The following is a 144,179-nucleotide window of genomic DNA, read 5'->3' as shown; positions in this document are numbered from 1 at the left end:
AGGACATTTCTTAATCACGTTTATGGTGTTTACTTCAGAGACTTCATGTAAGGATATTCACGGTTTGTGAATACTATGAGAATCTATCCATTGGGTTGTCATATCACCAATTCTTCACACCAAGGGGCACGAAATCCTATAGGTGGTGAAATCCCACTACGGCGTGTGTGAGTGTGTCGGGTGCAAGTGTAAAAAAAAAAGTGGGGGGTGAGGGTGCTGCAAACTATCTCAAAGACGATGACATCGTAATGTAACTCAATCCAGTAGTTATTATGTGAAAACTATCTCAAAGACGATGACATCGTAATGTAACTCAATCCAGTAGTTATTATGTGATGTTGATTGTATTACTCTTAAAATATTATCAACTTGCAACAGAGGTTTGAAGTTTCTTTACTGTACATATTTATTCAATTTTATTCATATTTTTCATAGCAATTTTTTATAAGATTCAACACCTTCCACTTCTTATCTTACATCATATTGGTATGTTTCTATTTAATAGAAATAAACTAACTCACAAAATTATCTTCCAGTTAGAAATAGAGGTCTTATCAACCAATAAAATAAGAAAGAAAAAATAAATAAAAATCTATGCATGTCTTCTTCCTTTTGCTGATTCTCTTTAATCAGGAGAAGGAATAAGAGGTGCCTACATTTTATTTATTTTTTCTATCTTATTTTATTGGTTGATAAAAACCTATATCTCTAACTAAAAGATAATTTTATGGAATCTATTAAGTAGAAACAAACCAATCTGACAAAAGAAAAAAAGAAGTGGAATGTGTTGAATCTTATACAATTGATATGGGGAAAACAAATGAAAGCAAATAAATCTGTGCGATAAAGGAACTTCACATGTATGATGCAAATCATAAATTTCAGGAACAATGTAATTGATGTCGTATAATCACTATTGGGGTTAGGCACGTACGATGTCACTATCTTTGAGATTGTTCATGCACATCGGTGCAAAATCAAGTCCATCAATACCAATATAATGGGCCTTAATCAAGCCAATCGGTGCCAAATCCCCTCCCTACACATGAGTATTCCTATACACATGCCCGATTAACTGGTTTTCAGGTTATTTTTTCCATCGGGTCGTCTTGAATCCTCATAGTGGCCAATGTATAATAATACATTTTTTTTTCCTTCTCTATCCAATGTGGGACTAAAAAAAGTACCTGAAAATAAGATAAATTAAGGTCCATTATTTCTAATTTTTCTTATGTTTTTAGATTACTTTTAACAGAAGCAATAAGGGAAGAAAGCAACAATGAATTCTTATTAAGATCACTAAAGTTTATGCAGTTGTTCATATTTTGTAAGGAAGAAAAGCAATAGAAGAAGAAGAACAAAAATAATAAAATAAGAATAAGAATAAAAAGATAAAGAGCATACATGCATATATTTATTTGTTTATTATTATTTTCTTTGTTGATGGTAGCTTTTTGGTTTAAATAGAAGATAGTTTTATGAGTTATATTCAACAGAACTTTCTCTCTCTAACATGCTCACACATACGCTCATGTGAACAAAAATATCATGTAATATAAATCTCAATATTATTGTAGATTTGCCACTTTCTCTTTTCTTTTTTCTTTTTAAAAAATGTTGGAGTGATTTTTTTAATTGATGTTAGAATGCATTATTGCATTTAGAATGGAGACTAATATTTAAATTCACTAGATTCGATAAAATGTACCTATTTCTTCTCTCCACCAAAATTTTCATTTGTTAAATGCATTTAATTGATATATCTTTTTTATTTTGAGGTTCTTATTTGTGCCCCCAAGTAGATTTAAGCACAAATAAAATGACTCTTCCACATTTTGTAGTGAGTTTTTCACTCTATCCTCACCTCTCTTTAATATTCTCTCTAGTATATCATGTTATTTGTGAGGGGTGCATGCAAACAATGTGGTATTATACTATTTTTTAATTATTTTATTATTATGGAATAAGCAACATGATTAGATGATCAAGTCAGGGAGTTGAAACATAAAACCTAGTGGCCCGCTCAAATCAACCACATAAGGAAAGACGAGCTAATTCACATCTCTGATTATATGACAAAAGTGATATGCCTATGATATATCTTCATCAATTGTGAGCGGATAAGCCCCTCGTTACACGTCCCATATCTTTCTTCTCTCACCTCTTAAAAAAATAGAGACGACGAGTGCATAATTTACTAGGGGAGGCACGAGTATGCAATTGTAATAACCTAAAAATTTTCGTGCATGAGTAGGTACACGTGCTCATCCACATGTAATTTTTTATGTGAATACTTAATTTAAAGATAATGTTACCTAGATATACACACATATACACCTCATAATGATCTTAGAGCCTCATATGTCTTCGTATACTCGATTGTTTATCAAATCAACTATTGAAATAATTATTCATCACTAAACTTAGTTACCAGATCCTCCACTTCGCTTTTAGATCACTTGATCATAGAAAACCAACTTCATGATCATTATATTTGCTCATATACACATCCATCTAAGATTCTGATCCGTTCATCTCATTAGTCACCTATATATATTCTTTACCTATCATTGAAATCACGATCAATGACCTCACTCACGAGTGTTTATATATATATACACTTCTACACATCTCAAGCTTATATATCGTAACACGCTTGATCAATCATCAATCCAACCATTGAGAATACTTCCTATGGGTGGATTAAGTTATCAAGCTATTCAATTTTAATTTAAACTATTACATCACCATAAAATAGATAAAGAATCCATCTAAGTTGTTTATATTCGATCATCTACGATTACAAACCTTTCATCTTAATCCCAGTACACTAAGAAATATTTTACACTATTAAATTCTAATTCCAATGGCTACATATGCACCATTAATCGTCTAAAGTTTTATAAAGTGTACATATTTCTATTGGACACAAATCCTTAAAAAAATTATTTATACAATGGTTATTCACCATTAAAAACCTATTTTTATTCACGAAAGTGTTGGATCAAGTAGATATTTATTTTTTCCTTTTTTTCAGGTCTGTGTGACCTTATTAATAGGTTGGATGGTCAATAAACATTACAATGAACCCTAGGAAGTTTTTAATGGTGGGTGTTCAACAACCATTGTTTCCAGTGATGTGTGTTTGCACTTGCTTTCAACGGCCTGACGTGCACCAACTGGGAGTCATCACGTGTTGACATTAAGGGGTTAGTATTAACAGAAATCTTACTCACGCCTGGGAGTATCTTTATTTGATATTCCTTTAGTGTTACACATTCTATTGTTAATACAAAAGCACAAACCCTCACTCATACTTTAAATGAACAAATCAACAGATATCAAGTGGTCACTATTAAATATGCAAATTAATGAGGCAACATCCCTAGCATGTAACACCCCGTACTTTCTAGTACTCGAGTATTACCAGGAGGACCTAGATTAGTATAAACACGAACCTAACTTAGTTAAACGCTCACCTACATTATAGTCTAAATCGGACCAATATGAGTAATCTCATCTATAAATAGGGTCATCCAACTGTTCATCAATGCTTAGATGATCAACGAACCTTGTTAAAGATAAATCTAGCCATTCAGCATTAACATATGACCCAACAACGTCTCTTTGATCGATCTAATGATTTAATTTCCTAGTTTGACCATCAAACTTTAGAATCAACCATAAACCTCGCGAGCAGTATATGTGCCTGAGATGTGGACACATGGCTCAATATGACATCATCATTTAGGACTCTTATCAAAGGCAAGTCCTACAAATAAATAAGTAAATAAGCAAATATCTATGTATGCACATATAATAATAAGGTAAGATGAAATAAGTAAATAACATTATCGTAGACTTTAATGACACTGAGAAGGGTGGACCACTTACACAAATCACAGGGAAGCAGGAGAGATTGTAGAAAATAATAATAATAATAATGATGATGATAATAATGATAAATGGTAATAAGGTTATTAATGTATACTAGGACATCTAATCCCTAAGAAGAAATCTAACCGTTGGATTAGCGTGAATCATTAGTTGTCCGTTAGATCACAAGTATGGCCCACTTGCAAATTAAAATGATTTTAATTCTGATCAAAGCCCTATAAGGGTTGAATGAGTAAATAAATGGTACTGATTGAGGTGAGACCCATGTAAACAACTTAAAAATAAAATTAAATAAATTAATAGTAATGATAATAATAATTATAACAATATTAAAAACATTGTAAGTAAGTATAATGTGTATTAGGCCACCTGATCCACAATCCAGCCACCAATTTGATGTTAAGTGACCCCTAGGACCATTTTAACCGTTCATAATCGAATTCGGAATCATCCGACCACTAGACTAACGGAAAACCACCATTAGGACTACAGATCGAGTTGAGGGCCCCATCTAAACCTTGGATCTGCCCCATCTCTAGTCAGAGGGTATGGTAGGCCCACCTAGAGGAATGGACGGAGTGGATTTATCAAAAACATCACGGTGGACCCCACGTGATGGGGTGCGTGTGCACAGCCGGTGCACACTCGCCGTACACCGGACATGCCAGCCTGGTCAGCACGGGCTGACCTGTGCTTCTCTAGAAAAGAAGAAGTTCCCCTTTTCTTTTGGCGTTTGCAGCAGAGGGACATGCGTCCCCTGTTTTTTATCACGGGCCACCAGCGAGACCCATCTTCATAATCCGAACTGTTCATCGTGGCCAGAGGATGGTTCTGAACAAACCCTAGTGATTTCGTTTGCCGGAGTGCACCTACCTACACACGAGAACCGACAAAAGCGGGACCTGAAAGCACATAGTTTCCATAAACGGAAACTGTCTTCCGTGCAACTCGTCGGCGATCCACGTGAGCAAGCAAAATCTCATCTAGACCGTCCCAAATAGAGTGATCTGGACTGTTCCAGGCTAGATTTTCTTTTTAAAAAAGGAGAGAATGGGAGAGAGAAAGAAGATCAGCCGCAGCCTTCCACCTCCATACCCACATACAAAACCTCCTCCAAGCTTCAGTGAAGCTTGTTTTCAAGCTTCCAAGGCTCCATACGGACCGTCCGGAAGAATCGGATTGGTGGAAGAAGTTCCATTTTCAAAAACGCCATTAATGGCGGGTCATCTTCCCCGTTCAAAATCGCACCAGGTCTAAGTTGAGTCAGACGATTATGATTGGGACCGAGATTTGCGAAAGTCTAGAGAGAGAAAGAGAGGAAGTGAGAGAGGAAGAAAGTGGGAGAAGAAGAAAATCAGTAGATGGAGAAGGTGCAGGTAGTGTGGCTGCATCGTGCGGCAACAACTCAGACCGAGCCGAGTTTGGGCCGAGTCAGGCCAAGCTTGACACTCCGTTGCTGGTTTCAGCAAAGAAGGATAAGAGAAAAGAAGATGAAAAAATAGAGAGAGAAGAGAGTGAGGCAGTCGGGTGGTTGCACCCTCCGGGCTGACCCGACTCAGCTGCTGACTCGAACCGAGTCGAGCTGTGCTGGGGAAGGCCGGGCCTGGTTTGTTCCAGTAAGCCTGCTGGTGCAGGTTTGAGTGAGGTAGAAGAGAAAGAAAATAAGAAGGGAGAGAAAAGGGAAGCAGAGAGAAGAGAAGGATAGAGAGCAAGAGAGTGTGGGTTGATGACTGCCGAGTTGACTCGACTGAAACCGAGTCGATGCATTCGAGGCGGGTCGGAATGATCGTCCAGTGGTTCTTCTGGACTTGTAGCAGATAAAAGAAAAGGAAGAAAAGAAATGGAAAGAGGGAAAGGAAGAGAGAGAAAAGAAGAGACGATGAAGAAGAGTGAGAGAGAGTGCGAGCATGGGCCATGCTACCCTCTCTGCTGAGTCGACTCGACTTGGCTGAGTCGCTGACCAAGTTACAGGCTGATCGTGGTCCAGCAACCTTGCTGGACAGGTTAGATAGAAAGAGGGTAGAGATGAGGAAGAAAGAGAATCGACTCGATCGGCTTTAATCGAGTCAACCCGCCAAGTCGAATTGTCAAATCTTCCTATGTGAATCAACACTCCCTTCTCATATTAGATTATCCTGAATTTCCACTAGTTCCATTACCATGATTATGATAATTATTAAGCCTGAATAGCCATTAGCATGTTATATATACTAGTACTAGCTATTGTAAGCAAAACCACGACTATTAGATGTATTATTTTATTTATCTTTCTTAAATAATTGTTGTTGATAGTGGACTTCACTAATTGGTGTCATCATAATGACTATTAACTGATAATAATTATAACGCTAATGTTAATAAATATTCTATAATTATTAACTTAGCACTAAAAATTAATTACACAAAATCTAGCCTAGACCTAAACTCTAGGATAAAATCCTAGACCTAAGTAACATAAACTCCAAGTCAGTAACTTAAACCTAGATAGTGTGTGAGATTTGAATCTAGTTGTAGAAACTCATAATTCATGTTAGACCATAGTATTTATTATCATGACTAAATTCATTATGGGTAGTTATGGCTATTACCATTAGAAAACATTATCATTTTCCTTATAGGATTAGTATAATTCTTATTAATATGATGGTTAGCATTAGTCCTTATCATATTATTGTTAGTAAAAAAATCGTAGTATTATTACTTATATTAATTGATAACTTATTAGTCATTATAGGAATATTAAAGAACGTGGTATATTTAAGTATGAACTTCTAAATCATCATTATTAATATTGATTGATAAATACTCTCATTATGAATATTATTTGATTTGTTGTACAATAATAATGATGATGATAATAATAATAATAATAATAATAATAATGTACGATTCAAATCCTAGAATCTAAGTTTAGGATTAAACCCTATGATGAAAATCTTAATTCTATATCAAAATCCTAAAGACAAGTAATCCAAACCCTAGGTGACATTAGTTTTGACCATAAATACCTTGTGGAAATCTGATCTCACGTATAACTTTACAATTTTTTTGGTAGGATTTGATTCTAAGGAAACACGCATTACTTAGAAATGCTGGTAGGCGATTCAAACTATATGGTGATAATTCCTTCCCCTTGAGCTTTCCATTTTCCCGTTAGCTTAAGTTATAGTTTTATTTTAATTTATAAATGATATCTCCATTCTATAGCCACATGTGTTAATTGTTAGAATTGAGTTGCTACATCACATGCTTAATATTTATCATGTATATTCAATTCATGCTATTGGATTGCTTGTGAATTGCTTCTGGGATTTAAACTGGTACATTAGTGGGAAACCCCCACTTATAAATGTACACTCATACTTGGGATGTAACTCGATTAACGGTGATTGCAATGGACCTTCGATCTAGTGGTTATTGAATGGTGGTCTAGATGGATCATTAATGTGGGCCTACCATCCAGGGTTGCTGTGTCTAAGTAGTTTTCAATGATGGCCTTTCATCGCAAGGTTTTGATACTTGCCCTATGTGGCTTATTTTGATATTTGCCCTATATGACTTGTTTTAATATTGGCTCAACGTGGCTTGGTTTTGATATTTTCCATTTATGGGTTCGATGTTTTATACTGCGCAACCATGCGATGGTAAGCCCCATATACTGTAATACGATTGGCCACTAGTCAACGGAGTTCCATTAAACATCCTAAGGTGGTAGCCTCATAAACCGGGGATGGTGGTATGAGACCTATGCCTGAGCTATCGGCCTACGCTGGTGACGAGCCCCCGTAGTGAGCTTGAGCTTATTTAAATTGGCTGATTGTAACTGAACCAATAATGGTTTGGCTAATCATGCATACATGACACAGACCAGCGTCTATCGCTAACGTACGTGATGTACAATAGGCAGTCGTAACGCTGCACATAGTATGCTTTCGCTGATGACTAGCTTCTGTCCGACTGGATGCTTTTCCCAGGTCGATGATTGCATGGGGTGACGAGCCCAACTTCTGCACGGATGTGCATCTCCTGGGCGATAACTGCATTTATGCATCCATGCATCTAATAAGACCTGCATCATGTATTGTTTTGTATGCTTTGTTTTGTAACTATGCTTTGTATGCTTTGTTTTGTAACTATGCTTACCCAATGTGGCGGTGTATAATCTTAAGGGAAATTCACGCTGAGTTGGTTATTCATCCATCAAATATACAAATGTACAGGAGTACAGGTGGCTTAAGTGATATGCAGGTTCAGACTGATGAGGAGCCATTATGATGGTCAAGGATCCGTGGTTGTACTTGTCAAGGAAGCTGCGCGATCTTACAGCCTTCGCTTATATATTGTAACACCCCGTACTTTCCAGTACTCGAGTGTTACCATGTAATTTAATTTAATATAAATACAAAGAATAATACAACCTAAATATATATACACTATGAAGTGTATATACTTTGTAAAGATTTAAAATTTCATGCTAAAATGATACATATGTATTTAATGTATATAAGACATTATGAAAATAATATTATATTAAATAAACACAATGAAAAATAATTTCACAACATAAAATCAAATTTTGAATAATAATGTAGCAGTGAATATTTTTATATCCGTATGTACACAAAAATCATTAGATATTTTAATGAAATTTTATATTTAACAATATTATTAAATACAAATATAGTTTTAATTAAATATAATATTGTATATTAAGAATTATGTATATTAATGAATGTGTGATCAACAACATGTAATTAGTGGTATGTTAATATTAAAATTATATTTATATATATGTATGAGATTTTAAATATTGTAATTATAGGTAAAATACAAAAATGATAAAAAATTATATTAATATTAGTATCAGTTAGTAATATATGACAAAAGCCTTACAAATGGCCCATTAAGACCTTTTAACCGTTGACGTCCAACTTCGGGATGATCTGACCGTCAGATCAATGAAAACACCAATTTAGAGGAAAAATCTGCATGGATGGCCCACCTGGGCATTGTACCCGCCTGAGTTTAGGTTAAAAACCCATACTTGGGCCCATCAAGTGAAATGGATGGAGTAGATTTTCCATAAACGTCACATTGGGCCCCACACCTGCATCGCATGTGCACCACAGGGGATGCACCCGCGGTGCACCGTACCACCTGGAGCGGTCAGAGCTCCCTTGACCCGTGACTTCCCGAAATAGAGAAGTCTCTCTCTCTCTGCGTTTTCGTCAGCAGTGGATGACGTCCGTTTGGAACGCACTGCGGCCCACCATATGGTCCCCACCTTGATGATCCAAACCGTCCATCGTGTGCACGGCATAGGTCCAACCAAAACCTACCCTTTTCCACGTGTTGGAGAACATGTGCACGTGCACCATCTTTGACCCAAACAAGACCTACAAAGACAACGCTTCCGAAAATGGAAACCTGTCTTCCTTCTAGCTCAGCGATCCGCGTGCCCTCTCCCCTTTCCAATCCCAGCCATACTTCCCAGTGAGATCTCAGCCGTTCATTCCAACAACGGTTTAGGGCTTCAAAACCACGACCGGTCCCATTTCGCCCACTGTTTTGGGGGGGCAGTTTCAACTAGAGGAGATCCTGTCCATTGGCTATCGATCCGACGGTTTAGGAGGGATCAGGGCAAGCATAAGAGGCGAGAGGATCGAGGAAACGGGAGCTCATTCTCCATTTTTGCAGCTGCAGCCAAAAAACTAGTCGTTTCCATTCTTCCTTCGAACCCACCGGCGAAATGCCTTTAGAGCTTCGATCTTTTGATTTCCCAAGCTCTGTTGGCAATACAGAGACAGCCCAGTGGCTTCGTTTTGAGGAGAGGAGTTGTTGTTCGAAATCCACCATTGTCGGCCGGTCGTCTTCCTCGTCTGGAATGACACCGTGTCGCAATTCGGGCAAGGCCGATTCGTGCCATGGTGGAGCTCTCACAGAGATGAGAAGCAGAAAAGAGAAAGGAAGAGAATGAAGAAAGGAAGGAAGGAAAGAAGGAGGAGAAGAGAGAAATGAAAGAAAAGAAAAAGGGAGAGAAATAGAGGGAGGCTGACTGAGGAGCCTGACTTGCTGCCTCTTCACGCAGCCACCACATCGGCTCAGCTCGACTGAGGCTGCATCAGGCCGGGTTTGACAGCTGATGTTGGGTGTTTCCAACAGTAGGAGGGAAGAAGAAGAAGAGAGAGAGAGAAGGGAAGTTTCACCCGGGTTTGATTACTACCGAGTCAACTGGACTCGGCTCGGTTTGAGTCGAACCGGTTAGTCTTCTTGTTGGGTGTTTCCAACAGTAGGTGAAGAGGGAAGAAAAGAGAAGAAAAGGAGGAGAAGAAGGGAAGGTGTGAGGGGGTTTGGGTGAGTGACTGCTGAGTTGACTCGGCTGAACCGAGTCTAGCCGAGTCGAGTTGAGTTTGGCATGATCCAGACTATTGCTGGATTTCCAGCATGTGGAAGGAGAGGGAAGAAGGAAAGGAAGAAAGAAAAGAGAAGGAAAGGAGGAGGAGAATAGAGAAGAAGAAGAGATGGTGTGGGACGTCCCCTCTTGGTGTAGCTGCCGAGTCGACTCGGTCCACATAAGTTGAGTCAAGGTGCTGGCTGAGTTGGGAGGCACGACAAGATAAGTCCACCTTCTCCTTCCAGATTTAAATGATTTCAATTACAATTCTCATCATTAGATAGTAGTGTTTTATTTTACCATTATTAAGTATCACTATTGTTAGGATCATTAATAGCACATATGATTAACCATTAGTAAAATGCCTATATTGGTTAATACATATAGATTTCCATGATTAAATAAGAGTGTCTTGCTCTTCATTCTTAATTATTATCAGCAATAGTAGATCTTAGTATTTATTATCATCATTAGAGTTACTATAATTATTACAGTAATTAAATGTGGCTAACCATTGATAGGTTAATTTTGCTAAGTATTGGTTACTATAGATATTAGATATTAACATTAATCATGTTATTCTTATTTTGTCATTGTAGGTTATTGATAATAAGATTAACATTATTAGTATTAATAGGCAGTTATTATTTATTTTTACTCCATTATAATATTATTTTAATTAGGTGAGTTGAACTTCAAACTCTAAACCAAAGTAAAAGATTAGAGTAATGAATAGAACCCTAAATCTAAATGATCCAAACCATAGGTCATAATCCTAATCATAGATAACATATGAAACTTGGATCTAACCATACAAAATTTATAATTCATGATAGGATTTGACTCTAAGGGCGCACGTACCTCCTAACGCATAAGTAGGTGATCCTATACGTCAGGTGATGATTCTTCCCCTTGAGCTTTCCATTTTCTCATTAGCTTAAGTTATAGTTTTTATTAAAAATTATAATTGATATCTCTCTCTTATAATCACATGTATTAGCTGGTGGAAATTGAATTGCTATATTGCCTGCTTAATGTTCATCTTGTATATTTGTTCATGCTTGTGAATTATTTGTGTATTGCTTATGGACTTTAAACTGGTACATTAGTGGGAAACCCCCACCTATAAATGTACACCCATACTTGGGATGTAACCCGACTGGTTGTGATTAAAATGGACCTTCGACTTAGTGGTTATTGAGTAGTGGTCTAAATGGATCATTGATGTGGGCCTACCATCCAAGGTTATTGTGTCCAAATGATTTTCAAGGATGGTCTTTTATCGCATGGTTTTGACACTCGCCCTATGAGGCCTATTTTGATAATTGCCCTATGTGGCTTGTTTGATATCGCCCTATGTGGCTTTGTTTTGATATTTTTTCTATATGGGTTCGATGTTTTATACTGTGTAACCATACAATGGTAAGCCCCATATATTGTAATATGATTGGCCACTAGTCGACGGGTTTCCATTAAACATCCTAAGATGGTAGCCTCATGAGCCGGAGATGGTGGTAATGGGACACTATGCCCGAGCTGTCGGCCTACGCTGGGCCATGTGCTCCCCGTATTGACCTTTGAGCTTATCTAAATTGGCTGTTGTAAATGGACTAATAATGACTTGGCTAATCATGCATGCATGGCATACTACGACGGCTTGGATCATTATGCCCATACGATTACGTTGCGTGTTGCGCTAATGACCAGCCGATCGATTTATGATGATGACTTGGATCACTCATGCCCATATGATTACGCTGCGTGTTGCGCTGATGACCACTCACATCTTTGGGTGACGACCCCATTGCCTGTCTGGATATTTTTTCTTGGGGCACCGACCGTCCGGATGATTTACCTGGGTCGATGATTGCATTCATGCATCCATGCACCTAATAAGACTGCATTTACTCTGTTTTGGTTGTCTGGATGTTTTATACTATCTCTTGCCTAATGCGGCGGTGTGTAATCTTGAGGGGAATTCACACTGAGTTGGCCACTCATCCATCAAATATACAACCGTACAGGTAGTACAGGTGGCTTTAGTAATATGCTTGTTCAGACTTGATGAGGAGCAGGGTACGATCGCCAGGGATGCATGGCTATATTTACCAGGAGGAGCTGTGTGATCTCGTGGCTTATATTTATATGCTTTCCACTATTCTTCATGTATTAAATTCTTGTAAATCTTATACTTGTTAAATTCAGAGACATTGGTTTGTATAAGTCATTATGGGCAACTTCTTGTAAATTTGAATGATAATGAAATTTTCCTTTATGTCGATTTGTCCACACTACGCTCATTTGCTTACTCTGATGAAGAAAAAAATGTGCACTCGAATTTGACCATCTTTTAAAAGCTAACACTCGGGTTTTTGGGACACGGGTCATATACTCGGGTCTTGAAAATTCGGGGCGTTACATATATTTTCCTTTATATTTCTCATGTATGTAAATATTGTAATTGTTAACGTTGAGGCATTGGTTTGTATAAGTCATTATAGGCAACTTCTTGTATATTTTAAATGTAATCGCAATTTTTCCTTTATGCTTACTTGTCCATTCTACGCTCATCTGCTTACTTTGATAGTTGAAGAAAAATATACTCGAATTTGATCATCCTTTAAGGTTAACACTCGGGTTTTTGGAAAACGGGTCATATACTCGGGTCCTGAAAAGTCGGGGCATTACATAGCATATCTATAAAAGACTTGTTGAGAGAATAAATCTTATCACATATCTGGATATGATACATTCGGCGAGGCCGTCTCTCACGATCTTTCCAAAATGGGAGATCTTCTAAGAGACGTTCGAAGAGTCTATAACATTCGAGAAGGTTCTGAATATGGGGGGAGTAGACCGATTTCCAAGCAAATTCGGCTATGGTTCAAACCCAAAATTAAGAGGAAATGGACGGTGGCTACATTAGGTCCTAAGTCGTATAATGATTGGAAAAAAAAAAAAGAAAAGAAAAAAAGAGAGAGCCTGAAGACCCAATCATATGGTCGTGGTTTGATTGGGATCAAGATAATGTGAGAACTAGATGGATGATCTGGTTTGACCCATCTCTGATAAAAGATCAATACCCATCTCTGATAAAAGATCGATATCAGGAGAATCTTATCCATTTATCCTCTCCAGCACTCTAAACTATCATTGATTGGATGGTTAAATACAGAAGGTGGTTTGATCTAGATCATCCAACACCTCGATTGGAAGTGTAGGAGGTAGGCCACTAATGAATGTCCATGGTCGATCAAGCGATCTCTTAATCATCTCGAATCCAACTAGTAGACCACAAACATTTCTATAAAGGGATCAGCTACGAGAAGACAACCCTAAAAGCCAATAGTTCCAGATCTATCCGGGATTATTTTTTTAAAAAAAAAAAAAAAATCTAGAAAACACATTGTAAACATGAAGGATTCGGGATCGGTAAGGAAACCAGCATGGTTTCGCCACCTCGACAAGCTATAAAAGAATAACACGATAAATAACTCGAGGCCATATGCCAAACACATATATCTACTTTTCAATTTTATCTTTTATTTATTGTCTTTTATCCTAGTATACCATAGCTTAGCCTAGATTTAGCTTAGATCGCTAATACTTACTAGCTCCCGCTATAGTACCATAGGAGTAGATTAAATATCCGCAACCCTAAGTTATTGGATCATGATTAACTAAGTTCTGATTTAGGTGATCATACCAATTTGGTCATATCTTGTTGACCATTCACTCCAATCGTATGTTTTGATAGACGAATAAAGTAATTATCTCTTATTTATTTAATTTATTTCTTTGGTTGTTTGATACTTTATTGATTGTAATGGGCCATATATTCAAATATTAATAAAATCAGCATTGTGGAACCTTGCTTTTGTTTTATTTTTTTTATCTCTATTCCTTTTGAGAAATATTAAGGTAAAGTACTTGTGAAATAATAAGTCATTAAGTCCACTAATACAAGGCAAAAAGAATTCATTCCAAAGGGCTAACCCCTACTCTTTCACAAATCGCATGATCGCTAATCATAATCAGTGGTTTAGAAGATGGTAAATCATTGCGTCCAGTCTCTAATCAGCCTAACTCAATGTGGGGAACACCAACGGTTCAATCCAACATTAAGTCGAGGAAAATCTGGTACACATGTGCATCATACACACACAAAATCTGAATGCAAGCCTTCGATCACATGTGGGGCCTTGTGATTGATGGAATTGACACAATACTGTGGTCCACATGAAATTTATATCTACTTTATTATTGAGACAGTGCTCTAAAATAAGCAGGAAAAACATAGGGACGGTGTAGATATACAATGCATACATCGAGGTGGGTACAAAGGTGAGGCTTGTTTGGGTAGCAGCCAAGCGCTGGTTTTTTTCTGGAGTCGGATTTGGTAGCGTAGCACATGTGACACAGGGATGAACGTGATGAGGATAACTACTCCGAATCCACGGAGCTTCTCTGGACTCCTCACAGAGACTTCTCGAATCCACGAGGAATGAAAGCAGAAAATAGAAATAAATTCTAATAAATTCAAAATTGATTAATTGATGAATAAAAATGAGTTCACAACCCTTTAAATAGGGGTAACAAGCAATGGAAAAGAAATCGTAATCAAACTACAACTCAAACTCTTAGAATCCGCTACTTACTATAAATAGTAAACTTACTATTTATAAACGGTCGTGATGTCTACTAGTGCGCAAGGTTTTCGGCCAAAAATAGTAAGTTTCCTATTTGGCTTCACCAAACCATTCTCCTAATTATTCTAAGCTCTTTTCACGTTGGGCGCAACTTCTAAAGCCCGACGGATAAAGAGTTATAATCAAACTAAAACTTACTATTTATAGTAAAAACGAAATTAAAACAGGGAAACGACCGTCGATCCAGGGGTTTTTCGCAATTCTTGGCTGCATAACCCAGCGTAGCGGGGTTAGTTGGCTAAAGTAGCTCGTTCTACCCCAAAATCATATATTTTACGTCAGCTAACTCATTCCGGATTGCACAATACGCCTAATCTAAGGTCTGATGGTCCGGATCACTTCTGTCGTCAACCGGGCCTTTTCTGACCCATCTTGGCCATGAAACTGTCAGCAACCCACTCTACATCAACATGGGGAGCAGATTAGGTGATACCCTAGATCCACCGAGGTGGGTAGGACCCCCTGACTGTGGGCCCCATTGTGATGCATTTGTCTACATTCATGTCATCCATCTGTATTGAAAGCTTGTTTTAGGTCATGATCCAAAAATAAGTATATCCAAATCTCAAGTGGACCATAATATACGAAACAGTAGTAATTGACCATTAAAAACTTCTCACGGGCCACAAAAGTTTCGATCAAGCTGATATTTGTGTGGTCTTTTCATACAAATCTTCGTGACATTATCAGCAGGTTATATGGCAAATAAACGTTCCAATGGCCCGCATGAAGTTTTTAATGGTGGGGATTCCATTACTACTATTTCCCCTGATATGGTACACATAAGATTTGGATCTGCTTCATTTTTAAGACCACACCCGAGCTTTCAAAACGGTTCGACAGTATAGATTTAAGGCACATATATCACTGTGAGCCCCAAAGTCAGGGGTCCCACCCACCTTGGTGGATCAACGGTCCAGTACAAAACTTTTTTATTTTATTTTATTTTTATTTAGGCCCATGCCCACACACACACGTGAAAAAGCTCTGTTGGCCCGAATATCAAGTATGTGTTTTATCTCTGCCGTTTATTCATTTTTTTAGCTCATGTTACTACAAGAGCCTAAAAATGATGCAGATCAAAATCTCAAGTGGATCACGCCACTAGAAACATTGTTGATTGAAGACCCACCATTAAAATTTTCCTACAGTCCACTGTAATGTTTATTTTCCATCCATCATGTTGATTATGTCATATGGACATAGACCCGAATGAAGGAAAAACACAAATATCAACTTGATCCAAAACATATAAAGCTTCAATAAGTTTTAATGGCAGGCATTCAATCGTTACTATTTCTTATTTTCTATGATATGGTTCACCTAAGATCTGGATTTGCATCATTTTTGGACCGGTCTTAAAATGATATATGGAAAAATGATGTAGGACGTGGATTAAACACGTACATCGCGCTAGTGCCCACAGATCTTTTCCTGCAGCTTTGTGTGTGCTAAACGTAACCTTGGCCTCTTTTTTTCCTGGATGTGGATTGATTGTGCCCCCAGCACAGGAAGTTCCCGTAGTCGGAAGTTGTGTGGGGCCCACAGAGATGCTTGCGAAAAATCCACTCTGTCCTTTAGTTATGAAACACTAGAGGTGTACACGAGTTGAACCAAGTCGAACTTGGCACAGCTCGACTCGGCCACTAGCTGACCCTAGCTTGAACTCAGCTCGGCTCGGTCCTCGTCCTTGACTAGCCAGCTTGGCTCAGTTCGGTTGGCAGCTCGGGCAAGTTCGAACCAAGATCAAGCATGTGCGGCATTTTCACAAACACATGGAGTGTACTTTTAATTTCTTACTGTATGTAAAACAACATCAGTTATTTACAAGTATTTCATCAAACACCTTATAATCAACATCAAAATAAAAAAAAAATGGTATTTGTTTCCTATACGTACCTTCCTTACCACCACACACACTTCATTGAGTTATTTTATCAAACACTTGGTGAGCACTACACCAAGTAAGCTCCAACTTGGTTCAAAATTTTTTCAGGCTATGAACGGAGTCCAATCAAGCTTTTTCAAGTCAGGTCAAGCAAGCTAACCAAGCTAACTCGGCTCGTGTACAGCCAAGACCATAATATGATAGGAATATAAAAAACAGGAATATCCAAATCTTAGGTGGGGCACGGCACACGAAAAAGTTAGGAAGGAAACGTCCACCATTGAAACTTTCCTGGAGCCGACCATGATGTTTATATGCTATCCAAACCTTTCATAGGGTTATTAACACTCAAATAAGCTATAGGCACCATTATAATCCTATACAAAACCTGTGGCCCCCACAAAGTTTCCAGTGGTGGACGTTCAATCCCCGATATTTCGTGTGGTGTGGCTTACAGGAGTTTTTGATCTGCCTGATTTTTATATTATTACACTAATACGGTCTTAAAAAACTGATGAACGGAATATATTTGTCATGGGATTCTCTGTGGGTCCCATAAAGCTTCCGACTAGGGAACTTCCTGGTCACGCCCAATCCGCTTCTTTTTTTTGGGAGTTATTTGATACTCTGGCAGAGGATGACACTTGATACGCAGACGCTCAGAAAAATTAAATATATTAAATGTGGAATTTACGGTCCATTAAAGTCCTAAAAGCATGTTGCCTGAACAATCCTGATGTACACTTGTTTGTGAAATAGCATCATTGGATTGTTTTTTTTTTTTTTTTTTCTTCTTTCAATTCTAACCGTTCATAAAATGTCCACCAAACCAATAGTTAGATAATCAAATAATCCTTATTTTTAATCCATGATACATCTAAATTGGTACCCATAATTTGGACAGTTTAATTTGAATTACTTATAATCCATATATCCAATTTCTAGGTGCTTGCATATCATCCATCACACTCAACCAGAGTATCAAAGTTCCTCTCTTTTCCAAAATGTTAATGATCCAAACGGCTTTTTAGGACAGCCAAACGCTCCTTATATGGCTGCCATTTTCTCAACATAACTAACTAAACCACCACCACAAAATACCCTCCAATTCCAACCGTTTTCTTGAGAAATTTCCATTTTTGTCCTCTTAATAGTTCCATCCCAAGATAATTCCCCCCCTTGAACTCTTGGGACCCACAAAGGAAATCTACAATTTCAATTTTCCGTTCTTCTAATTATCGATTGGACGGATGGATCCGGTGGAGCTGAAACGTGTTTTCCAAATGTTCGATCGAAATGGCGACGGTCGGATCACCAAACGCGAGCTCGGTGACAAGTTAGAGACTCTGGGAATTTTCATTCCTGACAATGAATTAGGGGCGATGATCGATAAGATCGACGTGAACGGCGATGGATGTGTGGATATCGACGAGTTTGGGGAGTTGTATCAGACGATCATGGATGAGAAGGATGAGGAAGAGGATATGCGGGCAGCATTTAACGTGTTTGATCAGAACGGAGACGGTTTCATCACTGTTGAGGAGCTGAAATCGGTCCTTTCATCGCTGGGCCTTAAGCAAGGACGGACGGTGGAGGATTGCAAGATGATGATAAGGAAGGTGGATGTGGATGGAGATGGGATGGTGAATTTCAAGGAGTTTAAGCAGATGATGAGAGGAGGAGGTTTTGCTGCATTGAGTAGTAGTAGTAGCTGAGGGGAGGGGTTGTAGATTGTAAATAGTTTTGTTGGGAGGGGGGTGAATGTATTTCTTTATGGGATTATATATGGGGTTTTGATAGAATGTGGGTCCCACTGGCTATTATGGTGGGTCTTTTTCTATGATTGGATGGCACTCGTGTTAGAGATATGGACCATTCATCAAAGTAGCATAGATCAGGCTTGTAGAAGAAAAGGTCCAACGGTCCAAATTCTCACTTGATGAGTTTATATTTCAGGATCTCAAAGGTGCGTGTCATCCAACGGTGGGAACAAGGCCTCCCTCTATGGTAGGATGTTGGATCCCACGGTCTATCAAAAATCTCATGAATGTTTTCGAATTTCTAAGGGTGATGATTTGAGGTGGTTTTGGTGCATTTTGATTAGTCTTAGAAAATGCAATTTTGCATGGGAGGTGGACTGCAAGGAAATCGGATTGCGTACTGAGTTACTCAGTACGCTTTTATCTACGCCGTGGGGCCATCGTGATGTATGTGTTTTATCTACGCCGTTGCTTGGGAGGAGGCCACTTGAGAACGGAGAACTCTCTCTCCACACACGTGCACCTAAACGTGTTTTTAACCGTATGGAGCCCACCTTGTTGATTTTTTATTTTTTTTTTAATATCCAGTCTGTTCATCCCTTTTTCCATCTCATTTCAGGACCTGAACCCAAAGCTTAAGTAGATCCAGATCTCTGGCGAACCACACCAGTGGAAACTGTGGTGATTAACCATGAAAATTTACTGTGGGGTACAAGTTTTAGATCAAGCTGTTCTTTGTATTTTCCCTTCATCTGTTTTATCTTATCAACAATTGGATGAATTGAAAATAAACATTACTGTGGGCCCTAGGTAGTTTTTAATGGTGGACATTCAATCGCCACTGTTTCCTATTGTGTGGTCCACCTGAGATTTATATCTATTAAATTTTTGGGACCACTTCTTAAAATGATCTGTAAAAACGGATGAATGGCGTAGATATATAACACACTCATCAAGGTGGGCCTCACAGTCAAGGAGTAAGACCCACTAACGTGTTGCCCGGGTAATAGCTCTCGGGTTCTTGGGACCTATGTCATGAAAACATCCATTGGGCCCACAGAGAAGTCTGTGACAAATCCTCTCCGTCCATCTGTTTTGCAAGACCACAATGGGACAGTATTCTGAAAATCAGGCAGATCCAAATTTCATGTGGGCCATACCACACGAAACAGTGGGGATTGAACGCCTGGGGTTGACGGAAGTTTTGTATCAGGATGATTTTTGTGACTACAGATTATCAGAGTGGTAATAACCCTATGAACGGTTTGGATGGCATATAAACATCTTAGTTAGCTTCAGGAAGGTTTCAACCGTGGACGTTTCCTTTCCCACTGTTTCATTGGTGTGGCCCATCTGAATTTTGGATCTGCCTTATTTTTAGATTCCTGTCCTATGGTTGGCATCATGCTGTGGTCCACCTAAGTTGTGGTTCGGGCTTAATTCTAGCCCAAGGCTTATCTTGGTTTTATATTGGGTTTGTTTTTTCTATCATGTATACAGTAATGACAAAATTAAATACACGTGCGGGAATTGTATGGGGTCCACAAAGATGTACGTGACAAATCTATTTTGTTCATCTGTTTTGAAAGACCACAATAAAATAGGAACCTAAAATTCAGGCAGATCCAAGATTCAGGTGGGCCACACCAATGAAACAGTAGAAAAGGAAACATCCACTGTTGAAACCTCCCTGAATCACAATTTAGGTGGACCACAGCATGGTGTCAACAGGCCAAGTTTGAGCCTGGTCAGGGCCTGTTAGAGGCAGATCCAATATCAGACTGGCCCAAATGAATTGAATATATTATATAGTGTTTGGGTTTGGATCCTTACTCCTCCAGTGGTAGACTCTAAGGAGTTTCAACACCAGGTCAAGGGTTCGAGTGTCCATAGGTGGTGAAATCCCACTAGGGGTGAGTGTGTGTGTGGTGTATGTGCGTGTGTAAAAAATATTAATAATAAATAAAAAAAATAGTGTTTGGGTTTGATATTATACATAGCCCACATGGATTGGCACAGCACCACAGCCTTTGCAATAGGGGGTAGGAATTGTCCACATTGGACTAATATTTATTGATCTTCTTTGGCGATTTTGGTAGGATGGGCCATCCGGACGTGGTTTGGCTAGTGACCTAGCACAAGTAGCTGGAGTCAATGCTCTATGGGCCCCATCATGATGTATGTGTTTTATCCATGCTTACTATTCATTTTGTCAGCTCATTTTATGGCATTATCCCAAAAAGGAGGCAGATCCAAATCTTAGGTGGACCACACCATAGGAAATAGTGGATTTGAATGCTTACTGTTGAAAACATTTTGGGGGCTATAAAAGTTTTGGATCAAGTTAATATTTGTGTTTTCCCTTCATCCACGTATGTGTGACCTTTTATCAAGAACTTGGATGGCAAATAAATATTATAATGGGCTCAAGGAAGATTTTAATGGTGAACTTTCAATCAACATTGTTTTCCTGTGATGCAATCAGCCCGAGATCTGGATCTGTCTTGTTTTTAAGCTCATGCCTTACAATGAGCAATCGAAGTGGATGTACCACGTGGATAACTCACATACATCATGGTGGGGCTCATGGAGCTTTGACACTGACTAGTTGGCTGGGGTTAAGGTCACTAACCAAATCACACCTAGGCCCATCCATGGTTATGTTTTAGAACTCGATAAAATTAGATCGGTGTAGACGCTAGAGAGTGGATTTCTTGAAGGTACAGTACAAGAGATATACTCTCTTCTTTTCCATTGGTTGCCTCGCTCGATGGCTTTTGTGACGGGGATAAAAGTGTTATATTTGACCAAAGTCGCCACTAACCAGTTGTTACGATTCTACAATCGGTTAGACCCCATAAAAATGCTTAAAATTGAGGACTCGAAGATCTTTAACTCTAAGATAGCTCGTAAGTTTACATTCTAAAGATTCCAGGCAAGGGATCGCGGTTACAGACAGGTAAGGTGTTAGGCATCTACTCTACCCATATGGATGTATGGTTTTTACTTCACAAATTTTGATTAATTTTTTAAGAATAAAAGTAGTTCTCGTATGCAAAAAATGTAATGTGATGCAATGATAGTGATGATTGGGCGATCTGAATCTCTGATGGGCAGGACTGGACTATATCGACAAGTCGCATCGCATACGTTCGAAATTACCAAATGCATGGTATATATATGGGATGCTTATGATGGTGTGTGGATATTTATGATAAAACGACGACCAACCGGCCGCTAAGGTTTCTGGTGGACCTGATACGATTATATCAGCATGTCTCGGAGTATATGCCCACCAATTAGATATGAGAAAATGATGGAATGTAATGTGTATGCTAAAACGACAGCTAATTGACTAAAGTTTATAATGGGCAAGATTCGATTATATCGACAGGCCTCAAAGCGTATGCCCACTAGTCAGATGCATGGAAACGATGAAAATGCACCACGATGTTGATGTATATGAGGAGTAGGGGGTTAATAAGAGAATAAATGTTGCACAATGATAATGCGTTGATCCAATGAAACTGATAGATGCTTGAATGGCTATGTGAAGGGTAGTATCGCAAGGCTAGATTGAGTGGCTCATATTTAAACTTAGGTAGCTTGGGAAGCTTAAACTCTGGTCAAGTTATGTTAAACCAGGGTTGGGCTCTCTCTCACTCTCACTCTCCTTAGTAGAGGGATGGCTAGATGGCTAAGGCTAATGAACTTTTAGGTAATAATTGATCCAAATGAGAGTGGATTAGTGTCTTTGAGTTTTGTGGATACTTGAGTGTGTTAAATGAGAAGGAGATGGGGGCTATTTATAGTATCACAACTGGTTTTCTAGTACTCTCTGGTATCTTATGGGGCAAAAAGTGGTTGAAGGGCTGGAATCAGATATTACCACATGGCATCATCTCATGGGTTGAATGAGGTAGTAAAATGGCAATTTTGGGTAAGAAGATGGGCATCGGAGTAAATGCACCTCAACTACACACTTACAATTAGGAAAAAAGGAGTTTCACATGCTTGAGGGACAATGCCCCGAAGAGGAGGAGCGCCATGTGGCCGGTGGCAACATGTGAGGCTCCCTGCTTTGGCAGACAGTATCCTCCAAGCATGTGGAGGCTCTGCTATAAGGGCTGCTGCTTTGAGGTTTCAACCATTTATTCGATTGGACTTGGTTTTGGGCTTAGATTTAGGCTTGGTTTTGGGTTTGACTAGGTGAATTGATTGAGTTGTTAGATTGGGTAAGCTGACTGGGTGAGTTGACTCATTGAGTTGACTCAATGCTATAGGGTTTAGGAATAGGTTGACCGGGTTGATTGGGTTGGTTCGTCTGAATGAGCTAAGTTTAGGGTTTAGGACTAGGGTTTAAGCTTTTAGGATTAAGAACTTAGGGTTTAGGATTGGGGTTTGGTTATCCATCCATCCGTTCAAACTCTATTAGTTTATCAGCCTGCGGTGGGGTGTCTACAATTGGGTCTTAGATTTAATTAAAACTAAAAGCATGTAATTTAGTCGCGACTCTCTAAACCCTAAACCCTAACTTTGTTAATTAATAGGCCATGGTTTTTTTTTTTTTTACCATAGTTTGATCCTAACTGGTCCAACAGTTAAGTTATGATTTATACATTACATGCTCAGTGGTATCAAAAGTTTAATCCTAGATAGCATGGTTAACCATGACTAATCTTAGTCTAATAGTCTAGTTCATAATGTGTTAGACAAACCATTTTACCGTGTTTGTTGAAGTAAGGATTACTAGACCATTGCGGCATGAGTATAGGTTGAAAACTTAGCACATATAACATATGTATGATGCTTGAAAATGTACCATTTACACGTCTCTTGAAAATGTACAATCTATAAATGACTCTTGAAAATGCTCATTGATATATGTTGAACATGTGGAGTGTTTGAAGACATATGCTTATATGCTACAAATGGAGTGTTTGAAGATGTATGATAGCCTATGCAAAATGTAACTTGACACATGTGAAACATGTAGTATATGAAAGATACTTTAAGATGGAAGATGACATATATGGTACATTGCACGTATATAGGGACAAGCGCTTCTCAACTCAGATGTTCCCAGCCACTAGATGAACATGGGAGATTATAACCAGAGGTTAGGATTTAGTGGTGTCCAATTGGTTGGTGAGGAAACTATGACAGGGTACATATGGGGGAATCTCTATATGAAATTTAGATCACAAGATTGCCGAACCGGCACATAGAATTTGTTGCATCAGCTCCATCAAACATTTTAGTGACCTTGTAAAGTTTGGGAACCATGGATTGATGGCTTGCCCGGGTCTGACTCGACTAGTTCGGGTCAACTCAGGTCCTATCTAGTTCAGCACTGCAGGTTAGGTTGAGGATGGTAAATGGATCCTTATTCTTGCTCCCGTTGTAGACTCTCAGGAGTTTCAACACCTGGTCAAAGGTTCGAGTATCCATAGGTGATGAAATCCCACTCCGGTGTAAGTGTGTGGGCGCGTGTAAAAAAAAAAAAACTCGGCCCAACTTGGCCAAGTCACTCTTCTGACTTGACCAAGTTGTTTCTTGACTCAGGAGTGAAACGGCTCATCAAGTGGGCCACATGTATCTGAAAAAGAAAGGGCGAGGCAGGCTTGGACATGGAAGTGACCGTAGATCGTGGCGCGGTCCAGCCCGTCTGGCCTATTAATTTAGCACAAGAGGAATGGGCTTTAAAAAGCTTGAGCCCAGAACGGCCCACTTATACACCCTACTGTCAATATCTGACCTTGTAGCCTGGGTCTACATGAAATCCCACCTGATTAGTGGCTCCCTCACACATATGGTGCATGTATGATTATCCAACCCAGGCATCCTATGGGCTCCACTTATTTGCCACTGATATTAATTCTCTCTCTCCTGACTATCTAACAAATGAGCCTTTTCTTGGATGATAGCCATTGTTAACTTTTGCCATTTACCAAGTTGGGATAATCTGAAACAGATTGATTCTTCACCACTCGACCCGTCAAATGAATGGTTTCGATCTATTTTGTTTGATCCATGTGTGCAAGAATGACATGTAGCCACTCATCCGTTGCCTCCAGTCAAGGTATTTTTTTTATTTTTTATTTTTATAAAATTTAAAAGAAACTTTAATATTGTTCTTTGCTTTTGCTTGAATTTCAATTGTTGGTGTGCGTGTATTGTGCCAAGTATGCCAAAGCCTTCAAGAGTTCGGTTGAATTGTATTGTGCCAAGTATGCCAAAGCCTTCAAGAGTTCGATTGGAATTCAACGCTTATGACCCTGAGCACCGAGATAGATAGGGAGACCGATTCTTATCTAAAAACGAGAACTAAAGCAATTTAGTCATCTATTCAGCTACCTACAAACAAAATAATGTATTTTATGAAAGGAAAGGTTCATCCATCTAATGCACCTTTTTTTGTCTTTTAGTTGAAATGATTTTTTCTTATCATCATAGCATAGATAATCTGATTTGTGTGATGTTAGAATATAATGAAATAAGTTATGTTGAATCCAAATGGAAATAAAATTTTATAATTAAACATTTATGGTGTAGATGACAAGACCTTAGATATAAGTCTTCATTGATCCAGCGACTCAGTTGTAGGCAAATAAAATTATACCACTCAAAAGAAAAGAAAAAGGGTATTTCTTGCGATCTAACACTCAGCGCAGATAAAAGTGAATTACACTAATCGTAATTTAAGTTGATCCAACGTAATAACATAGACAAACATGATTACACTACTCTTATGCTAAAGTCGGTCCAATACAACGATATACATGGGTTATCCTTATATTAAAATGAGCTAGGATTTTTTTTTTTAAAAGAAAGATTGCACTAGAGATTTGATTTGATACATGTCAGGTTGGTGCGCAGGAGCACAGAGCTATTCAATTTTCCTCATATTTATAAAATCTATGCAACGGTTACATGGAAAGATCTTCATGTCACTTCTCAACCAGCCATTGGTTACACGCATGCTCTACCGTTATTAGGTGAATGAGAAATCCTCTTGAGTTGCCACATCCTGGTAATATTCATCTTACTCTCCACACAAACATGAATAATGCGTCATGAAGTTAGGCCAACTTATTTTATACATTTCTCCGCTCTTCAAATATTTTTTATTATAGATACCATGCATGGCGCTATAGCGCATCGGCTAAAATCGTCATATGGCGTGACTATGTTTCAGTTGATATCCAACTTAAGTCGGGAGGTAACCGTGGTGGTTAGTTGGCTTTGCAACGTGAATGAGATACATGACGTGTTCGTGCCGTAGCTATATAAGCTTACTCTTTTTGAGCTACTTATGACTTTGTATATTTTGATATTGTTCAGTAGTTGGAGTAGTTAAAGAAAATTTCCTTCCATCTCATGTTGAGATTTTGTTGTCACGTGGCATCATTTAAGTCACTAAATCCAAAGTTGTGATAGAATAGTGGATGATACAATTGAGATAGAGTGCAATCAATGACACACGGAAACTTATAAATTAATTTGAAATCGATAATAAACATAATTCAAATCAAAACGTCCGGTCTTGCGTACAAGTTTAAATGTATGATCAGGAGGCTGTCAATGTGCCAAGCAAAATTGAAAATTTGAATAGTGCGAGTCTCAGAACATCTCAAAATCTGAGCCAAAGCCAATCCAGGCCCGCCATTGACAGCCCTATGCGATAAACCACAGATTAGGTTTAATTGATTATTTTAGTATCAGATTTGTGGACATTTTATTGGACGGTATAGAACGAAAACATCCAGTGGCATTATTCCGACAATTATGGTCTGTGTGTGGGTGTGACGGCATTTGGCCTGCGTATCAAGCATCATAAACAGCCGGAGTATCAAATAGCTCCCCCGCTTTTTTTTAGTTTCTTTTTTCTGCTTGTGTCCTTCGCAGCTTGCTGTGAGAGAGAGAGAGAGAGGTTTTTTTTTTTTGCTTCGATGGCTCTTAGAAAATCTCAAGCGCTAAAATCCCTCTTGTATTCTCATCTGAGAATCGCCATGCAATGTTCCCAAACATCCCTTTTCCATCACATCTGGTAATTTCTCCTTCCCTCACTTGGCTTTCTGCAAATTCCATGCCTTTTCTTGCAAATTATTTTCTTTGCGGAATATAAATTCCATATCCATTTTTTGTCGATTTTTTTTTTCTTATTTAAAATCCTCGGCTCAAGGACGTGTTCAGTTATCATTGGTTTGTTGGTTTGAACAAGTGGTGCAGATGGTTCAGTGATCCAGACCGTTTATCTGATGGACCCCACTTTGGATGGATAACTATGACCCAAAAATCTCCTTGATTTGAAGGCCACGACTCTAGAAGTGGGCATTTTTGTTTCTTCGTTGAATGTATATTTGGAGGCTAGTGGTTTGGATTGTTCCTTCGGGGAGGTTTCTGGGGCACGGTCCATCCGCAGTCGGACCCATAATGTCACGCGGGACCTGTGTGTGCAGATTCAATGCTCGAGGAAACTACCTATATTGTTTGAGGAAAACATAGCTTCTCTCTTTATTTATATACCCATATTGTTTAGCTCGGTTCTGTATATATACGGTAATGGCTTGATTCGATGGTTGGATAGGATAGTAATGAATCTTTGGAGCGGTCAATCATCGATTGCTTATTCTGGAATTGGCAAATCTTTTGTTTGGTCTTGGCATGTGTTTGGTTGATTGATTAATAAGAATACGAATATAGTGCACCTATGGTTGCAATAGAGTAAACAAGTAAAAAATGAAAAAACGGATGCGTAAGGTTGGTGGTTGAATGATGGTGGGACAACTTCTGGAGAAAAAAGACCATTGGTTAGGGTTATTTATTTATTTTTATTTATTATTATTATTATTATTATTATTTTTTTGGGGGGGGGGGGGGGAATACCACTTTTTTTGGGGAGTTGTCAATCTCTACTTTTGGGATCTGGTGGTAGGTGGACTTATCAATTCTAATTATTGGAGGCCTTGAACTGGGGATTGAGCCCAAATGCATAGATTGGCCAATCCAAAATTGACCAAAGGATCCAAGCGGGTCCTACACCCTAATTGTGGTGGTGAAAATTTGTACTTCATGGTTGAGAAAATGTATTGTGTAACTTTGGTTAAAACTCTAGCCGCTTTTACTTCTCTCTGTATTTCTTCTCTTTTCTACTCCACTCTTTTCCTTGCTTTCCTTTCTTCTACTTCTTATTGTTGTTGTTTCAATCTCGGTCATGTGGTTAGTGCGGGCGTGCCAGAATTGAATGTGCGGCTCAATTTAAACCGAACAACTACGACCCCAAGCGCCAAAATAGGCAAATACGTTGAAATCGGCCATATATGACCGATTTCTAATAAGATCGGTCGCCTATTCAGTCACTTGCACAATATTGTTTTAGATGATCATGCGATAATCAGAGGGTAGGGTTCGTCCTCTGAAAATGGGTCACACCTCTACCTTCTGTACGAAAGGACTTTCTCTTTTCAATACAAATAAATAGAAAGAAAATTCTTACAGTCGGCCGCAGAGAACAACTGTAGAACACCTCTTGATATCTGAACTGAATCCAGCGTATGAGCATAGACTCGAATTACAGCTAAAGTTAATGGCTACTTTGATAACTGCTATGGATTACACTAAGGAATGTAAATGGCAGGTAAAAGTAAAGGATTACGCTAAGGAATGACAGATAATTGAAAGATTATGCCAAGGAATGTAATTGACAGATAATTGAAAGATTATGCCAAGGAATGTAATTGACAAATAATTGAAAGATAGGTTTGGTTTGGTTTTGTATGAGACGAATTCTCCTGTTGAATTCCTTTTGCTATTTATAGCATTAACTTGACCATCTGGATCAAGGTGTGCGAAATCGGTTACGATACGGGCATATCAGCCGTTTCGTATCGGTAATGGCCGTGACCGTTACGCGATATGGGGTTGAAATGGGGCATGGGTGAAATTTTGAAGCGTAACAGCCTTTACGGCCCCTGTAATAGCAATTTCCAAAAGAAAAAAAAATTGAAAAAAAAATTACTTACGTTCTTTGTTTTCTTCTTCTTCTTCTACGCCGTAGCTCTCTTGGTCTCTCTTCTTCTTCTACGAGGTTGCGGTGGCTATTGCGGTGGCCTCAACCTTCTCTCAATCTCTCATCATTTTCTTCTTCTACTACTAGGAGCCTGCAGCGGTTGTGGCTGCGTCTACAGCTGCTGCCGCTGCTCCCTCTTTGCCCTTTCTTGCTCTCCCTCCCTCTTCTCTTTTCATTTTCCCTCTCTCTCTCTATATCTCTCTCTCTCTCTCTCTCTCTCTCCCCCCTTTTTAATCCAAAACGAAACTTGGCTAATCCACAACCATGTTTAAGGGCTTTTTTTAATAGTCCAATGGTGTATGGAGTTGCCCGTGCATGCACACTATTTCGTGGGCTCACATCGATATATGTTGTATATCCATGCTGTCCATTAGTTTTTCTAGCTCATTTAGGGCGCAATCCCTAAAATGAAGCAAATCCAAATCTCAACTCTCAAGTGGACCACATAGTACGGATTATTTGCCCACCATTAATGGGTTCCCAAGGCCCACTGTAATGTTTATTTGCCATCCAACCACCAACCTGCTGATAAGGTCACGCAAACCTAGATGAAGGGAAAACACTAATAGTAGCCTGATCCAAAACATTTAGTCCCAAGAAGTTTTTAATGGTGGGAATTCAACACTACCGTGTGGTCCACATGAGATCAGAATTTTCCTCATTTTTGGGGCCATGCCCTAAAATGAATTGGCAAAACAAATGGATGGCAAAACACACATCGACATGGGCCTTACGTTCAGGGCCTCACCCAATCGGATTAAGTAGTGCAGCACACACGACCGACCTTAGTGGCATGTTGACGTAGCGAAGTTCTATGGCCCCACCATGATGTATATGTTATATCTACATCGCACATCCATTTTTCTATATTATTTTAGGGCATGAGCTCAGATACGAGCCAAATCCAAAGCTTAAGTGGACCACACCAAAGAAAACAGTGTGATTAAATGCCCACCATTAAAAACTTCTTAGGGGCCATGAAAGTTTTGGATCAAGTTGATATTTGTTTTTTCCCTTCATTCAGGTCTGTGTGACCTTATGAATTGGTTGGGTGGAAAATAAACATCATAGTGGGCCCTAGGAAGGTTTCAATAGTGGGCGCCATTATCCCCATTGCTTATTGTGGTGTGGTCCACTTGAGCTTTGGATCTACCTCATTTTTTGGCTCGTGCCCTAAAATTATTTGGCAAAATGGATGGATGGAGTGGATATTAAAAAATACATCAGGGTGGAGCCCATAAAACTTCGTCAAATTAACACACCATTGAGGTTGGTGGTGTGTGGTGTGCTATGCTATCAATCAGAGTCCCACCTAATTCGTGCCCAAAAAAATTATGTATGAGGCATGTATTTTAAAATTAACCAATTAAAATATGGGACCGTTGTTGCTAAGTCACAATTCCAAAATCAAATTGTTGGAACGATTTTAACTATTAATTTGCTGATACTTATTTTTTGAAATAAGACCATTTGATATTTTTATTTTTTACCATCCAATAAATGTCCACCGATCCATTGGTGGGATAAATGCGAATAAATTGGATGAATTTGAGGCCAATTTCGGGCATGGAGTGGTCCAGCAGATTAGTCCCAAATCAATGGTGCTATACATTCCAATTTAAGGGAGAAATGATATCAAATTGTTATATAGAAAAATTACATAATAGGACACAAAAGTCTTTGGAATCTATATGTTGAAATGAAATGTACATGAGTTGCAACTCGCGAGGTGTGTAACGTAAAACGTGCAAATGTGAGATGTTTTGGTATTACATTTATTCTAATAAATTTATCATTGATATTATATAATTAGAAAATTAAATATAGAATGTTCACAGTCAATCCCAGGTTGTCTGGTTCATAATTCATCAGACAGCCTGATACAACATTCTCAGCAGAGAGTGGATCGTTACACTATTATAAGCATATTCAAAACTAAAAATGAATGTATATTTGGAACATTTACATTATTTTGGATTTTCTGCATATTTTTCCAAATTTTTTTAGCAAAATAAAAATAAAAATTCAACTGATACGGAAGCATATAGGCCGTTACGCCCCCCCATATAGGCTGTTATACTAATTCTCCATATCGGTGACGGTGGTGATCATTACGGCCATCGTTACCGATACGGAACACCTTGATCTGGATGCTTCCCACGTTCTAACGGTTGCTATAACCGTTTCATCACTACTTACTTCTAAACCCGCCATTTGTCCTGATAACTGCTTAAGCGCGACCACTCTTCGCTCGACCACTTTCTCTTAGCGGATGACATGGCGTTGCTCGATAAACACCAGGTGTATTGCTGCAAAATCCTCTTCGCATACCTTTGAAGATCTTCAAATACACTACGCAACTCCCTGATGGTTACGCACAACCTTCCCTGATTGGCTTTTGTATGAATTGTCAGAAATAAGGGACGGGCACTTCTAATACTAATTCAATGGCATTTTGCACATAGTTCAAAAACTTGACAACTAGAATCAAACTTTTGTTGAGAATTTAGGTTTTCCAGTAATGCCAACATTCCTAAATCCCTATAACCCAATCACTAACCCAGATGTTGACTTTGGATTTGAGAAACCATCGACTTACTATTATTATATTACAAAACCTATTTCCATTTGTTTACCTCTTTTAAATACTTGTGGTTTTGTTGTTGTGTGGAAGACAACAAGCACCATAGATAGGCCTAAAACCCTAAACACTAACTATGAGTTACATATTTGAAGAATGAAAGGAGCATTGATTGCTCGCTTTGTTGGTGGGCTGGAATGAGTTGCAGCGCTAGCATTATTGGTGGATTGGGATAAGGCAATCATGATTTTTTATTTTTATTTTTTGAAAGATAACTTGCATTAAAGGGGAAAAAGAAAAAGAAAGGAGAACGGAATCTGCTGAGGAGGCAGAAACCATTAATCCTTAAAGAAAAGAAAATCAACATTGATCCCATCCATATGGGATGCCCATTCGACAATCGTGCATTTGACCAAGGGGGACAGAATATGGGGAGGTTTCGCTATGTTCCGAAAACACCTATTGTTCCTCTCAGTCCAAACAGCCTACCAAGTAGCCATAATAGCTAAACGCCAAACCCGGGTAAGTTGTTTTCCAATTCCTACACCATGCCAGGCTTTAAGTAGAGTGTCCACATCTCTTGGAAAGCACCAAAGAACCTTGAAGTAAGGGAGAATGGCTGTCCAGATAGAGTAGATATACGGGCAATGGATAAGAAGATGGTTCACAGTTTCTTCAGCAGCAAGACAACACAAGCAGACGTTAGGAATGATCAAAACTCTTTTCCGGAGATTATCCACAGTGAGGATCCTGTTATTTCCGGCCAGCCACCCAAACACTTGAATCTTAGGAGGAATATCATACTTCCAAAAAGAATGCGGACAGTGCACTGAGGAGACTCCTCTGGAAGAGTAGAGGATCTTGAAGAGAGATTTGACGGAGAAAAGAGAAGAACTTTTTGCTTTTCAAACTATACTATCCTTCCGAGAATGATTAGGATGAAAATGATGAATGAATTCCAAGAGATCCGCCAGGTCCGTAATTTCCCAATCCTGAAGGTTTCTTCTAGTTTCAATATTCCAAACTGTCTTATCAGTTGTCAGAAATAAAGCTATTCTTCCTACTGCAATCCAAAAAATAGAAGGGAATCTCTCTTTCAATGGGGAGTCACCTACCCATGTATCAGTCCAGAAGCGGACTGAATCTCCCCTTCCCACTTCAAAACCAATACCTTTCACAACCATTTGTTTCATACGGCAGATACCTTTCCATATTGAGGAGACTCTATGAGGGGAAGTCTCACTCGTCCACCATCCCCCAGCAGAAGTCCCATATTTGCCCTTGATAATTTTATTCCACAAGCAATCCTTTTCTCTGCCAAGCCTCCAGGTCCACTTACCTAAAAGAGCCTGATTCATCATCTTTAAGTCTTTTATGCCAGCTCCACCATCTTCTATCTACGTGCATGCCTGCTTCCACCTCATGAGAGGAAACTTATAATTGTCTTCCCTTCCCTGCCATAAGAAATTGCGACGAAGAGCATCAATGGAGTTGAGAACCGCAACAGGGCATTGAAAAAGCGACATGAAATAGGTGGACAGATTGGAAAGAGCTGCTTTGATCAACGTAAGACGCCCCCCGCTGGATAGATAGCGAGTTTTCCAGCCAGCCAAGTGGTGGTGGAATCTCTGAATGACTCTATCCCATTGGTGTGGCTTCGGTTTACCAATGCACAAAGGGAGGCCGAGAAAGTCTGTCGGAAAGGACCCGTGGGAGCACCCCAGAAGCTCAGCTAGACTGTTGACCTCATGGGGATCCAAATTGATCCCAAAAATCTTAGTTTTGGTCATGTTCACCCTCATGCCCGTGACAACTTCAAAGCACCTGGTTGTAGTTCGCAGATTGGACATGTATTCTGTCGAGGCTTCCGAAAAGATGAGAATATCATCCGCAAACTGAACGTGAGAGAGAGGGACAGGAATTCCTTTCATATGAATTCCCCTAAGGATTCCTTCCATTTGACCTTTGTGCAGCATCGCAGAGAGGGCCTCGCCAACGATCAGGAAGAGGAAGGGGGATAAAGGATCGCCTTGTCTGAGACCGTGTGAACTCTTGAAAAAGCCTTTCGGGGCTCCATTTAAGAGGACTGAAAAATGGGCTGAACTGATACATTCCTGGACCTATCTTCTCCATTTTAGACCGAAACCCATGTGAGTCATCAGATACAGAAGAACTTCCCATTCGACATGGTCGTAAGCCTTCTCCATGTCCAGGTTGCAAAAGATATATTTCTTGGAACGATGGTAGGAATGAAGACATTCATTAGCGATGAGAGCTCCATCAATGATCTGTCTGCCTGGAATGAAAGCACATTGATTAGGAGCAATGACCGAACCAATAACTTTTTGTAGACGATTGGCAAGCACCTTGGCCAAGATCTTATACAGACTACTGATGAGACTAATGGGTCTGAATTCCCTGAATTCAGATGCACCCTGGTATTTTGGAATAAGGCAATCATGATTGATATTCTCAGGAAGAGTATGCCGATTGCCAATGTATGCCTGCTTTGTATGCGGAGTGAGGAGTTGGCTGACCACCTCTTCATTCATTGCCTTTTATTGAGGAGTTGTAGGATAGATTTTTTGTGTATGATTAGTGTGGCTTGGGTGATGCCAAAGTCAATTAAAAGCTTTCTCCTCTCCTAGCATGGGGGTTGGGTGGGAAAGACATGGAGGCTGGCCTTACCAGCCGGATTATGGGCTTTACGGTTAGAGAGGAACAACCGGTGCTTCCACAATCTTAGTGGGTGCATCAGAGCTTTTTAGACAGGCTAAAATGGATGTAGCGGATTGGTTTTCAAACTCATTTGCTTTTGATGATTGGGCTATTTTGTAGATCAAATCACAAGATTTGAGAAATATTTGATGAATATAAATGGAATGAACCATTTTTAGAAAAATTAGAAAAAGGGAAAAACCATCACTTCTATTTTTCTTTTCTTCTTCTTCATTTTGTTGTGTTTCAACATAGTGGGCCCTAATCTATCAAATCACGCTTTATATGTGTTGATTAGAGCTTATTTGGTTGACTTTCAACCGTGCAAGCTGACAGACAATGTTCTTGTCAAAGGATGTTTTGGTACACGATGCTATGCAATACAAGTTAAAAATATAAAAAGATGACAGATTTGATTCTATGGGAAAAAGAAAGCTGTTAAAAATAAATAATAATAATGATGACGACGACGACGATAAGATGATAGATTTCGGCGTTTTACTTTTTTCCTATTTTCTTGATAAACTTTCAAAATCTTTTGGGCCGTGAAAAAAGTAGTCAATACGGGCTTGTATTGTCCGATATGGGTTCAATATGCTCCGTGTTGTGTTGTTTTTGTGCCTTTTTGTTCCGCCCCCGATATCGATACTCAAAACATTGGTTGAAACAATATGATTCACCAAACAGAAACGAAGTTGAAATTGATCCATACAGACCGATATAAGGCAAGTCATATTGGTTTTAGTTTCCATGGTAGGGTTTTAAATAGTGAACAGCGTGTCCCGTAGCGTTCACCCCTTTGAAGCATGAGGCTTAAGCTACATAGCCACTTCTAAATTTTTAATTAAGGTTGCACTTGGTTGCACCAAATATCATGAAAATTCATCAACCAAACACATCCTAGAATAATATGTAAAACAAAGCAAAGATTAAGTATAAAGATAAATAAATAACACCGAAACTGATTTAATAGGTTTCTTGTGTTACCTTACCAAAATCATCGAAAACATTAACTAATCTTTATTGGAAGTAGAAAAATATAACAAATAATTGAAACCATTAATTAGTTTTAATGTTTAGTGAAGAATAACTTGTAGTGTAAGCTACATAGCATGTAGGATATGCTAATTGGTGTGTCGTGTAGGTTACATGATGCATAACAACTAATCACTTACTCTAAAAGCTTGAACTGATAGAGCATGACGAATCAATCCCTTTACCTCATAGCCCAGGCTCCACATCTCATGGGTTAGGTCCTTGGTTGAACCCTCCTCATGGGCCCCACATCACATGGGTTCCGCCTCACACAAGCAACCCGCCTCACACGGGTGGGGCCCTTACATGAGCCACCCACCTCACACGGGTGGGCCCCTCCCCGAGTGTGCCCCTGCATCCCACAGGCCACCCCACTCGAGCTCGGTATGAAAATGCCCCTGCACTAATCACCTCTGGTGAGGAGTCTCGAACACGAAACCTCCCACTCTAAGACCACTTTGATGCGGGACAACTAACCATAGGTTCCGTCTCACATGAGCCACCCGCCTCACATGGGCCTCCCACCCTGAGTGTGCCCCTACATCTCATAGGCCACCCCACTCGAGCCTGGTGTGAAAATGCCCTTACTTAAGCTATTTTCATAAGCTGCATAGCATGAAAAGCTAGCTCACGCTAAATAGCGTAAGCTACACGCTACGCAATGTTAGCTATTTAAAACATTACCTCATGTGTCACGCTCTAAAACTACTATTTAAATCCATGTCTAAGGCCCTAAACTATAGATTTGATTGTGAATTTTTAGTTTGACAAATGCCCTAGGTAAATTGTGTTTGGAGAGTAATCTCTTTTGCCTTGTCTTTTTATAAAAACTTTTTTTTTTTTGGATTTAAAATATACTGACTTTGATGAAACCTTTTCATTTAATCATAAGACGTGGTCTAGTGAATGAACTAGGGTTTTTTCAGGAAGTAAGCCTCTTACAGATTAGAAAGATCCTCAACTTCTAGCTAGTTATGATTGGCCTGTACATTTTTTCCACTAAAGGGACCAAGAAGAAGCTTTTGCATCTTTCCAGCTTAATTAGCCAAGGGATTGTGTCCCCTCTCCTCCTCCTCACATACACACACACAACTAGTCGTATGTCCAACTAGTTGGCGTGTGGGGCCCACCATGGTGTTTGTACGACATTTTGCCCGTCCATTAAGATTATCCCATCATGAAAATAAGATGCCCCCAAAATCAGGTTGATCCAACTATTAGGTGGGGTACACCGTAGAAAACCATGAAACAACAACTAAAAACTCCACATTTACGTGGAGCATCCCATTTTCATGGTTGGATTGTCCTGATTTTGGGCATCCCATTTTTATGGTGGGATAACCTTGTTGGATGGATGAGATGTCATACAAACACCATGGTGGCCCCCACATGCCAACTAGTTGGACGTACACCTAGTTGCGTGTCAACATTTCTCTCTCTCTCTCTCCCTCTATATATATATATATATGTTATTATTATTAATTTTATTTCTTTCTGTCAACTTTGTTCTTTGTAATTTTATTCTCTTTAGATGTTAAAACTTAAACGAAGAGGCCAATTCCAAATAGCTGGGGCAAGGCTATTATAATGATGGTGTATCAAAAGAAGATATTTCTTAGCGGAAACTATAGACCACATCTTCATTTTTTTTGTCCCTTTATAATTAAAATCTGGGATTATTTCTTAGCAGGCTTTGGGGTTCAATGGGTCATGCCGGGTTCGGTTAGGGAACTTCTTTGGGTGTGGCATGGGGGCTGTGGGAGTAAGGGAGACAAGGCAAAGTGGTTAATCACGTTATTGGCCATATGGTGGGCTTTATGGGGCGAGAGGAATCGAAGACGGTTTTGCAATTGTTCCTCCCCCTTTGAAGTTATAGTTGTCTCCATATCATTGCCGGTTTCGGAATGGGCGGCTGCTGTCAAATGTGTCCCTGGGTGATGTCATTTCGGTTTTTTGTGTAGTTAGCTGTTCCTTGCCCTTTTGGTTTTTGTATTCTTTCCCCATTTAGATGTTGCTTGCGGGTTTTTTAATAAAATTCCATCACGCTTCAAAAGAAGAAGAAGAAGAAGAAGATATTTCTTTGAGTAGGTCCTTTGGTAGATTTGAGATCCGCCCATTCTTCTGGTTATTCTATGTTGTTTCCAATAATTGGTTACTTTTGTTTCTTTTAATTTTTTCCCCTAATTTCTTGTGTCCTTCGTGTTCCGTTTCTTTCTCATCTTGTGCTTTTCAATTACATTAATTTGAGTTTTGTACGAAAAGTTCATCACACTAAAAAATCATGAGAGTTTTACATGCAAGGAATCCTCATTGTGCAGTGGCCTGTCGGATGTTTTGTGCAAGGTCTCCAATCATAAACCAGCCTTTAGGCTTCGTAATGACGTGGGAAGTATTAATCTCATGGGGTGCCTTTGGATTCACACGTATCAGCCAAGGAATTTGGCGCAGGAAGCAGCAGAGCTGGGAAAGAAGACTGAAAATGTGGTAGCTGTTGATGATGATTCTAATGTAAAAATAAAGAGAAAAAAGTTGAAAGGTAAAAGGGCAGTGGTAAGATGGCTCAAGTTTTTCAGATACAAGAAGAAAAAGGAGTATGAAAGAATGACTGCAGAAGAAAAGATATTGTACAAATTGAAGAAGGTTTGTTTTCAATACTTTTTACTTTTCAACTTTTAAGTTAGATATGATATGCTATACGCTACTACTCACCTTACACACACACACACACACACACACACATGGCATACACTTTCTTTTCTCAAATCAATGGCAATGCAATGGCTATGAGGTTTAAGATAAAACTGTGTCATCATGCATGTCACAACATTATCATTGGGTGGGTGTAGAAGTTCTGTGAAGTATGTATGTCCATGCCTTTCCTGTCAGATAAATATGGACCAACGAACTTCATTTGACAAGGGCTTGATCCAAAATTTCTTGTTCCTGGGTTAGAAATAGCAGTGTACCCCTTAATCAAAAATTCTTTTATTAGGACTTCAATATCTATTGAAGCCACAAAACCGTTCCTTCAACATCATGAGGAAAATGGATAGTCCATTTTACTTGGATGATTAACCTCTTATTTACATTCATATATGTGTGTGTGTGTGTGTGTGTGTGTGTGTGTGGGGCATACACTTTCTTTTCTCAAATCAATGGCAATGGCTATGGGGTTTAAGATAAAACTGTGTCATCATTATGTCATGACATTATCATTGGGTGGGTGTAGAAGTTCTGCAAAGTTTGCATTTCCATGCCTTTCCTGTAAGATGAATATGGACCAACGAACTTCATTTGACAAGGGCTTGATCCAGAATTTCTTGTTTCTGGGTTAGAAATAGTGGTGTACTCCTTAAACAAAAATTCTTTTATTAGGACTTCGATATCTATTGAAGCCACAAAACCGTTCCTTAAACATCATGAGGAAAATGGAGAGTCCATTCTACTTGGATGGCTAACCAATTATTTACATTCTAGTATAGAATGGCCAATCGCATTTTCCCGGTTGGATGGCAAGTTACCAGCTTCCTTGGAGCACAGGCCGATGTGTCACGTGTATATGGCATTTGAGCTGTTCAAAAGGTTGGCCCACCACGAAGATCATCTAGTGCAGAAATGAGGTTGGTCCAGTCATCAGGTGCCACATGTATACCTTGAATTGGATTCCGTGCCACATTTGATTTGAAGAGTCCACTTGATAAGTGGATCAGTATGATTCTTGTGCCAAATGATCTTCTTGGTGGAGCTACCTTTTGCCCCGCACGGATGTGGTACATGTGACACGTAGGCACGCATGCTAGGATGGATGGTAATTTATGTCCACCAAAGTGATAAGTGGATTAGTTTGATTCTTGTGCCAGGTGATCTTGATGGTGGAGCTACCTTTTGGCCCACATGGATATGGTTCATGTGACACGTAGGCATGTGTGCTAGGATGGGTGGTAATTTATGTCCACCAAAATGAGAGCGGAATGAGTGAGAGAGTGGAAACGTCTAGCGGGCGTCAATCGAGAGAGAGAGAGAGAGAGAGAGAGAGAGAGAGAGAGAGAGAGAGAGAGCGGACGCCTAGCGTGCATCATTCTCGAGGAAATGCTTCTAGAATGAGTGAGAGAGCAGAAGCGTCTAGCGAGCATCAATCTCTCCCTCTCTCTCTCTCTCTCTCTCTCTCTCGGATGGCTAGCGAGCACCACCTTTCAAAAAAAGAAAAAAGAAAAAAAGAAGAAAAAAAATAAAATAATTTTTTTTTAATGTCCACCAGAGTGTATGTGATCATTACTTTTGTAGTTTCATTAACATCAAAATCATGTATTCACTTATTCATTTGAGTAGCAAATTGATTGCTTTCATAGCGATGTCGCAGGCTCGAAAAAAGGAGGACCGATTTGTGCAGGCTTTAAAGAAGATTGAACCTCCTGATTCATCTGAAACGACCCACGACCCAGAAATATTGACGCCGGAAGAGCACTTTTACTACCTCAAGATGGGTCACAAGTCCAAGAACTATGTTCCCATTGGAAGGCGTGGGATTTTTCAGGGGGTCATTCTCAACATGCATTTGCACTGGAAGAAACATCAAACTCTGAAGGTTGTGGTGAAGACATTCACAGCAGAGGAGGTCCGAGAGCTTGCGGCTGAGTTGGCTAGATTAAGCGGAGGAATCGTGCTCGACATACATGAAGAGAACACGATCATCATGTATAGAGGAAAGAACTATTCTCAGCCACCTACGGAGATAATGTCACCTAAAATTACTCTCTCCAAGAGGAAGGTACTCATTCTTTTTCCTTCTTGACCAGGAAACTAGCATATGGAATTTGCATTTTGTGGAATGCATAGAAGTTTTCCTGTTTCTTCAATCATGAAACTGGGCAGATGGAGCTAGAATTTTGAATCAATGTGTTTTGAACTCAAAATGCAACTCCTGCTCTAAGAGGATCAGACCCCATGTATTATTTGAAACTGACTCAAAAGTACTAAGCTGAGATTCTGGATTTAAAAAGCTTATGTTTTTTTTTTTTTTTTTCCCTTTATTATTATTTTTCCAAGTTGTTGGAGTGGTGAATACTTTAGTACTAACTGTTTTTCATGAGACAGCAAAATTGCTGCTGCTTCTTTTGTTTCTCCCTTAATCAGGAGGTCATGTAGTTTTTATCCAAGGACAGGCATATCCTTTCCATTTCTATCAATGGATATATGCCAGTGCAGCATCTAGCTAGCTAGGTGAGCTGGTTAGTGTGCCCTCCTACTAGAGGGGAGACTTGGAATTGAGTCCTGATAATGTGCTGGTTTTGGTCTTGCCTGAACCGAGTAGTTGCTCAATCCTTCTAACTAGGTGCCGCTTCCTACCTCTTACGCTAGCTTGCTTCTTGAAAGGGATGCTCCTGCACCCAAGTATAGTTTTGCTTTGCTTCATGCTTTGTGTAACTATAGAACTGACTATGGTGTAATACAGAATAATAAAAAAAAGAAAATATTTGCCAGTGCATGTAACTTGGGGCATGTTTCTGTGTTAGATTCAGAATCAGTCTCTAAAATAGCAGCCCCCTGAAGCCTGGACATCAGTACAGACATGATAGTACTGACATTTATATAATGATATTATTATTATTATTATTTTTCTTTTTAAGTACTAATATATAGGAAAAGGTGAAATCATATGATTCTCTATCCAGGACTAACCTAGAGTAGGTTGGCAATAGGTTTTGTTGACCTGCAGCTAACCCTTCCTGCTTAAAAGCCAGGTTCAAGCTCATCCTAATGTGTTTTGCCTCAGGTTCAGGCCAAAAGACATGGCTTGATTACGTAAATGAGTTGTGCTCGTTTGGCCTTGGCCTGGCCCGCTCTGCCCATTTTTTTATATGTTATGTTTAAGTAAGAGATCTCAACAAACATCAGTAGAGAATGATTTGATGATAATAATGTGAAGAAAAGCGGAGAAGATTGAGAGAGAAGAAGAAGAAAGAGGAGAGTTTGGGAAAGATGTTGTGTTAGGCTTGCTTGCCCTAACACACAATATTTTATTATAATAGAGCATATAGTACACCGCAGGAGAAGAGGAAAGTGTGCACATGCACTTACACTAAAAGGGCCACTAACCACATACATGGCCACTGGGCCACGGCCACTAACCACATACACAATACATAGCATTCTCTATACTTCCCTTCAAGTTGGAGCATAGATGTTGATCATGCCCAATTTGTCACGAACACGATGAAGAGCATCTCAACTCAAAGACTTTGTAAGAACATTGGCAAGTTAATCCTCATATTGAACAAAAGGAGTGGCGATTTCCTTAGAAGCTACTTTCTCCTAAATAAAGTGACAGTCGACCTCAATATGCTTGGTTCGCTTGTGGAAAACCGGGTTACGAGCAATATGGATGGCACGAGCAATATGGATGGCTACTTGGTTGTCACAGTGAAGAGGAACAAGATTCGAAGGAGGATAGCCAAGTTCTTCAAGAAGGTTGCGAAGCCACATGAGCTCACACGTCGCATGAGCTATAGCATGATATTCTGCTTTAGCCGAGGACCGGGCAACAACTGGTTGCTTTTTGCTCTTCCATGTTATAAGATTGCCACCTAGGAAGGTACATAAGCCAGATGTAGAGCGGCGATCATAAGTACTACCTGCACAATCAACATCGGAATAGCCAGAAAGATGAAGATGGCCATGCAACTGAAAGCGGAGGCCAATACCCGGGGCTGATTTTAGGTACTGAAGTATGCGGTAGACAGCCGTGAGATGGGAAGTACGGGGTGCTTGTATGAATTGGCTAACAATGTCCACCACAAATGAGAGATATGGGCGAGTAATAGTCAGGTAAATAAGTCGGCCTACAAGTCGTCGATACATACCGGGATCAGTAAGGAGAGCACCATTATCTGGTCGAAGCTTCTGCGAAGTATCCATGGGAGTGGCAGCGGGCTTGCACCCTAACATGCCGGCTCTATGAGAAGATCGAGCGCACATTTTCGTTGTGACAAGACCAATCTGGATGATGAACGACCAACTTCAATTCCAAGGAAGTAGCGAAAAGGACCAAGATCGTTGATCTCAAAACATGGTCTTCAAAAATTCTTTGACCTCCCTCATTTCAACAGAATTACTACTGGACAGAACAATATCATCCACATAGACAATGAAAACCATGATGCCCATTGATCGACGACATATAAAGAGAGAATGATCGGCATGACTACGAACAAAGCCGAACTCTAAGAGAGTCTGACTGCATTTTTTCGAACCATGCACATGGGGATTGTTTGAGTCCATAAAGAGCCTTCTTCAACCGACATACAAGCGCAGGGTTGTGAGAAGCAACAAAGCCAAGAGGTTGATGCATGTAAACTTCCTCTGTAAGGTCTCCATGGAGAAATGCATTCTTAACATCAAGTTGAAACAAGAGCCACGATAAATTAACAGCCAAGGAGATCACAACGCGAATCGAATTAAGCTTAGCCACCAGAGAGAATGTCTCGAAGTAATCCACACCATGAGTCTGTGTGCAATCCTTAGCAACAAGATGAGCTTTATAGCGATCGATGGAGCCGTCTGGAAGGAACTTGATCGTATAAACCCATTGACATCCAACATGTTTATGACCTAAAGGAAGTGACACAAGGTCCCAACTATGATTCTTCTCAAGAGCAAACATTTCTTCTACCATCGCTTTCGTCCAGTCAGGACTTTGAAGAGCATGTAAGAGAGACCGAAGAATAGTCTGTGATGAAGGGAAGCTGCAAACGATTGAAAAGACGGTGAAAGATGATCATATGAAATGAAATTACTAATGGGGTGTTGAGTACAAGATTGTGACCCTTTATGCAAGGCAATGAGGAGATCTAAACTCGAGATAGGAGAGTCACCTGAGCCAATATCCAAAGTGAGTGGAAGGGTAGATGGCTGAGTGTGTGAAGATTTATCTCAATGATGATACACCCGCAGAGGCTTAGGCTCACTCAAATCACCAACAGGATGCTGAATGAAGGGGAGAGGAGTTTCTCCATGATCACTAGTGGAAAGAGGAAGAGGATAAGAGTCACTCCCCCTGACTTGCAAGAGGATCACAGAGGGATCGGCCTGGAGCTGAGAAAAAAGAAATATCCTTAAAGAAGGTTACATCGACAGAGACATATTTCTTGCGAGTCAATGGGTCAAAACATTTATACCCTTTCTGACTCCGAGTATACCCTAGAAAGACACATTTAATTGCCCTGAGACTAAGTTTATCATTACTTCCATCTAAAATTTGAACAAAGCATGTGTAACAAAAAACTTTAGGTGGTAGAGGAAATAGATTATCATGAGGATACAATATAGTAAATGAAGATTTGTAAAACATGATACGTGAGGGTATACTATTGATAAGAAAAGTAGCAGTTAGAAGAGCATCACCCCAAAAATGTTTAGGTAGATGCATATCAAGCAGAAGGATGCGAGCAACTTCAAAAAGATGACGATTCTTTCATTCTGCAATACCATTTTGTTGAGGTGTGCGCGCACACGACGTCCTAGACAAAATACCATGTTCCTGCAAGAAGGACAGAAAGACAGTAGACATATATTCCGGTGTGCGAGCACACGACATCCTAGACAAAATACCATGTTCCTGCGAGAAAGACAGAAAAACAGTAGACATGTATTCCCCCCATTATCAGAATGAAGGGTTTTGATGGAACATTGAAATTGAGTGCACGCTTCATGACACTTTAAACGCATCAAATACTTCACTTTTAGATTTCAAAACATAAATCTAAGTCATGCGTGAATAATCATCAATAAACGTAACAAAATATCTAAATCCAAAAGTGGAGGTAACCGGAGCTGGTCCCTAGACATTCGAGTGAACCAGAACAAAAGGTTGAGATTTCCTCCTAGAAGAGCTAGGAGGAAACGTAGCACGATGATGTTTAGACAATTCACAAATATCACAGCAAAACGATTTACTGACAGATAAGGAGGGAAACAAAATTTTCAATCTAGCTATTGATGGGTGGCTTAAGCGGCAATGCCATCGAATCATGGACTCTCGATCTAGAGAAAGGGTGCTAGAAGCGGCAACGGGTGTATCATCGAGAAGATAAACGCCTCCTCGCTCATGCCCCCTACCAATCACTCTCTTCGTATGTAGGTCCTGAAACAAACAATAAGAAGGGAAGAAGCTAATGGAACAATTTAATGATTTAACAAGAGAGCTAACATGCAATAAGTTTAATAGAAAACGAGGCACATCTAAGACTGAGGACAAAGACAAGGAAGAAGAAAGATGGATGAAACCAATTCCGGAGATGGGAGTTTCAGTTCCATCTGTAACTGTGACATAATGAGTGTGAGGAGAAGGAGAATAAGAGGAAAAGAATTGAGACTTACCAGTCATATGGGAGGAAGCTCCATAGTCTATGACCCAGGAGGTAGGAGAGGATGACACAAGAAGAGCAATACCTGATTGGGCCGAAGCTGCGTGAGATGGCTTAGGAATATCACGAATGTGAAGCCGCATAAGGGCATCATATGCAACCCAAGAAATGATAAGTGACTCCCCTGAAGTAGACTGCTCAGCTGTCGAGTTGGAAGACTGTCTCAAGAGCAATTGTGGATGCAACATAAGCAGCGACATATGTAGGATGATCATTTATCTGACAGTAATAATCAACGATGTGATTAGTTTCACCGCAATGTGAACAAATGCGGGAATCATCACGTCCTCATTCACGTCCATCACGACCACGAAGACTATGACCGCCACGACTGCGATCTCCCTCGCGGCCTCTACCATGAACACCAAAACCAGAAATGCACCCTGAACTCAAGTATGGTACCCAAAGGCCAAGAGAGGACTGATCGCCAATAAGATGTGTCGAACGCTCGAGTGACACAAATGAATGAGAAGGAAGAGTAGAGACAGTAGCATGCTGACACATGGCATAGACTGTTGTCAATGGGGGAAGAGGATCCTGCGTAACAACCTGACCTCGAATAGGAAGATAATCAGAATTCAACCTAGCTATGAACTGTATGATACGAGTATCATCCCGCTACTTATGGGCATGTTTGTGATCCTCTTTACATTTGGAAGGAAGAAGCTGATACATATCTAACTCATCCTACATACCCCGAAGCGTCGAATAGTAATCTTTTAATGATCTTGAGTTTTATTGGAACCGACCAATTTCTTGAATAAGCTGGAATACCGGTGAAAAATTCTGAGATTCCGAGAATATATCATGAAGCGTATCCCAAATGCCTTTAGCCGAGGATAAAAATATCAGTGAGTGGCTAATCGAGGAATCCATACTATTTAACAACCATGCAATAACTTGATAATTCTCCTTTGTCTAAGACTTGTAGGTAACATCCATAAAGCTTGGGGCATCATCTAAATTATACGACAACTTCTCACGGGCTCCTAAGAACACTTTTACAGATTGCGCTCATTGAAGATAATTACCACCATTCAACTTAGTGGAGGTAATCTGCAAGGGGTTGGATTCAAGAGACCCTATGCCAAGAGATGAGGGCCCTTTGTCAGCCATGGGAGAGTCCAAGAGAGATAAACCTATGCTAACAGAGGCCCTATGCCAAGAAGGATTGATTCAAACAACTCTATCTCACTTAATCCTTTAAGATAATAAGAGATAAACCTCAAACAAATAGCAATCATCCAAAATAACATGAAACTCAGTTAAAAATGGCTCAACAGAGTGAAAAACGGCCTAGCCGCACGTCCTTTTGAAGTTAAAACCCTCTCAAACATTAATCTTAAGTAAAAAAAATCCTCCATGGGTAGCTTGGGAGGGAGATTTTGGTCCGTCTTGAGCAAATAAACCAAAGAAAAGCTTACCGAGTTGAGGTAGATCGAAGAAAAATGGAAGATGGGCACGATTTTCGAATTTCTTTATTTCACCCAAAATACTATGAAAGGAGGTCCAAAAAATTCTGAAAAAATCATGACAAATCTTCTGAAATCAAGATCTATCAAACCCCTAAACTTTTAGCTCAAACAAAGTCCATGTGTCCATATAATGCCGTCGTCAACCGTACGGCTGCTGACTTCAGCAAGGTGACGTATCGCTTCTCAATCTGTTGGATGCGGAATGCCTAGATGTACGCTTTAATACCAAGTAGAGAATGATTTGATGATAATAATGTGAAGAAAAGAAGAGAAGATCGAGAGAGGAGTAGAGTTTGGGAAAGATGTTGTGTTAGGCTTGTTTGCCCTAACACAATATTTTATTATAATAGAGCATATAGTACACCGCATTTGAAGAGGAAATTGTGCACATGCACTTATACTAAAAGGGCCATTAACCACATACAGGGCCACTGAGCCACGACCACTAACCACATACACAATACACTAGCATTCTTTGTAACATCTGCATGCTTTAACAGTAAAAGGTGTGCCTTTGTGTATGAGAGGTTTGGAATTCGGGCCTTTCTTGCTCTCTCTCTCTCTCTCTTTTCTTTTTCTTTTTCTTTTTATTTTTTATTTTTATTTTTTATTTTCTATTTTTATGTAAAGACTAGGTCAGGTTGCTTGGGATTTGTTATCTCTTCTTGGGCCAGGCTTGGTCATTTATGGGTCATGTCTCAAGCTAGGGCCTGAATTATGGCGAGTTTACTAGACGGGTTGGGCTTGGGCTAACCCTGGGTCCCTGATTGAACCTAAACTGAACCTATAGCCACTTCTATTTGAGCGTTGAGTGTGTACAGGCGGGGCCCATGGTTCGGTGACCCGGTTAATATGATGTGCCCCACCATAGATGGACCATGTCCCAAAAGTTCCCATAATAGAAATCCTAAAGATCCAATTGTCTCCCTACTGTTGTCCCATTTTTCTACCCACTTATTTTGATGTGGACATTAGTGGTGCACCCTTTAGAGTGTATCAGAGGCGGAGGCATCGCCAAAAGAGTATCGGAGTGGAGGAGTTAATGGGGATGGACGCCGGGTTCATCAGACCCATTTTTTGACGCGCTATGAGTGCAGAAGTAGCATGACCGTAGGCCTATGGGACGGATTTCACACCCTGTCGCACGAATGTTTTAGTTTTAAACGTCTTTTTGTTTTTTTCATTGTTTTCAGGTGCTTTAGTATACTTTTTTGTTTTCTCTGTGGCTTATATATACCCTGTGAGAAACCCTATTTTATTATTGAATAAATGAGAGTTCATATGCCTTTTTTTTTTAAAAAAAAAAAAAAAAAAAAAAGACACCAATGAGATAAGGGTTTCAGGATTGATCCTTGGGTGTTGAGGATTCCATCCCAGTTTCAAATTTTCATTCTTTATATATCTTTGAGGTGCAGGAAAATGTAAGAATCAATCGTCTTCTTTTCTTTGATGCCCTAAAATCTGTACTCTCTTTCATCTCGAACCTATCTCTTCTTCATCTCTTTCGTTCATCTCTGGATATTCCCTTTTAGTTTGAACGAAAAAGAGGGATGACTGGTCAGGAGAATTGGATCGAAACTTGATTGTCGACTGACTTATGCTAGATCTGAGATATCCTCATATCCTGAGGTCCTCCCTTTTTTACTGTTTACGTGATTTTATGCTAAGGGCATGATCCTAACGGAATGATTTCATCTCTGTGTTGAGATTTGCTCAATCTCCTTGATTGAAAACGATTAGTTGATTAATTTTATTATTTGAATCTCTTGAACTTGATTGTACATGCATCTAGGGTTAGGCCATCACATGTCCCTACATCATATTTCCAGGTCATCAATCAACTCGGTAAGATACCCTTGTCAGGGATATTTCAGGGCACAGTCTTATCCATGTGGGGCCAATCAGATCAGCAATCTAATCTGGATCAACAATCATGACCTCATGGCCCCAGCTGAAGTATACATATCCTTAGGCCAACGATCATATACTTCTTTATAAAAGCGTAGCTTGCATGAAGCTTTATAACTATCACGATTCACATGAAAAATATCCAGAATAGAAAAAATATAAGGAAAAGGCAAACCTTAGTGGGCACGACAACGCCACACGGTGAAGTCACCCAGGACTGCTAAAACAGCTGATTTCATGTGGTGGGTCCCACTTTCTGTTGTTAAGAAGGCATATGTACTTATCATTTTCCATAATATTGGTTTAATAGCCACATTGACAGGTAATTTACTTGTCTGACCAACACGAAAAAGTATTGAAAAATGGCCATGCTTTCCCTTTTTTAACCTTCCAAAAAAAGAAAAAGAAAAACGGAATGTCCTTTTATATTACACAGAATCCAATTTTAGGCAACTGGCACTACCAAATTGAATAAGGAGATATTGATTTGGATACCTACCTTTTTCTTGAAGATCAAACCATTAATTTTCTCCATGGATGCAACGAAAAGATAAAAAGAAGGGTTGGATACAGTACCTACTAGCCGCTATACTAGTAATTGCAATAAGCTCCTGCTCTTCGCATGCCAAAGCGACCCCCCCACCCAAAAATTAATAATAATAATAATAATAATTTATTCCATTGCATGAAATGATTCTTTACATGTATATATATTCCTTCTTAAAGCAAGAGAAACCCTAACATAATCGTAACCATCTATTACCTTTAATCCTAGCCATCTATTTCACTAAAATATTAAGAATGATAAAAACACCCTTGAATCCTATCACAACCCAATAGGCTCCATGTAAACTAACTGTAACTCACTCAAATGGCATCAGTTTTTTTCCCTCTGGAAGGATGAAATGGTATCAGAATTGACTTTATGCTTGTTCAAAAGCCAACTCAATAGGCTTTCAATCGGACCGATTTCATGCCATTTGGACGTTGTTTGATACCTGAAAAGTGGCTCACCAAATATGTAAAAGAAATAATCAGGGAAAACTGGCTCAACCAAATTCATAACTCTTAACAACTAAGTAGGCAAACACCAATGTAGTCCATAGCACACATTAGGACCATTGATCTTTCATCATATCTATCTAGACCCTCAAAGCTCAAATCTTCAATTTAGACATTTGGAAGGTCTACATCATCTTTGATCATGAGTTCATGACCCTTAGATGGCCCCGATCTTTGATCAACAAGTTTATGCATGAAAGTCAATTTTGATTGCAAACATTCAGTTTAATCAAGACGAAATGAAAAAGGTTAATGAGGAATCATTGCTCAAATTGCTGCTATGTTCCTGTTGTATCCAATGTGAAAGTAGTGTAACTGCAATTTGGTTCCTAGTCTTCAATGTGACTATTGACTGCCAAGGACGGAAATTACATCTTGAATACTTCCATTTTCTTCGACTATAATTGCAATTCAATTCGATGGTACATCCAAATACACCCTAATGAGTCTTTTACCCTGGCTCTGGATTATTCAATGAAAATGCTGAAAATCTTAATGTAGCCATCTCTCTCTCTCTCTCTCTCTCTCTCTCTCTCTCTCTCTCTCTCTCTCTCTCTCTCTTTTAAATTTTATTTTAATTAAGTTCAGTTGTTTTTATTGTTTTTATTGCAGGCTTTAGACAAATCCAAGTACCGAGATGGTCTCCGAGCTCTCAGAAACTTCATTCCTAGGCTTGAGCGGGATCTCGAAGTACTTCAGGTGCGAGAAAAACAGGAGAGGGAAAATAAAACTGATGCCACAAGTGAAAAATGCCAAGGCAATGTTGACCTTGATAGTTATGGAGAAGTTTCTGATCAATTGGACTATTCAGATGGCTTTGGCAAGACAGTGAGTGGAAATGATGATTCTTTGGAGGATGATTCCATGACGGAGTCGGGTACATTGTCAGATTCAGAAGCTCTATCGGATATTTTTGAGACAGACTCAGGTGGGGATGAGGGAGAGAAGGCAGAATGCCCTCTTTATTTGGATGAGTTTGAAAGGTTTCCGATGGACCATGGACAGGAGCCGGAGGATTTCGAGGAGCATCTGCGTCAAATTTCTATCAATGCCAAGAAGGCCAGTTCATCAGGGAAAGATGTTGAATTGTCGGACCTGGATGAGGTTGACAGGATGTTCTTACGTGCGGGTTCGTTGTTGAGGAAAAAGAGAAAATAATTTTTTTTAAGGTACTTCCTCTTGACTATTCCTGGTTGATCGGAATACTCAAAAACCATTACTTGTAAAAGAATTACAGCTTCCTCAGCCCAATGGTATGCAAAAAAATCTCGGGTTTTAAGTTCATGCAAGTGGGACTGTGGTTCAATCATCAAAACTGTTGGTTTCATGCGACCCCGCCGTGGATGGACCATGCCCCATCTCTCAGATGGAGGATCCTATCTGCAAATCTTGGGCACTTCTTCAGTGGAATATGAACTGTTCCAGTGGTCACAAATTAAAAGGACAGGATTGCCCTATCAAGGAGATTTTTGGAGCATGATTATTCAGCAGTGGGTGGGCCATGGTACTGAAGGTCTGGATGACTCAACCAAGTGCCTCACTTTTGAAAACTGAGACACGAGTTTACTGTGTATATATCCTTGGGTGAGTGTCCTATAATAATTCCTCATGACTGAATACATCTATTCCGATTCTCATTGCTTAGCTTATCCTGTTTCTAGGTACCCGAAAACTTCAGTAGCAATTCTTACGGTTTCCTGAAAATTAGAGTTGTATCACTGGGGCTTTCTGCCATAAAAGATGGTAACCCAAATTAGCAGAATTTTGATTGGACTTCCAATGACCAAGGTTCAAGTGACCCAGGAGAATCTGAACCAATAGAGCATGAAATGGAAGTTGATACTCATGGTGAGGATTCCTTTGGGACTGAAGTTTGCTTATTCAGGTGAAATGACCTATCCAGAAACTGAAATCTAATCAGACGGTGAAGAAAGCTCCAGACTTCCAGCAAGGTTGCGGCCGTCAGCCTTACATTCCTCTTAAGTGGTGGAAAAGAAAAAAATCCAGACCTCTGATGCTGGGAATTTGCAGTGTATCATATTCCAGATTTTGCAATACTAATTTTGTTATACAATAATCGAGCGATCTACAAGGAAAGATTTTTTTTGTTCCTCCCATTTTATCTTCTCTGTTCATCCTTTGTTTTAAAGAGAATGATCTGCATTTTGTTGCTAGATTTCAGATGAGCAGTTACAGTTATTACAAGAGGCTTGAAATAATCAGTAGGATTCGGAGGAATGCTAATGAGGTGGACAGGGGGCTGTGGAAGATATGCAGATGAGCTGTATTTGTCTGAGATCTGGGCCATTCATCTTGTTGGTGTGCTGTGAACATTCCATGGCCCGAAAATTAGACTGGTGAGTTCCTCAGGTGGTCCAGATCAGTTTAACATGGTGACCAGCTATCCACATGCAGCGTACCTCTGGTCTACCTATCAAGTGGATCAGCCTGGTTTTTATTATGGGCCATAAGACTGAACAGGACCTTGCACAAGTGTGCCATGTTGGCATGTGTTCTGTGGATAGTTCAAAAACCAGAAAGCTCGACTCCTCTTGACTCAATATTCAGCTGGATAGGGTTGGCTCAAATACTCGACTCAATATTTAATTACTAATATATATATATATATATATATATATATATATATATATATATATATATATATATATATAAAGATGGATCATAAATATTTCAATAGGTATATTTATAAAAAAATTTAAAAACAGAAGCAAAGTAACAAGAAACCAAAAATGGTGCTGGTTGGGAGTCCCAACTTTCGTTGCTAGAGTTCTGGGTTCTGAATCTTGCTCCCCCCCATTTATATCCTTTTTAAATAACATATGCACAACGTGAATGATTCGAATTGAGTCACGCCAAGCAGCAGCGAAATCACTGTCATTGAGTCTCTCCAGTCAATTTCAAGTCAGATACAGTTCTGAGTTCCCAGTGACTCAGCGAGTCAGTTACAGTTCCAACATTCCTAATGACTCGGCAAGTCAGTTACAGTTCTGAGTTTCCTAGCAACTCAGCTTGAAATCTGACAAAAATGAATCAGCTGAGTTTCGAGTCAAGCCAGTGACTTTTAGAACAATGGTTCAGTGAAGCCTCCTGTCCATCTCCCATGGGCAAGTACACTTGGCATTTCTCGAATTTTTTTTAGTAGACATGGAATCCCCTAGAAATGGGAAACTGTGGAATCCAATGCTAGTTTAGCTGTTTGGGTTTGGGTGTTGTTTTTCATGAAAATTTTGAATGGTCAACTCAAATTGCAGGAGTGGTCTCTCATACACATGGAAATCTACGTTTAACATTCTTTGTGGTAGAGATGGTTGATTCTCTTTGAACGATTAGTGCTGTCTTTGAACAATTGGTGCTGTTGTCACCAATAATCACCACAAGAACAACGCCCATCTTCAAAATGGTGGAAACGATTTCGATCTCTCACTATGATTTTTCGCCTTGTAATCTTTGCGATGAGCTTAATCATCGTATGGCAATCGCCGCACACCCTGAGGTTCTTCACAACTCTTATTGTCGTCTGCTGTTTTGTAGAGATGAGCCCATAACATATTGCCAATCTCTCGCTGTGGATTGCTAAGGCCCATTCCTTCTCACCCTCGTCTATGTCCTGTAAAACAATGTCTGTCGCCGGTGAATACCCTTCTGATTTCAAAATCCCATTCAATTCCTCAAGCTTTTTATAGATTCCTTCTCTTTGCGGGTGCCTGAGATCCCCCAACATAAACTCATGGATCTCATTGTTCACTTCGATCGAACTACAACCAGGTTCCTTTTGAATCCCCCTCCCCTTCATCTTTGACCTCACATGAGCTGCGGCGTCCCATTTCCCCAATGAAGCATAAGTGTTAGCAAGAAGAACGTAAGTTCCCGAATCAGCAGCTCTTTCATTTACCAGAATTTCTGCTACCCGTTCTGCTAATGTGAGATTCCCATGGATTTTACAGGCAGCAAGCAGAGCCCCCCATATAACATGATCCGGTTCGATTCTCATTTTCCCAATGAAATCATAAGCCTCTTCTAGATAGCCCACCCGGCCAAGAAGATCCACCATACATCCGTAGTGCTCGATCCGTGGTTCGATTCCATACTTGTTGGTCATGGAATGAAAGATCTCAAATCCCAAATCTACCAAACCTCCATGGCTACAAGCATTCAAAACGGCCACAAACGTAACCTGGGTTGGTCTCAGTCCTTGCTGCGCCATCTGTCTGAACATCTCCACTGCTTCACCACTCTTTCCATGTAGGGCGAGCCCGGCAATCATTGAATTGTAAGCGACGACATCTCTCTTCGGCATCTCAGTAAACACTCTCCGTGCATCATCCAGACTCCCACACTTTGAGTACATGTCGATGAGAGTGGACCCCACGAAAACATTCAGCCTGATATTGTACTTGCCCACATAGGAATCAATCCATCTTCCAAGCTCCAATGCCCCCATTTGCGAACAAGCTGACAAAACACATACAATGGTAACTTCATTAGGCCTCACATTCTCCCCCTGCATCTTCCTGAAAAGCGCCAATGCCTCATTCATCCGACCATTCCGAGCATACCCATTGATCATGGCCGTCCAACACACAGTGTCCTTCTCAGGCACCTCTTCAAAAACAACACGGGCGTCTTTGGTCAAACCATGATCTGCATAGCAAGAGATCAAGACTGTTGAAGCAACGACATCTCTTTCAGGAAATTCACTGAAGACCTGGCGGGCGTCTGCAAATTCCCCACATTTACCATAAAATTCGATAAGTTTCATCCTAACGGATCTGTTGGATCTGAGCTGTAGCTTCAAAACCCGACCATGAATTTCACGGCCCGCATTTAAATCCGACCGGAAACCACATGCCCTCAGAACAGAGGAAATCACGTAAGAGTCTGGTTCAACTGATTCACCCACCATTTGGGAGTAGATCCGGATGGCATCAAGGTAAGAACGGGAAGTGATTTGGCCATCGATGAGAGCCGTGTAAAGATAAACATTTGGGTTTTTGATCTTTTCGAAAATCTTGGATGCGTAATCCATGGATTTGTGGTTGGAGCAGAATCTGAGGATGTTGTAGAGCAAATGGGTGTCTTGTTGATGGCCATCTTTGATGACTTTTGCATGGATTTGGGGGAATTGGCTGATGCTTTTGCAACTCTGCAAGAGAGAGATGGTTTGGTTCTGAGGGTGGGAGTGCTTGGTTTTTGAATTGGAATTTGAAATTAGCGGGAAAGGGGAGCTCCCAACGGTTATTGTGGGAGAACCCATCACTTAATTTGGAGCAGCGGCTGCTTTTGGAGTAGATAGTTGATAAAATCTTCGATACTCTGGCAGAGTGTGATGATACGCAGGCACTTAAAAATCACTTAGTAGTCGTTTGGATGCCCGTAAAATCATTAAGATGTAATCTGATCATAGGTCTAAAGTGTTTACAACTTTTCCTACTGGGCTTTAAGTTGTAATTTGATTACATGTAAATAGTTATATGTATTTGGATAACTCATAGTATGTTTATAGTCTTTAATCAGGTATCCACGCATGACAAAGTTTTAGAGTAACAAATCTTTTAAAAATTATTAAATGACATATAAAGTCTTTATTTAAAATAGATTATTAGAATAAATCAAACTCAATAAAGCTTGTAATCGATCTTTATGCTAAACTAATTATTTAGTGGGTCATAAAAGTGAGTCCATTAATTTAAATTTCTTTTCATGAGGAGAAATTATTGAATATAAACAATTAAATATAAACATAATCAAATTAAATAGCAACTAACGAATTTAAACATGTTTTTAGTAAGCCAAATAGACATAACCTATATATATATATATACACACACACACACACACAATATTCATCTATTGGATGGCAAAGGCCACCCAATTGGTGATCAGGACCATCTGATCCAAACCTTTTAATTGATGGCCATCAAGAAGTATGATTAAAATGAAAAAAAATCCGATTAAAACCATATTCGCTACCCACCTTGACATACGTGTTTTATCCAAGCCATCCATTTTTTTGGAAAAATTATTTTAGGGCATGAGCCCCAAAAGGAGGCATATAAAAAGCTAGAGTGGGCCATACCACATGAAGCAATGGTGACAATGAACCCCACAATTAAAACATTTCTAAGATCCACCGTGATTTTTATTTGCCATCCAACCTGTTTATAAGGTCACATGGACTTAAATGAAGGGCAAACATAAATATCAGGCTGATCCAAAACTTATGTGACCCCAAGAGGTTTCCAAAGGAAGGCATTCATATCCCACTTTTCCTGTGGTGTGGTCCACTTGAGCTTTCTATCTGCCTCCTTTTTGGGCTCATGCCCTAAAATGATCTTCCAAAATGGATGGACGCCATGGATAAAACACATACATCATGATGGGCCTCACAGGGTCCCTGATAGGACCGTCCGTCTTGAACTAGGTCCCGCTGCGGTAGTACCCAATCCCCGCCCCATTGCTCGAGGGTTTCTTCATTCTAGGTTTCCTACCCTAGCAGAGAGAGAGAGAGAGAGAGAGAGAGTGTGACAGGTCCGGACACTTGCCGGAGAAAAGGTACGTTCTTCTCCTCCTTCATTTTGTTTCGTTTAACGTCCTTGCATAGCCGTTGGAAGATCTGCAACTTCCTCGCATTAAATTTTTTCAAAAATTAGGGCCGCTGCTTGAAATCCCTTTACCTGTAATTTCAGATTATAGCTAAAAGCTGTAATTGGATTACAGCCTGCAATTTGCAGGCAAATACATCCACCCAAACGCCCAATGTAATCGGATTACCTATAATCGGATCAGTTAATGATTTTACAGGCATCCAAACAACCCCTTAGATATTGCATACTTGAAATGCACATAATTTCAATTACACCGTTCAAACTATGGGCCGTAGTTTAGGTGTGGTCCAAACCAATTTTACTTGCTGATCTTACTGTCTGATGGGTGAATATTTTTAGGCGGTTAAAAATGAAAAATATCCAATCGTCCAATTTCAACAAATAAGTGTCCATGAATGAGAGGTTAAGATCATTCCTCAAACTTATTTTGGGATTTTGACTTAGCGGTAGTGATTTGCACAATTTAGGCCGTTTAATTTGAGTCATTGCATGTCATGTGTATAATTTCTGAGGGACTCAGGACTGGATAGTGACCCCCTCCAGTGCCAAGATATCGGTACTGGCCGGTGCTGTGGGGCCACTATGATGTATGTGTTCTATCCACTCTGTCCATCCATTTTACGAGCTCATTTTAGGGCATGATCGTAAAAATGAGCCAGATCTAAGTTTCAGGTGGACCACACCATAGAAATAGTGGTGATTGAACGTCCATCATTAAAAATTTCCTAAGGCCCACTGTAATTTTTATTTGCCATCCAACTTGTTGATTGGGTCACCCAAACTTGGATGAAGGGAAAACACAAATATCAGCTTGATCCAAAACTTTTGTGTCCTCCAAGAAGTTTTTAATAGCGGGCATTCAATCACCACAGTTTCTTGTTGTGTGGTCCGCCTGAGATTTGAATCTGTCTCATTTTTGGGCTCATGCCCTAAAATGAGTCGGGAAAATAGATGAATGACATGGATAAAACACATACATCATGGTAAGCCACGGAACCTTTCTAGCACCGACTCGTACCAACCTCGTTAGTGGAGGGGGCACTACCGAATCCACATCGCCTTCACATTAATGGTCATGTGTAGCTGGAGAATTCGATGTTTTTGGCTGCCGGAAAAGCTCTGTGGGCCCACCATGATATCTTTGTTTTTATTCTCATCATCCATCCTTTTTGCGAGTTCATTTTAGGTTATGAATCCAAAAAATGAGGCATATCCAAAGTTCAGGTGGACCACACTAGGAAACAGTGGCGATTGAATGCCCACTATTAAAAACTTCTTGAGGCTAAAAAAAGTCTTGGATCAAGATGATATGCTAGGTCCATGTGACCTAATCAATAGGTTGGATGGCAAATAAACATTACAGTGGGCCCTACGAAGTTTTTAATGGTGTGCATTCAATTACCACTGTTTTGTGTGCAATCCACCTGAGATCTAGATTTGACTCATTTTTGGATTTATGACCTAAAATGAGCGTTGCAAAATGGATGGACGGCACGGATAAAAGACATACACCATGGTGGGGCCCACGTGGGTTCATTTTAGGTGGTGGTGTTAGGTGTTGTGTAGTGCACTGTGATGTATGTGCTCTATCCACGCTTTCCATTTGTTTTGCCAACTCCTTTCAGAGTATGAACAAAAAAAATGAAGCAGATCAAAAACATAAGTGAACTACCTTATAGGAAATAGTGGTGATTGAATGCCCACCATTAAGAACTTCTTGTGGGTTAGAAAGCTTCGAGCAAGCTTATATTGTGTTTTCTCTTCATCAAGGTCCATGTGACCTTATCAACAAGGACGATGGAAAGGTTTTAGCAGTTGGTGTCATTATCTCCACCGCTTCCTACGGTGTTGTCCATTTGAGCTTTAAATTTGCTTCATTTTCGGGCTCATGCCCTAAAATAATCTGAAAAAATGGATGGATGGAGTGGATATAAAACACATATATCACGGTGGGCCCTATAGTGGCCAACACCATGGAGCTTGGTAGTGTTGGGGTCACCACCCAATTTCCATTTAAAAGGACTCTGATTGAGTGGTAACCCAACTTGGTGGTGTTGGGACATGGACGAATTTGATTGAGCTGGTGCCACTGTTAGATGGCATAGATGGGTACTTGACCTAAAAACTTCCAAATGGAAGGGGATTGGGTGGTGACCCCAATACCACCTATCCGTACCTATAGTGTTGGGCATTGAGGGGCCCACCATGATGTATGTGCACTACATCAAAATCATTGATTAGGAACGACTATGGAACGGTTTTAAGTCGTTCCTAATGTGAAGTGTAGAAATATGGAACATTTTTAAAACTTAAGTAGGGCAAACGTTAACCCTCATCTCTCTCTCTCTCTCTCTCTCTTCTTCTCTTCCCATTTCTTCTCGTTTATTCTCATCTCTTCTGGATTTGATCTCGTTTCTCTCCATTGGTAGCTGCACTTTTTGGCAATTTCGGCGATTTCTTAGAAATGATGAGTTATCCTTTTGTCTAGGTATGGAAAGAATGCCAGTAATCTGCTGGATTTGATGCGTTTCGGTGCTTTCCCTTGCAAAAAATCGAGTTTCGTCAGCGAAACGTTGGAGATGCAGTTGAAGTGAGTGGATTTGGAGGATTTTGGTGCTTGATTTGAAGGTTTTTGCTCAACGTTTGAAGTTTTTCAAGTAAGTCGATTGAAGATTCTTGAATTGGACTACAATGTATTGATCTTGTTCATCCGAACTGCCTTTTTGCTCGATTTACCATTTCGATTCTTTGCTTTTAAGGTTGTGAGCTCTTTCCTATAGAAATAAAGTGATTCTGTTCTGTTATGATCTGAAATCTGTTCATTTACTGGGATTGAAGCCGTTTATTTTATCATAGGGTTTTGACTCATTGATTTGAAAGCTTTGAAGGTTCTTACTGTGGAAGATAGTGAGATTTGCTTTAGCTGTGTCCTTTTCCCTCAGCGATCACTTGTACATTCCCTAAAACATTGTTCTAATACTTTTGCTTTAGAGCTTTCAAAGCTACTCGATTAAAGAGATTGGTTTGGCCTTAATTGCTTGTTTCCAAGCCCTAAAATCAATCCTTTGAGAGTTTTCAAAAGAGGTTTTATTTTCTGTAGGAGGAAAAGAAGAACCTTTTTGGAAGGTAGCAATTGATTAGAAAGGGAAAAGGAAAGGGTTGCAGGAAAAAAGCGACAAGAAAAGAGGAGCATTTGGTTAGACAAAATTTTTTGCATGTTTGAAAGGTATCTTAAAGAATACTTTGCTTTTCTGTCTCTTTCGATTTATTTTTTCAAGTATTTCATCTGAAAAAATGAATGAGGGGTTTTCCAATGTTGATTGCTAGAACAGGAGATAAATAGTTAGATCTCAAAATGTTTAGGTCTTCTGAAGGATGATTTCTTTGTTGTTTTGAGCAGCTCTCATCTATCTACTCTTGGGTTATTTCTCTGCTGCCTCATAAAGAAATCGGGTGTGGTGGGATGGGTATGGAAGATTGGGTTTGGTCAAGGAGATGGTTAGAATTTGAATGGTTTAATTGGAATGATGATTCATTGGAATGCTTGAGTGGATGTGTGTTTCAGGGAGCTATGTCTAGTTGTCAGTGTCTAATTTACACAATAATTTATTATTATTTTTTTTCTATTTTGTTTTTGTTAAATAAGTTCTATTACATCATCTTAAAATTAGTTGGAGAGCTAGTATGCTTAAAAGATCAATGTGTATTACACGTGCAATATAAAATATATTAAAATAAAAAAATTGCACTTGAAGTCTCCAGTCATGCGCGTGCCCCTAGAGAGTGCTCAGTATCAATTGGGTGTCCCGAGGCCCTTGTGGTTCGACTGTGCTGAAAACCAATATTTCACTAGCGATGCGTGAAGAAGATGTAATAGGATACAAAGCCTTGTGGTAAATGGAATAAGGATTGAAAAACGTGTACTGATTTGTGTAGCTGACCCCGATTACTTAGGATAAGGCTTAAATGATGGTGATTTAGTCACCAAATATAGAAACTCTATAAGCCAGGAACAACCTCACGTAGGTGATAATAGGTAGGCTTTTTAGAACTCATATGAGTATTTCATGAATTGATAGGTATGGTTAGTCTTGTTGTTATAAAAAAGAAAGAAACAAAATGCTCCATCTCAATCATCAGGCAAATCTTGACTAACTTGAGAAGATATCAGAAATATGTATTATTTTACTTAAGGCCCTTTTGATTGGTATTTTTTCATGATCGTGGTTCCTTCAACTCATCCTTAATTTTCTTTTCTTTTCTTTTTAGCAAAGCAGTCATTCTATTTCAAATATACAACATGGATTTTGACAATGTAATGGATTATGTGGTGCATCAAATGCTTCTATAGAATACTAAATACCTATTTAATCAAATGAACCATATTCCTATTTTGTTTCATTATAACTTGAATTGAAAGATGGTGCTTGTTTTATTTCAGGAATATAATCCTGTCTGTTAGAAGTTCACTCCTGCTACAAATAATAACCTGCCGAATCAGATATAATTGTTTGCCTAGCTACAGTTTTACTTAATTTATATTTTTACCGCTTCATTTGTATTCTTTTGTAGAAGTCCAACTTATAACTCCTCAGAACCCACTCTGCCGTAAGACATTAGGGTGCATGACGATTCCCAGCAGTTTAAGTTGCAAATTATTGTACAAAGTTGATTGGATATTTTTTATTTTTATAAATGCTGTTAATAGTTAGTTGGATGATGAATGGACTTGTGATTGAGAATGGAAATAAAAAACTTGTAATATATATGTGTGTATGTATGTGTGTGTGTTATCAATGGAGGATACCTTGTTTAGGGGGACATGATATTCTTGTAGCTTATGGTATGGTGCCCCAATATTGGTTGTATGTTATTAGTATGTAGTAGATAATACTAGGTTGATTACTTTGATTCTACTCGTGGAAATTCTAGAATTTGTTTATTCACTTTAAACACATTTAGTTAATAAGGTCCAACTATCATCTTAACATGTAGTCACTTTAAACACATGTACTTTGATTCTACTCGTGGAAACACTTAAATATATTTTTTTAATCAAGAATTGACTTGATTATCTCTTTTATTGCAGAATGTCGTCATTAAGGAACAAAGCATGGATAGACAAACATAGGTTAAGTCCAGAATATTTGGATGGACTTGTGCATTTTATTGAGTTTACAAAGAACAACAGTGGTAGATTTGATCATTATTCGTGTCCATGTGTGAAATGTAGAAATGAGAGTGAGATGTTCACTATTGAAGAGATTCATTAGCATTTGCTCATTAACGGTATTGATAAGTCATACATACATCAAATTTTTCATGGTAAAAGTCTTGTGAACAGTAACGAGAAACCATCATTATCGATGTTTGATGATCAATCCGATTATGCGTATCCTAAAATGGAAAAACTTGTTAATGATGCATTTAAAAGAAAATGTAGAACATGTTGATACTCTTATGGATGATCTTAGAAGGAATAAAGATTGTCATAAAGACCTTCATGCATGAATATATAAGGCTTTATTCAATGATGCAAGACAATCTTTGTACCTTTTTTGCCCTAGAGAACTCACAAAATTATCGGTTACTGTTGAGTTATATAGTTTAAAGGCACGTAATGGTCGGTCGAATAACAACTTTAATGAACTTTTTCAATTGCTTAAGAAGTTGTTACCAGTAGGGAAAATGTTGCCAATGAGCACATATCAAGTTAAAAAGATGATCAACTCATTAGAATGCCTTATGAGACTATACATGCATGTTTGAATGATTGTATTCTTTATTAGAAAGAGTATAAAGATATATAAATTTGTCCGATATGTCATACATTGAGATGAATGCCAGATTACTTGGCAAAAAAAAAAAGGTGTTAGAGTTCCATTGAAGGTTTTGAGATATTTTCCTCTAGCACCAAGGCTACATGTTGAGGGTCAAATATTGCATATCAGACCCCGATTACTGACTGATTTTATATACACGATAATGTCTAGTATTATAATTTAATCGTGTTTTTGTTGCAGGATGTAATAAGGAGCTTTGATTGAAAAAGAGTATTAAAAGCATGGATTTAATGCTCCGAAGTCACCAGAGCAAGGAATGGACTCCAGGGGACCGAGATCGATGGATATACACGCCAGAGATCCAAGAAAATTGAGAAACTAAAGCTTAAGTGGCCTGAAAGTTAGTCAGAATGTAAGATCACAGGGTTTCCACCATCCACTCGGCTCGAAACTTCATACATGGCCTGAGGACCATAAATTAACCGTACACGTCAAATTTCAACCATTAGATCCTCGTGGAAGTGACCCAATAGAGAGATCAGAGGATAATAACCATTAAGAAAGCATCTTGGACATCCTTGGGAGATCTGGACCCAAACTGAACTGATGGAAAGAGCACGAAAAACGGTGGATATTTGCCAAATTTCACTTCTTTTGGATGGTGCAGTAGGGAGAAACGAACGACGAATGTTTCTAGAAGGTAGAGTGGCAATTCTGTAAATATAATGAAATTCATATGCATGCATGCACGTAAGCAAGAGGTTTGCTTCAACGTTCTGTATCGACTCATCACAAGTTGATTGTGTGGCCCACCTAGAGTTTAGATCTACTTCATACTTTGACCCATAGGCTTATACTTTATTAAGAAAATGATGAGCGGAGTAGATCTTTGAAAATACCATCAGAAGTGGACCCCACCTATTTTTTACGAAAAACATCCAAATTGAGAAGTTTCGCACGTCACTGGACGGACGTGTTCCACTGGGTTTTGACAGTGGGCCCCACCCATCATTCCATTAGATGATCTGACCCGTCCATTTGCTCTGGAGGATGGCCAAGACCCTGGATATGATTCCTTTCTGGTCCCATACAAGCGATCATGTGAATTTCTTATCCAAACGGAAGACGGACGGTGCAATGAAACGTTCCGTGGGCCACACCGAATCTAACTCAAAATCAGTCAATTCTACATAGTTTTTCGAGCAGAATCTAATGGACGGCGTGGATCTTTCACCTGACACCAAGAAGTGGGGCCCACCAACATCCAGCGTAAGCTCTATTACGCACGCACGTCTTCTGCTATGCGTAAAGGCTACGCACACAAGATGGTATTGCCTATAAGAAGAAAGAGAGTAGAGGGATGGGGGGATCCAAGCTTGGCGTGGGCAGCCGTGGAGGCAGGGACGTGGCTGGAACGTGATAGAGAGAAAGAGGCAGCCGGTTTCTTCTTTTCCTTGATATTTCTTTTGCTTTGTTAAAGGTTAGCCGCATCATGACGGGCTAAACCTCTTAGCTAGGGCTAAGAGGTGAAGCTTGTAGTGAGATGGGAGACTCTATTTGTTTATTTTACTATTTAATCGTGAATGGAACTTGATTATGGTTTAATTATTAAGGGAATGTTTGTAGTTTTTAATGGTCTATTGTGACTGAAATTACAATGGGTCTGTGGTAGCTTTGAGCATATTCCTTTCCTTTTATGTTTATGACGTCAGGAAGCCCTATTGTTCACCATCGTCTCATGTGGCATGGTCGGATGACGGTACCCTTCCTAACTTTCATGCACTATTGATTGGTTGGTAATTAGTTTAATCCTGTTATTTGCTTTTGTCTCCTGGGCATGGTTAGATGATGGAATCCATTCTAATTCATATACCTTTCATCTCTTGAAAACCAGATCAAGTAAGTTCAGTTTAAATTCCATAATTCTTGATGCAGGCATAAGATCTCCCTGATCTCTACAAGTGGATCATCTGAATCCCTAGTTTCCTTCCTTTGAATTCCTTAAGTTATTAGATAATTATTCCATAATTACTCCTTAAATTCTATTTAGTTTAGATCACATCTTAGTCTAGTTCTAGTTCTACTTGGTTTCAGATAACGTACAGGTATCAGTCCCTTGGGATTCGACCTCGGTCTTACCGAGTTTATTACTACATCACAACCCTATACTTGGGGAGTGAACACTACAAAGGCTATACAGGTTAACATTCAAGGTTAAATATAATTTTAATATTATCCCATATACATTTTGTTAAGAAAATTAATAAGCAGTCAATTTTTTAAACTTTATTTTGTAGTGTGCCATGGATAGCAGAGCAAATTGACTTGGCATTATCAACCGAAAAAATATAGTGGTGTTACGCGGCATCCATTTAATTCATCAAGTTGGATGATAATAAAAACCAAGTGGCCAAATTTTACAGATGAATGTCATAACGTGCGTTTAACACTTGCAACTGATGGATTTAACCCATTTGGACATCTCAGTAGTGTCTACAGTTGTTGGCCTATCGTTATAGTGCCCTATAATCTCTCACATTTGATGTGTATGAAAAGAGAAATTTCAATGTTAACAATATTGATACCAGGTCCGAAAGGACTGAGTAAGGACATTGATGTCTACGTAGAATCGTTAGTTCACGAGTTGAAGGATTCGTGGCTTAATGGAGGTCAACTTAGGATTCTCATTCGAAGACAATTTTTAATTTGAAAGCTATGTTAATGTGGGGAATTCATGATTTTTCTACATATGGGAGTTTATCAGTATGTGCTACACATGCACAATATGCTTGCCCTGTTTGTGTTGAGGGAACGATTGCTGAATGGCTAAAGAGTGGCAAAAAGTACTATCAGGGACACCGAAAATGTCTTCCTATTAATCATGTTTTTAGGACCCAAAAAGCGGCATTTAATGATAAAGTAGAAGAAATAAGACCTCCTTGGTCAAGTGGTTCAGAGGTTGAAGCGAAGGTAATCGGTATTCAAATGAATATCGGTAAATCGAAGGGGAGAAATGAAAAAGTTATGGTAATGATTTGATTGGGAATATAACCACCTGGTACAAAAGATTGATTCTATTCGACCTGCCATATTGGAAGGTAATTTCCTTGTTACTAACTTTTATATACATATATGTCAGTGAATAAAAACTTAACAGTCCATCGTAAATGTGTTTTGACAGGAGTTACCAGTTCGCCATAAACTGGATGTATTGCATGTTGTAAAGAATGTTGGTGACCATCTTCTGTTGACGATTTTAGAAGTCAAAGATAAAACTAAGGATGGTTTAAGCGCACACGAAGATTTGAAAAGAATGAACATAATGAAAGAACCAAAGGCACCATTTATGCAGCAGATGGTAGAACTATTAAACCAAATGCACCATTTACTCTACGTTGCAAGGAGAAAGAATTGTTTGTCAAACATTGCACAACTTAAAGGTTCCAACAGGGTATAGTTTTTAGATTTAAAGTTCTTGTGAACTTACAAACTCTTGAGATAAAGGGACTACAGTCACATGATTATCATGTCATTATGTGTGAATTACTACATGTGTTGCTACAACATTCTTTCTCAAAACATAAGACGTTGCGAATTGATATTCAACACATCTGTTACTTCTTTAATGTCCTGTGCTCGAAGACGATAAGTGCGTATAATATAATTACTGTCAAACAACGTCTTGTTGTGGCAATGTGTGTTCCAAGAAGTTTTTTCTTCATTTATTCTTTGTTATTAGCATTCACCTTATGGTGCATCTAGCTGACGAAGCATTAACTTGCGGTCTAGTTAGATTTCGGTGGATATATCCTTTTGAAAGGTAAATATCTAACCTTGATGTAATTCATTTAGACTTCATCGTCGTCATATATTGATAATATATTATTAATTGGATGCCTCCAATCAAGTTAATGAAAATTTATAAAGGATACGTAAAGAATACAACACATCTTGAAATGTGTATTGCAGAGCGTTATGTTGTAGAAAAATGTATTTTGTATTGTATGGAGTAGATGCCAAATGGTGAGAGAGGAAGTCACAAGCATACACATTAAACGTTCCTGGACTAGGATGGTGTGTGCGATGAAGAGCCTTTGGATAACAACAATAATATATACTTAACTAACATACAACATCAACAAGTACGTAAATGGGTTTTATACTACTCCGATGGAATTTATGAATGATAAAGTTAAGTAGATAACTTTTCTAAAATATCGAATTAGGTGTAGTATTTAGATAAATACTTACCTATATTTCATATAGGAAATATGAAATATATTTACACCAAAGGGACAAAAGAAGAAAGGGCGGTATATCGAAGAACAATGAACATGATTTCATCAATTGGTTGTGAAAGGAGGTATTATTTTTAATTATCCATTTAATTTTAAAACATTGAGTGATATATTTGTTCATATATAGTTATTGTTTTTTTTTCTTATTTGCAGTTGGAATTCGTTGAGGGCAAATTGACATTAAAACGATTAACAGATGACCCTACGTTTAAGGCAAAATGCTATAACAAGTACTGCGTTAATGGTTTTTTATTCTCTCCAAGTGAATATGAGACTCCCAAGTCAACACAAAATAGCGGGGTATCCATGAAAGCTATCACTAAATACATGGCAAGTGCTAGAGATAAGAATTACAAAGATGATGAAACCACGTATTATGTAGTAAAACAGATAATCAAGTCGGATTACACTGTCTTCCGTCAAACAGTATTTTATTGTGATTGGGTTAGAGTGGAAGACAAGACCAATGGTTGCATTGTTGATCCCGAGTCAAATTTGGTATTGGTAAACATGGAGAAATTGAAAGTACATGAGAAGGAAGGAGATGAACGATTCATACTTGCATCCCAATTAAGTCAAGTCATCTACTCCAAGGATCAAAAAAGGCCTGGATGGTATGTTATATGTTATTTTAATGACACCAAAAAGATTGACGAAAGATGTGGACACACTAGAAGATCCGATTATGTTTTCCTCTTCTAGGGGCGAGAATGCAAATTTAGAATATATTCTAAAGGAAATTGACTATGAGTTGTAGACAATTTTTTTTGTTATCATACTCTATGTTAATTCATTTGCCATTTTATATGATGTAAAAAAATATCTTGATAAATGAATTTCTATTTGCATGATGATTTCTTCTTATATAATTTTATGTCCACAAACACGCTTAGACGTGTCAATAGTAGAGGAAAACATGTCAACTTCACAAGCATACATATCAAAAAATGCAGGTAAATACAATTCCTTTATTACCATGATAATTTAATGCATTACTTTAAATAATATTATTTTGATACAATATAAGTTTTGTATGGGTTAGGAACTTCTTCGTCATCAAAAAATAAACTTGTGATCAACTTAAATGCATTTGGTCGACCTGTGGGCGAACACTTGCATAGGTTGGCTATAAGAAGTGGAGATCTGGTTCGCACCCATGTCTCTATTGCCATAAAGGATTGACGTGCAATGCCAAAGAGTAAAAAAGAAGAACTTTGGAAGCTCTTACAGGTAGGATATAACAACATTTCCTACGATATAAATTAACCATTATGCTTTTTTTGCTTCAAGTAAATTCAATCTCAATTTTTCTTGTAGGACGAGTTTGTTATTCCTCAGTCTTACAAGGATAAATGCTTTAAAAGCATGTCTGATATGTTTAGGAAGTACAAGATCAAATTGAGGACAGAGTACCTCGATCCCCATACAAATCATGATGATAAATTAAACAACCGTCCACCAAAAGTTAGGCCTGAAGATTGGGAATCGTTCATTCAACATAATTCAGATCCCAAAACTGTAAAACAAAGGAAAAAAAATGCTTAGAATAGGAAGAATCCGAAAATTTATCATACGAGTGGCAGGCATGGCTACGCGAGAATCGAGAAAGAAATGGTAAGTATTGATAGTTATTTATAACTTAAATTTTTTTAGTTGCTTTGCCTTCTTAATAACTAATAATGTGAAATTCATCCAAATATAGAAACGCCAAAAGAAAGATGGCGGCACCCCGATTAGGACTGAAGTGTGGATCAAAGCCCATATGAGAAATGATGGTTCTATTCAAAATAACGTGTCTTCACATGTGGTAACCTCATTATCTTATGCTTAAGCTTATATAATTCAATATCAATGCCAATATATTACTTATGTAATTGTATAATATTGTAGGACGAAGTCAAAGAATTACTTTCTAGCCAAGAAAGTAATTCTCACGACATCCTCAACGATCCATTGACTCAAGTATTTGGTCCTGATACAAGGGGTCATGTTTGAGGTGTTGGGACCACCGTTTCCCGAACACATATTAGGGGGTCCGCTGCAACTCTTGAAAATATGTCTTCGTATAAAGGGATAATAGATGAGCAATCGTTCACAATTCAAAAGCTATCGTCCAAAATAGATTTTCTTACGCGCGAAATTGGGGGTATCAAAGAGATGATATAGGTCAATTTTCACTGTATCCTTAAAAAAAAATTTAGTGGCAATAATTTTTCTTCAATTATCATAGTATATAACATATGGTGTGGAACTTTATTAGAGCAGCAACGCATGGCTTCAGGCTTCAAAGCAAACACATCGGTTCAATCGGAGAATCCACAATTGACTGGTGGACCTTCAGTTGGGAATCGTCAATGCGTAGAGAGAATGCGGCCATGCCAGTTGTACAATTGGCGTAGCGAGCTCGTTTCTCAAGGGAGACTTGTTTTGGTCGATGGCTCAATCGGAGAATGCGGCCATGCCAGTTGTACATGGCAAACCTCCTCGGGAAGATTTATACAAGGTTGCCATTGATATCATTGTGAAAGGAGATGCCGAATTGCCTGTGCCAGACAGATATCATTTGACTTTAGGCGAAGTTGGAATTGGGTCATTTGTTGCGTGGTATCGTTACTTTGTTAAGTTCACCGATTAGAGTCTACTGTGCTGTTTGTTGGAGTTGGACAATTCACCTTTTCGGACAATTCTATTAAACTTTTATTTTAAACCAAGAAGGTTGTTAATTATATCATAATAGTTATGTTCTCTTAATAGCAATCTTTTTTATTTTAGTTTATGTTCTCTGAATACCAGCATTCAGTGCTTCGAGCACCCCTCTTTTTGGATCTTCGAGCACCCTGCATTTGGTGCTTCAAGTACTGCATTTGATTCTTCTGTTAGTGCTTTTGGTGCTTCAAGTATACCTTCTTTTAGTTTTGGCTACTCAAAATTATATTTAACTCTTTTGTTCTTTTCAATTCTAATCATGCAAGCTATTCCCTTGTCTTCACCATTTCTTGGTGTAATTTCATCAGCTTCGAGTGGCTTTAGCGGCACATCAAATGTTTTTGGTCAGGGTACCTTTAGGCAATTGTAAGTTCCATTTCCATCCTATTTTTCATTATTTAAATGAAGACAGTCGCTCGCTGGTTGTGACAATTTCTGCTACTAAACATACTGGAAACTTTGAGAAAAAAAGGAAAACAAATCCAACGTGTTGGATGTCTGAAAGTATCCAAGATTTTAGAAAGTGGATGATTTTTTACGATTGAACTTGATGCTAGTTCTCTCTGAAATGAGTTGAAAAATCTTTATTTATATATATATATATATATATATATATATATATATATATATATATATATATAAAGAATGATATTTATGTCTATTAGAAGATCATTCACAGCCATCCGTCCAATTATGGGCTGGTTGCAAATGGATAGTTGAAAATAATACATCCAATGAGCAAAGGTCATCCAGTTAGTTTGTCCCATGTAAAACTTTAAATGGGACAACATGAAAAAGCTCATACCTCATAGATGGACTTTTCCATCCATCAGTGTAAGGGTAAGATGCAAAACCCAGTTCACAATTCATAGTGTAAACCCATTACCTAAGCTTAGGAAGCAACAAAAAATCCATTTAAGTTTACAAGCATTAGTTTCCTCTAACAGTAACACTACATCCAACCATCATTTCCTTCATAGATTCCAGGCTTGATTTTGATTGCTTTGAATCTTTATATAAAACTAATCAAAATCAAGAACTTGTGTCCATTGCTGAAATCATTGGATCATTCTGCTTTCTTGTATCTTCTATGTTGGGATTCTTGATATTATTCTTAGGAAAAGATAATATGTTTTATCATCTAAACAGAGATTCCTTGAAATCTTGACTTTTATCCAGGCTTCCCCCCCATATATATATGGGGAATTGAAGCTGAAGCTGAAGGCACCGCTTCCAACCTATTTCTCTTCAGAAATACATTCTGGAAAACTTCAGAACCTTGGTTTGATTTCTATTCTCGATTATATACCTGCAATGCCATTCAAAATCAGCCTGAAAAGTCCAATTCCAGAGTCTTGAATTTCTTCTATTACCAAGCACTTTGATTGAGCTTGACTGAGTTATTATTATTATTATTATTATTTTTTCATATATATGGTTTCAGATGTTTGATTGTCGCGAAATGCCAAGTGGTTTCTCTTGCACTTGAAGCGGAGATCAAGACTGAAATAAAAAGAGAAGAATTATTTTGAAGCTGAAACAGGAAACAATTACAAAATCTGCCGCACAGATTGTGCAAGAACACACGCGCCACACACGTACATACATGATCACATCCACTCACGTACATACACACTGGCCCATGCGCACCCAGGCCCATGTGCATGGACATGCACTTTTAAAGAAAAAAATTCTTTTGGTGAAATCTTTGTGTGGTACCTTTTCATCTTCAGGCTCCTATAGATTTATGTGTTGTTGGCATTCAGCACTTTACCTTCCTTCAACAGGTGGTAATTTTGGGATGATTTTTTTATATGTTAGATTGTAACGTAACATTAACATGACCTTCTGTTACTTACACTGTGATTTTGAATGCCAGCTCGTACATAATAGGGGGTGTCTATCTGAAGCCCCAACAGGGATTGTTTCAATTTCTTTTGGTATGTTACTTACCAGAAGGAAAAAAAAAAAAACTTTTTGCCTGCTTTTGATGTTTTTATGCTTCCAATGGCATGTTATTTCTGCTCTCGGCTCTGAAAATTGCATGTTATTTCAATATTCAAAGGCTTCCTCTCGCCCGTTAACTGCTTCAATAATGTCGTGTTACACCATAAAATTGGGAGTAGGATAAAAAGAGGTGAGGGGTAGATTAGATGACATCGAAAAAGAGAAGAACCTATTGGGTCTTAGAGTAGATAGTGGAGAGAGGGAGAGAGTGGATAGTGAAGTGAGGCGGGGTGAGATCAAAGAGCGAGAGACAGGGTCTCTACTCGATCGTCAGTCAATTGTTGGCAGAGAAGATGACAAAGTAAGAATCATTGGCTGATTGTGGATTTGGCGGTTGAATCTCAACTAGTTGGACATGCAGGCTGGAAGGGAATGTGATACAAGCCAAAATTATCGTTGGAGTCCTGATGTATGCCAATAAGAGATAAATTTTGGATTTCATAACAATAGTTTCAAAGGCATGCTGCCTAATTCCATAGCGAATCTGCTCTTATAGCGAGAAAGGGGAGCTCGAGCTGTGGAAAAAACTGCTGAAGGAAGTGAAGATCAATGTAACTCCCCAGGTCATCTTGCCACTGTATTGAACCTGGACGGTTTCGGTGCTGTTTTACAACACTGACCGAAAATGATATTCCTGTAGTTGTGGAGCGGATTCAAAGTTGTAAATCTCGACATTGAAATGGAAATGGCTTTCTTCAGGCTATAACCCTTTTTTTTTTGTTAGCTTGTTAGTACCACTGTTTTAAATATCGACGATATTGGCCGATATATCCCACGATATATCTTGTATCCCACCGGTGCGATACGAAATGCACAAGTAGTGCGATATATCCCACATGTTCTATCCAATGGGCATTTTCGAATTTCGATGCTCTTATTATCTATAAATCATGTTAAATTAGTGTCAGATTGTTACAAATTCATGATTTTTCATGTTTTGCATGAAAAATCATGGATTGGGAGTTTCGATTTCGAGATTTGGAGGAGATGGGCTGAGTTACGAAAAATTGAAAAGAAAATAAAATTTCCAATTTCTTGCAAATTGTTTGCAATCTGTGTTCAAACATCACATCAAACATGTCTGTAACCTAATCTAGTGATTCTTCTTTTGCTTTTGAATGTATTGCTTATGTTTCCACTTGTCTTCTTACATTTATAAATTATATGAGTAGATATTGAATATACTTGCATCAATTCAGTTAGACAATGCATAGATTAGTATGTGTACTTGTTTTTTGTAATGTTTTAATTTATAAATGTGTATTGATGTCTTTTTTAATAATCACCGAAGTTACATCGAAAAATTCAACCAATTTCCCAATGTTTCTAACAACAGTGATACATTACACGATACAACCGATATATCCCATGCGATAACTGATACGTATCCGTATCCCAAAAATGCGACATGTAACACGATACCGATATTTCAAACACTGGTTAGTACACCCCACTGTTAGTTCACACTTCACTGTTAGCCACCCCCACAAGGGATCGATACCAAGACCTCAGTGTTGAAATGAGGTATCTTTCACTCAGTCTACCCACTTCAGGCTAGTACCTTTGATTAGAGGTAGGTGGTAAGCTAATTTTGGTAGTTTCAAGCTGTGGGTGCAGAAGTCCCAGATATCAATGGTTGGATTGTGGCCATCACAAGAAGGGAGCAAGAGCCTGTATTGATGCTGGGAAGGCAAGCAGTCCCATTCCAGCATTCCTTGACAAGCTTGAAAATTCATTGCATTGGAGTTGTGTGATTTGCTTACATTTTTTTCCCAAGAAAGAGAAACTGTGATGATTAAGGAGATGTAGTAGAGTTGATTTCTTGAGGGTGAGAAGCATAGCTGGCTAGTTGGTTCCCAGCTATGCTAGTTTCTATCTCCGCCTTAGCCAAATCCTACACAATCTGTTGCTGGTTTTCCTGCTATTGGTTCTGAAGATGCAGCATTCAAAACCAACTTCTATGTGAATTCCTACTACAGTCGGACTCAAAAGAAGAGTAAGAAAATTCTATTTCAGTGTTTTGTGCAAAATTACAGAACAGATGCACTATTCTGTTTAAAGAATTGATACCCGTGGTGCAAAATAACAGTACAGATAAACTACGATTTCTAATACATACTGTTAACTAAAATGAGGTGAAATTATTTTTAAGTGGCAAATAAACAGGGCCTATGGAAACTAATTTATGATAATGAGTTTGTTTTGCTTCTGTAGTGGTCCAGATTCTAGCATGTCTTGCTGATCACTGGGCCCACATGTTCGAATTCTAGCATGTGCCGCCGTTGACTGGGCCCACATGCTGAATATTTTGGTTATTTGAAACATCCATGTTGTTAATACAAGTCACTGTAAGAAAATTATGCTGAAGAGATGATGATGACCATCACTATCCATGAATTTATTTAGAACTATTGGAAAGAAAATTTCCAATGGCTCGCAGTTGAACTCTAGTAATCGAAGTTTAGGATTGTTAATGAAGCATGATTATGGACAATAGCTTGTTTATGGCAGTAGCTAGAATATTCACAGTTCAAACCATAAGATCATCTCAGCATGTGGATTACAGTGGGTTGCGACACATGCAACAGAGGCAAAAAAAAAAAAACACACACACACTCCGACATGCTTCAGGAAAAGATGTGCTCCTGCCACATCTTTTGCTGTCCATTGAGTGTGGGCAGGAATCCCAGTGCATGTTTCTTTCCTAACAAATGTTAATGAGTTGGAGGAAATCAATATTCAAATGTGCATATGATCCCCATCAACCAGCAATGGTGAGTGCGAGATGTTAGTACACATGATATTTTGTAGAGAAACAAAACACCAGTTGTGTTATGTGATAAAAGCTTCTTGTCCTTCTTGGATCAGTCAAAATACCAAATATTTCTTCTGTTTCACTTGGTAAGAGTAAATCATGAGGTATTATACACTTGTCAAAAAAAGAATCACGAGTGAGGTGTTCCAAAATGGTAACGGTGGCCGTAACGGCCTTTACGGCCTGTATCATAACGGTAACGGTGGTGGCCGTTACAGCCATTTTTTATTTTTTGAAAAACTGTTGCAGGACCGTTACGGGACCCATTACGGGCTGTTTTTTTCTATAACGGCCGTCACGACTGTTTTGATCCTGTAACGTGTAACGGTTATGACCATTACGGCCATTACGTAACCAATTTTGAATACCTTGATCATGAGGTATTATGTAATGTTTGTCCAAGAGATTGTATAGTATGTCCAGGCATTCTCTTTTTACCAGCATGCTTACGGTTTCATCATCCAAAATGTTGATAAGATCGGACTCAAATAGGGATGGCCCATGCACCAAAAATGTCCCCCCATTGGAAATCCTACTAATGGAATATTTAGCCTTTTATTGGTTGAATGAGAACTTTTGGCCACCTATTATTGATGGGTTTATGATTTCTCCATCTGTGTGATTTTTGTTGGAGTAAAAATATACAACATATATTTCAGTTTGTGACGTTTGAAACTTTTGTGTAAAAATTACCTTTTCACTTTTCAAGTGTAAAATCTTGTCCCACAGTGGAGAGGGAGATGTGCATCATAAATCATACTTTGTTAGCAAATATGTAGAGAGAACAATGAGATAGAGCTGTCTAAGAAGCTATGATACAACATTTTTTTTCCCAGGAAAATGTATCGTGTGTAGAAGATTTTATCCAAAAGTTCGGCTACACCTTGACATCACCCAAAATGAAAGTTGGGGCAATCTACTCATTGTCTCTACAGCATCTGGAGCAGTTGGTCAGCTTGTTGTCCAGCTTGCCAAGATATACGGTTATGTTGTTGGAAGTGCTGGCACGAAACAGAAGGCAGGTCTTTTGTAGGAATTACAGCCTTATTTGCGTTGAGGCATATTCCCTTTATGATGCAGATAAAATTTCAATGATATATTTCAGGTTGATCTTCTGAAGAACGCGCTAGGCTTTGATGAAGCTTTCAATTACAAAGAGGAGCCAGACTTGGATGCAGCCTTGGAAAGGTCAGTTTTTGAAATTCATATGTAATGTGTTTCTAAAATCGTACTTTTTCTTTATTTCTTTATTAATAAATTCTCATTCATCAAAATGAATGTTGCGAAAATTTTGGGTGATTGCACTCTTGAAAAAGATAACAGATAATTAACCTTTAGACAACAAAAAGATAGTTATCCATCTTGATTAAATTTTTTTCGAAGGCATATCCATCTTCATTAATTTCCTCATCCTTCAAAAACTCTTGATTAATTTCCTCCCAGGGGCCTGCTTGCTGGAGAGATTTAAATGTGATGCAGACGTCTTTTTATATGCTTGGGAAACAAGGTCAGTGCTTGACTAAAAGGGTTTATTCTACATCTTGTAGGTGGTTTGCAGGCCATACTATTAGATCGGAATAAGCTTGTTGTTGCTGTTGGGGGAGTAACAACTCTTACAACGGGGATTTACGCAACGAGGTACTAACGCAGGAGCATTTTCACACTGGACTCGAGTGGGATGGCCTATGGGATGCGGGGGCACACTAGGGGTGGACGGTCGTAGAACCCATGTGATTTGGGCCCGTGTGAGGTGGAACCCATGTGATTTTGGGCCCACGAGGAGGGTTCGGCAGAGGATTTAACCCATGGATGTGGGGCCTGAGCTATGAGATAAATGGATTAATTCGCCATGCTCTATCAGTTCGAGCTTTTAGAGCAAGTGGTTAATTGTCTTGCATCAGGTACCTTTTGGGTTATGCAAACAAATGTTTGGAAGCATTTTTTTGCTTGCTTCTTATTCTCTGCAGGTATATAATGCTTTATAACATTGGCATTATTTGTGAATAGAACAGCTTGTTGGCAATACTGCAGATACAAAATCCCATCAGGCACCATTTCGCAACTTGTTGTTTTACGGTCCTCCAAGAACCGAGAAAATTATGGCTTCAAGAGAACTTGCTCATAAATCTGCAAGTATTCAAAACGTATCCAAGCATTTGACTTAACTGTGAAAGCAAATAATGCATTCTTTATGGGAGGAATTATGATTCTTCCAAATTCCTACAAATTTTCACATGGTTTGGTATCTAGTCTATGATATGATAGGCACCACTGTGGATGGGCCATGCAGCAAAAACTCCCCCAAGTTGGAACATCCTAGCCTTCCAATTCTGCCCCTTTCAATGATCTAATAGGCACCACTGTGGATGGGCTACCCCTCAAAATTTCTTGACCATCATTACATTTTCATGGTAGGGCACCGGTGACAATCCCAACCATGAGTACCAATGCTCTTTGCTATGGGGCTTTCTTGGGACTTTATGCAAACTTGCACTATCAGCTCTTGTATGGCATTGATAGAGTAATCTTCAATGATTTTAATGTTCTTGGAGTGGTGATATTTTTTAGCACAACATTGAGGTAAGATGTTCTACCACAGGAACTATCATCCATATAAAGTTCATTATTTTGGCAAACCAAATTAAACATGTTTTAGCAAACTCGTGGGAAGCATATAAATATGAGAATGGATTTTCCAAAGCTCATTTTCACCCTTTTTTATTGTTTCCAAAGTCGAGATCAAGATTTAGAAGACTCTATTGCCATCCGTTTCAAGATATATGCTTTAACATCTTTGGATATTAAAGTACTGTCTTCTGTTGTTTTCCAAAATATGTAAGTTGTACAAGGGGCTTGTTCCTTTTTGGGGTTGCCAAATTCCATGCAAGTCGAAATGTTTCCTTTGCTCATTTCACATTATAGTTTTCTTTTCGTTGTATTCGTCTGTGCAAGAAATTGCTCAAATATCTTATGCATTGCTTTGGATTAAACAATCATAATATTATTGTCCAAGTTGTGTGGTGTTTGGGTTACTAATCTGTGATGAAGCCTACGAGACTGTTGAAATGCACCCTTCAATTCCTGTTTGATTTTGATTGTGCAACTAGTCCCATAATATTATTTTTATATGTGGTGTCATTTGTATTGGTGCAGAATAGATGAAATGATGTATGGATAAAGAGGTTGAAGATACTTAGTTGTATTAGCTAAATTAGGAGTGGACCATATGGAAGATTTTTTATTTTTATTTATAATTTTAATTTTTATGTATTCTGATCATTTTCAACTTATTGTTGTATATATATATATATATAGAGAGAGAGAGAGAGAGAGCCGGTCTCCTGCACTCACGCACGCCGAGGGAGGTGGATTAGCTACGGCCAAGTTGACTGGCAAGACTGTAAGTGATGTCACCAAGTTATGTGGCCCCACCTTGATGTATTTATTTTATTCACACCGTCCATCCATTTTTAGAAATCATTTTAGGACATGAGAAAAAGAATGAGCAGATTGAATGCTGGAGTGGACCCCACCACAGAAAACAATAGGGAGAGAGATGCCCACCGTTGAAACCTTCCTAAGGTCCACTGTGATGTTTATTTAAGATCCAACCTGTTTATAAGTTAACGTAGACATTAAAGAAGGGAAAACACTAATATCAGCTTGATCGAAAACTTTTGTGGCCCTTAAAAGATTTTATGGTGAGTGTCACTCTCTCCACTGTTTTCTGTGGTGGGGTCCACTCAAGCTTTGGATCTGATTCATTCTTTGGCTCATGCCATAAAATGATCTCTACAAATGGATGGACGGTGTGGATACAACACATACATTATAGTGAGGCCCACATAATTAGGTGACGTCAGTAGCGAGTCTTTGCGTCCTACCCCACCCAACGAGCAGGGCTCTGTGGGGTCGACATTAATGTTTGCATGTCATCTGCACTGTTCATAATAACATCATTTCTACTGAGATGAACTAAAAACAAAAATATTATCTTGATTCAAAACTTCTGTGGCCCCACGAATATTTAGACCGTGGACATTCAATCCTCCGTTTTCGGCACACTTTAGTATTTGAACGAGCTCATTTTTTTTACCCCATGTCCTAACATAATCTCAAAAAATGGATGAATGGGGTGGATTTCTCACAAACATCATGGTGGATCCCACCTAGGTTCTGGCCAGTAACTTCATGCGAAAAGGCTTTCGCACTTGGCAGGAAATACGGGAAATGGATTGGCCGGTAACCCTCTAGCCAATGGCCAGTGGTTGGTGCTCCGTGAACCCCACCATGATATGTGTGTTTCATTCATTCAGTCCACCCATTCTTTTATATCATTTTATGGTACGAACCCAAAAATGAGGTTGATCCAAATCTCGAGTGGACTGCAAAGTGTTGATTGAACGCCCACCATTAAAAACTTCTTGGGGCCACAAAAGTTTTGTATGAAGCTAATAAATATTTTTTCACTTCTTCTAACTTCTAAGTTTGTATGACCTAATCAATAGGTTAGATGTCAAACGACCATTATAGAGGCCCTAGGAGGTTTTTAATGGTGGACGTTCAATCAAATTTTTTTTTTTCATGGTGTGGTCCACCTGACACTTAGATCTACCTCATTTTTGGTATCAAGACATAAAATTATCTTTCAAAATGGATGGACGGTATGGATAAAACATATACATCATGGTGGGGTCTACATAGCACCCACCACTAGCCACCTAGCAAGTGGCAGCGTAACCAGCCAAACCACGTCCAGAAGTCTGGATTGGAAGCCGTACTGAGTAACTCAGTACCCTAAGCGTTCTAAGTAAAATCTGTGGGGCCACCGTGATTTATTTATTTTATCCACTCCAGCCATTCATTTTAGCATATAATTTTATTGCATGAGCTCAAAAATGAAGCCTATAAAAATCATAAGTGGACCATCATAAGAAACAGTATGAATTGAATGTCTACCCTTGAAAATTTCTAGGATGCCACAGAAGTTTTGGATCAGGTTGATATTTTAGTTTTCCATTCATCCATGTATTTGTGATCTTATGAACAGATTGAATGACAAATAAACATCACTGTGGGCCATAGGAAGATTTCAATGGTGGAAATCATTATTCCCACTGTTTCCAGTGGTATGGTCCACTTGAGCTTTGGATATGCTTTAATTTTGGGCTAAACCACTGTAATGATCTGGAAAATGGGATTGGCAGGGTGGATAAACCAAATACATTCACTGTGGGCCCAACTGAGTTTAGTCAGTACAGTAAGAGCAAGCAATCCGATCTGGATTAGACGTTGAACCACACACGAGGGAAATCGGAGTGGATAAAATAAATAAATAACTGGGTACCCCACACAGTTTACTCAGTACGCTAAAGGTACTGAGTTACTCAGTACGGATTAGGGAAATCGGATTGTGTACTGAGTTACTCAGTACGCTTTTATCGTACTGAGTAAACTCAGTAAGGCCTACTGTGAATGTATGTGGTTTATCCACACCGTCCATCCATTTTTAACACTAATTTTAGGAGTTGATCCCAAAATTGAAGTAAATCCAAATGTCAAGTGGACGATTACACAGGGAACAGTGTGGAATAATGATTTCCACTGTTGAAACCTTCCCAGGGTCCAAATTAATTTTTATTTGTCATCCAACTTGTTCATAAGATCACAAAGACATGGATGAAGAGAAACACAAACATCAGCTTGATCCAAAACTTCTTTGGCCTCCAAAAAATTTTCAATGGTAGAGGTTCAATCAAACTGTTTCCTGTAGTGTGGTCCACTTGAAATTTTAATTTGCTTCATTTTTGTGATTAAGATCTAAAATTATCTGTTAACATGGATTAACGGAGTGGATAAAATAAATAAATAACTGTGTACCCCACACAGTTTACTCAGTACGCTAAAGGTACTGAGTTACTCAGTACGCTTTTATCGTACTGAGCAAACTCAGTTAGGCCTACTGTGAATGTATGTGGTTTATCCACACCGTCCATCCATTTTTAACGCTAATTTTAGGGGTTGATCTCAAAATTGAAGTAAATCCAAATGTCAAGTGGACCATTACACAGGGAACAGTGTGGAATAATGATTTCCACTGTTGAAACCTTCCCAGGGTCCAAAGTAATTTTTATTTGTCATCCAACCTGTTCATAAGATCACGAAGACATGGATGAAGAGAAAACACAAACATCAGCTTGATCCAAAACTTCTTTGGCCTCCAAAAAATTTTCAATGGTAGAGGTTCAATCAAACTGTTTCCTGTAGTGTGGTCCACTTGAAATTTTAATTTGCTTCATTTTTGGGATTAAGATCTAAAATTATCTGTTAACATGGATTAACGGAGTGGATAAAATAAATAAATAATTGTGTACCCCACACAATTTACTCAGTACGCTAAAGGTACTGAGTTACTCAGTACGCAATCCGCTTCCACGAGGGAAATCGGATTGCGTACTGAGTTACTCAGTACGCTTTTATCGTACTGAGTAAACTTAGTAGGCCTACTGTGAATGTATGTGGTTTATCCACACCGTCCATCCATTTTTAATGCTAATTTTAGGGGTTAATCCAAAAATTGAAGTAAATCCAAATGTCAAGTGGACCATTACACAGGAAACAGTGTGGAATAATGATTTCCACCGTTGAAACCTTCCTAGGGTCCAAAGTAATTTTTATTTGTCATCCAACCTTTTCATAAGATCACAAAGACATGGATGAAGAGAAACCACAAACATCGGCTTGATCCAAAACTTCTTTGGCCTCCAAAACATTTTCAGTGGTAGAGGTTCAATCAAATTGTTTCCTGTAGTGTGGTCCACTTGAAATTTTAATTTACTTCATTTTTGGGATTAAGATTTAAAATTATCTATTAATATGTATTAACGGAGTGGATAAAATAAATAAATAACAGTGGACCCCACACAGTTTACTCAGTACGCTAAGGGTACTGAGTTACTCAGGACGCAATCCGCTTCTAAGATCGAAATCGGATTGCGTACTGAGTTACTCAGTACGCTTTTATCGTACTGAGTAAACTCAGTTGGGCCTACTGTTAATGTACGTGGTTTATCCACACCGTCCATCCATTTTTAATGCTAATTTTAGGGGTTAATCCAAAAATTGAAGTAAATCCAAATGTCAAGTGGACCATTACACAGGAAACAGTGTGGAATAATGATTTCCACCGTTGAAACCTTCCTAGGGTCCAAAGTAATTTTTATTTGTCATCCAACCTTTTCATAAGATCACAAAGACATGGATGAAGAGAAACCACAAACATCGGCTTGATCCAAAACTTCTTTGGCCTCCAAAACATTTTCAGTGGTAGAGGTTCAATCAAATTGTTTCCTGTAGTGTGGTCCACTTGAAATTTTAATTTACTTCATTTTTGGGACCTAATACTAAAATTATCTGTTAACATGGATTAACGGAGTGGATAAAATAAATAACTAATAGTATACCCCACACAGTCTACTCAGTACGCTAAGGGTACTGAGTTACCCACTACGCAATCCCCTTCCACGAGTAAACTTAGTAGGCCTACTGTGAATGTATGTGGTTTATCCACACCGTCCATCCATTTTTAACGCTAATTTTAGGAGTTGATCCCAAAATTGAAGTAAATCCAAATGTCAAGTGGACGATTACACAGGGAACAGTGTGGAATGATGATTTCCACTGTTGAAACCTTCCCAGGGTCCAAAGTAATTTTTATTTGTCATCCAACCTGTTCATAAGATCACGAAGACATGGATGAAGAGAAAACACAAACATCAGCTTGATTCAAAACTTCTTTGGCCTCCAAAAAATTTTCAATGGTAGAGGTTCAATCAAACTGTTTCCTGTAGTGTGGTCCACTTGAAATTTTAATTTGCTTCATTTTGGGGATTAAGATCTAAAATTATCTGTTAACATGGATTAACGGAGTGGATAAAATAAATAAATAACTGTGTACCCCACACAGTTTACTCAGTACACTAAAGGTACTGAGTTACTCAGTACGCAATCCGCTTCCACGAGGGAAATCGGATTGCGTATTGAGTTACTCAGTACGCTTTTATCGTACTGAGTAAACTCAGTTAGGCCTACTGTGAATGTATGTGGTTTATCCACACCGTCCATCCATTTTTAACACTAATTTTAGGAGTTGATCCCAAAATTGAAGTAAATCCAAATGTCAAGTGGACGATTACACAGGGAACAGTGTGGAATGATGATTTCCACTGTTGAAACCTTCCCAGGGTCCAAAGTAATTTTTATTTGTCATCCAACCTGTTCATAAGATCACGAAGACATGGATGAAGAGAAAACACAAACATCAGCTTGATCCAAAACTTCTTTGGCCTCCAAAAAATTTTCAATGGTAGAGGTTCAATCAAACTATTTCCTGTAGTGTGGTCCACTTGAAATTTTAATTTGCTTCATTTTTGGGATTAAGATCTAAAATTATCTGTTAACATGAATTAACGAAGTGGATAAAATAAATAAATAACAGCGTACCCCACACAATTTACTCAGTACGCTATCGGTACCGAGTTACTCAGTACGCCATCCGCTTCCACGAGGGAAATCGGATTGCGTACTGAGTTACTCAGTACGCTTTTATCGTACTGAGTAAACTCAGTTAGGCCTACTGTGACTGTATGTGGTTTATCCACACCGTCCATCCATTTTTAACGCTAATTTTAGGAGTTGATCCCAAAATTGAAGTAAATCCAAATGTCAAGTGGACGATTACACAGGGAACAATGTGGAATGATGATTTCCACTGTTGAAACCTTCCTAGGGTCCAAAGTAATTTTTATTTGTCATCCAACCTGTTCATAAGATCACGAAGACATGGATGAAGAGAAAACACAAACATCAGCTTGATCCAAAACTTCTTTGGCCTCCAAAAAATTTTCAATGGTAGAGGTTCAATCAAACTATTTCCTGTAGTGTGGTCCACTTGAAATGTTAATTTGCTTCATTTTTGGGATTAAGATCTAAAATTATCTGTTAACATGGATTAACAGAGTGGATAAAATAAATAAATAACTGTGTACCCCACACAGTTTACTCAGTATGCTAAGGGTACTGAGTTACTCAGTACGCAATCCGCTTCCCACACCAGGGGGAAACGAATTGACTACTCCCCCTGCCACTAGCCATGTGGGCCCCAATATAAAGTATGTCTTTTATCGACACCGTTTATCCATTTTTACATATCATTTTAGGGCTTAATACTGTAGACGCCCCACTTGAGATTCTGATCTCTCTCATTTTTGGGCTCATGCTCTTAATTTCTCTCTCCCTTCTACCCAGTTGTTCAGAAGGCTATGGTTCATATGTACAGTGCTTCTGTATGGGCCAATTGACTTTCCACAATGTGTTGTACAACAAATGATGGCTTCATGTTGAGTGTCAGGTGTTTGAATTTTAAGTTGCTTAAGATCGTTTCTACTTATTAATATGATAAGCATGTTTATAAGCTTTTCCTCTCTTTTGCATCTCTTGATGCTTCTTTTCAGCGACTTATCAAAATTAAAAAAGCTTTTAAAAAATTAACTCAAGTGATTATATACTTTTAATTAAAAAAGTTACTTATAATTAATTATAAACCAAATTTATCTGAAATAAGTTACTTATCTACCACTGGTAAGTAGAAAAAGTAACTTTTTTGTGGTGTCCAAATGGGCAAATATTTAGGAGGTGTTTAGATCATAAGTTGCTTAAGATAAGTTGATTTTTACTTATTAAGAAGATAAATATGTTTGGCAAACAACATACTTCTCAGCTTCTCCTCTCTTTCATTTCCGTTGATGCCTCTCTTCAATAACTTATGAAAAGTAGAAAATTTAAAAAAAATTAATTGAAGTGATTAAGTACTTTTAAGTAAAAAAGTTACTTATAACTAATTGTAAACCAAACTTACTTATCTGAAATAAGTCACTTATCTACTGCTGTAAGTAGAAAAAGTTATTTATTTGTTGGTATCCAAACGAGCCCTTAATGTGTCCGGAAGGAGACTGACAAATTCGATTATGGTCAACATTGACAGTATTATACCAGCTAAGCGATCCCGAAATCCCCGTAATCAGTTATCATCGATATTTCATTGATATATCGCCATTATATCGATTCACGATGTCATCACCCAAAAATCGAATACCCCCTGTGTATAAATGTCAGAAAATCTGGGGGAAATAAAACTTTAAAAAGCTTAGAAAATTAATTTTTTGAGATTTTTTTTTTTTCCCTGGAGTTGGATGGGAAGTGGGTTCTGACTGCTCATCATTAGATTTCATGAATTACATCCCTCATTTTTTTGGGAAAAAATCAGGAATAGGAGAAAATGTGCATAAATATGCGAAAATCAGAAACAGAAAATAAAAAAGAGAGAATTTATATTTTTTTTGTTTGGATTTTTGTTTTTGGGAAATTAGTTGACGAGTGGATTTCGACCACCATTCAATTTTCTTGAATCAAATCCCTTAGTTTTGTTGGAAATCTTGAGAAAGGAGAAAAACGTGCATAAATATATAAAAATTAGAAAAAAAAAAAATTTATTTTTTGGATTTGATTAGGAAGTGGATTTCATCCACTACTCTTCAATTATCATGAATCAAATCCCTCATTTTGGGAGGAAAATTAGAAAATGGGAAAAGCATGCATAAATACACGGAAAATAAAAAATTAAAAAAAAAAAAAAAAGAAGAAGAAGAAAGTAGGATTTCTTTTTTCTTTTTTTTTTGGATCTTGTTGGAGTGGATTTCAACCACTCTTCAAATTTTAGAAAATTCTTAATTATTTAAAATTTTGAAAATGCAAATGAAAAGGTTTTATTTTACAAAATAATGATATTGCTTGATAAAAATTGTATTTTTTTTCTTATCTATAAATGGACGTTGATGAGTGATGTGTTACATTTTTAATAAAAATTATTTTTCAGAATTTTAAAAATTATGTAAAAAATAAGAAGGAATATATATATATATATATTTTATTCCGTAATTATATATGCATATATGGATGGATGTATGCATTGATGAATCATGGATGCATTTTTGTATGCATGGGTGGATATATGATAGACATCTATGAATATATGCATAAATGGATAGATGTATAGGTGTATGTATGCATGAATGGAAAGCTGGATGGATCATGTATGTATACTTGGATGGTCAGATGCATGCATCAATGGTTGGATAAATGATTTAAATTTGAGTATTTTAGTATATGATAAAATTTCACTAAAAATTCCACCTTTTCCCAATGCTTCCCTCATTCAGTGATACATTCCTATTATTGCCAACATTATCAACGATATTGATACATGTTTCTGTATCCCCAGTTATACATGTAACCAAATAGATATTAAAAACATTACCTATTAATTAGATGATTTGATCAGGCAGATTTTATTTTTTTTTTATTTCTTTCGATCATCATGATGGGTTGCATATGAATTGAGAAGGCTGAATGCCCCATATGGGCCCCATAATTCTAGAATTCACCACTTCTTAAAGATAATAAGATTAGGGATTTTGGTAGTTCCTCTCATAAAAAATCACCACCAGCTAAAAATTTAAATATCCAAGGCATTATTTGCTAAAACATTGCATCAATTAAAAAAAAATAAAAAAATTTAAAAAAAGGAGGAAAAAAATATATTTAATTACTTAAAATACATGTGTGCCATCCAAACATGCATCCTCCTCCAAAATCAAATTCAAAACCTAATTACCATGGTTGCACGTGCACTTCAGATTGTGCGACGCATCTGTTACACACACAGATACTTCAATATGCATCTCACGCAGTTAATAATCTGTGAGTAGATATACACAAGCAAACCAATGAAGGAAAAATAAAATGATACAAAACACTAACCTCTATACATGGGATAGATATACCATGCATATAAAATATAAGAATTTACTGTTTTTGTTGTATAAGATTTCGAAGAATTATATGATCCACAGCTCAAGGATGTCCTACAAGTGTGGTCTATTGTTGGATGGTCCAAATGTTGATCTGATGGGCCCCATCATGGATGTGATTGTACTAAAAAATTTCGATCATGGTCGATGTTGCCACAGCTAGGAGAGAAAATATATAACAATGGCTTACATTCAATGAGAGCAAGGCTAAAGATTGACGGCTAGGATCTTCCAATCCATGAAGTTTTTGGTCCATCCATGATGGGGTTCATCATATCAACGGTCTGGATCACCAAACGATGCATCGCATAATTCCTCAAGATATATATACATAGAAATCAGGTCACCCAAGATCAGGAACGGTGAAGTACTCCTCATCCTCTGAGATCTCGATCCTGGGTTTCTTGTGGGCCATGATGGATTTGGTGGGCCTGTATAAGGTTGCATTGCTTGCTGTTGAAATGGGGAGTTGAGGGACTTCAGCAGCTGTCATTGCCTCTTGAGATTGAGGCACTTGCTCATCAAACAGACCAATGTCTCCTATCCATTCAAGTTCTCCAAACCCAATTGATTCTCTCTGCAAATTCAACGGACAGGAAGTAGTGGCCCATTCATATATAGAAAAAATGTGAGATATGCACATGTTCAGCATGCGTATGCAAATTATATATATATATATATATATATATATGTGTGTGTGTGTGTGTGTGTGTGTGTGTGTGTGTGTGTGTGCACATAAGGCTCATTACAATGATAAGTGATCATGCGGTCAGCATTCAACCAGCCAACCAGGTAACCATATGCTACAGTATAGCTGAAAGTCCGGCGCGTTCAACCTGACCGACCCGAGAGTTGGGCTTGGGCAAGATGTATCGGGTTCGAACTCGGGGTTGGGCTATATAAACACTAACCTGATAAACCTTGGGTCGGGCTTAGGTTGAGGTCTCAGGTTGCCCGACTCAAGCCGAACTCGATGGATATACAAATTACTTAGAAATTATAATTGATTGTGAATTGTCTGTGTTGAAGGCATAAGAAATTCCAGTGCCACGGGTCTCATTGGTCCATGTCATTTCCGATGACTCAAGCTAACAAGATACGTCAGATTTCTCTCCCAAATAGATTGCATTCCACAAAGCACGACTTCTAAAGTAGTTATCCTATATTTTAGCCTGTTTGTTTAAAAACAATTAAGTTCTTTATAATAAATAACTACATATATAATTAATAAAATTATTGTTGCAAAAATCTGGTTCGTCCTCTCAGACCTTCGTATACCTGCACGGAAAGAGGACAAAGGAGACCCTGGCTTGAGCAGAGGACCCTCCGATGCCAAAGTCAGGCCTGGATTCTGGGTCTAAATGTATTGAGGGGTTTTGAGAAAGAATTTTACCTACCTCACAAGACGATGGAGGTTCCTCTTTTATAGCTGCTGGAGCATTTAATCGTACGAGGATTCTCCTCCTGATATCATGTGCGGGATCCTCTCCTGGTATCACGGAGATAGGATCGTGCCCATCTCCAGTCTTCATCCGATCCGGTGAGCTTCGGGGTCGGGGATCTTATCCCAAGATATTCGGGATGAGGCTTTATCTTGCGCTGGCCGATCTGATAAGAAGATCGGCCCGATGCATGCCCGGATTGCTGATGTGTCGTCCGAACCGACTTAACTTCTGTCTCGGTTTAGTGAACCATGCCTCGGATCTGACACATCCTTTGGCGACCCGAGGCATTAAGTCCGAGTCTCCGAACTCTGTATCTTTTGTCCCCAACAGTAAGCCCCCTTACTCCGTGTGTTTCATATGACACTTAGGAGTAGCGAGTTTTGAGTCGGTTCATAACTTAGTCCGAGACAATAAGTAGTCATTTAATGCATTCTGTGTCGCCTTTGACGGGAGACGGTTCAGTTTCTGACATCGCATGCGCCGACAGCCATCAAATCGCTCACCCCGCCAATGAGGGTTGGACACGTAGCAAGGACATTATTGTCGTCAGTCGACGTGCGCCACGTGTCGAGTGGGGGAGTCGATGCAGGCGTCGAATCATTTCCCCATTAATTGCTTCCGCCACATGGCAATCTTATAAAATGGTGGGGGTCCCGCATTTCGAACTTCTACTGTCATTCCCGCTTTGCATTTCCTTTGAAGCTTTTTCGGTCTTTCGTCTTCTTCATTTCCTCTTTCTTAATTGTCAGCGGCTCCTTTCGTCATTTCCGTTTTCCTTCCTCCCTCCGGTGAGTCTCCCCTTCCTCTTTATTTAGTGATAATGGCGGCTAGAGGTTCTCGAAGTCCCCAGGAGGGAGTTTTCGGAGATGAAGGCGAAGTGCAACGTTTTTGGAACGTTGCGGAATCGCCTTCCTTACTGACAGAGATAGCAGTTGATGCGAACGCTGCTTTTCTTTCTGAGAGGGTCACTGAAGCTCCGGCGAAGCGCCCTGCTTCCGTTAATCCTTCTCGTGGTGGGTCGTCTTTAATAACCCACCCGGGAAGGCCTAATTTTCCAAGGGGCATGGAGGAAGAAGAGGAGGAGGAAGAAGAAATATTGATTGCCGAGGGAACCTCTGGGCCGGTTCCTGTTGATAAGTCGGCACACGCCGAGTCTGAAGGAGAAGGATCCGGGGATGATCTAAGCCGCCCGGTTCCTTCAGTTTTAACTGAGGCGGATTTAGACAGAATCCGAATCGGGTATCACATCCCCGAATCGGTTATCACTTATCTCCCCCGTCCGAATGACTTGTCGGATCATCCTCCTGCTGGGGCGGTCGCGATCTACCAAGTCTCGATGCAATGCGGCTTGCGTCTGCCCCTTCAGGCCATTGTCCGGGGAGTTTTATCTCGTATTCAGATTGCCCCGGGGCAAATAGTTCCGAATGGGTGGAGGAACTTATTCGGGTGTGCGGTGTTGTGGGCTGAGATGGAACAGCCACCGCTAACAGTCGACGAATTTCTCCACTTATACCAAGTGCGCGTGAACCCGAACTACCCCGGCTTTTATGTCTTCGCTGCTTGGCGGGGCGGAGGCGGCTCCCTAATAACTGACCCTCCCACCTCCAACAAACATTGGAGAGAACGTTGGTTTTGGGCCTGCGGTCGCTGGGAGACGGCTGAGTCCGGGTCCTGCGAGGCTCGTGTTCCTCGGGCGTTCTAGAGAGCAGGTGACTTGGGTCTTCTCTCTTGCCCTTCTTTATTTTTGTAATATTCTGAGTCTGACGGGCTTGTGTCTGGCAGATATTCCGAAGAAGCGGCAAAAGCTCGGCTCCAGTGCTTCAGCTCGGATCAAAGAGTTGAGGACGTTGGATCCGGCAGATAGGTCCTGGAAGGTGCTCTTACAGCCGGAGCGTCTTCATCTCGCGGGTCTAGACTCGGCCGTCATAGGTAAATTGAAAATGTATCTTCATGTATCTTCTGAATTTTTCCTGACTTACTTCGTTTTTTTTTTTTTTTTTTTTAGATTTGCCCGAAGCTCGACCCCATCTCAGGATTGTTCCCGAATCGGCCCCCTCGGAAATGACTGGAGCTCGTCCTCCTCTTAGGGCGGTTTCGAAGTTAAAGGCTCCTCCGCGATCAGTTCTTCTGTCGGAGCCTCGGCCGCCGAAGAGACAAAGAGTGGTGCGGAAGGAGAAGGAGCCTGCGAGTTCTTCTGCCCCTACTGTCGTCGTAATTTCTGACCCAGAAGAAAGGGTGGAAGTGACAGTGGCCGCAGCCTCAGAACCTCAGGCGGCACCCGACTCGGGACACGTTGCGACGGATGTTCCGAGACAGGAGGAAGAGACTAGGGCTGTGTCTTCCAGAGGGGAAGAAAAGACGAGGACTGCATCCTCTAGAGGGGAGGAAACGAACCAAGAAGGGTCGTCCGTCCTGCAGAAGGTGGTGTCGGGGATGGTTCCCTGGGCCTTAGCCCATGGGAGCGAAAGAGAGTTCATCAGTCTCTACAACGCTCCTTCATCGCAAACTATCGACCATGCAGCAAGGGTGCTTTTTGAACTCGCTCCCTGCTTGGTTAAGGCCAGCAAAGAGTTATCTTCGACCCATCGGCTGCGGACTCTTCTGTCGGAAGCCGAAGGGCGATGCGAGGATGCCGAAACTCGGGTCGGCGTTCTGATAGGCGAGGCGGCCCTTGCCCGGAAAGTTGCCGAAGACGCAAAAGCAGAGGCGACTTTCTCCAGGAGAGCCCTTGATGAAGCGCAAGCCGAGGTTACTCGGGTATTGGCTCTCCTTTCCAGAGCTGAAGAAGAGAACCGACGAGTTCTCGCAGTCCATGCTTCTTGTGCAGATGACTTGGCTCGGGCTAAGCTTGAGGCGGCGGGGCATATTCAGCAGGCCAACGAGAAGACTCGGGAGGCTGAGAAGGCTAGGGACCAAGCCGTCCAAGCTTTCCTTGAGTTAGCGGAGTTCGAAGATGAGAGGGATCGCTTGTTCCAAAGCGGATTTCTGGAATGTGTCAAAGACATAAAGAAATCTTTTCCTGACCTTGATCTCTCAGAAATCGAAGGTGGAGGAGCCTCGGAATCCGAGAATCCGGACGCCGCTGCTGAAGTCACTGCTGGGGATGAGGCCGGTACATGCGAGAATGCTTCGGGTACCGTTCCTACCGGAGGACAGTAATTAGTGCCCCTTGTGTTTTTTTTTTTTTTTTTTTAAATCCATGTATTCACATGTTGTACTCGCATGTGGTTGATGAATGAAAGAAAACGCTTAGTTTTATTCATTTGACTTGGCTTTAATCTTTCTTAGTTCAGAGTCTTTAAACATTGAGCACCGAGCTAAGGATAGTAAATCTTGAGGTGCCCAGCGTTCCAAGGATGAGGCAATGATTGTCAGTTTAGATCTTCTAGCCATACGTTCCTGGTCGGATGGTGCCCGAGACGATATAGGGCCCTTCCCAATTGAGTCCCAACGTACCCGATCCAAATTCCTTGGTATTGGAAAATACTTTTCGGAGAACCATATCTCCCATTCGAAACTTCCTGATCTTAACTCGGGTATTGTAGAACCGAGCCACTTGTCGTTGTCGTGCCTACATGCGCAGCCGCGCCACTTCCCTTTGTTCGTCCAGAAGGTCGAGCCCAAGTGTAAGGAGTTCTTCGTTTTCTTCCGCATTGAACGAAGTGATTCGAGCCGAAGGTAATCCGATTTCAACGGGAGTAACGGCTTCCGAGCCATACGCGAGTGAAAAGGGAGTTTCTCCTGTGGCGGTTCGAGCTGTAGTTCGGTAAGCCCAAAGAATTTTCGGGAGCTCTTCGGCCCATGCTCCTTTGGCCCGGTCAAGCTTGGTCCGAAGATGTTGCTTGATAATTTTGTTAACCGCCTCAACTTGTCCGTTAGTTTGAGGATGATGAGGTGAAGAATAGACGTTTCTGATTCCGAGGTTGTCGCACATCTCGCGAAAGCTCCTATTATCAAATTGCCTTCCATTGTCTGTAATAATGGTACGGGGTACTCCGAATCGGCAGATAATGTTTTTCCATACAAACTCGGTGATCTTCTGCTCGGTTATTTTAGCTAATGGCTCTGCCTCGGCCCACTTCGTGAAATAATTCACTGCTACCACAGCGAACTTGGTCTGACCTTTTCCCATAGGGAGTGGACCTATGATGTCGACACCCCACTGTGCGAAGGGCCAGGGACCAGTCATCGGCGTCAGTGCCTCGGGGGCTTGCCTCGAAATTGCCGCGAACCGTTGACATTTGTCGCATTTTTGGACGAGCTTGCGAGCGTCGTGTTGGATAGTGGGCCAGTAATATCCCTGTCGTAGGACCTTGTGGGCGAGAGATCTCCCTCCAGAGTGGTTTCTGCAGATTCCTTCATGAATTTCACGTAATACATAGTTCGCCTCACTGGGTTTGAGGCACCGCGGCAACGGAGCGTAGTAACCTTTCTTATAGAGGGTTCCGTTGAGTATGGTGTAACGGGAGGCTCGGATCTTAACTCGTCGAGCCTCGGCACGATCTTCAGGCAGCTTTCCCTTGTCAAGGTATTGGCGGATCGGATCGATCCAGGATGGTTCCGAGTCGATTGTATTGACGGCCTCGCTAATTGGTTCATTTATACTCGGTTTATCGATGTATTCGACAGGGACGGACCTAGGTATATCATCTTCATCGGCGGAGGCGAGCTTTGCTAATAAATCGGCTTTGCCGTTTTCTGTACGAGGGATCCGAGTGACACGACAGAGTTGAAATCTATTGATAAGTTCTTTCGCTCTCTCCATGTATGCTCTTAATTGGTCTTTCCGTGTCTGGTATACACCGGTAACTTGATTAACAACCAACTGAGAATCGCTGAAAACACTTAGGTGCGTAACTCCCATGCTAGCGGCGAGTCGGAGGCCGAGTAACAATGCTTCATATTCTGCTGTATTGTTCGACGCTTGGAATCCAAGTCGTAAGGCATACTGTATATAGGTATGATCGGGGGTTTCCAGCACAACCCCAGCCCCACTTGCCTTCGAGTTGGAAGAACCGTCGACAAACAGTTTCCAAGGAATAGGGCAGGGTAGGGTCGGGGGAGCGGTTGTTGTTGGAACTGCAACATTCTTTGGCATATCGTTGACCGGGAGTTCGGTTGGTGGTGTTCCCTCGGCAATAAAATCAGCTACGGCTTGCCCTTTGATTTCTACCTTCGGTCTGTATTGAATGTCAAACTCACTCAGTTCGATAGCCCACTTCGTGAGTCGGCAGGAAGCTTCTGGTTTCTGCAATACCTGGCGAAGCGGAAGATGGTATGGGCATGGAAATACAACCTGAGTCGGCGAGAGGAAGTTATTAAAGCCAAGGCCACTTTTTCCAAGCTTGGGTATCTCGTTTCTGCTGGCAATAATGCTTTGCTGACGTAATAAACCGGCAGTTGCTTTCCTTCGGATTCTCGTATCAAAGCTGAGCTAACCGCTGCCTCCGATACTGCTAGGTAAAGGAGCAGGGACTCCCCTGATTCGGGTTTTGATATGAGAGGTGGAGAACCGAGATATGATTTTAATTGTTGGAATGCCGCTTCACATTCTTCCGTCCAACCCATTGTCTGTCTTCCTTTCAACTGTTTGAAGAAAGGGAGACATTTATCCGTGGCTCTGGACAGGAACCGATTAAGTGCTGCGACTCGTCCAGTCAACCTTTGGATGTCCTTAATGGTTTTAGGGGATTCCATATCAATCAAAGCCTTTACCTTCTCAGGGTTTGCCTCTATTCCTCGCTGACTAACCAAGAAACCGAGGAACTTTCCAGAGCCCACCCCAAAAGCACATTTACTCGGATTCAGCTTCATCCGAAACTTCCGTAGGATGAGAAACATTTCTTCCAAATCATTCACATGTCGGCGTGTATACTTTTGACGAGCATGTCGTCAATGTATACTTCCATGGTTCTACTTATAAGCCGAGCAAAGATTTTGTTAACTAATCTTTGATAAGTTCTTGGCATTCTTCGGACAAATGGCATCACTCGGAACAATAAAGGCCTTTGTGGGTGACAAAGGTAGTTTTTGATTTATCTGTTTGATGCATTGCAATTTGATTATACCCGAATATGCATCCATGAAGCTAAGGAGCTCATGTCGTGATCTTATCTACTAGCTGGTCTATCCTCGGAAGCGGAAAGCTATCCTTCGGGCAGGCTTTATTTAAGTCAGTATAGTCAATACAGACTCGCCACTTCCCATTGGATTTCTTTACAAGCACGACGTTCGCGACCCATTCTGGATAGTGTATTTCTTCTATGAAATTAGCCTGGAGGAGTTTGTTGACTTCTTCTTCAATGATGGCGTATCGTTCAGGGCCGAGCGGTCGTCGCTTCTGTCGGATCGGTCGATATGACGGATCGATGTTGAGTCGGTGAGTCATCACAGAGGGGTCGATTCGGACATATCTTCATGACACCAGGCAAATACGTCGGCGTACCTACTGAGCAGGGCTATCAGCTTTTCTTTCAAGGGGGACTGTAAAGACGAGCCAATTCGTACCGTCTTGGATCCATCTATTTCGACCAAGGGGACTGAGATAAGATCTTCGACCGGCTGCCCTCGTTCATGACTGTCGCCCCGAGGGTCCAATGATTCGATCGTTGATATGTTGATCGGACTTTTGTCGGCGGTTCCCTTTACAGCTATCATGTAACAACGCCTCGCATCTTGCTAGTCTCCTTTGACAATTCCTACTCTCGACTCAGTTGGGAATTTCAGTGAAAGATAGTATGTGGATACCACGGCCTGGAGGAGACTCAATGAAGGTCGGCCGAGGATTGCGTTGTATACTGAGGGTTGATCGACGACCAAGAATTCAACCATCATCGTCGTCTGATGTGGGGCACTACCAGCAGTGAGTGGTAACGAGACAATCCCTTCGGGCAGTACTTGTCCTCCGGAAAAACCGATTAACGGGGTCCGAACTGGGCGTAGCATGGACCGTTCGATCCCCATTTTGTCGAACGCCTGAGTAAACAACACGTCTGCAGATGACCCCGTATCGACGAGTATCCGGAACACTTTTCGGTTAGCGATAGTAAGGGTGACAATCAATGCGTCATCGTGGGGGTGATGGATACCTCGGGCATCTTCCTCTGTGAACGAAATGCAATATCTTTCCCTTTTCTTCTCCTTTGGTGGCCGATCTATAATCATAAGCTCGGACTTAGGCTGACTAAGTTTTCTCGCATGATTCCTTCGAGCATTGTTTGAGTCGCCCCCACCTCGTGGACCGCCGATAATTGTCCGAATTTCTTCCATAGGCTGACTCTCGGTCGGACGTCCCTCAGCTACCCCAGCTTTAACCACATGTTCTTTGAGTCGGCCGTCCTTTATGAGTCGTTCGATCTCTTCCTTTAGGTGACGGCAATCACTTGTGTTATGCCCGTGATCACGGTGATAATGGCAGTATTTATCCTTGTCCCGCCGATTAGGATTACTCCTGAGCTTACTGGGCCAGTTGACAAAGCCTTCGCTTTTGATTTCCATCAATACCTGTTCCTGAGTCTTGTTCAGGGGGGTATATATGGAAAATCTTCGATCTGGTCGTTTGCCTGACCTTCGCTCATCATGCGCTTGATCATCCTTGCGTTTCCTTCCTCCGGCCGAGTCGGCTTTCTTTTTGGCCGACTCTTTGACCAAAGTTTTCGTTTCACGCAGAATTCACGTTTCTTCGGCGTTTGCATACTTATACGACCGTGCCATAAATTCTGTCAGAGTATCCGCCAGGAATGGCTTATCTCTAACTCCTTGCATGAGCGCATTTAGAGCCGTTTCTTCTGAATGTTTTCGAACCTGAAGGGATTCGAAATTGAAATGCTTGATATAATCTTTCAATAGCTCTCCCTGCTTTTGAACTATGTTGTTCAGATGTGCAGGGGGCTTCAATTTCTTTTTTCTACCGATGAAGTTGGTGAGGAAGGCGTCGCTCAGCTCAACGAATGAGCTGATGGACTTTGGTTTCAACTGTTTGAACCACAGTCGAGCTACATCGGTCAATGTAAGAGAAAAGGCCCGACACATTACTGCATTCGAGGCATCGTGGAGCTCCATATAGGTTCTGAAGCATTCGATATACTCCGTCGGATCGGTCTTGCCGGTGAAAGGAGTGATTTGAGGTAATCGAAACCTCTCGGGCAATCGAGCCTTCATTACCGAGTCCACAAAGGGGGACGCCTTTTCTTCGAATCTGGTCGAATACATATTCCGGTCATGCTTCATGTCCGCCATCTCTTTCGCCATTTCTTCCCGCACTTCTCTTTTAAATTTTTGAATATCGGCTTTCCAAGGTTCACTGCTCTCTGCCGTGCCTTCCATGGAAGGGCGGTTGCGCCTTCTTCGCTCTATCTTGTGTCGAAGATCGGTCGGGGGCAGGGAAGCGTTGGCCGACTGCGCTGGAGATGGTTCTGATTCGCCTTGGGGTTGGCTCGGCCGGAAAGACTGCGGCGCGGAAGGTTGAGGATCAACTGCCGCAGTCGGTACGTGCGCGGTTGCATTTGCTGCTGATACATTCGTTCCAGCATCTGCTTCATCATATTCATATCAGACCGGATTTCTTGAACCTCCTGGTCCAACCGTCCATCGTTGCAACCCCGCTGATTGTTGCTTGTTCTGGTCGCTCCTCGTTGGCGGTTGTTAGGTGGGTTCTGGGCTGCGGGGACCGCGACTGGACCCGCTAGCCCTGTAATCGCAATCTCATTCAAATCTTCTTCTGGGACCGTCATTCTAGTCATCACCATGGAATTCAATATAGAAATATGAGATGGCTTTTTTGTACGGTTCCCACAGATGATGTAAATATCCAGTTCGTCCTCTTAGACCTTCGTATACCGCACGGAAAGAGGAAAAGGAGACCCTGGCTTGAGCAGGGGACCCTCCGATGCCAAAGTCAGGCTTGGATTCTGGGTCTAAATGTATTGAGGGGTTTTGAGAAAGAATTTTGCCTACCTCACAAGACGATGGAGGTTCCTCTTTTATAGCTGTTGGAGCATTTAATCGTACGAGGATTCTCCTCCTGATATCGTGTGCGGGATCCTCTCCTGGTATCACGGAGATGGGATCGTGCCCATCTCCAGTCTTCATCCGATCCCGTGAGCTTCGGGGTCGGGGATCTTATCCCAAGATATTCGGGATGAGGCTTTATCTTGCGCTGGCCGATCTGATAAGAATATCGGCCCGATGCATGCCCGGATCGCTGATGTGTCGTGCGAACCGACTTAACTTCTGTCTCGGTTTAGTGAACCATGCCTCGGATCTGACACATCCTTTGGCGACCCGAGGCATTAAGTCCGAGTCTCCGAACTCAGTATCTTTTGTCCCCAACAAAAATCATAGGTAATAAAAAAAAAAAAAAAAAACAGATGTATATTGAAATATAATAGATTAATGTAATAACAAAAATATTAGCATGTATTCACTAGATTAAGCCTTCTTGGTTAGACTTAGGTTGAGAATTCTCAACCTGAGGTTGGGTTGGGTTGGGTTGGGGTTAAGGTATAAAAACCTTGGATTGAGTTAGGATTGAGCACCAACCGGACCTAACCGACCCGGCTTTCAGCCCTATGATACAACCAGCATCATTGAATTTTGGGCCATTAGTTCCTAAGAGTACTGAGAAGCTGTAAATGACACTATTTTATGAAATCTTTTGATGAAAGAATACATGTGAATATCTTTCTGTATATGTAGGTAAGAAATTTTTGATTTAGAGGGAGAGAGAGGTTGATAGTTGAACAGATTCTAAGGCAAGTCAATGACGACCCTCCATCAAGGTATTCAATTACGGTAATGGTAGTTGCAACATCAGAATGTTATGGTCAATATTAAAAATAAATAAATAAATAAATGGTGTTGGCCCACCAACGGCCACTATGGCTCTATAATGCACAATGGTCCCAACCGTTACTGTTAGGTAACCTTTCTTTTAAATACATTTTCTTTCATAGATTTACTTATATAAGCTGCGGCTAAAGTTGGAAAAATAAGAGCGTGAAGGCTGCTTGAGAATAAACATACATACGAGGGAGTTATTTGATACTCTGGCAATATATGATACTTGATATACAGGCACTTAAAATTGTACGCATGCTACGCATTAACTCAAATTAAACCGGTTAAATTGTGGAGAATTCACTGTTTTTAGTAATAATCCTCAGATGAGATTTGGTTGAACAGTCCTACCCTCTGATTGGTAGAGACTTGTTTGTTAAAATAGGACCATTGGATGTTTTTCATTATTAGCCGTCCAATATATGTCCACCAATCCAGCAGCCAATGATCAAATAAGCATGTTTTTTACTGTTCATGATACATTTAGACGGACCAGATTAATTTGAATCGTTGCACACCGCATATGCATTTCTAAGTGCCTCTGTATCATCCATTACACTGCCAGAGAATCAAATGTGGATAATCTGCAAGATCATTAGTCTTCAGGCCATCAACCACGCATGGGGCCCACAGTACCTGATCAGAACCATTAATCAATCATGCTCCACCATGGATGGTCCATGGCTTAAAAATCTTACTGATTGGAGGTTCTGGGTGGGACCCACCGTTACCGGTGAACGATTTGTCAAAACTAAAATGGGCCAATATTTACTTTCTAGGTGTGCCAAACGATCATCTGTTGGACTGTGGACTATCAGATGGGGAAGTAGATGAAGCCCCAGTTGTAAAATAAGACCTACGTGCATGTTCTCATTAAATACATATACGTAGATACATGCATACAGCATACACATATACATATTACATACGTACACATGCAAGCCTGTACTAGTACATAAATAGATGCACATGATTAATGTATAATTACTTAAATATGTATATATAAACACAAATCCATGAAATAAAAATGGTTCAAACCTAGCTGACCTTATCGCCGGATTCGAAATCGGAAAATTGCAACAGCTCATCGACGGCCCACGGCGGAGATGTGTACGTGGGGGGCTGCGGTGGGGGCATTTTCATCACAATCGGCGTCGAGTTATGATTTGGTGGCTCGGAACAGCCTGACTCAGCTTCTTTGGCACACGCGGCGCTCAAAGCCACACGTATTCCGGTCGCGAGCAGGCGTTGATGGTTGCCGGAAAGACTGCCCGGCGAGTGGATCGGCTCATCACAATCCCGACAGAAAAGGGCCCGATCTTCGACACAGAAGATGAAGGCTGCCTTCTCCTACAATAACAATAGTAAATGGTTAATCATAGAGGTGGGCATTGAGTCGAGACGGACTGACTTGGGGCTGATCCAACTCAATCCGGTTTTCAAATAGGCATGACCCAAACTTGACCCGACTTGGTACTGAGTCCAGCATGTCTGACCCAATACGAGTCTGGATTTGTCCTGGACTAATCCGGACCGAGTCCAACCCGGTCACAAGTATCGAGTCGGGTCAAGTCGGGTCGGGTGCAACGGGTATCTATGGGCTGAAAAAATCACAACTCAAAACCTATATTCACTTGCTAGAATTGTAGCCTCTTCATTGGCTACATGGCATCTCAGATTTAAAATGTCATATTTGGGTTATATATATATATATATATATATATATATATATATATATATATATATATATATATATATATATATATATATATATATATATATATTCATGAGTTGAGTTTCGGATTGAGTCGAGATGTACTGAGTTGGATTTTGGGTCGAGTCGAGTCGAGTTACTAGGTGACTCGAACTCGTCTTGAGTTTGAATTGGATGAGGTCCACTCGATTCGGATCGACTCACCCACTCAGTTCAGATCGAGTCAGATCTAAACTTGTCGGATGAGTTGATTCGTCTCCTCCCTAGCGCTAGTTAATCATATATAAAAATACAAAATTGGTGCAAAAAAAATGATTTGACTGGAAACTCAGCCGAGTCAACTCGATATAGATTTCGAGTCGAATATCTTGGAAACCTGGTTCTGGGTCTGAGTTAGATCACTCGTGGTGACTCGAGCTGAGTTACTCAGTGAGTCACAGTGTTATTATTAATAAGAAATTGTTGATCACATGTGAATTCGAACACAAAACCTTTCTAACAACTAACAATTTCATAACAATATTACTGTTTTAAATGACTTATAATAGTTTTAACATAGTAATTTTCAATTGTAATTACTAAATATCGAGTCGAGTCATGTCGAGTTGACCAGGCCCAGTTAACCATCGAGTCAACTCGAGTTTCGGGTTTCTGAACTATGATGAGAACACCATGACTCAGTTTGACAATGTGAAACTCGAGAACTGATCACACACATGCAATTGCACCACAAGTTATGGTACCCTGCTGTCTTTCCTACCAGCATGCCATCACTACCGTCCAAATGATGGGCCCCACCGTGAGGATTGCTTTTCTCGAAAATCAGGTTGATCTGATGGCTCTCTAGCTAGGTGGGCCAGGTGTGAATGTTAGGGTTTTCTATTGATTCCAACAGTGGGACCCACCTAATGAACAGCCTTCTCCTTTTTGTATCAGGTGCATGATTTTCATGGTGGGCCCACACTATACAAAGATCAGGCTCACTCCTCAGGTGGGCCACATTGAACAAAGTAGATCTACAGCCGTCCATTTGTTTTGAACGATGTGGCCGTCCCGAGATGTGACGTGGCATAATATTTGGGCCAGGAGATCTAAGCAATCTGCCCAATCTGATGGGAAGCTTAGATCTTGTGCGAGAGCGGAACGGGTCCGACTCGATCAGCCCACGTTTGGTCTCTTAGGGTCCGTTTGGGCAGTGGGATTAGAAGGGAGTAGGCGGGATGGGATTCATCGCGTACCGTGCCAATTCCACTCCATGTTTGGGAAGAGTGGAAAAGCTTGGAGTTACATTAAATGGAATTGCATTGGGTCTCGTGCCAATTTCACTCCATGTTGGGGAAGTTGTGTAGGTCCCACCATGATGTGTGGGCTATATCCACACCGTCCACCCATCTATCGAGATTATTTTAGAGCATGGGCCAAAAAAATCAGGTAAATCTAAAGCTCAATTGGACCCCACCATAGAAAGCAATGGGAATTGAATATTTACCGTTGAAAACTTCTTTGGGGCCACATAAGTTTTGGTTCTATCTCATTTTTAGGCCCATGCCATAAAATAAGATTACAAAACAAATGAACAGTTTAAATATAACACATGTATGTTATTCTAAGTAATTTCAAATGATGGTGGGTATATCCAGTCAATCCACCGTCGTATTATCAACAAAGCATGACATTAATTTTATCCCATGGCAACAGGGGACAATCCCTGCCATGGGTATTAATTATGTTTTCTGAATCTCATCCCACCTAATCCCTTCTATTCCCAAACAGACCCTCAGGTCTGATCCACGTCTCGGTTCTGAGATCCAATTGATAATGGTATCAGAACCGGGTTGACCCGGATCCGACCCAGATCTCAACCATTCACAGCACTAGAAATAAGAGATCTGTTGATGGGTTAAGCTAACCTGATGGCCTGTGGGACTAGGTCAAAGAATCCACCATGGATCTGTGTATAGATCCACGTTCGAAGATGGGGTTGGAATCCGGGTCCGTGCATTAATCTAGTAATCGGGTCGGATAGACTTAGATCCGACCCGTTCAAACAGTTAGGGTCTGTTTGGGCGGTGGGATTAGAAGGGATTAGGTAGAATGAGATTCAAAGAACATAATTATTACTCATGGTAGTGATCGTCCACTGTTGCCATGGGATAAGACTAATGCCATGCTTTGTTGATAATACGGTGGTACATTGAATGGATATACCCACCATCATTTGAAATTATTGAGAATAGCACACATGTGTTATATCTAAACCGTTTATTTGTTTTATAACCTCATTTTATGGCATGGGCCTAAAAATGAGGTAGATCTAAAACTTATGTGGCCCCAAAGAATTTTTCAACGGTAAGTATTCAATCTCAGTTGCTTTCTATGGTGGGGTCCACTTGAGCTTTAAATTTACCTGATTTTTTGGCCCATGCTTTAAAATAATCTCAATAAATAGATGGACGGTGGATATAGCCCATACATCATGGTGGGACCTACACAATTTGCTAACATTAAGCGAAATTGGCAGAGGACCTAATGTAATTCCAAACTTTTCCATTCTTCCCAAACATGGAGTGGAATTGGCACAGGACCTGATGAATCACATCCCACCTAATCCCTTCTAATCCCACCGCCCAAACAGGTCCTAACAGTTAATGAGTAAATGCCATTGAATGAGTTGGTTAGGATTGTCCCGTAAGCCTACCCACCATGGATGCAACAAGCTGAACTGTCCAGATCTGGGTCGTTCACCTGCCGGGCCCAGCTGTGGTGGGCCATAATCCAAAAATCATAGCTGTTGGGTGATCTTAGCTAACAAAAAAAAAAATGCCTGACGCTCTAGATTTAATGGGGGGAAATCTTCCAACTTTCAGCCGGTACATTCCTTCGGTGTGATCCATCCATGGTAGGGCCAGATATATGAACGGCCCAGATCACACACATGCCTGCCACATGATACCAAACATAGCTGTAAGTGTTTTACATGGGCTCCTTTTCGTCTAGTAGTACTTATTGTTAGATCCCTTGCAATAAGACCACGAGATCACACGATCAGGACCGTTCATCCATTGGACCCCACCTCAAAACTCCCAAATCCCATAAGTTGATCACCGATGTGAGATGGTCCACCTTAATCTAGAGAAAATCCTCCAATCAGATGGCAACGATGGCTCTCTCAGTTCAATTTTTGATCAATAGCTAATCCACAACGTAAATCTCCTGATGAACGGTCCAGATCATGCTAAAATCAGCACCAATCACCAATTCAGTAAGACCACCGACATAAAATCACTTCCTAGAAACATTTTATTCACTAGAGAAATCAAGAATAAACTTTCTACACCAAAATTCGCAGTTCCGATTAATCACTAACAAATCAAAATTACAAAAACAAATAGAATAACCTAAATCATACCAAACAATCAATCTATCCATCGATTCGATCAATATATAATAAGAAAATTTCAAAAAAAAAAAAATAAACAAAATTTGGAAGTTGAAAAATAATAGAAACCTGGCAAATATCGCAGCGTGGAAGCTTATTAGAAAGGCATTCAAGAAGAAGCCTTTGGTGTTTGCTTGCAAGCTTGTTGGCTTCATGGACTTCGATATCGCAATTCGCGCATAGAGCGGCTTCATCGGCGCAGCAAATCACCGTCGCTGGCGCTTTTTCGCATACGTCGCATTGGATCTTCATCTTAATTATCTTCGGCTGATTTTTTTAAAATATTTTTAGCTTTTTTAGTGATTTTTAGAGATACCCATGTGGTAAAATTAGCAAAATTCAATGATTTTCAGCTTAGAAAATCAAATTTTTCGAGTAATATGTAGAATATGAGAGAGAGAGAGATTCTCTAATTCAGGAGATGGCAATGCTATGGAAAAGGTGATAAAGAGAGAGAAATGAAAATAAAAAGAGAAGAGAATTGAAGAAATCTGTGGAAAGAAAAAATGGAAGTGAGGGAAGAAAATCTAGAAAGAGTGAAGTGATTGGCTGAGAGGAGGAGAGAGAGATGATAAGAGTCTAGATTCTCACATCTCATTTTTTTTGTGCTTTGATCATATCTTCTGTCTGTCCGCTTGTGGGGCCCACCACACATTTTGTGGTTGTGGCTTGCTGGTAGAAATATGTGGCTATGAATAGGTTGATGCTGCTTTTCTCTGATGGGAAAAACAAGTAAAGACGCGCTATCTCCAAGCGCTAAGCACACGCTCACCGCACTTGCAAATTTGGTAAACAAGTGTGGGATCAGGGAAGCTCATCAGATGGTCGACTCATTGCGTGTGTTGTATCCCAAATTTCAGGTCATTCCAGTCAACAGAAAAGAAAGGCACGAATGTTAGATATAGACCGTTGGTTAACTTTTTTTTTCTTATGATGGTCCACTTTTTGGTATATATGTGGTCCACATGATGAAATTCATCCTTAATAGACAGTTTTATTGAGGACTAACTTAGTAAATTCTATCGAACACTTGCTACTTTCGCATATATGATGCGTTCTTATTTAGCGCTTGAAGATGTTGCGCAGGAAATTAGCATCTTACGTTCCTTGTTCCTCAAAAAAAAAAAAAAAAAGAGATACGGACGGTTCTCCCGCAGCTTAAATAGACAAGAGACCTCTCTCGAAAGATGTAAAAGTAAAAAAACGTGTGAAAGATCCACACCATTCATATGATAAATTGTACGGATATTATTATTTATAACTAAAATAAAATAGGTATAATTATGATAAACAGTTGGTATCTATTTAGTGAACATGGACCGTTCGTTTATATCAACCAAATCTTTCAGGTTAACTACCTTTTTTAAGTTAACTAGATAATTCTATGGATAATTACCCACTTGAAAGATGGTTAGGATCTATTATATGTATGCCACGTTTGCAAAAATTATGTGAGGTCCCTTCACCATTTCACACGCGAGAACCCCATGTACATACCTCTTAGAACCATTGTATCTACTCTGAAATCGGATTGCGTACTGGGTAAGCCAGTACGCTTTATCGTACTGGGTACAATCTGTGGGGCCCACCATGAACGTACGTGTCTCATCCACGCCGTCCATCCGTTTTTTCATCTCGTATTATGGGTTGATAAAAAATTTAAGCACATAAAAATCTCAAGTGAACCCGGCCAACGTGAATTAAACACCTACCATTGAAATATTAAAGGGGGCCACGAAGGTTTTGGATCAAGATGATATTTATGTTTTCCATTCATACATATCTTTGTAACCTTATGAACAGTTTAGATGACAAATAAACATCATTTTGGGCTTTAGAAAGGTTTCAACGGTGGAAATCATTATATCCCCACTGTTTCCTGTGGTGGGATCTACTTGAGCTTTGGATATGATTCGATTTTGGGACCAACCCCTAAAATGATCTGAAAAAACGGATGGACGGCGTGGATAAGTCACATATATTCATAGTGGGCCCCGTAGAGTTTACCCAGTACGCAATCTGATCTCATATACTCCTCCTTTTTAATTTCCAACCCATATACACCGTTGGAGGCAAGAAAAAGCAATAGGCAGGTCTGTGATTTTGAGACACGTAGTAGTATGGATTGATCCATGCAATCCACCTAAGACAAGCTTGACGGTTTTAATCCGACCTTATCGAACTCGAGGTGGGCCCCCACTGGGGAGCGGATTTGGTCAGGTCGGGGGTAACACCCGGTTCTGTCGGGACGCGGATTGCGTCCTAACCCGGACCGTCTCCAGCTGGGAACGGGCAGGAGCTTTAACTGGCCACCTTGATGTATGGGTCTTATCCACACCGTCCATTCATTTTATTTTTTTTCATATCATTTCATAGTATTAGCTCAAAAATGAGGCAGATCCAAGGCTCAAGTGGTCTACACGATGGGGATTAAACTGTTACCGTTGGAAACTTCCTGGGGGCCACAGAAGTTTTGGATGGAGCTGATATTTGTGTTTTCTCTTCATCCACGTCTATGTAACTTTATGAATAGGTTGGATGGAAAATAAACATCACGGTGGGCCCTAGAAAAGTTTCAACGGTGATAATCATTATCACCGCTGCTTCCTGTGGTGTGGTCCACTTGAGACCTTTATATACCTCAATTTTTGGATTACAACTTAAAATGATATGAAAAAATGGATGGACGTGGATGAGACCCGTACATTACGGTGGCCACTCAAAGCTCCGACCCTTTACCAGCTGGAGACAGGTGGTGTAGGACGCAATACGCGTCCGTTCTGTCGAGCCGCCACCGTGGGCCCACCTTTATGTATGTGTTGTATAGCTGCATAATTCGTCCATTTTTTTCAGATATTTTAAGGCATAAGTCCAGAACTGAAGCAGATCCAAATCTTAGGTGGACCCCACCAAGGAAACAGTGTGTGATTGAACGCCCACCGTTAAAACTTTGTAGTGCCCAACGTAATATTTATTTACCATCCAACCCATTGATAAGGTCACACAGCATGGATGAAGTAAGAAAAAAAAAAAAAAAAAAAAAACAAATATATCATCTTGATTCAAAACTTTTGTGGCTCGTGAAAAGTTTTTGACTGTAGATCACCACTGTTTCCTATGGTATAGCTGGTAAGAACGTTTGTGGCCTGCAAGAAGTTTTTAACGGTCAATCACTACAGCCTATGGTATGGTCCACCTGAGATTTGGATCTGCTTCATTTTTGGGGCTATGCCGTAAAATGAGCTTGAAAAGGGGATGGATGGTGTGGATATACAACCCATACATCCAAGTGGGCCCAACGGCTAAGGCATGACCAAATTCAGTGTTAACCCGACCTTGATGTATGTGTTGTATATCTACACCGTCCATCAATTTTGCCAGCTTATTTTAGAGCATGGTCCTGAAAATGAAAAACGTGCGAGATATCCAATCCATTTCCTCATTTTGGATGTACTAAAGGAAACTATACTATATTGGTGGGCCACACGTGTACAGAGACATGGACAGGTAAGATAGTATAACCAACCGTCCAGATTTAAGGTGGGTAGTACATGTAAGGCATTTCAAGATTGTTAGCCCATAATCAATTGGAAAATCAGAAGAAGAAAGAAAAAAAAAACTTGAGATTGATTGCGAAATCCATCCCAGTTAGAAGATTTGTAAGGGTAGCGTATTGTCAATGAACAAACCCTATTTGGATATATAAGTAGCAGCCATAAGAGTAGAAAATATTTTTTCTTAATGTAATGTTTACTTTAATAGATTTTCACCCGTAAATTCCTCAGCTATGTATCTTTCCTTCTCTCTCACTACTGTCTCTATGCAGACAACCCTCTTGGTACAGGGCCGTATGCAGAGTCATGCAAGGTGAAGCATATTCTTATTAGCTTTGTACGTGCTCTCTCCCTACTGGTGTGGTGTATATAAGAAGGTGCATAGTTAGAAAGAGATGTTCAATTCCATTAATTCATCTTCTAAGATCTTTTTTGGTGTTAAAGTCTTTATACGGGTAGGAGAGATGTAAGCATTGCATTTATGATTTTCTTGTTTTAGTAAAAAAGAAAGATCTGCGTTGCTCACTCATGAAGTAGGCATATTATTAAACCACGTAAATTCTTGTGACTCGTGTCTCTTATTTTGATTTGGCATTTTTAGTTTTTGTTAGGTCTATTTCTTATATTTTTTTGCCTTGCTTACATTGGTCACATGTAAGTGTTTTTTTGCAATAATTAGTATCAGAGCTAAAGGTTGAGAAACCTTTTAGCACAATATCAACGTTTGTTTGTATTTCAGATGGCTGGATTGAGTTTTACCATATTTGGGGTTCTGAAGTTCAACGAATCCAATTACGCGTTGTCAAAACTGAAGATGAATGTGGTATTTGTGAATGAATGATGTGCAATTGTAATTCCAGGAAAATAAAAGAAACCTGTAAAGCTGCAAAACGAGATATTTGATAAGAAAAATCAATTAAACATGGCGAATCTTCTTCTTATATTAAATAATTCGATTTTGTTCAACGTGTTCAATCAAACCACTGCAAAAGGTTTGTGGGACAAATTGCGAAACATATATGAAGGAAAATCGATGTCAAACAAGATATTTCTCAGACGATAATTGTACAAGTTGAAGATGAATGAAGGGTCTTCTTTGCAAGAACACATTAACGGATTTAATACCCCGATTAATATATTATCGACGGTCGATATGAAGATTGACGATGAAGAAAATGTTGCACTTTTGCTCTGTTCGATACTAGATTTGAATGATGGTTTGATTATGAATCTCAGCAATTGTCCATATCTCACTATGGAGTCGGTTATATCAACATTGCTTACTGAATAATCTCACAGAAAACGTATAGAGAATCAGCTGGTGATGTTATGATAGTCAAAGGAAGGTCTACTAATAAGGATAGTGGTAAGAGAAATTAATAAGACAAGATCTAAGTCAAAAGGGCACAAAACATGTAAGTATTCGTATTATGGAAAGAATGGTCACTCATACAAAAGTTATAAACTTAAGAAGGGAAATCAAAAAAATTACAAACCTGATTCGCATGATTAGGCATCTGATTCAAAGAGTTCCGAAGGAAATCTAGTCGAGGAAGACAATTCATATAAGGACAGAGAAGTGTTGTCTGCATTGATTTCACAAGAGAATATGAGTCATCAATGGATTATAGATTCGGGGGCTTCATTCCGTATAACTCCACACAGAGATTGTTTATACAAATATCAGTCATGTGATGACGGCATAGTTTAAATGGGTGATGATAGCACATGTAAAATTTTGGAGATTAGAGATGTCAAAAATACTATATTCGATGATATCACACATACAATTTCTGGTGTGCGGTACGTACCGAATCTATGGAAGAGTTTTTTGTCATTAAGAAAATTTGATGAAGATGACTATAAATTTTATGATAAAAAGAGTTGATTGAAAATTGTAAAAGGGGCGATAGTGATGGCGAAAAGAGATTTAAGTGGCAGTTTATATCATTTGATAGGAGATAACATAGTTGGTGATGCTATTGTTACTAATGTCATGACAGACTTTACTACAATCTGATATAGGTAATTGCACAACATGCGCAAACAAAGACTAAAGGTACTTCTTGATCGAAATTTACTTACTGGTTTAAAGTATTTTAATTTAGATTTTTGTGATGATTGCCTATTTAAAAAGCTCCATAGAACTCATTTTCTAATACTTGGGAAGCTCCAATCGAATCCTTAAGGGCATGTTTGGCCCATGGAATTTTGGAGGACTAGGAGGGATAGTATTGTAAAATTCCTCCTAACCCTATTTATAGGCTTTTTGGACGGCGGTGGATGGTAGACCGCATCAGAGGGTTGGTGATTTCAGACGAAAATGGAGGGATTGCGAAATCCCTCCTTAAATTCGTCGCCGAGTCATTCGTCATCATCGAACCCATCCCGCTGTCCTGCCCAATCCATCGTACGGACTGTGGGATGGAAGGTTTCAGACAGGTACGACCGGGTGAGATGGCGATGAATGAATTTGTTGGCGCCAAAAGAGGGGTTATTTAAGTCGGGTGGGTGGCCTCAGACCTGATTGGGTGGAGAAGTTTTCATCGTTGGCAGTCGTGGAATATACACAGAAGAGGTAAGTCTCCTTCCTCGCGTCCGATAACGTTACTCCGGCATGTCCGTGGGTTTATGGTTTTTTTTCACAAAATTGGGAGTTTTTCCATATTCTGAAGTTTTATCGGGTCCTAAAATGGCCACTGGAGTATATATAATTTGAGTTTCTCAGATTCATGCCTCACACCATTTGAATTCTAAGCAATAAGGGTATGACTATGAGATTTTAAAACCTCCAAATACATGTTTCAGGAATCTCTGTTTGGGAAGTGAGAGGGAGAGATGGAGAGAGGAAGGCACGATCATCTGCGACTGTTTGGCATGTTAAAACGACTTAGACGACGTTGTCTCAAGGTTGGCTGTCATTGGTGTGTCCCACTACACGAGCAGTGGTTCTTCAATCCCATGCCACATCCAAACACCTTCACAATCGTAATCCCGAGATATTCCAACCTAACCAAACAGACCATCAGAACTTGTCTCGGGATATGGCAATACCATGGAACTTAAACGCATCCACTGACATCATCGTCATTACCTTAAAAATGGTCTCATCCCTCCTAATCTCATTGTATTCGGCTAGCCAAACACGCCCTAAGAGGTTCAAAGTATTTTATTTCCATTATTGACGATTTCTCCAGAAATGTATGAGTTTACATGTTAAGAAAAAAAAAGTGACGTTTTTATTTATTTTACCAAGTTTAAAGCATTAGTTAAAAAAAATAAAATTAAGTGTTTAAAAACTGATAATGGAGGAGAGTACGTCTTAAAAGATTTTTTTTACTGTGAGCATGGCATTGAGAGTCACTACACAGTCTTCAGTACTCCACAACAAAATGAACTTGCAAAACGTATGAACCATACACTTATGGATCGTGCTAGGAGCTTTTTGAGTTCAGCTAAGCTCAAGAAGTGTTTTGAGGCGGAAGCCGTTAATGCGTCTTGTTACTTGATAAATCATTTTCCTACTACTATACTAGATTGTAGGATCCCTAAATAAGTATGGTCCTACATAACTGTTAATTATTCGTTCGTTTATAGTTTTGGCTTTGATACGTATAGATTTCCAAGAGTACGTGACTGAGCTTGATGTGAAGTCCAGATAGTATATTTTTCTTAGCTATGCAGAGGGAATAAAAGGATATAGATTATGGGACTTTATTGCCCACAAGTTAGTAATTATTCGAGATGTGGTTTTTGATAATGATTTATTACAGAAAGACATAAAATTGTCGTACTCAAAGTCATGAGAGGACTTGAAGCTTGAGCAGTTGTATGTAAAAAATTATTATTATTTTCACATAAATTTTAATGAAAAAATTTATATGACTCAACCAAAAAGTTTTGCTGAAGAAAATAAGAAGAATCTAGTTTGTTGGGTGAATAAATTACTTTACAGTTTAAAGCAAGTGATAAGGTATTGGTATAAGTAATTTAATTCCTTTATTATGAGCTTGAAATTTCATAGATGTGAAGTAGATCATTATGCATATCTTCATAGTTATGGTAATTATGGTTTTATTATCTTATTATTGTATGTGTGTGACATGCTAGTTGTAGGTACTGGTACATATACTATTGCAACATTAAAAGCTCATTTGGCTTTGGAATTTGATATAGAGGATTTGGGTGTCGTTAATTAAATTATTGAGATGATCATACTTAGAAATGGGAAGAACAAGAAGGTCTAGATAACCTCGAAGGGTTACATTGAAAGAGTTTTGCACCATTTCAACATGCAGAATTCTAACCCAATTAGTGCTTCATACCCTGTTAGTTGTAGGCTGTCTTTAAATCGGTTTCCTAGCACAGAAGTACAGAAGACAAATATATCTCAAGTATCATATTTATCGATAGTAGGGAGACTTATTTTATCATGGTATATACCTGACTAGCCATTGCGCAAGCAATGGGAGCAGTCAGCAAATACATGGCGAAGTCAGAGAGAAATTATTGAACTGCTGTGAAGTGGATCCTTCATTCTTGAAGGGTACTTCTAAGGTGGCTATTTGTCATAGCGGTCAAAATTTAGAGTTGGTTGGGTTTATAGATGCAAATTATTTGGAGATCGTGATAAAATAAGATCTGTCACATGTTATATTTTCTCTTTGACCAATGGTGTGATTAATTGGATGTCAAGACTACAGTCAGTGGTAGCTTTGTCTACTATAGAAGCAGAGTATAGTCAGTTACACAAGAATGCAATGAAGCTATTTGGTTGAAGTGGATGCTAAAAGAATTAAAATTCAAGAAAAAAGTAGTAGTGACTCATTATGACAAATAGAGAGTAATACATTTGGGTAAAAATTCAGTATTTCATGCTTGGACAACACCGATGTTTAATATCTCGTGACATGGTGAAAGGCGGTCAGATCTCATTACAGAATATTCACATCGACAACAATGTAGTAGATATGCTGATGAATCCTATTGCAAGGGAGAAGTTTGTTAGGTGCATGACTTCTCTTAGGCTTGTTGTTACCTAGTGAATGGTGACATTTTGGTAGTTATTATTGGGAGTATGTTTCGCATTATTAGATAAACTAGTCTTCAAGTGAGAGAATGTTATTGGTGACGTCTCCCTCTAGGAGACGTCTCCCCTTTGCTCTCTCTCTCTCTCTCTCTCTCTCTCTCTGTGACATGTCTCACTTGGAGACAATACTCTTGGTATACGGTTGTATGTATGGTCATGCAAGGTGAAGCCTATTTCTCTTGGCTTTGCACGTGCTCTCTACTGGTGTGGTCTACATAAGAAGATGCATATTTAGAAAAGGGTATTCAATTCCATTAATTCATTTTCTGTGGTATTTTTTGGTGTGGAATTCCTTGTACTGGTAGGAGAGAGATAAGCCTTATATTTTTTTATATTATTTTAATGAAGAAGAAAGCTCTGTTTTGTTGACACGTGGAGTAGCTATATTACTGAACCATGTAAATTATTATGCCTCTTGTCTCTTGTTTAAGTTTAGTACTTTTGACTTTTGTTTGGCTCTTTTCTTGTATGTTTTATCCTTATTTACATTGATCACATGCGAGCATTTTTCTTCAATACATTTATCAAAAATTTCCTCCAACCCAATTAATGAAAGTAAAATGACTTATTTATCCTTATTTTTAAATAGATAAAATGGTGACCGATGATAAAGAATTAGAATCTTAGTGAGCATATATGCATGTACAATAATGCTCGTGTACACGCCACACATGTGCCAGCATCGCATGGTGCATATGATGCAAGATCCAATCCATGCATCAGGTTAGTCTAGTATTATACATGTTTACCCAAAAAGATAATCTAATTCAATTTGTTTACACCTGGCCCAACATAGTCCAAGTAGCCCAATAGGATGCTGCCATGTGTGACACTATCATGCGAACGATAAAAGACAGATTGTACTCACACCTCAAGAAATCTTCAATCCATACTATTAGTGATACGTAGCCTGTCAAAAGCGGCATAGCTTAGAGCCATACACATGTCTGTGGTCAAGAAATGAGAGACCGCGTGGAGAACACGGTACCATCACATGAGTGGCATGAGTGACTAAGCAGCATATGCAACAAGTTACATAAAAACATATTGATGCCAGATATCTCGAAATTCAGGATACGCATGGCAAGGCTATTTCGTACAATTATGCCAAAAAATGAAGCTTTCCAAAGATAAATGATACTTTTACGGAGAATATGGAAGGTTAAGAAACGGATTCGTCCAGAATTAGAAGAAAATAAGTTCACGATGATATAAAGAATATGAATCCGACTAAGACACGACTTAGCCATTCTGGTAGACCAACAAGGCAACCTCAACTTGGCCACCGCCATTCCAAGTCCATATAAGCAGCACTCAATGAAGAGCTTTGGGGCCTCGCCACACACAACCAATCAACATCTACAGTGCAACTCTACCTATCTCAGTTTAAGCTTCTTAACTTAAATATTTCACTTCTATCCAGTCACACTGTGGCAAGTTCGTATCCATATTTTAACTTAGATCTGCTACCATCTAGCGCCATTGCGACCTTTCTAGCAGCCTCATGATATGGTTGATGTTGTCGCTCAAGGCTCCTACCTGATTATTGAGGGAGATGAGCTGGCTTCCCAAGTTTCAGGATCTTTATGTCATTACTTGCGATGATAGCTGGGACCGGGGGGTTTACTGCGAGGCCTGAGCGTTCTCAGGCAGCTCCCCACAAGCAAGCTCAGTCGTAGCCGGTGCATTTCGATTCTTTTTAGCCATTGAAGTGGGAGAGAGAAAAGTCGTGATCCGTGCTAGAGTTTATGAGAACTTTATGGCTTTGCTATCGTTCTCACAAATGAAGCCAATATATTATCGCTTGAATCTGGATGGACAGGTGCAGTCACCTATAAAAGCAGATTTGTCAAGTAGACCTACATGGACAATGTATAAAAGATAGTGGAGGTGCCGATTACTGTCGGGGACCCTCTGATGTCTAAGTCAGACGAGTAGATTAAAATTATCTAAGCCATGCTTGGGTTAAGGTTTTTGTTACTTACCTTCCTTCATCTACAGTGGGAGTATTTATGAGGTTCATATGATCGTGTTGGGATTGCATATTTTGTAGAATCTCATAAAGAAACGCTACATAGAGATATGTTGAGATCTTATTTTGAATATAGATCTTCCTCCAAATTTATCGCCAAGCTTGCCTCAGTTGGCGTGATCTTTGATTATCTCGAATCTGATTCCTTAATTCAAGGTGGGATATTCTTTGAGGTCCTCACTCTACCCTGATGACAATCGACCAACTCAGTTCGGGGAAGGGATCTTTGCACCTGAACCCTATCTTCAAAGATCTAGGCTCAGGATCAATCTCTCCATTAGGAGTTATTTGACTAAAAATCTCAAGACATTCACACACACACACACACACACACACACACACACACACTTAATTGCCAACTTGGACATCACACATGTGCCCAATGTGAGCTCATGTAAACTCGTGTGGACCATCACACCAGCTTAGTTTTTTATTCCTTCCACACAATCAAATGAGCACTCGAACCCGTGACCTCAATGTTAAAATGCACTCTACCTACCCATGAGCCATGGTTTGGAACCCACATAAGCACACAAATTTAAATTCTAAGTAGGCCGGGTCGGTGTAGACCCAGCTGATTATAATTAAATTAGTGAGGCTTAGGAGCTACCCCCACCAGCACCTAGCTAGGGATGGCGGTCCTATCAAGAGATATATGGGGCCCATTGTGATATATGTGTTTTATCCAAGTTGTGCATCCATTTTGAAAGACCATTTTATGGCATGAGCCAAAAAAAAAAAAAAGAAACAAATTGGAGGCTCGACTGGACCACACCACAGACTCATCATTGAATCGTTCTTAGGGCCCACTGCGATGTTTATTTGCCATCCAACCTGTTCATAAGGTCACATAGACCTGGATGAAGGGAAAACATAAATATCAGCTTGATCCAAAACTTTTGTGCCCCCAATAGGTTTTGGGCAGTAGGCATTCAATCCCTACTGTTTCATGTGATGTGGTCCATTCCATCCTCCCGGCTGCCTCCACTTTGAAACCATGACCTAAAATTATCTTTCAAAATGGATGGACAGATTGGATAAAACAAATATACCACAGTGGGCCCACAGAGCCCGTGACAGGACTGTCAGTCTCTAGCCAGGTCCTAGTCAGGGTAGTACCCAATCCGCACCCTAATTAAATGGGTCGGTTGAGTTGTCCGCTTATATTTCAATGGCTCAGGTATGGTTCACTTGGGGATGGCTTGGGCTTGGGCTTGGGCTTGGGCTTGGGCTTGGGCTTGGGCTTACCCTAACCCAGACCAAATCCAACTCATTGCCATGACTTTTTGTTTTTCACATACACGCGCACCTCACCCACACCAACGCACTCGCACCACATTTTGATTTCACCACAATGGGTACTCGAACTCATGACCTCGTGTTAAAACTCTTGTGAGCCTACCACCAACTAGGCATAAGGACCCACTGCCAGGGGCTAACGTCTAAACTCTGTGATAGTTTTGTACTATTTTAAAAATGATGGTGACTCTTAAATCTTATGGTAAGTACGGCAATCTGGACCGTCCAAATCTTTGACCCAATCGTGGTTGTAGCATGACCCAAAAGATACACCAAGAAATAAGCATCTGATTTCACCTTTGGAATTTGGACCACTCATTATTTTAATTTTAAGAATTCATATATGGCCACATATTCCAACACACGTGACAAGTAGGCACACGTGTGTTACCTCTACATCATCCACGAGGTGGGCCTTATTTTGTAAATTAGTTGGCAGAAAAATCAATCAAGTCTGCTAATCAAACAGGCCCATGGTTCAAAATGTAAGTTGAATGTGAATTGTTATCAAGCTTTCCCAATATGGTAGTTATTTTGGTAGGGGCAACCCCTTAGGATTAGTGGACTAGCTTGATGTTCAGGCCAGATCATTGATTTGTTTGGCTCATGTATTCTATGGTTTAGATTTCTCACGCTTGAATGCATGTCACAAGTACAGGTACGTGTGGAGGCAGCTATATCTCTAACCTTCCCCTTCCAAGAATCATGTCTGCTTGCTTTCTTCTAATAAAATACAAAAGCTTGAATAATTGCACACATGTAGAACTATTGAGACATTTAATAGGCAGGTGCATTATTGGTTTGACCTGATCTAAAAATTAGACTTGCCTATTGGTTAGGTGGTCCAAATTTGTTTAAAAGAGATTAGAAAATGGGAGCGTGTTATCCTTACTATGTGGGGCCCACCTTGATGAATATGTAATATATCGATGTTGTCCATCCGTTTTCCAGCTCATTTTAGGATGTGATCCCAAAAATTAAGGAGATACAAATCTCAGGTGGACCACACCACTGGAAATGGTGAGTGACCATTAAAAACTTTATGGACTAATAAAGTTTTGTATCGAGCTGATTTTCGTATTTTCCCTCCATCGAGGGTCTTCTTGACCTTATTAAGAGGTTGGATGGTAAATAAACACTATGGTGGGCCTTAGGAAGTTTTTAATGGTGAGCGTTCAATCCCTAATGTTTCATGTGGTGTGGTCCATCTGAGATTTGGATTTGCTTAATTTTTTGGACCATGTGTTAAAATGGGCTGAAAAAAACAGATGGACAATGGCCGTGCATGGCCATGCGTGGGGCACACGATGCCATGCGAGGACAGCGTGGATATATAGAACATCATCAAGGTGGGCCCCACCATATGGGTAACACTCAGGTAACACATGATACGCTTCCTTAGAAAATAGATGACGTGTACTCTATATTTAATATAAAACAAGTGGTGGATGACTTCATGGATGTCTAGTAGTCAAAGAAATGGTACTGGCGGATTCAAACTAGGGCAAATATGACTTAAATGCACACCGTAGTTTTTTTATGGCTATAATTTTGTGATAGGTTGTTCATTCATGCGTATAATATATCATTGGAAAGCTATCAACAAGCTCAATAGCATGGTGGATCACTAAGGTTATTTAGCTCCTAAATGAATTTATAAAGTTTAAACATGTTTGGGGTTAAATAAGAATTTTAAGTTAAAACTTACTATTTTAATAAGGTTTGCTTTTTTTATAAGGTTTAAAGGGTCCATATGTGAACCAAAGTCCTTGATTCAGTGATATAAGTTACATGTTTAAATTAGTTTAGGTATATTTTTATTGCTTTTAATAATATTTATTATTTTGGAAAAGTTATCTACTTCGAGTCATATTAGGAATCTACGGCTTCTTTTGCTTATATAAAGCCATAAAAAATGTGCAACACTTTCATTCAATGATATTGATGTTGTAGAAGAAGATGGAAATCTTTTCTTTATCCATATGCCATGTTAACATTCAACATATAGATTTGGCCCACTTGATGAGTAGATCTGTCGTGCCCATCCGCGGTTATGTGATGGGAAACATGGTATTGTGGGTCAACATTGGATGATCCATGCAATGAAAAATTTCTCGGAGAAATAATCGTAAACCATCAATTGGTGGTCAACAGGTCGATGGTTAGAAAACAAAATACTGAGAAACTACTAAAAAAAAATGCAAAAGATCTTATGACAATGATATTGCATGGCAATACTAACATTATGTCTTCTATTCTTTCCACCATCTCCATTGTCTCATTTTCATAATTATTATAGTAATAGTCAACATCTTCACCGTCATCAACATCACCGCTATTGATTATTCACAATTTGATAGCTTGGAATATTCGTTCGAATAAAACTTAATTTAGAGGATCTATGCCCGAGGGTGAGGAGATTGTAAAGCAAAATATAAGAGAAAAATATGGAAATTTAAATATGAGTAAGGATCACGAATCTTGCTTTAGCCTTCTACAACCTAATTATCAATCTTTATTGTCCATTGATTGCAGTCCACTTTTTTAGGCAACCACATGCAAATTGTGCTGGAAAAAAAAAAAAGATTGATCCATTATGGATCTGAGTCATTGAGGACACACCACTGGGGGCTAACAAGTTGATTAGAGCACAATAAAAACCCTCTAAAAGCCTGTCCAATCCGGGGATTGTATGACCTCTCTGCCTCCCCTTTAATGAAAGAGTATAAGAGAGGAAGCCCATCTAGCATTAGGTCATCTTAATCAAGCCCTGCTCTTAGTCACATGAGCCACTGAGGGTCGATCAAATCCACAATGGGTGCTCGAACCCGTGACCTCATGTTGAAACTCTTGTGAGTCTACCAGTGAGCCATAGGCTTGCAGGCATGAGAGATATGGTGGAATTATGCAATGTCTGTAGCATCCTAAGAGGGCTATATATAAAAGAAAATGTTCATACCGTACATTGTGTTAAATACTAATATTCTTAAATAAGAGATCTTACATCTAAAACTCATATAGTATGATTTGAAACAATATCGTACATTGAGTAGATTATTTGTTGGAGTTGTGCGCCAAATATGGCATCCTTGGGTCAAATAATGCAATGTATGATTTCGATCAATATCAGGACCATCAAGGTAGGGCCCACGCTATGGTAAGTGTACATATTAAAGAATACCATGCATGTTCCGGGTCGGAGAATATTGGAGTTGTGTGCAATCTTCAATCAGGAGATACAATGTATACTTTGAATCAACGTCATGACCATACCTATGCTCCATAGAATTATGTACACATGCTATAGCATGGACCCCACTCCAATGGTCATTACATTGATCCAAACCACACATTGCATCACCTGATAGAAGAATGTTGTATATGGCTCACAATTCCAACATTATTATCTCTAGATCTATCACCTTAATATGATGTATATGGCTTAGAAAATAAGAGGTAACAACATAAAAGAACAATATCTAGATGGTTAACATTACTGCATAATGTTTTACTGTGCCATGCAAAGAGTTGGAATTAATGGACCGTCTAATAGAAACTTTTGAGCCACATTGGTACAAGTGGGACCCACCGGTCTAATAGTATGTGATTGTGATGAAAATTCTTGTCTTACTGGACAGTTGGGCAATGGTATGATATGCATTAAGACCCCAAAAAAAACATTTTAAGGGTCTATTAAGGATCAGGGAAGACAATGGAATTGATAAAAATCTATGAATTTGGATTTGGCAAATCCCAAAGTCCACGGTTTGGGGTTCAAGCTGTAAACCTATGTATTTTTGGCATGATCCCAAAAAATGAGGCAGATCAAAATCTCAGGTAGACCACACCACAGGAAACGGTTGTGATTGAACACCCACCATCAAAAACTTCTTAGGGGCCACAAATGTTTTGTATCAAACTGATATTTGTTTTTCCCATAATCTAGGTCTTTGTGACCTAATCAACAAGTTGGATGGCTAATAAATATAACATTGGATCCTAGGAAGTTTTCAACGGTGGGTGTTCAATCAATACATTTTTCCTGTGGTGTGGTCCACCTAAAATTTGGATCTGCATCAATTTTAGGCCTAAAATAATGATCCAAAATGAATGGACGGAGTGGATAAAACACATACATAATTGTGAGGCCCATAGAACACCGTCCAGTAGCCAGATCGCTGCCTGTGTGTTGGGTGGGGGTATTTGGATTTGCACCAAATCCATAGATTTATGGGGGTGCCATTTGGGAAATTCAAAGATTTAACAAATCTCCAACAAAAAACAAACAAGGGAGATTGGTAATTCATAAATTTCACAAATCTCCCTCACCCCAAATAGCCCCTTCACTAGAAATTTTTTTGAAAATTAAATTAAAAAAGTCATAAAATTTAAAAAAATTTAAAAAAAAAAAAAAAAATCTTTCTACAAGAGAACACAACCATATTTTAATTACACAAACCCCCTTGTACAAGTATTTAAGAAAACAACACCCACCCTAGACGTTGAAGCTAATGGACAGTGCTTAGCAGCAGACATGTAAATGTCGGTGTGATGGGCCATTTAAGTCCCGTCTAGATAAGTAACTTATTTGAGATAAGTTTGGTTTATGATCAATTATAAGTAGCTTTTTTTATTTAATCACTTTCGTTTAATAAATAGAAATCAAGATAAGACACTTAAGGTTGGAAGTAGCTTAAGTAACTTCGACCCAGAGAGAGAGAGAGAGAGAGAGAGAGAGAGAGAGAGAGAGAGAGAGAGAGAGAGGGGGGGGTTTTTTTTTTTATTCTACACCCTGATCCATGGCTCAAGTGGTAGACTGAGTGAAAGATATCTCGTTTCAACACTTAGGTCTTGGTATCGATCCCTAGTGGGGGTGGCTAACTGCGAGTGTGAACTGACAGTGGAGTGTACTAACCAGCTAACAAAAAAAAAAAAACTTTTTCTACTTAAATCAGTAGATAAGTAACTTATTTGAGATAAGTTTGGTTTATGATCAATTATAAGTAACTTTTTTTATTTAATCACTTTCATTTAATAAATAGAAATCAAGATAAGCTACTTAAGGTGGAACTTCGACCCGAGAGAGAGAGAGAGAGAGAGAGAGAGAGAGAGAGAGAGAGAGCGCGCCCAATCTGATGCGTAGACAACATAAGCTTTTAATGTGCCGGGTCGGCATGTCCTGGGAGACTCCAGTTTTTTTTAGCTCCTCCATCTGGGGGGTGGGGGTTCAATAAAACTGTTTCAAGGCCCACCAATTAAAATCAGCCAGAAAAACTAGTGGACGGGTTGGATTTTTAAAAACATCATGATGGACCCCATAACAATGGGTGCAGTTTCAACGGTGGGCATTCAATACCACTGTTGTAAATCGTGTGGCCCATTTGAGTGTTGAATCCATGTCATATTTGGACCCACCTCCTAAAATGAGATGAATAAAACAGTTGACAGGGTGGATTTCTCAAAAACATCACAGGTGAATTTCCCAACATGTCACATCCATTCATCCCGAGTAGAGAGCATCGACAGTGAGTTACTTTTCAAAGTTAAAAAGCAATAAAAAATAACTAAAGAAAATAATTTACTTTATTTAATAAGCTACTTATTTAAGTTGATTAACCAAACTAACTAAATTAAGAAAAGCAGCTTATCAACTTACAAGTTAAAAAAGCTACTTATATGGTGACATCCAAACGGGCCCTTAGTTTCAAGGGAAGCTATAGTTTCCATCGATTAGCATAACCAAGAACTTACACTAAGCATTACTGCCCTCATACCATGACTATTTTACTTTTAACCATCCATTTGATAGCAGTAAATTGGATGGTTAAGATCACTTGATCAGCTTGGTTTTAGAGAGAGATCAGTCCACAATATTTCTTACAGTTTGGACAGTCTAGACAGACGTATGTGAATGCCACATACGAGGATGAATCAACACCATTTTCCACCTCCAAACACACAAAAAGGCGCTGCTGCACAAGTATATATAATCGGGACCCAGATGCCGAGATGGTGCAATGATCTGAACCATCAATTTGATACTTTGTTATGGTCCAATAACAACACTGATGATACTCACCTAGATGCTAAAAGTCATATTTTCAATCCTGCACATTCATCTGATTGTTGGAATAGTCCATTCAGCATAAATCTATTACGGTAGCGCTTAAAGCCTAGCACCCAGAACATTGACAGTTATGATCATTGGATCATCTCAGCATGTTAGCCTAAATGAAGAAAAAGACGGAGAGAGGAAGTACTTTCCAGAGAGGAATTGTTTCTTTACTCTCCATGTCTGTATTTGTATTGTTACTCTCCATGTCTGTATTTATATTGTTATAGGATTCAGCTAATGCAGCACATGCAGTAATAAACATTAACCATCAAGGATAATAAAGAAAAATAAAAATAAAGTAACATCCCCCTCAGGTGACATAGCCCAAGATCAGTAATAAACATTAACCATCAATGATTTTAAAAAAATCAAGTTACAAAATCACAGTAATAAACATTAACTGTGATTTGAAAAAAAAAAACAATTTCAAGACCCTTTCCTTCCTGCGAACAACAACATGAAACCAGTGAAAGCATGGTTCACATACAACAATCAGCTACTGATTTTCTTTTTCTTTTTCTTTTTTATCCCTTCTCATAGTTTATAATTTAAAGAAATGGACACAAAAACAAGCAATTCGCCATACCTGATGGATTCCTTGCATGTCATCTGCATCACACATGAGCTACACTTCTCTCAACACTGGCCAACCTTTTCTAAGGATGTCGTCGATCTTCACATCAATCTGCTTTTGAGTCTTCAGCGGGCAGAGTTCTGCAGCATAGCTATTTAGTTTTGTTGCCAAGGTCGACCTCATGAGCTCCTCATCTGCTAGATTTCCAATCATCTGAAGCAGAAATTGTTTTCTCTTCAGCTCAAATTTCTGATGATCAGATTCTGCTGGATAAAAAGCTCCTATTTGCTGAATTTGTGTAGTTACAATGGTGCTCTTTGTTTTGGTCTGTTCCTTCTCTTTACTTGCAGATGCCAATCTCGCCTCCTCGGCTCCATTAGTGAAGATTATCGACCTATATTGACTGCCGACGTCAGGACCTTGGCCAAAAACTTGCCTAGAATCATGACTAGACCAGAAGACATCCAAAAGCTGCTTGAACTGTATCAACTTCGGATCATATTCAATCTGAACAGATTCGGCATGATCTCCTAAGCTTCTAAACTCAGGATTGGTTTTAGATCCACCAGCATAACCAACAGTTGTACGGATCACACCGGGCAAGCATCCGAAAACCGCTTCAGATCTCCAGAAGCTCCCGAGAGCAAAAACAGCCACCTTAAGTGGCCGGTTTGGGTTACTGGGGATGGCACTTTGTCCTGAGTAAATCTGGCGATCCGGCACTCGGATGGCGAGAGATTGCTGGGCCATGAGGACAATGCTGAGAAGAGCAAAACATAGAGGAAGAAAATTGTTCTTCCGGACCTCCATTAGCTTTTGTTCTAGCCTGATTTGATTTGGGAGGGAGGGAAGAGCAACACATCAGGCGGGGTGCATTCCGCTTGCTGGGCTATTTCATTTCGGCCGTCGCATCTGTTTATTTTGGCCCAACACCTAGCCAGGATTTTAAAAAATGAAGCTAAAATTATAGTAAAAGAATACACCAAATCAAAGCCAAAAACCAAATCTAAAATCAATGCAAGAAACAAAACCCATATGAGAAAACAAAAAATCAAGCCCAAGATTTGTGCAATCTACATTACCCGTTAATAATAAAAATAATAATAATAATAATAATAAATAATAAAAAAAAAAAAAACTAACCTGTCAATCCATCAAAAAACCCAAAACAGAAAGCCCTGAAAGGGATCGTTTGGATGGGAGTAAATGGGAGGAATTGGAAGTAAATGGGGTGAGGTGCAATTGGATGGGAGTAAATGTCAGCATTTGGGAGCTTGTAAATGGAATCCATTTTGCATTTATTCCCATTTCAAGCGTAAATGACTTACTCAGTTGTGTTTGGATGGGAGTAAAAATTCTGTTTGGATTGGAATAAATGGGAGGAATTGGATTGCATTGGAATTTTTCAATATATTTGCAAGAACATATGCGATGCCCCAAATCAGCTCTAATATCTCAAATTAGTGTACATATGTGATATTTGACAGAATGATTGTAATAAGCCCATTGAGATATATAATTTAGCCAAAAATGAGGAAATTCTGAGCCTCAAGCACAAACATAAGGATCACAAACAAGCAACTTGCCAACGTTTTTAACCATCCATTTAAATGGCCAACATTTGGACAATTTGGATCATTCTATTGGGTTGATTTTAGTGATGTGGCCAATAATTGGATTGTTTCATAGTGTCATTAGCATACCATGTGTATGACGGACACGTCCGTAGTGACACATTTGTTTACTCATGCAACTCTCCAAGGGAGCTCAAAAAGGCATTTCACCCCATTTACTCCCAAAGCTCTCCTCTTCCTCAGGATTTCAAATCTGTTTCATTTACTCCCAATACCATTTACTCACATCCAAACACGTCTTACCCCATGTACTCCCATCCAAACCCCTCGTTTGGGAGCTTGTAAATGGAGGTAAATGAGAAATGGAATTGGAGGTAAATGTAGTTGTGTTTGTTTTTCAATTCCCCCATGTAAATGGATGTAAATGGGTAATGATTAATTAACAATGTAATTCCTACACTGTTTTCTATGCTAACATAATAGCTTCCTTTTTGGACACTAAAACTGAGGATATATATATGAGGAGCCCGCTGTGATATGTGGCTTATCCACTTTGTCCATGGGTTGAATGCCTACTATTAAAAACCTTCTATGACCATGATTTCCTATGGTTTGGGCCACTTGACCTCTGGATCCACCTCATTTTTGGGCTCATGCCATAAAATGTTCAGGTAAAATGGATGGACAGCATGGATATGTCACATACATCATTGTGGACCTCACAGATTTAAATCAACCTTTTATGGACCAAGTTCCAAGGTGGAAATACTCCTTGGTTTTCAAATGGAAATAAATAACAATAATAAGCTATTTACTGGTATGTACCGAGGAATTGAAAAATCAACACACAAAACAGTGGGTTGAATGCCTACTATTAAAAACCTTGTACGACCATGATTTCCTATGGTTTGGGCCACTTGACCTTTGGATCTACCTCATTTTTGGGCTCATGCCATAAAATGTTCAAGTAAAACAGATGGACAGCATGGATATGCCACATACATCATGGTGGACCTCACAGATTTAAATCAGTCTTTTATGGACGAAGTTCCAAGGTGGAAATACCCATTGGCTTTCAAATGGAAGTAAATAACAATAATGAACTATTTACTGATATTTACCGAGGAATTGGCCCCGCCATTACCTCGTGTAAATACAAGTAAATGAGTAATTATTGTTATTTATATGCAATTGAAAGTCAGGGTGTATTTCCACCTTGAAACTCGGTCAAAAAGGCTAATTTATATCTATAGGGTCCACCGTGATGTGTACGACATATCCATGCCGTCCATCTGTTTTGCCTGAACATTTTAGGCCATGAGCCTAAAAATGAGACAGATCCAAAGCTCAAATGGCCCACACCATGAGAAACAATGGTCATAAAACTTTAACCGTTGAAAAGTTTTTTCTTCCTAGGCTTACAGGATTGTTTATTTGTCATCTAACCTGTTTATCAAGTCACAAAGATATGGAGAAGGGGGGAAAAACAACAATCAGCTGGATCAAAAACTTCTGGGACCCCCGAGAAGCTTTTTACGGTAGGCATTCAATTCCCACTGTTTCATGTGGTTTGATCCACCTGAACTTTGGATCTGCCTCATTATTGGGCTCATGCCCTAAAATCAGTTGGTAGAACGAATGAACGGTGTAGATAAGCCATATACATCACAGTGGGCCCCACATGAAATTTGCACTTCTTGATTTTAGCATTAAAAAAGTAGGCCATTAATGTCTGCATTGAAAATGGTGCTGCAATTACTTTGAATTACCTTGGTAATTAATCATTACCCATTTACCTATATTTATAGGAGGGAATTGGAAAACAAACACCCCCTAAATGAATTTGTTAGTAAGTGGCTTACTCAGTTGTGTGGATGGGAGTAAATGAAATGCATTTGAAATCCAAATATTATGTTTCGATGGAAGTAAATGGAGGAATTGGAATGCAGCAGAATTTTTCAATACATTCATAAGAACATATGTGATATCTAAATTAGCTTTAATATCCTAAATTAGTGAACATATGTGATATTTAACAGAATGATTGTAATAAGCCCATTGAAATATATATTTTATCCTAAAATGAGGAAATTTGAAGCCTCGAGTGGGCCACAAATGCAGGGATTACAAACCAGCAACTTGTCAATGTTTTTTAACCATCCATTTAGATGGCCAACATTTGGACAATTTGGATTGTTCTACATGTGTGGTTTTAGTGATGTAGCCGATAATTGGAGTGTTTCGCAATATCGTTAATATGCTACATGTGTGGCAAACATGTGTGTACCGGCACTTTTATTTATTCGTCCGACTCTCCAAGGGAGCTTAAAAAGGCATTTCACCCCCCATTTACTTCCAAATCCTCTCATAGGCCCATTTACTCGCATTTCATTTCATTTTCATAAGTTTACTACCATCCAAACACATGTCAAATGCTATTTTACCTCCATTTACTCCTAATTCTCCCATTTAGTCCCATCCAAATGGCCTCTAAATGGCATTGAGAGTAAATGAAGCTTATTTGAAATCTTGAGGAAGAAAAGAGATTTGGGAGTAACTAGTGTGAAATGCCTTTTTTGGCTCCCTTGGAGAGTCACGCAAGTAAATAAAGGTGTCACTACACTCCTAATCCACCGTACACGTGGCATGCTGATGATACACCAAAACAATTCAATTATAGGTTGCATCACTAAAATCACACTAATAGAATGATCCGAATGGTCCAAATATTGGCCATTTAAACGGATGGTAAAAAAAACATTGGCAAGTTGCTTATTCGTGATCCTTACGTTTGTGCCCGACCCGAGCCTCAAGAATTCCTCACTTTTTGCCAAAGTATAAATTTCTATGGGTTTATTACAATCATTCTGTCAAATATCATATATGTCCACTAATTTGGAATATTAAAGATAATTTGGGATATCACATGTGTTTATGTGAATATATTGAAGAATTCCAATGCATTCCAATTCCTCTCATTTACTCCCATCCAAACAGAATATTTGAATTCTAGCTTCATTTACAGGCTACCAAACACAACTGAGGATTCCATTTACACTTGTTCTAAGGGCCTGTTAGGTTTTCCAATTTCCTATGAAATGCAATGTAAATGAGCCATCATTATCATTTTCAAGTGTTTGTTTCAATAGGATTTATAGCTCATAAATCGATAGTCAAATACACTTGCAAAGGAAGTAGATAAAGTAAATAATAGTCATTACATCTTCACATTATAAAACTACCATTTTTACAGTGATTTGTTGGTGAAACAAACAATGTAGCAAAATCATCATTGTGGTGAAGGATCTGTTTGGTTTTCCAATTACAATGGTAAATGGATGTGAATGGGTAATGATTACTTACTCTTGTAATTGTGTGGTGACATTACTTACATTTGACTGCAATAATGATTTTGCTACATTGTTTGTTTCACCAAGAAATCATTATACAAATGGTAGTTTTATAATGTGCAGATGCAATGACTACAATTTACTATACCTACTTCCTTTACAAGTGCATTTGACTCATGATCTATGAACCATAATTCTTATTTAAATAAACAGCTAGAAATGATAATGATGGCTCATTTATTTTAAATTTCGTAGGAAATTGGAAAACCAAACAGGCCCAAATGTAAGTGATGTCACCACACAATTACGAGAGTAAATAATCATTACCCATTCACATCCATTTACAATTGTAATTGAAAAACCAAACAGGACCAGAGTGTAATTGTGAAATGGATTTCATTTACCTCCCTTTATAAGCTCTCAGTTAAAAACTGAAAACCCTAATAAAAACTCTATTAAAAAACCTGATAAAAACCTAAGAAATTAAACCCTAATTAAAAAAAAAATCACAAAACAAAGAACCTGAATCAAAACTCTAATATACATGTCAATTCATCGAAAAACTTAAAACAGAAAGCCCTAATCAAAACCCTAAACGGTAATTAAAACTCTAATAAAAAAACCCTAGCAATCAAATCTTAATGAAATGAACAGAAATCCAATACGAAACTTGGATATCGAGTGGTGTCGATGAAAATCGTTAAATAGTTAGTCATTTCTCCTTCTTGATTTCTATTTCTCCAAAACTGGAAGTAGAGAGAATAAGAAAGAACGATGCGTCAATGGTATGAGCAACACTTATGTATCCCTAGGCGCGGATTTGGTACTACCCTACCAGGCCTTAGCCAGAGACGGAAGGAGCTCTGCGAGGCCCACTGTGATGTATATGTTTTATCCACGCCGTCCATCCATTTTGATAGATTATTTTAGGGTATAAGCCTAAAATGGAGGCAGATTAAAGGCACAAGTGGACCAAACCATAGGAAGTAATGGGATTGAATTCCTACTATTGAAAACTTCTTAAGGTCCACCGTGATGTTTATTTGACGGAAAACATAATATCAGATTGATCCAAAACTTCAATGCCCCTAGAAGTTTTCAACGGTAAGCTTTCAAACGCCACTACTTCCTGTGGTGTGGTCAATGGGTGCAAATTAGGTGTTACCCTGGTAACACCCACTAAGCTATTACCCCTACGTGGCCTAGAGATAGACACAGGTGGGTCACACGTGTGACAACCCCCCTCTAACGCCGTTAGGAAGAGTTACAGAGATTTTGAGAAATCTCTCTCTCTCTCTCTCTCTCTCTCTCTCTCTCTCTCTCTCTCTCTCTCTCTCTCCCCCCTAGAGTACACATACTATCACTCTATCTTCACTCCAACCGAACCGACCTACACAGCAACAGCCATTTCAGCACCGAGCGGTAGGGCTGAAAGTCGGGCGGGTTGGTTCGGGTTGGTGCTCAACCCTAGCCCAACCCAAGGTTCCTATACCTCAACCCTAACCCAACCCAACCCAACCTCAAGTTGGGAATTCTCGACCCAAGCCCAACCCAAGTGGGCTCGGTCGGGTTGGTCGGGTGGATAAATGCTAATATTTTCATTATTACATTAGTCAATTATATTTCAATATACGTTTTATTTTGTGTACCTATGATTTTATTAATTATATATATAATTATTTATATAAAGAACTTCATTTTTTCTAAATAAACAAGCTAAAATATAGGACAATCACTCCTTTAAAAGTCATGTTGGGTAGCACGCAATCTATTTGGGAGGGAAATCTGACATATCTTGTTAGCTTAAGTCATTGGAAATAACGTGGACTAATGAGACCCGATGGCATTGGAATTTCTCGTGCATTCAACATAGACGATCCACACTCAATCATATATCGATCGGGTTCGGGTTGGGTCGGGCAACCCGAGACCTCAACCCAAGCCCAACCCAAGTTTGATCGGGTTGGTGTTTGTATAGCCCAAGCCCGATACATCCTGCCCAAGCCCACCCCAATGTCGGGTAGGTCACAGGTCGGTCAGGTTAAACCCGCCCGACTTTCAGCCTTACTGGTATTTCTCTCCTCCTTTCTATTTTCATGTGCTTCCACACCACGGGAAACAAAGGTGATTGAAAGCTTACCGTTGAAAACTTCTAAGGGCACTGAAGTTTTGGATCAAGCTAATATTATGTTTTCCGTCAAATAAACATCACGATGGACCCTAGGAAGTTTTCAATGACAGAAATTCAATCCCATTACTTCCTGTGGTTTGGTCCACTTGAGCCTTTAATCTGCCTCCATTTTAGGCTCATGCCCTAAAACAATCTGTCAAAATGGATGGACGGTGTGTATAAAACATATACATCACAATGGGCCACACAGAGCCCATTTCGTCTCTAACTAAGGCCTGGTGGGGTACCAAATCCACATCTAAGGACACGGAAGTGTTGCTCACAACATCGACACACCACAATGTCGAATTCTCTCTCTCTCTCTCTCTCTCTCTCTCTCTCTCTCTCTCTCTCGTTTTGGAGATATAGAAATCGAGAAGGAGAAACAGTCAACTATTCGATGATTTTCATCGATGTCACTCGATATCCAAGTTTCGCATTGAATTTCTACTCATTTCATTAAGATTTTGGTTGGTATAGTTTTTTTTATTAGAGTTTCGATTACGTTTAGAGTTTTGATTATGGTTTTCTGTCTTGAATTTTTCGATAAATTGGCATATAAATTAGAGTTTTGATTCGGATTATCTGTTTTGAGATTTTTTATTAGGGTTTGATTTCTACGACTTTTAATTTTTAGTATGCTTTTTAGTTGTTTTCATTAGGGTTTTTTGTTTTTATTTGAGAGCTTATAAAAAGAGGTAAATGAAATCCATTTCACAATTCCACTAAGGGCCTGTTTGGTTTTCCAATTACAATTGTAAATGGATGTGAATAGATAACGATTATTTCCTCTTGTAATTGTGTGGTGACATCACTTACATTTGGGCCTATTTGGTTTTCCAATTTCCTATGAAATCCAAACTAAATGAGCCATCATTATCTTTTCTAGGTATTTAAAGTAAATGAGCCATCATTATCATTTCCGGTAATGTTTCTTGATGTGAAGATGTTAAAGGAAGCGGTAATATATTTCATGAACAGATATGGATGGAAGCTTTTTTTTCCATAACATAAAGTAAAAGACATGTGAAAGCTACCAAGAATTTCACTTAGTTCCTTCAGTAAAAGCCGCCTGTACTGTCGACAACTCCCTGCCAATTACACTCTCCTATGACCATAATTTAAATTTTTTAAAAATCGTTGATTAGAGATCATTCATTCAATGTATCAAAACCGTAGCTCAACAGAAGGGGGATCAAAGGCATGCTTCTAGCCCTGACTGCAGGGGGTACTGTAGATTTATCTCAAGTATCAGTCCGTGCCCTTAGGATGCCCAGATGGACTCTCGGGCTGGCTCTCCTTTGGGAGAAGTGCTTCTGAATCCATTGAATTAATTCCACTTCCTTCACTTGGTCAAATAACCGAAAAGGGTGTGACCATATCCAGATAACCAAAATTAGATTCAGACAGTGAAAAAAAAAAATCATGCCATAAGCCTGCATATGTTAGCGAGGGTTAGTGAACCATAAAACCCTCTTATTAGAACTGAAAACAGAGTATATTGTGCACTCGCAGGTCGAAAATCAAATTATTCCTCATCTCATTTATTAACTCAGCGGCCATTCCATTGGATAATCAGCTTCCAATGTAGGTTTGGAATAACTTGTTGGCCTGTCTTATGCAATTGCATAATTATTTAAATAATTCAATGATCAAAATTAAAAATATATATATATTCCACTGACAATAACTTTATAAAGAGTTAAGGGAAGCAAAAAAAAAAAAAAAAAGGATGAAGAAAATTGTCCACTGAGCTGCCCTATATCAACCAGTCCTCTCACAATTAACTTCCAACCACCACTTCATGAGAATTGCCACACCTAACAAACCCAAAATCTTTGCACACCAATGCCCGCAATCCAGACTCTAATTCTACCAAAGATGTAGCTTTCCCTTTTATTCCGAGAAAACCTATTATCCCATTCCTTCCAAAATATACATAGGATCCGAATTTTTTGCAATTTTTTTGCAAGATAATTAGGATAAAAATAAGAAATAAATAATTTTTAAAAAAAAAAATCTTTAATTAGGATTTGAAGTTGAATACCCCTAATTAGGGATTTCGATATTTAAATATGCAAAACCTTAATTAGAGATTAAAAAACGGAAATCCCCAAAAACAAGCAACATTGGAAAACCCTAATTAGGGATTAAAAAGCGGAAATCCCCAAATACATGCACCATTGGAAAACCCTAGTTAGGTTTGGATATTCGACGTTGAAGAGAGAGGAGATGAGAGAAATACCTGCTGCAATGGCCCGTCGCTGCTGAAATGGCCGCCGATGTGTAGATCGGTTCGGTTGGAGCGAAGATAGAGAGATAGTATGTGTGCGCTGTTGAGTGGAGAGAGATGATGAGAGCAGAGAGAGAGAGAGAGATGTAGGGAAAGAGAACGAGAAAGAAGGATGGAGAGACAAAGTTGAGGAAGAGGGAGAGAGAAGTTGCGGAGGGAGGGAGAGAGCTGTCCGTAACTCTTCCTAACGGCGCTAGAAGGTGCTGTTACACGTGCGACCCACATGTGTCTCTCTCCAATGGTAATCGGCCACGTGGGGAACAACCGTTTTAAACATTGGTATGCCCTCAGAGTTTTTTGGGTTTTTTCAACCGAGTGGAAATGACCTAGTAAACGGTCTGGATGACATATAAACATCAAGCAGATTGCAGGAAGGTTTCCATGATAGTAAATTCTTTTCTGATTTTTACTCTCTTACAACCGACTTGAGTTTTAGATTCACCTGAATTTTGGTCCCGTATTCTAAAATGATCTGGAAAAACGGATGGACAGTGTGGATTTCTCACCAACATCACGGTGGCTCCAACTAAGCGTTCCGAAAGGCTCTAGCAGGAAATCCGCGTCCCTGTCCTTTGTCTTTTGTGGACCCGCTTCCAACGGACGAACAAAATTGCTACAGGTCAGGCCTCCACGGTCATCCTGGAGCGCGTCTCCAGTCGATCGAGTCCAACGCGAAATCGGATTGTGTACTGAGATAATCAGTACGTACTCAGTAAACTCAGTTCAGCCCACCTTGAATGTACGTGGTCTGTCCACGCCGTCCATCCCTTTTTTCATCTAATTCAAGGGGTTGAGCCCAAACTTGAAGCAATTCAAAAGATAATGTGGATCGGAAACAGTGGAAATAATGATTTTCATCATTGAAACCTTGCTAGGCCCTATAGTGATGTTTATTTGTCATCTAACCTGCTCATGAGATAATACAAACATGGATGAACGGAAAACACCTATATAAGTATCATCCAAGAAATTTTCAGCAGTAGAATTTCAATTCAACTGTTTTCTGTGGTGTGGTCTATTTGAACATTGTATATGCTTCATTTTTAGAATATAGCCCTACAGTTATCTGGGAAAATGGATGGACGGAGCGGATAAAATACATAAACCATGAAAGACCTCAGAGAGTTTGCCCAGTAGCTAGCGTAGCAGTCCGCTTCGGTCCAACACCAGCGTGCTAGCTGGTGTCAAAGTTCCGCGAGCCCCCCTTAACCTCGTTTAATTCACGTCATTCATCCATTTTTCAGTTCATTTTAAAGTATTAGCCCAAAAGTAAGGCAATCCAAATCTTATATGTACAACACCACAGATCCAAAGACTTCCTAAAGCCCATTGCGATTAGCCATCCAGCATGTTGATAAGGTCACACACCTAGCACAAATATCAGTTTGATCCAAAAACGTTTGTGCCCCCAATCATTTTTCAATATTAGAGATCAGTTCCCACTGTTTCTCGTGGTGTGATCCAACTGAGGTTTGGATCTGCTTTATTTTTAAGCTCTCAATCTAAAATGATCTGGAAAAATGAATGAATGAACGGCGAAGATAAAATACGTAAATCATGCTTTGACAACAGCAAGCTTGCAGAAGTTAGGATCACCGGCCAAACCCCGTCCGCTGGTGTTTGCGTCACCCGCTAAACCGCGTGCAGTCCGTCCACGACTCCACATTCCAGGGAACGGATTGGCTACTCCTCCTGCCACCAGCTGTCGGTGGACGCGGATTGCGTACGCCCCCGCCCGTCCTAGCTCCGAACGGGCAGGTCTGTGGGCGGGCCCACTATGATGTATCTGTACATCCGAACCGTCTATCGCTTTTCTCATATCATTTTAAGGCACCAACACAAAAATGAAGCATATCCAACGCAGGTGGACTACACCAAATAATAAGCTTGGTTGCATTAAAATACACAAAACATTAAATGTCAGTTGCATTAAATGCAAGAGTCATCCGTGGTGTGGTCCATTTGATCGTTGGATCTTACTCATTTTTGTTTTGATGCCTTAAAATAATCTGAGAAAAGGGACAGACAGTTCGGATGTACAGATACATCACAGTGGGCCCGCCCATAGAACTGCCCGTACAGAGCTAGGGACGGGCGGGCAGGGGTAGTACGCAATCTGCATCCACTGTCGGTGATCTATGGGCCCCTCCATGATGTATATGTTTCATTCATGCCGTCCATCTATTTATCCAGATCATTTTATGGTATAAGGCCAAAAATGAGGTATATAGGCCAAAAATGAGGTATATCCCAATCTCGAGGGAACCACGTTACAGGAAAAAATGTTGAATGAGCGTCGACCATTGAAAGCCTTTTGGGGGCCATAAAAGTTTTGGATCAAGATGATTTTTGTTTTTCCCATCATCCAGGCCTGTATGACCTAATCAACAGATTAGATGTTTATTTGTATGACCTAATCAACAGATTAGATGTCAAACAAACAGTACAGTGGGCCTTAAGAGGATTTTAATGGTGGATATCCAATCAATATTGTTTTCTGTGGTGTGGTCAACCTGAGATTTATATCCCTCTCATTTTTGGAATCAAGCCCTAAAATGATAGGTAAAAATGGATGAACAAAATGTACGAAACAAATACATCATGGTGGAGCCCACGGAGCACCGACCACTAGCCACATGCGGCCGAAACGGATTGGCTACTCCCCCTCCACGGGACAATGACGGGTGGTCAGTGTTCTGTGGGTCCCATCATGATGTATGTGTTTTATCCATGCCATAAATCTATTTTTATAGATCATTTTATGGTATAAGAGAAAAAATGAGTTATATCCCAATCCCAAGTGGACCACATTACAAGAAACAGTGTTGGATAAATGTCGACCATTAACAACATTTCAGGGGCCATAAAAGTTTTGAATCAAGCTGATATTTGTTTTTTCCCTTCATCTGGGTCTGTATGACCTAATCAACAGATTGGATGTCAAAAAAAACAGTACAGTGGGACTTCGGAGGATTTTAATGGTGGATATCCAATCACTATTGTTTTCCATGTGGTCCAACCTAGATTTATATTTCTCTAATTTTTGGTATCAATCCCTAAAATCATCTCTAAAAATGGATGAACGGACTGGATGAAACACGTACTTCATGGTGGGCCCGCAGAGCACCGACCAACAGCCACGGGGGCTGGTGGCAGGGGAGTATCCAATCCGTTCTCCAAGCAAAGGGACGCGGATTGCATACAGGTCCTCCGGATTCATGTCTCCATGCGGTACATATATTTTGGGTCACCGCTTTATTCATGTCTCCACGCAGTACGTATATTCATGACGTCTCCAAGCAATACGCAGCTGCTATTGCTCTTTGGTGCATAGATGATTCGTGTCTAGAGCTGGACGCAAACTAACCCAGCTCTAAAGCTCAGCTCCGATTGGTTTGAATATAAATATTAAGTTTGAAAGTCAGCTCATTTTAAAAAACCAACCAAGCACAAACCAAGGCAATATGCACACTATTTCTGTGGTGTGATCCAATCGAGCTTTGGATATGATTCAATTTTGGAATCATGTCCTGAAATGATACGTAAAAACATATGGACAGCATGGATAATACATATACACGACAACATGGATAATACATAATACATAATATATATACATGAATGCACATTGTTTTCTTATGACTTAGTCCAATTGAGATTTGGATATTATTCAATTTTAGATCATGTCATAAAAGGATATGTAAAAACAGATGGACAACCTGAATAATACATGTACATGATGGTGGGCCCACAGAGTTTACTGTGTACGCTAAAGCGGGATTCGAATTGGCTGGTGACCTCAATACCCACCACGTAGCTGGTGTCAAAGCTCTCAAGCTCCACCATGGTATATGTGTTTTATTCAGCCGTCAATAAAATTTTTCAACTCATTTTATGGTATGAGACAAAAAAATAAGGAAGATGCAAACATCTTGTATACCACAATATAAGATCCAAACTTGTTGGAGGACAAAAGTTTCGAATTAATACTATTTTTTTGTCGTGGGGGCCACCTCAATGTATGTGATGCATACCCACACCGCCCATCCATTTTTCCAACTCATTTTATGGCATAGGCCAAAAAATAAAGTAGATCTAAATATCAAGTGGGCCATACTGCATAAAACATTGATCATTGAATGACTGCCATTGAAAAAGTTCATATTATGTATATTGTTTATTTAGAAAAAAATAATAATAATTGACCCTATTCGAACTTGCCTCGATTTAGCTCGGCTAGGATATTTGGACTAAACCAAACCAAGCTCAAGCTCGTATAATCTGGACCAAACAAAGCTAAAACAGTAGGAATGAACTTGAAGCTCAACTCATGCAAAGCTAATAATGGGTGTCACATAAACAAGCCAAACTAAACTTGGGTAAAACTAGGTTTGGCTCAACTTGTGTACAGCTTTATTCGTATCTCCATGTAGTACTTGCCGGCTCATTTTAGGGCACGAGCTAGCAAAAATGAGGCAAATCCAAATCTCAGGTATACCACATCACCAAAAAAAAAAAAACAAAAAACAAAACAAAACAAACTATTAAAAAAAAATTAAAAAAAAAAAAACTCAAAACTTCTTGGGAGCTATGGAAGTTTCAAACAAAGCTAATATTTACGTAATCCCTTCATCCATGCTTGTGTGACCTAATCACCCATATTTCTTATGGTGTGGTCCACCTAAGATTTGGATGTGGCTCGTTTTTTGGGTTCATCCCTTAATATGAGTTAGAAAAAATGGATGGATGGAGTGGAAAAAATATATACATCATGGTGGGGCCCATAGAACTTTTCCAGGATCGACGTGATGTCACAATCGAATCCGAGTCCTTAGGGACGTGGCTTTAATGGATCATTGAATTCATCGGGGGCAATGGTATTCACACAATTTCCATGGTGATGATCACCCAAAATGGGATTATACAAGCCACGATATACATACCTAAGACAGTTAAAGTGTAAAGCTTTCAGTTTATGCCCAATTTTCTAAAGCATAATGGCGTTGCACAACCCGACATAAGTCTACCTGTCTAAGGTCTCTCTGGTACCTGTTGGGATTGAATCACACAGATCTAGATCTAGAATAGCAATCCAATGGCACCAAGCACGCACAAGAGAACACGCAGATTTAACGTGGAAAACTCTTGCGTGAAAAAACCATGGCACAAAGCGACAGATCTTCACTATAAAAATATAAATTACAAAGAAAGAGGACTTACCTGATTCGAACAACCTCGAATCTCACCCTTACTACACCCTTTGATAACCCAAGAACCCTTTTAAAAACCCTTAGAATCCCTTAGAATAATACCTCCTAATCCCGTTTACACCCATATATATAGTTTTACGAAGAATCCCAAACAAAATCAGAAAGAATCATAAACGAAATCGGAAACAAACCTCGCCCTTTCGCAAATGCGCGAAAAATCTGTGCAGAATCTGAATCCCCTGCAATATTGGAGTCGTCCATGTACCTCGCTAATATCCTGCGATCATGCCGTGGGATTTTCTTCACGGGTGGCTACTCCACCTGCTCTGTATCCCTATTCACGCGTCTCAGCCTTCCTACCCTACCCGCTCATATGGCAATGCCCAATATGTCACACACGTGCAGAGGTGGAATCCGCTATGTCCACTGCAGCTCCACCATTTGAAGTGCTCCCAATCAACCTATACATGTTATCAAGTCGTTGCACTTTCATAATTACTCATGCCCCCTTAAATACCTTAAGAGCACCATCAATACCGGTGAACTTGTAGCCCATTGCCTCAAGTACACCAAGAGAAATCATATTTTTCTTCATGTCAGGAACGTGCCTCACATCAATCAGGATACGCTTCACCCCATCAAATATCTTAATACGCACTATACCAATAGCCACAACATTACAGGCAATGTCATTGCCCATAAATACATGTCGACCATCGCACTCCTTGTAACTGGTGAACTAACTCTAATGAGGAGTCATGTGAAAAGATGCCCCTGTGTCTATCATCCACTCGTCCTTACAATCATTGTATGACCGTTTGATCGTAGACACAGACAAAACATCACAATCACATACACTCGATCTATCTAACGTGACAGCATTGACCTTCTTGTACGAAGCATCAGAATCTTCTCTCTTAGATTTAGGATTTTCACAGTCCTTCTTCACACGTCCTTCCTTCCCACAGTTCCAGCACTTTACATTTTCTTTGCCCTTGCCCTTAGATTTGGATCTAGAACTAAAGAACATGTACCTTATTCAGAATTCCTACCCCTTGTAACCAGTGCATCAGAAGATATCCTCATCTTGACGTTAAGCTTTCTCATAGCCTTCCCTTGAAGGGCTAAGATAACAGTGTCGATACTCAGGATTTTATTTGTAGAGCACATTGTGTCCTTGAATGACTCATAAGACGCCAAAAGATAATTCAGCAACATACATGCTTATTCTTCATTTTTCATCACTTCCTCCATATCCAGCAATTTACAAATCAATTTATTAAAGTTATTAATGTGAGTCTCTAGATCTCCACTCTCTATCATCTTGAAGTTATACCACTGCCGCTTCAAGTGCAGGTGATTTTCAGAGAATTTTTTCACATAGACATCCTCTAACTTCGCCCATAACTTAGCCACAGTTTTCTCCCTCATGACATTGTAAAAAACCTCATCCGTGAAACATAAACGGATCGATGATAAAGCCTTCTTATCAAGAGTATTTCATTCATCATCAGTCATAGTAGACTTTCGCTCCTCAAAAGCATCATGTTCGTCTTGTTTGATTAAGGAACTCATTATTTTGATCTTCCATAACTCAAAATTATTTTTTCCTAAGTACTTCTCAATTTTATACCTGGTGCTTGCCATTATTACTAATCCCTCATATTCAAATCTGTGCCCCAACGATTGCTCTGATACCACTTGTTAGGATTTTGGCCTGCAGAATCACACAGATCTAGATCTAGGATAACAATCTAATGGCACCAAGCACACACAAGAGAATACGCAGATTTAACGTGGAAAACTCTTACGGGAAAAAACCACGGCACAAAGCGACAGATCTTTACTATGAAAATAGAAATTACAAAGAGAGAGGACTTACCCTATTCGAACAACCTCGAATCTCACCCTTACTACACCCTTTGATAACCCTAGAACCCTTTTAAAAACCCTTAGAATCCCTTAGAATAATACCTCTTAATCCCATTTACACCCATATATATAGTTTTAGGAAGAATTCCAAAGAAAATCGGAAAGAATCATAAACGAAATCGGAAACAAATCCTGCCCTTTCGCAATTGCGCGAAAAATTTACGCAGAATCTAATTAGATTTAAGGCATCAAATACAACAGTACATGCATCAATGATATGCCTAGTTGGTGTTTTAAAACACTGTCCCAGGTGGGAGTAAGTAGGTAACTCAGTGGTTCCATTAGTTCTAAGTTACACATGTTATCAAAATAATCAACGCAGTTAATAATAAACAAGAAATCAAACAATTCCTAAATACTCTTGTTAAATGTGCATATGAAGATATGACATGATGCATGCTCTCACCATTCAATACTCCCTCAACATGCGACTCCGACCACCTGGTTCGCGAATGATAACACTCCCTCAACATGTGACTTCAACGCATGTCTCATCACATTCTAAATTAATGCGATGCGATGAATGATCATGTTAGCCGAGTAATTATTAAGTTCAATTCATCCAGCATATTGGTAATGCTAGAATAAAGACGTTATATTACGAGTCTTTATTCGGATCACGTGGCTCATTGCCGCACGTAACGACTCCTTACCAGTGTCCCTTTATCCAAATTTAAGTGTTACTCGTTTATCTCACAAATTAACAATTCCAAAGGTACAGTATGATACCTAAATATATGAGAATCAACTCAGTATGGGTCGTCACCCAAACCGAGTATAATCACTTAGTTCTGAGGTGTGGGCTTGTCACATATAACCAAAAACGCATAAAGGAAAGGGCTCGTCACCCAATTCCATTCACGCCCGAGTCGTTCAAACGGTATCTGATATAGAATCATCGGCCAGGTAATTTGACGGGTGTCATTCGAACAATGATTTATTGCCTCCTTCAGCGCTCACTGGTCACTATGGGGAGGCTCGTCACCCCAGCATTAGTCGATAGCTCGGACACGATGTCTCATACCACCATGCCCAGCTCATGAGTCTTAGTTGCTTACTGGTCACTACAAGGAGGCTCGTCACCCCAACGTATGCCGACAGCTAGGAGACGGTGTCCTATACCACTATACCCGTCTCATGAGTCTTAATGGGATCGTATCGCACTAACGGTTGTGAATGAACACATCCATTGGGAACGAAGTATCCTATATTCCATTTACTCGTGTCATACATTGTGAACATACATGATTAATCAGCTAGTGTATTAATTTGATTGACCTGGGATAATCACTACACAACCGGCATTGGGTGCAAGCAGACCGTGTAGTCCAGCTACTGTCGGTCGTCCGTATTCAACCCGGGTCGATTGAACAAGCCTAGGGTAGCCGCCCTAACTTGGGTCACCCTTTGGTTTGAGCAATTTACCGACTGACCCAACATTGTAAGCAACACTACAAACTTAACAATTCGTCACGCCGTCAACATAGATTTAACGACACAACCACATAGGCATTTCATCGAACATGTAAGCATACATAGGGTACTACGTTCACTAAGGCATTAAATCAAACATGTGAGCTTGCATAAAGTAATACAATCACTTAAGTATTAAATCAAACACATGGGCATCGAAAAGGCAATACATTCCACCATTTAAGCATTTCATCAAACACGTGAGCATCCATATCTAATAAATAACATGTATTATAGACAAATCAAAACATTTACATAATAGCATGTACAAATTCATCTACAAGTATTTTATCATTAATTGAAACACTCAATGGTCGATAAATGATAACCTAGAGATAATGGTTTGCACCTTTAAGAGGGATTCTTCGATTTTGAGTTCCTAGGATTATGAATTTGAAAAAAATCATAAATTCTTATACACAAACCGATAACTATGTGAGATTCATGCAATTCATCTTATAAAAATCTAGGTTGGGAAGTAGGTTTGTTTCTTACCTCCCAATCGAAACTAATAAAGGGAAACGCTAAAGCCTTCCTACTCCTGCTCTCGCTATTCTTCGCTTCTTCTTTCTCTTTCTCCCTTTCTCTCCTTTGGAGGATGTAAATTCGTATGGGGAGATAGGGTGCTCAAATGAAGGCTTTATATAGTGTCAGAATTTGTGAAAATGGTCATAAGAGCTAGGTTTTCATTATATTAGCCCTATGGGAGAGTGTTTTTAACCTCTAAGGCCCATTATGGGGTGTACATGTCAATATACACCGTAGGATAGTTAGCCCTAACGATGATATACGTATGGATATAATCGGCCCGCCATTTGGATGTGATGATCGATGGGTATGATCAAAAGTCTATTCAACGATCATCGATAGTCGATCGAGGCCGCGGCTATACGGATATGTTTAGGAAAATATCTTTAGTCAGTACTCCAACTTTGGTTGTGAATTGATGGTTCGAAAGTTACAACTTTGTGAAAGAAGAAATAAACTTATTTCACTTAAGTTTCATATTTTCATATAAGATATTCACACAACTCAAGCACTCGACTTGCGAATTCAAGTAAAACGATTCCAGACGCGATCTTAGCTCGATGTCCCATGATGGACGTTAAGCACGGCAAAACGGACATTATTCTATAGTTTCGGAACTAGTGGCCCACTAACGAGCAGTATAAAGCTTGTTCGGAAAATCGTGACATTTTTTGAATGAATTTGATATCAATATTTCTTGTGCGCAAGTATTAAGGTTTATATTAACTACGTTCATAGTGTAGCCTATTTATAATTAGTAGAAACGGCGATTCGGTCTTAATAACCCTAAACCGTTAGTTTTTAGGCTAAAGGAGTAACTGGATTGATTTGATTTATTAATTAATATCTGACCACTACTTGTCTCGGCTTTGGATAGATCTTTATTTAGTCACAGTTGTCTTGATTATTCAGTGATAGGTCAACTAGATGTGGGGCCCATGTGAACAAATCATATGGCTAAACTCGATGTTTAAGTGATCGGCTGGATTCGTTGGCTTCCTACGGTTGATTAATCAGATTGGTATGGTTCTTTATTGGTACCACTCGCGTATAGGCTAACATTAAATGTTAATGGTCAGTAAGTGACAATATAGATTAATTATAATGAAAATTTTTAAGGATTTTTTGAAATCCAAAATAACGAAAATCCAGGACGTTACACACGTCCTCTATCATTTCTCTCAATATATGAACTGAACGATCAGCCCGGTGAAGTGTGGTCCGGGTAGGTTTTAATTCACTAAGGGCAAGCTGTTCGTAAACCGAGTATGGAATAAGAATTACACTTGCCCCCAGATAAATTAATGCATGTCCAATCCGGTGATTTCTAATCACACGGGGGATGGTTAGGCTACCGAAATCTTTGTATTTTTGGGGCACAACTTATTTGAGGATGGTGCTCACTTTCTCTATCAAAAATATTTCATGCATAGGTCTTTCAATAACTTGGCATGTGACGGGATTTGTTTGATAACATCCAACAGAGGGATATTGATTTTCACTTGTTTAAGCACCTCCAAGATATCTTGAGTGTTTGACAGTGGTTTTGGTGAAATCAACCTTTGAGGGAACAGTGCAACCAACTTATATTAATTTTCTGGTTCTTTCTCATGTGTGGCATTGCTAAGTCCATCATTCTTCTGAGTCTTTAGGCTTCTCAGCCTTCGTCGGGATGTTCTTGTTAATTACTTTTCCACTTATAAGAGTGGTGATAGACTTAGCTTACTCCACATGGTGGTTCGAAGAGCTTGGGTCACTTAATTCACATTATTGTTTTGGGTTAGGTAGAGGTTGGGCTAGGAGAGTCCATTTATCCCCAATAGCTAGAAGTGACTCAATTCTTTGGATAGACTGTGCAAACACTCCAAATGATGTTTTGATATCCTGGAATACTTATAACATATTCTGGTTAAATTGCTCATGATTTTGAATGAATTTTTGAACCATATCCTCTTGGGGTCTTTTTATTATTATTAAAGAATATAGGAAGAACCCATTTATATCTTCATTGGTCGTTTGCCCATTCCTCCAACTGAAGTTTGAGTGGTTCCTCCAATTAGAGTTATACACATTTGATATGGGAGCACTAAACGGCCTTTAATAATTATTCACAACATTGGATTGCTCATGTAACAACTCTTGGAATGTAGGAATTTGTTGGGGGCCTTGCACAAAACCTTAGGATCTAGCCTCCCAAAACAAACCAGAATTATGGGATAATAAAGCAATGAAATAAATCAAAGCATAAACCACATAACACAAGAGATTTTTACGTGGAAAACCCTCAAAGAGGTAAAAACCACGGGACCTCATCCAAATCAACAATCCACTATGAAGTAGAACGTTACAACCTTGTTCACTCATGCATGAGTAGATAAACAATAAGAGAAACAAAGAAAACTGAGAGATCTCACCAATTATGAGGACGTGAAAGCGCTGAGATATGGTAGATCACCTCTACGAGCATAGCTTCCCTTCCACAAGCTTCCTCTCTCTCTTTCTCTATCTCTCACATCTTTGATAGCCCTAAACCATTTAGCAAACCCTTGCAAAGTTTTAGGAAACCCTCTTGCCTTTTCTCTTGAATGCCGTAGAAAACCTTAGGGACCTCCTATTTATAGTTTAGGAAACTCTTTTTCGTACCCTTGCGAAAGCCGCTTCAAAATTTCGAATCCCGCTTAAAATCGGACTCAAATTTGCGTAACCAGGACTAGTCGTGCAGGCTGCAGGACTGGTCGAGCACTGTTCATAGAGCTTGCTGGACTTTCAGTCGAGAGACCCAGGACTGGTCGAGCACTGTTCACTCGACTGGTCGAGCAGGCTGCAAGACTGGTCAAGTAGCGCGGGGATTCCACTGTTTGTGGCATCTAAACCGCTCTTCATCTCCTCTGACATGAGGAGGAAAATCCCATCAAATCTCTCCCTTTCCGACTCAAGGGGAATTCACATTCTTCAAGCCAGTCAGGTTTCTACAAACTTCAAATTTGCCCTTGGGCAAAGCCTTGGTCATCATGTCTTACCCATTATCATCCGTGTGGATCTTCTCAAGCTGTAACACCTTCTGTTCCAAAGTATCTCTGACCCGGTGAGACCGAATCTCTATGTGCTTCGACTCGGAGTGCTGACTTGGATTATTCCTCAAGTGTATAGCACTTTGACTATCGTAATAGACCATGTCCTGCTCCCGCTTCAATCTAAGTTCCTGTAGGAACCTCTTCATCCAAAGCATCTCTTTACATGCCTCTGTGACTGCAATGTACTTGACCTCTATCGTTAACAATGCTACGACCTTCTGTAACTTGCTTTACCAAGAAACCGCTCCCCTTGAACGTGAACATGAACCCCGATGTAGACTTTCGGGAGTTTATGTCACCTGTCATATCTACATCTGTGTAGCCCTTTAACACAGGTTTTCCGCCACCATAGCATAGGCTCAACCTGGATGAGCCTCTTGGATACCGTAGTATCCACTTCACCATATCATAGGTGTGCTTCTTATGCAAGGATCTCATCTCCCCTTGCAAACGTGAACATGAACCCCGATGTAGACTTTCGGGAGTTTATGTCACCTGCCATATCTACATCTGTGTAGCCCTCTAACACAGGTTTTCTGCCACCATAGCATAGGCTCAACCTGGATGAGCCTCTCGGATACCGCAGTATCCACTTCACCATATCATAGGTGTGCTTCTTATGCAAGGATCTCATCTCCTCTCGCATAGCTCTCAACCACTCCCCTTTATGCTCGTCGGCTAGGGCCTCAGAATAATCTTCTGACTCTCCCCCATCAGTCAACATAATGTACTCATGCGGTGAGTACCTCTTGAACGGCTGTCTATCCCTAGATGACCTCCTCACCTGTGGCTCAACAGGTGGATCAAGTGGGGGCTGCTCCCCTGGTTCGTCTTTTGAAGGAGCTCCCTCGTCCTCTGCACCTTGCCGTACTCCCCCGTCATCAGGCACCATGAGAGGATATAACCGGATCCATGTCCTCTAGTTCACCTGAACTAGGTCAATTCTTCTCTAGCTTACCAATGTCTTCTATACACTGATCTTCAAAGAAAACCACATCTCTGCTCCTGACGAGCTTCTTCTCGGTTGGATCTCACAATCTGTAACCGAACTTTTCATCACCGTACCATAAGAATACACACTGCCTGATCTTCATATTGAGCTTGGACCTCTCATCCTTTAGTACGTGAACGGATGCCCTACATCCAAACACCCTGAGATACTATACGATGGATCCTGTCGAGTCCACACCTTCTCAGATACTTCTTCATTCAACGGGGCTGATGGAGACATGTTTATCAGATATACCGCCATGTGTATTACTTCTCCCCAGAACATCTTGAGTAATTTCGCATGGGATAACATGCATCTGATTCTCTCTACAATAGTGCGATTCATTCGCTCAGCTACACCATTATGCTGGGGAGTCTTGGGAACCATCTGTTCATGCCGTATACCCAGGGACTTACAATACTCATGAAAGTCGCCAATGTATTCACCACCATTGTCAGTGCAGATGCACTTCAATGATCTACCTGTCTCTCTCTCGACCATAGCATAGAATAATTTAAACACACCAAAGACCTCGTCCTTAGATTTTAAAGTATAAACCCAAACCCTCCTATATGCATTATCTATAAAAGTAATAAAATACAATACCTCACCCAAGGTTTTTGTCCGTATCGGACCACAAACATCAGAATAAACCAAATTTAATGCATGCACTTTATTAATATGAGAAGCAGTTTTAATGAATGAAACTCTATGTTGTTTCCCTGATAAACAATCAAGACGGGTTTTGAGAAGTATACCTGTCACGTCTATAATGAGCCACATCCTCGCTAGTAGCTGAAGTCATTTTTTCACTCATGTAGCCTAAACGCTCGTGTCATATGTTAATAGCTAAATTTTTCGCTGCATTCAACCCACCCTTGCACACACTGGCACTTACCTTGTAAAGGGTGCAACACCTTTTTCCTCTGGCTGCGATCAATGAACACTTGATAAGCTTCCAGCGCCCACCAGCAAACCGGCTTTCATAGCCATCATCATCCAGCCTTCATGTCGACATTAAGTTGAGGCAAAGGTCTGAGATATGCCTCATATCCCTGAGAACTAATGCGCAGCCCACATCGATCTTCACACAAATATCACCGACCCCTACGATCTTCGATATGCCAAAATTTCTCATCTTTACGGTCCCATAGTCACGTGACTTGTAACTTGTGAAAAAGTCCCTACGTGGAGTCGCATAAAAAGTGGCTCCCGAGTCAATCACCTAGTCGGTGTCCTGACTCGTAGCCGTGAGACATACATCGTGATCTGCTGAAAGAATAACTACAACGTCGCCATCTGAAGCGACCGCAGTGGAATCTGATTCATTTTCCTTCTCATTTCCTTTTCCTTTCTTGTCGTTCTTCTTGCCACGACATTCATGCTTGTAGTGTCCCTTCTTG

The 144,179-nt window shown here is 39.6% G+C and overlaps 5 protein-coding genes and 4 long non-coding RNA genes across 21 annotated transcripts; 5 read left to right on the top strand and 4 right to left on the bottom strand.

Moving 5' to 3' along the window:
* Positions 1-17,657: 17,657 nt before the first annotated feature.
* On the top strand, positions 17,658-18,982 carry LOC131247402 (calmodulin-like protein 3). Its single transcript, XM_058247709.1, has one exon. The coding sequence runs from the start codon at positions 18,139-18,141 to the stop codon at positions 18,601-18,603; it is 465 nt and encodes a 154-aa protein (XP_058103692.1). The 5' UTR covers positions 17,658-18,138; the 3' UTR covers positions 18,604-18,982.
* A 7,570-nt stretch (positions 18,983-26,552) lies between these two features.
* Positions 26,553-51,036, top strand: LOC131246383 (uncharacterized CRM domain-containing protein At3g25440, chloroplastic). Of its 3 annotated transcripts, none has more exons than XM_058246463.1 (5): positions 26,553-26,698; positions 37,398-37,694; positions 39,415-39,822; positions 49,534-50,090; positions 50,583-51,036. In XM_058246463.1, the coding sequence occupies exons 1-4, from the start codon at positions 26,666-26,668 to the stop codon at positions 50,077-50,079; spliced, it is 1,284 nt and encodes a 427-aa protein (XP_058102446.1). In that variant the 5' UTR covers positions 26,553-26,665; the 3' UTR covers positions 50,080-50,090; positions 50,583-51,036. The 3 variants fall into 3 exon arrangements, with proteins under 3 accessions (XP_058102446.1, XP_058102444.1, XP_058102445.1); XM_058246461.1 differs by having other exon boundaries at positions 37,373-37,694; XM_058246462.1 differs by having other exon boundaries at positions 26,556-26,698; positions 37,356-37,694.
* A 748-nt stretch (positions 51,037-51,784) lies between these two features.
* On the bottom strand, positions 51,785-54,373 carry LOC131246382 (putative pentatricopeptide repeat-containing protein At5g59200, chloroplastic). The gene has a single exon (XM_058246460.1). It carries the CDS (start codon positions 54,194-54,196, stop codon positions 52,301-52,303), a length of 1,896 nt encoding a protein of 631 aa, XP_058102443.1. The 5' UTR covers positions 54,197-54,373; the 3' UTR covers positions 51,785-52,300.
* Positions 54,374-55,331: 958 nt separating this feature from the next.
* LOC131246381 (uncharacterized) lies at positions 55,332-64,631 on the top strand. Of its 3 annotated transcripts, none has more exons than XR_009171345.1 (4): positions 55,332-55,494; positions 58,036-58,204; positions 58,648-58,773; positions 64,512-64,631. It is a non-coding gene; the product is annotated as an uncharacterized LOC131246381 (long non-coding RNA). The 3 variants fall into 3 exon arrangements; XR_009171346.1 differs by lacking the exon at positions 64,512-64,631 and adding an exon at positions 59,989-60,049; XR_009171347.1 differs by lacking the exons at positions 58,648-58,773; positions 64,512-64,631 and adding an exon at positions 59,989-60,114.
* A 1,390-nt stretch (positions 64,632-66,021) lies between these two features.
* On the top strand, positions 66,022-68,060 carry LOC131246380 (uncharacterized). Its single transcript, XR_009171344.1, has 6 exons — positions 66,022-66,581; positions 66,671-66,858; positions 66,946-67,242; positions 67,331-67,435; positions 67,519-67,794; positions 67,891-68,060. It is a non-coding gene; the product is annotated as an uncharacterized LOC131246380 (long non-coding RNA).
* A 44-nt stretch (positions 68,061-68,104) lies between these two features.
* Positions 68,105-76,426, top strand: LOC131246378 (uncharacterized). Of its 9 annotated transcripts, XR_009171340.1 has the most exons (5): positions 68,105-68,525; positions 68,643-68,700; positions 69,779-70,274; positions 73,993-74,344; positions 74,704-76,426. It is a non-coding gene; the product is annotated as an uncharacterized LOC131246378 (long non-coding RNA). The 9 variants fall into 9 exon arrangements; XR_009171339.1 differs by having other exon boundaries at positions 68,105-68,700; positions 69,779-70,121; XR_009171342.1 differs by having other exon boundaries at positions 68,105-68,700; positions 74,262-74,344.
* LOC131246379 (uncharacterized) lies at positions 70,020-71,916 on the bottom strand. Its single transcript, XR_009171343.1, has 2 exons — positions 71,791-71,916; positions 70,020-71,078 (listed from the first exon to the last, which is right to left on the bottom strand). It is a non-coding gene; the product is annotated as an uncharacterized LOC131246379 (long non-coding RNA).
* Positions 76,427-84,939: 8,513 nt separating the features above from the next.
* On the bottom strand, positions 84,940-102,127 carry LOC131246377 (B-box zinc finger protein 24-like). The gene is made up of 3 exons (XM_058246459.1): positions 101,588-102,127; positions 97,413-97,715; positions 84,940-85,660 (listed from the first exon to the last, which is right to left on the bottom strand). The coding sequence occupies exons 1-3, from the start codon at positions 101,768-101,770 to the stop codon at positions 85,427-85,429; spliced, it is 720 nt and encodes a 239-aa protein (XP_058102442.1). The 5' UTR covers positions 101,771-102,127; the 3' UTR covers positions 84,940-85,426.
* Positions 102,128-119,939: 17,812 nt separating this feature from the next.
* Positions 119,940-129,720, bottom strand: LOC131246376 (peptide methionine sulfoxide reductase A5). Its single transcript, XM_058246458.1, has 2 exons — positions 129,521-129,720; positions 119,940-121,114 (listed from the first exon to the last, which is right to left on the bottom strand). Exon 2 carries the CDS (start codon positions 120,989-120,991, stop codon positions 120,233-120,235), a length of 759 nt encoding a protein of 252 aa, XP_058102441.1. The 5' UTR covers positions 120,992-121,114; positions 129,521-129,720; the 3' UTR covers positions 119,940-120,232.
* Between the last annotated feature and the right edge of the window lie 14,459 nt (positions 129,721-144,179).

Source organism: Magnolia sinica, chromosome 5 (assembly GCF_029962835.1).
Source record: "Magnolia sinica isolate HGM2019 chromosome 5, MsV1, whole genome shotgun sequence".
Classification (NCBI taxonomy): domain Eukaryota; kingdom Viridiplantae; phylum Streptophyta; class Magnoliopsida; order Magnoliales; family Magnoliaceae; genus Magnolia; species Magnolia sinica.
Note: the sequence above shows the minus strand (reverse complement) of the source record. Positions and strands in the feature narration are given on the sequence as shown.

Excerpts from the sequence above, each read along its gene's own strand:
- LOC131247402 (XM_058247709.1), top strand. The coding sequence starts at position 18,139 with ATGGATCCGGTGGAGCTGAAACGTGTTTTCCAAATGTTCGATCGAAAT.
- LOC131246383 (XM_058246461.1), top strand. The coding sequence starts at position 26,601 with ATGGCTCTTAGAAAATCTCAAGCGCTAAAATCCCTCTTGTATTCTCAT. Across the intron at positions 26,699-37,372 it reads TCCCTTTTCCATCACATCTG|TGGCCTGTCGGATGTTTTGT; the intron begins GTAATTTCTCCT and ends CTCATTGTGCAG. Across the intron at positions 37,695-39,414 it reads TATTGTACAAATTGAAGAAG|GCTCGAAAAAAGGAGGACCG; the intron begins GTTTGTTTTCAA and ends GCGATGTCGCAG.
- LOC131246382 (XM_058246460.1), bottom strand. The coding sequence starts at position 54,196 with ATGGGTTCTCCCACAATAACCGTTGGGAGCTCCCCTTTCCCGCTAATT.
- LOC131246377 (XM_058246459.1), bottom strand. The coding sequence starts at position 101,770 with ATGAAGATCCAATGCGACGTATGCGAAAAAGCGCCAGCGACGGTGATT. Across the intron at positions 97,716-101,587 it reads CACGCTGCGATATTTGCCAG|GAGAAGGCAGCCTTCATCTT; the intron begins GTTTCTATTATT and ends TTGTTATTGTAG. Across the intron at positions 85,661-97,412 it reads ATTTCGAATCCGGCGATAAG|AGAGAATCAATTGGGTTTGG; the intron begins GTCAGCTAGGTT and ends TTGAATTTGCAG.
- LOC131246376 (XM_058246458.1), bottom strand. The coding sequence starts at position 120,991 with ATGGAGGTCCGGAAGAACAATTTTCTTCCTCTATGTTTTGCTCTTCTC.